This window comes from Aotus nancymaae, unplaced genomic scaffold (genome assembly GCF_030222135.1).
Source record: "Aotus nancymaae isolate 86718 unplaced genomic scaffold, 86718_ANA_hifiasm-v0.15.2.pri h1tg000031l, whole genome shotgun sequence".
Classification (NCBI taxonomy): Eukaryota; Metazoa; Chordata; class Mammalia; order Primates; family Aotidae; genus Aotus; species Aotus nancymaae.
In genome coordinates this window covers 2,727,477-2,869,078 of record NW_026988444.1, presented here as the reverse complement: position 1 = coordinate 2,869,078, position 141,602 = coordinate 2,727,477, and the positions used below count along the sequence as shown (strand labels likewise).

General features: G+C 51.6%; 3 protein-coding genes and 1 non-coding gene across 5 annotated transcripts; 1 reads left to right on the top strand and 3 right to left on the bottom strand.

Moving 5' to 3' along the window:
• The first annotated feature begins 5,231 nt into the window (after nucleotides 1–5,231).
• RAB17 (RAB17, member RAS oncogene family) lies at nucleotides 5,232–21,267 on the top strand. Of its 2 annotated transcripts, XM_064383390.1 has the most exons (7): nucleotides 5,232–5,737; nucleotides 7,618–7,725; nucleotides 10,043–10,202; nucleotides 17,171–17,322; nucleotides 17,923–18,048; nucleotides 20,107–20,200; nucleotides 20,485–21,267. In XM_064383390.1, exons 1-7 carry the CDS (start codon nucleotides 5,459–5,461, stop codon nucleotides 20,592–20,594), a joined length of 1,029 nt encoding a protein of 342 aa, XP_064239460.1. In that variant the 5' UTR covers nucleotides 5,232–5,458; the 3' UTR covers nucleotides 20,595–21,267. The 2 variants fall into 2 exon arrangements, with proteins under 2 accessions (XP_064239460.1, XP_064239461.1); XM_064383391.1 differs by lacking the exon at nucleotides 7,618–7,725 and having other exon boundaries at nucleotides 5,238–5,737.
• Nucleotides 21,268–28,974: 7,707 nt separating this feature from the next.
• Nucleotides 28,975–29,553, bottom strand: PRLH (prolactin releasing hormone). The gene is made up of 2 exons (XM_021676915.2): nucleotides 29,454–29,553; nucleotides 28,975–29,138 (listed from the first exon to the last, which is right to left on the bottom strand). Exons 1-2 carry the CDS (start codon nucleotides 29,551–29,553, stop codon nucleotides 28,975–28,977), a joined length of 264 nt encoding a protein of 87 aa, XP_021532590.1.
• Nucleotides 29,554–31,839: 2,286 nt separating this feature from the next.
• On the bottom strand, nucleotides 31,840–31,944 carry LOC135277409 (U6 spliceosomal RNA). The gene has a single exon (XR_010345012.1). It is a non-coding gene; the product is annotated as a U6 spliceosomal RNA (small nuclear RNA).
• A 6,756-nt stretch (nucleotides 31,945–38,700) lies between these two features.
• Nucleotides 38,701–105,417, bottom strand: MLPH (melanophilin). Its single transcript, XM_064383389.1, has 16 exons — nucleotides 105,397–105,417; nucleotides 99,393–99,526; nucleotides 83,032–83,253; nucleotides 82,770–82,882; nucleotides 76,169–76,272; nucleotides 74,843–74,962; nucleotides 70,402–70,606; nucleotides 68,358–68,497; nucleotides 62,232–62,315; nucleotides 54,410–54,568; nucleotides 53,987–54,142; nucleotides 52,360–52,452; nucleotides 47,264–47,341; nucleotides 45,566–45,623; nucleotides 42,573–42,673; nucleotides 38,701–41,491 (listed from the first exon to the last, which is right to left on the bottom strand). Exons 2-16 carry the CDS (start codon nucleotides 99,500–99,502, stop codon nucleotides 41,465–41,467), a joined length of 1,770 nt encoding a protein of 589 aa, XP_064239459.1. The 5' UTR covers nucleotides 99,503–99,526; nucleotides 105,397–105,417; the 3' UTR covers nucleotides 38,701–41,464.
• Nucleotides 105,418–141,602: the final 36,185 nt, after the last annotated feature.

Sequence of the window (141,602 nt, the reverse complement as noted above, 5' to 3'; positions counted from 1 at the left end):
GCCAAGGACTTAGCACAGTGCCTGGCACATACTAGATGCTCAATAAAAGCAGTGTCTTTTTTTGTTGTTGTTGAGATAAGATCTTGTTCTGTCGAGACTGGAGTGCAGTGGTGTGACCATGGCTCACTGCAGCCTCAATCTCCCAGGCTCAAATGATCCTCCTGCCTCAGCCTCGTGAGTTACTGGGACCACAGGCATGTGCCACCATACCCAGTTAGTTTTTAAATTAAAAAAAATTTTAATTCTTCTGCCTCAGCCTCCCTAGCAGCTGGGATTACAGGTGCATGCCACCACAACTGGCTAATTTTTGTATTTTTAGTAGAGACGGGGTTTCACCATGTTGGCCATGCTGGTCTCGAACTCCTGCGACAGGTGATCTGCCCGCCTCAGCCTCCCAAAGTGCTGGGATTACAGGTGTGAGCCACCGTACCCGGCCATTTTTGTTGTTTCTAATCCTAGTCTCTACAGAATTAGGCAGAGCCTCCCACAACCCGGCTTGGCTGCCTCTCCGCCCTCACCCCTCTCGCAGCCCACTCAGACCCTGTGCCCACTGACAGCGTCCCCGGCCCCGTGCCTCCCAGTACGTCTGACCCTGGCATTGTGCTTCTGGGGCCCGGGAGACCCTCCCTCCTCTTGGCCGCCACGTGGGCTTCTCATGCCTGTGCCAGCATTTCGTCCTGGGAGAGGTCCTCTGGATTATTCCCCTTCCTCTGGGCATGTAGGTCAGGCTCTCAGACTTGTAGGAACCCGGGCGGCAGCCTCTTGCTCTGCAGGCAACTGTCCCATCCCCACCAGGCTCTGGACACCTGGGGGTGGGATTTGGGTTTATTCCCTTGGCTCCCCTCTGTTCTGCCCAATCTGGCGGGCAGCCACGTGCCAAACTGATTGTTGAGTGGAGGAATTTAACTTGGTGTTCAGAAATCTCTGCTGGAATTTTCCACTGAGATAAGCAAGGGTAAAGGTTTGGAGGCAAGGCAGACACCACAGTTCCTGCTTATCTCAGAGGCCTTAGGAGATAAGGACATTCTAGAAGAGCTGAACCTCAGATAATCATCACAGCTGAGTTCGATTCTCAAACACAGCTCTGTAAAGAAGCCCGGAGGAGAAGGGGGGCACCACTTCCCCAGAAAGTCCCCGAGGGCCTCGGCCTATGGTTCCCTGGCCAGAGTGGAGTCACCTGGCCACTTCTGCAAGAAAGAAGATACAGATGCCTTAACAAGCTGAACCACGGCGGCGTCTCCTCGCAAGGAACAAGGCAGGCACGGGTCTGCGGCAGGCAGTTAGCAATGCCTGCTGCAAGCCCTGAGGGCGGCTTCAAAATCTCTGAAATATTTCTGCAGCAGCAGGCCTGGCTCTGCACGCAACCCCGGGGCAGTAAAGGGTGGAAAGCTACAAAGGACTGACTTGGATAGAAAGGAACCCACACGGAATGAACTGTCTCAGACAGAAAATCCCGTCACTGTCGATATGTGAGCAGAAACTGAGACATCAGTTGGCAGGAGGGTTCAGATTCTTCAGCCCCTGGGTGGGTGGGCGCTCAGGCCAGATCCTCTCCAGGGGGCCTTCCAGCTCCACAGTTATGTAATTTTGTGTGTTTTGGAAGGAGAATGTGTGAGTGCCTGCGTACGTGGCCTGTGTAAGTGGCATTGTGAATGTTCTCCTGATCAATGCTAATACAGAAAAGTTGATAAAACGCCTAGAGAGAAATGTAAAAATTGGTATAGCTGTATTAAGATAATATCAATTCTGGTCCTGTAAGTAAATTGCTTATGCTCCGTTTTGCCTAATTGCTACTACAAGCAATGGTGATTGTATATGACACCACGTCTACACAGCCTTATGGATACTGTCTGGGCAGTGAGTCCTGACCCGCCTTCCGTGGGGTTTGTGTCTGAGCTTCATGTCCCATGTCCTCTCGGGAATGCACTTTCTGATTTTCACAAGTGCACCACAGGCTTCCTGCTCGTGTCCGATGGCTCTCAGTGCAGAGGGGGATCAACCACAGAGGCTGGAAGTGGAGGGAGGTTTGGAACCATCTGGCCCAGCCCCCTCACTTTGGAGGTGAGTAAACTGGTGTTGGGAGGATCTGGCAGGTTTCTCCCAGATGACCTCTGTGCAGGAGGGGAAGCCATGAGCCCCCACACCCTCCAGAGTTTCTGGGTTCTGGCCTTTCACTGCATCCTTGGGGCCTCATGAGGAGAGTGTCAGGTTGCTTGAGATCAGCACGGACTCCAGGCCCTGCCACACTGCCCAAGCAGGAGGCAGGCTCCGGCAGTGGGTCCCCTGCCACTCACCAGCAGTTTGCCGGCCAGCGGCTAAGTCTTCTGGGCTGGGAGGGCCTCCCTTGTGTGAGCTTCGGCTCAGGCACTGTGGGCAACAGATTCTAGGATGGGCCCCAAGACCCCAAGTCCCTGATGGATACGTCTCTCTCTTGAGTGTGCGTAGGGCTGTGACTATGATGGTGTCACTCCTGAGATCAGGTTATATTATATGGGAAAGGCAAAGGGATTTTGAAGATGTAATTAGGTCCTTCGTCAGTTGACTGTGAGTTGAAGCAAAAGGGAGATTGTGCTGGGTGGACCTGCCCTAATCAGGCAAGCCCTTTGAAAGAGGGTGTAGAAGTCAGAGCATCTCTTGCTGGCCTTGAGAAAGCCAGCCGCCCGGTGTGAGGGGCCTTGAAGGGCTGACAGCAGCTGCCCGCAGACGTCAGCAGGAACAGGGGACCTCAGCCTACTGAGGGAACTGAATTCCGCCAACAAACGTGTGGGCTCAGAAGAGGAGCCTGAACTCTAGAAAGACCCTCGCTTTGGCTGCAGCCTGTGAGAACCTGTGCAGAAGACCCAGCGGGGCTGTGCCATGACTCCTGACTGCAGGAACTGTGAGGTCATAAATGCATGTTATTCTAAGCTGCTGAGTCAGTGGGTGTGTGGGTGTGTGTCACACATCAGAAGATAACCGCACAGGCACTGACCCTGTCCACCCGGAGAGCTAGGGGAGCGCTGCTGCTTTTACTCCGGGCCACCGTAACGCAGAGCTCTTTTCAAGCTGCAGATGCTCTCTGCCCCGTCCCTTGCCACAAGTCAGACTTTCTTCACGTGTTTTATCTCATGTTAACGAACCAGACCTTCTCCGCGAGCCTCCATCTAGTGGAAAACAGAGGAGGGGACATTTTACATGTTAGCTCATCCGACCCTGTAGATATGCTGCCCTACAGTAACGCACAATCGTCAAGTCCAACGCTGCTTCTCCCGGCCACCGCCGCCTTGCCCCTCTCTCACATGGACACTGGTGCCTGGGTTGGGAGCATGGCCGGTGACTTCGTGGCAGTGTGGGGAGGAATGTGTGGTCCTTGGATCCGTGAGAGGGCCTCGCTTCCCTGTGGTCTCTGCTGGAAACGTCTGCCTGGACGTCAGCCTCTGAGGCACCACGCCCTGCCTGCACCACCTCCTGAGACTGCCTATCTCGGTGGCTCCTTCCGCTGCCCCTGCCTGGCCCTCAGGGCCCCTCTGCACCCTCGCCAGTCACTTCTGTGATCTTACGCATGTGCATAGCTCAGGGGGTGGCTAGGGATGCTGCCTTGCACAGACAGCTCTGTGCTGTGTGGAGATTGGCCTGAGGTGTTCCAGGGGTCCCCTCTCCCCAGCTGGGACCCTCCCTTATGTGATGGATGGGCTGTTACAGAATCACAGTTATTCTAAAACTGCCTTCTCCAGACGAGGCCTGGCTTTCAAACCTGTTGTCTGACTGTAGGCACAAACCTTCCATCTTGGGTGTAAGAAGCTGGTTCTTAACCGTTTTGTCTTTTTTATTTTATTTTATTTTGAGACAGAGTTTCATTCTGCTGCCCAGGCTGGAGTGCAATGGCACGATCTCAGCTCACTGCAACCTCCGCCTCCCAGGTTCAAGCAATTCTCCTGCCTCAGCCTCCCGAGTAGCTAGGATTACAGGCGCTTGTCACCACACCTGGCTAATTTTTTGTATTTTTAGTAGAGAGGAGGCCTTACTATGTTGGCCACGCTGGTCTCGAACTCCTGACCTCAAGTGATCCACCCAACTCAGCCTCCCAAAGTGCTGGGACTACAGGCCTGAGCCACTGCGCTGGCCTCTTTTTGCATTCTTGCTATCAAATTGGTATTTCTGTCTTCCTCCCATCGTGTGCTCCCCCAATCCTGCAGGAAGGTGGATTCTTCAAGGGAATTGGGGCGAAGAGAAGCGCGTTCATTCAGCCCTCCATCACACGGTTACACCATTCCCATATAGGCCGAGGCCCTCAGGGACTTTCTGGGGAAGTGGTGCCCCCCTTCTCCTCGGGGCTTCTTTACAGAGCTGTGTTTGAGAATCGAACTCAGCTGTGATAATTATCTGAGGTTCAGCTCTTCCAGAATGTCCCAGCGTGTCATCATTCCCAGACCTTTGGTTACCAGCCTGGGGGGGCAGGATAAGGATGTCATTCAAAAAGATAGAGATTCTCAAGTCTCCAGAGTGCTGGGGCTCAGCCGAGCATGCTGGCAGCATCCAGGGAGGTGGCCACGCCCCAGGGAAGTGGTTGCAGGGAGGAAGAATCCCAGGGGAGGCGTGGACGCAGCAGAGCAACACTGCCCTGTGTTAGGACTGGCTAGTCCATCCTGCAGGGATGAGGGGCAGAGCCTCAGCAGAAGCCCAGGCCAGTGTCCCCCCTCCAGCATAAGAGTCCCCCACTCCCACAGGGAGAGGAACCACTGTGATGGCAGAGCTTATTTCCCAGCAGCCCCATGGGATGGGACCCAAACTAGAAGTTAGGGTGAATTTGGAGGACATAAAGTGAGCTGGCTTCCCACATGCAGGCTGCGTGGAGTGATGTTCACGGCAACAGATTTCCGTCTCCTCAGCCTCGGGCCCAACCCTGCTACCCCAGTTGTGCTCAGAGACTCTGGAAATCTTACCTCAAGGCGACTCTTCTTTACCACCAAGCCAGGAAATTTCAAGACTGGAATCTCCTGAAGAATTTAAGAAGACCAGGAGGAAGTCCACCTCCCGCTCTCCTGTGGCCCGAGCCTCCCAGGTCCACGGAAGCCACGTCCACCCCACGCCCAGGTAGCATCGAGCCCAGGGGCTGACCCTGGACTGGCCCACACTGAGTGGCCTCTGGGTCCAGTGCAGGGTTCAGCCAGGGTTGGCTTCAGTCGACAGCGGGAGGAATTCATTTGGCCGAAATATTCTCTTCTCTTCTGGGCTGTTGGTTTTTCAAGTGCAACAAAGATTCAGTACAGCTCTGAGGAAGGAGACAAGAGAAACATTCCATGCCAAAGTGAGACCCCGGAAGTGACACCCCGGAAGTGACACCCCGGAACAAAGCTGAAAAACGGGCTCCAGTTGGGTGCCAGCAAACTCAGGACTGGAATGTGACTTCCGGCAGCGTGCAGGTGCTCCTGGGTCACCTGCTTTGTGGTCCAGCCTCCTGCCCTGCCCAGGTGACCACATGATCACCGTGGACTTTGCCTTGAAAACTTTTTGGAGGAAAATAAGCCTGACCTTGGGGCTGGCGGCCAGTGGGCACTGCCCTGGTCCAAGGCTGCTGCTCTTGACCTCTGCTCTGGGCTGTTTTCCATTGGAGCAGAGGCTCCTCCTGTCCCGCCCGTGGAGGGAAGCAAACCTCCCCCAGGCCAGAGCGAGGAGAAAGGGAAGACGGGTGTCAACTCTGTGGACGGGTGATGACAGGCTCTTCAGCTCCCTGCAAGTGACCAAGCCTGGGGAACAGGTGAGTCATTGTTTAAACCTCTGTGCCCTGTGCAGTGTCTGTGTGAGCACGTGCCCGTGTCTGCCTCTGTATGTGTGTGTGCTCACATATTTGTATTTGTGTCTGTATTTGTTTGTGTCTGTGCATGTGTCCGTGTGTGCATAATTCAAAGGACAAAGCTGGGGTGGAGACTTCCTTGTTCGGATTTCTGATGGCTCACTAGGTCAGATTCCCGGAAGGAGATTCCTATTTGAATTTTTCTTTGGGAAAGTTCCAATGTCGAGGTCTTGAAAAAAAAGATTTCTGTTAATAAGAAGAACTCTTCAAGGAATCCATTTCAAATGACATCAAAATTCCCAATTTAATATCCAGTGATATCTAGGAAGCTTGTCCGATTTTCTTGTAAACTCCTTTTTACAACCTACATTTTGTTTTCTCTCTGTATCAAATGGCTGCGCTCTGAACACAGTGTGCTGGGGTTCTTCTCATAATGTCGGTGTTCTTCACAGGCCCAGGCAAGGGTGACACAGGGACACATCGACCAGACCCTTCCCCAGAATGCCCCCTTCCCCACAAAAAAGACTAATTTTGGGTTTGCTCTCCTTTCTTCCCCGCTTTGTGGAAGGGAGGTGTAAGAGATGAAAAGGCCCCAAGTTAAGATTACTAGAGAATCTCCAATCTCAAATATGCTGTTCCTGAAAACATCTTTGCCTTCAGAAAGACTACTAATAACCCTACCTTGATTAAATTCTGGAGGTGAGGGTCAGGTGCCACACTTTTAATTTTCAGTTTGGACAGAGGCCTCCAACCTTTCATTATTGAAAGCTTACAACACTGAATCACACAAAAAGTTATAGAAGGAAATGTTTACTGCAATCTTATTACAGAGAAAAAGTTAAAACCAAGTAAAAATCCAGTACTAGGAAAATGGTGCAGCCAGTTGAGAGAGTTGAAGAAACATTGTGTGTCCATTGAACACGATTTTGAAGCAATGTGGGCAACTGTCTTTGGTATTCTATTTAAGTACTTTTAAAACATAGGATATAATTTTATGTTAAAACTATGGGGTTTGATTTGTTTTTAGGAGTCATAGAAAAAAAACCTAAAAGTAGGCAAAAATACCATTTGTGGCTGTATTGGGGGTGGAGTTATGGGTAGTCTTTATTTTATATTGACATTTGTATGTTTATAGTAAAATAACTACCTTTTTTTTTTTTTTTTTTGAGATGAAGTCTCACTCTGTTGCCCAGGCTGGAGTACAGTGGTGGGATCTCGGCTCACTGCAACCTCCACCTCCCAGGTTTAAGCAATTCTCCTGTCTCAGCCTCCTGAGTAGCTGGGACTACAGGTGCCTGCCACCACACCCAGCTAATTTTTGTGTATTTAGAAGACACAGGGTTTTACCATGTTGGACAGGCTGGTCTCGAACTCTTGACCTCAAGTGATCCCCCCGCCTTGGCCTCTCAAAGTTCTGGTATTACAGGTGTGAGCCACCGCGTCTGGCCCAAAAATAAAATAACTTTTTAAAACAAAGAGACATATCATTGTCAAAGGAATGAGACGCTGGCATCCCAGTAGTCAAGTGCATTCCTTCAGAGTCCACCTGTTTCAGCTAATTCTGACATGTTTTGGGCCACAGATATTTTTTTGACTTAGGAAGGGTTTTATTAACCTGTGCAAATAAATAGCATAGAGACCTTGAAGGGCTATCTTTGGTTATTTTTAATTATTTTTTTATTTCCATAGATTTGTGGGGAACAGGTGGTATTGGGTTATATGGATATGTTCTTTAGTGATTTCTGAGATTTTGGTGTGCCCGTTACCTGAGCAGTGTACACTGTACCCATCGTGTAGTCTTTTATTCCTCACCCCCTCTTTCACCCTTTCCTCTTCCACTAAAGGGCGGAAAGTCTCGGCTGTGTCTTGACCTCCGAGAGCCTGTCCCAGCTGACTTGGGCAGATCATCTGCTGGACCAAGCTCTCACGCCGGCCACTCTCACTTTGCTCAGGTGCTGTCTTAGTCTGTTTGTGCTGCTTTAAGGGAATTCCTGAGACAGGAATTTATAAATAACAGATATTTGTTTGTTATGGTTCTAGAGGCTGGGAAGTGCAAGGCTACATCTGTTGAGGGCCTTCTTGCTGCGTCATCCCACAGTGGAAGGGGAAAGGGCAAGAGAACACGCAGGCAGGCTCACGGGTGTGAAAGACAGCAACAGTGTTATAATCCATGCTGGGCGTGGATTAATGAGGGCAGAGTCCTCTTGACCTGACTATCTTCCATTAGGCCCCACCTCCCAGCACAGTTGCACTGGGGACTGTTTCCAAATCTGCTTTTTGAAGAATACATACAAACCACAGCAGGACCCAGGAAACCGTCCTCAATCCAGGCAGATATTTCAAAATGCAAGCATTATGTGCTCTTCTGTGCTTGGCCTCATTTATTCATTTCTTAGCTATTTATTGAGCACTTACTATGTGCTAGACCCTGTTCCAGGCTCTAAGGAAAACAGAATTCTATCAGCGATCCTAGTCTTGGCTGCATACTGAGATCACCTGGGGAGCTTTTCTTTTCTTTTCTCTTTTTCTTTCTCTCTCTCTTTCTTTCCTCCCTCCCTCCCTCCCTCCTTCTTTCTTTTTCTTTCTTTAAAGAAACACAGATGGAAAACTTAATTTTATGTTTTTAATCCATCTCTTAGGCCAGCATCATACTTGATGGTCAAACTTGAGTATTTTCATCTAAGATGGGGTTCCAGGCATGTTTGGGATGACCACCTGAGTCTGCTATGGGGAGCCCCTCTTCTGTGATGGGTTGAGAGCCCTAAACCCTCCTGTTCCAGACTCCATGACTCTCCAGTCACTTTCTGTCTAGAACAGTCTTCTTGGTATCTAGGACTCAGTCCTATTTATTTCAAGACTGATTCCAAACTTGATTCTTTCCCTCTTATCCCTGCAGGGCAGACCAGACCAGTCTGTGGCCATGGCTGCTTACTGCAGGCAGTGAGGGCATGTGGGCTGCTTCCAACCACTCCTGCTTTTCTTATTTCCTTTTCAAAATTCCTTTCCTTCCCCCTTTAGAGAGCCTCCCTCCTCCCCACCGTGGTGAGAGAGGGAGATGAGACCTTATCACAGGACCAGCTGCCCCTGATAGGTTTCATATAGATTGTGGGGAGCTTCTCTTCCTAGATAATAAACAAACATTATCTATTATTAGATTAGAACATTATTAGAATGTCACCATTTTGCAACCCCCTAGTGAAATAGAGGGTCAAAGTAATGGTCTTCAATGACTGCCAACATTACAGAGAGACAACTGGACATTATTTGCCTTCTGAGGGAGGTGCACACACACTCTTGTGGCAATCTTGCCAAAAAATAGCCGGTATCTAATCAGGTTTGTGTCCTGAACCACCACGGTATCAAAAATACAGAGTTCACAGAACTCTATTCAATAACACAGGGGTCCAATCAGCAACATCCATACAGGAAATCTACAAGACAAGAGATCTTCAACACATGAACTGCAAAGAAGAAAAAAATACCTGTATCTGTCCTGAGGTTCGCAGATGATAGGATGCCTGGGATTTGCTTTACACTAATCTGCTGGAGGGAGGTTTGGGAATGTGAGTGACACAGCTGGCCGAGCTGATAACTGGGGAAGTGGGAGGTGGGTACATGGGCCCATCAGACCATTCTCTCTATTGTGTGTACAGCAAAGTTTCCATAATGAAAACATATGCAGGGGTTGCCCACATTTATTTTGATCACAGAGTTGGTTTTCTCTGGAGCATCCCACTGTGGGTTCTGAGGCTTTAGACACAATAGGAATGTGTCCAAATGTGTCTATGATGTTTTGAGATCATTGAGACACCAACTTTTTTTTAGGCAGAGTTTTTCTGAGACACCAAATTTAATCCATGGACAACCAACCAGGAAATTCTCAGATGCTTTTTACATCTCTCTGCGTTAGATACTTTGGGGACAAGTGACAGATTTGTAAGAATAGAAAGTAATGGCACGAGGACAGCCAGCCCTGAGACCACTGCATGCAATCATTGCTTGTCAGGGTCTGCCATGACCCATGCCCGGTGCTTTCCAAGCAAAGCTCTCTTTGTTCCTCACCACAGACCTAAAAATGGGTCTTGTGCACCCCAGTTTGCAGATGGGGAGATGGGGCATGGGGTGCAGAGGGGTGCAGGAGTACGGACCCAGGTGGCCTCTGAGTTGGGAGCCACCTGCTCCTGACCGGGAAGACGCCCGGGGTTGAGCTCGCTGCGGTGGTGTGGCTCGGATGTTCCATCTGCCTCAGACGGTTGTGATTCTTTGCAGGGCATGGCGCAGGCACACAGGAGCCCCCAGCCCAGCACTGCCCCCAGCCAGCCCCGTGTGTTCAAGCTGGTTCTCCTGGGAAGTGGCTCCGTGGGCAAGTCCAGCTTGGCTCTCCGGTATGTGAAGAATGACTTCAAGAGTATCCTGCCTACGGTGGGCTGTAAGTGAGGGGCAGAGCATGCTTTGTTGGTTTTCAGTGCAGAAGTCTGGGCCACTGACCCACACCTGGGGCAGATGGGGACGAGGCCCGCCTAGGAATCCCCTTACTGTCCTGGAGTCTCGTACTGCCCGTATCCAGTGCATGAGGGGAGGGGGTGATGTCCATGATGGCAGCCACAGAATCTACAAAGCCAGGAAGTGCCCTTGGCTCTGGGTCAGGTTTCAGCTCAGCTGGAGTCTGCAGGGGGTGGAGATTCAGGGGTAGGATCTCTGGCCCAGAAGGATCAGGCTGGGTGCGAGGGATTATGCTGGCAGAAGGGAGAGCCCAGAAGAAGCCTCCTGGGCTCTGGCCACTCAGCGGCCCAAACCAGCTGTCCTCTCCCCGCGCCCAGGCCACCCTCCTGCTCCCTGTTTAATTTACCCCAACGGCAGCTTCCTTCCTGCCTGGACTTGGTTTACCAGTCCGGCCTGGATCATTGTTGGGGGTGGGCAGGGAGGGAGGCCTTCTCGCCATGTTTCTTGAAAAGGCTAACCCGTCATGAATCCCAGGAGCAACTGCAGGGTCATCTGCAGGCTGCTCGTCTCCTTCCCATCCTGCCGTGGGCACAGCCTGCCTGGGCAGTGAAATGCGGTTTTCACCTGAAATAGAGAAAGCCAGGTGTTCTCTGCGGATCCCCTCTGGGGAATGTGCAGAATCACAGCCTCGGTTTCAGATTCGGACTCTGACATGGATAAGCTGCCCTTTCTCCAAATTCACTCACCCGTTCATTCACTCATCTAACAGGTGTCTGTTGAGCATGGACTCTTCCAGGCCTGTGTTAGGTGCGGAGGATTCTATAACCAGCTAAACAGATGCACCAAACACAGAAACACAATTGTAAAATGTGGCACATGGCGTTCGCTATTAGGGAGCTCTTCCATTTTCTCAGGGGGGTGGTTCCTGAAGGATCCCCAGGGGATACAGGGGGATCGGCAGGGGTCTGTCTGGCTCGACTCCCAGAGCTAGTGGTGAGAAGGGCTAGAGTGATGGGGAGAGGCTGTCTGCAGGCGCTACCCTGGGGAGAGAGAGTCAGAACTGGCCTGGGGTGGGCCGTGCAGTCCTCTTTTCCATTAGCAAGGAGATCTGCACCCCTCACCCATGATATTGGACTTGGCTTCCTTTAAACATATATCAAAGGGCTGAGGCTGGCCTGATGGTGGCCTCAGTTGAGAACAGAGAAGACAGATGGGGGCCTCACCAGGCCTGGATGTTGTTGGCTCTGTACCTGGGTGGCTGGTATTCAAGATGCAGAGGCCTGTATGTCTCATTCTATTCCTGGTCCTCTGCCTGTCCCCTCAGGGGTCATCCCGCTGCCAGTGGCTTTCAGATGAAAGCCAGGGTCTCCCTTCCTCCAACACCCTCTCCCCGGGTTTATCTCCTCTCTCCGAGGGGAAAACTGTCCTGCAGGCTGGACTCTGCCTTTCACCCAGGACTGCTGCTTGGAGTCTTCGTTCCCACTCTGGGTCTCTGTGATGGGACAGGGGTGGGAGGCTGTGGACTGTGGCCCATGGCACAAAGGAGAGAGGAGGACAGACAGATGGGGTTAGCCTGTGGCTCACAAGCCGCCTTCAATGCATCAGCCTCCAAGCCTGGCGTCCGCACTTTTGTATCGAGCACCTCTGTGTGTTGGCAGCTGCGCTGGGTTGGGGGCTGAAATGTGGAAGCGCCTTCCTTCGCTGTTGGTCGAGTCCCCTGTGGGAGCGATGGTGTCCTCCGCTTTCATCCGCATGTCTGCGTCATACCTGGGATAATATTACAGCCTTTGGAGGTAGATATTACTGTAACTATGAGTAGCTGTTATACAATTATTATTATGTTAATTTTTTCAAGACAGAGTCTTGCTCTGTCACCTGGCCTGCAGTGCAGTGGCATGTTCTTGGCTCACTGCAACCTCTGCCTCCTGGGCTCAAGCCATCCTCCCACCTCGGCCTCCTGAGTTGCTGTGACCACAGGCACATACCACCATAGCAAGCTAATTGTTATATTTTTTGTAGAGATGGGGTTTTGCCATGGTGTGCACCACTGCACCCGGCCTATGTTAATTATTTTATTATTATTGTTTTTTGAGACGGTGTCCCGCTCTGTTGCCCAGGCTAGAGTGCAATGGCAAGACCTTGGCTCATTGCAACCTCCACCTCCCAAGCAGCTGGGATTGTGCACACCATCACACCTGGCTGATTTTTGTATTTTTAGTAGAGACGGGGTTTTATCATTTTGGCCAGGCTGGTTTCGAACTCCTGACTTCAAGCAATCCACCGGCCTCGGCCACCCAAAGTGTATGCTAATTATTAATCATCACTATAATCATTACATGATCATATATTATTATAAATGTGGATATTGCCAGTTTTAGGATGAGGAGCTGGGATATGCTCATTCCTTTAATAGATGTGCTTTGGGGAAGAGTGATCTGTGTTGTATAAAAACCCTCTGAGAGCAGACACTCCTGCTTCTTTTGTCATGTGTGGCTTCAGCTTTTATCAAGAACACTGGCTCCTGCCCAGGGGAGAGGGTGGGCCAGGAGCAGAGCCTCAGAGAAGGGAGTGCTGTCCTCACAGGCAGCCTGGAAATGCAGGAGGCAGCACGCCCAGTGTGTGGCTGCAGGAACTCCGAGAGAGGGAGAGGGTGGATGGCCACTGTCACGCTGCTCCTTCCCTCTGCCTGGATGTTTTCCCTGTGAAATGGGGGCATGAATACCTTCCTGGAGTGGGCTCTCCATGAAAGGTTGCCGTTACCTTGGGTGGCTTAAGGTCATCACCAAGGCCAGCCCTGTCCGAGGGGTGTCACTTCAGGCCAGGGCCAACCTACGGGAGGATGGACTTGGGTCCCTGGGGCCCTCCTGAGGGTCTGGTTCGGTTGAGGGGTGTGTGGGATGGGTCCCACAGCAGGAACGTGACACAGGAGGTGGGCTTAGCTCCTGGCAAGACACAGTCCAGCCAGAGGAAGCAGGAAGCAGAGGCAGAAAGTGACGGACTCGAGCCCTGAAGCTGGAAGGCCATCATGCTGGCCAGTGCCACAGGACCAGGCAGGCACAGAGGCAGCACCAAGCTAGCGCAGCCTTCTGCACACCCCCGCCAGGGCCTGTGGCGGAGCTGGCAGCTTCAGGAGCCACTGCTGTGTCAGGGATGGGGGTTGGCACTCCCCATGAACTGCTGCCACCATCCTAATGGCCACAGCAGGGGAGCTTCTGTGGGCTGCCGGCTTGCTGTGTGATGGTGATGTCTTTTGGAAGGATAGTGACATCTAGTGCTTGTGTGCATATTTGCCAGCCGAAGCCACGACTAACCTCAGACGTATTGGGCTTTTTTCAGGAAGGGGATGGTGACAAACAGGGACTGAGCACATTCAACTTGGCACCAGCTCACTTCCCTCCTAAGCTGAGAACGTGGCTGACGTCCTAGTGCTCCCAGAAAATCCGTTTCCATTTCATGTTCCTTTCAATTTGTCATCAGCTCACTATCTTTACAAAAAAAGCCAAGTGCTACAGTGAGGGCTTCAATGAGCAGAATCAGCTCTTTATTTAAATTAAAAGGTGAAAAAGCAAAATAACTTACATGATATTAACATTTAGCGGAGAGTCTGGGCGCAGTGGTTCACATCTGTAATCTCAGCACTTTGGGAGGCCAAGGCAGGTGGATTGCCCAAGCTCAGGAGTTCGAGAACAGCCTGGGCAACATGGCGAAACCCCATCTCTACTAAAAAAAAAGAAAATAAATACAATTTACTAGAGGAACTTTTTTTTTTTTTTATGGGGTCTGTTGCAGTGGTGTAAGCACACCTCACTGTAGCCTCATCCTCCTGGGCTCAAGCAGTTCTCCACCTCCACCTCTTCAGCAGTTGGGACCACAGGTGTGTCCCACCATACCCAGCTAAATTTTGTATTTTTGTAGAGACAAGATTTCACTACGTTGCCCAGACTGGTCTTGAACTCCTGAGCTAGAGTGATCCTCCCTCCTGGGCCTCCCAAAATGCTGGGATTACAGGCATGAGCCACTGCACCCAGCCAGAAATGTATTTTTTAAATCACATTTTGGCTTTAGCTGTGGAGATATAGAAAATGTGGTTAGTGGGTTTCTGAAAAAGGATATGATAATAAATGCATGCCGTCTTCTCGGATACCTGTCCAGGGGCCCACCTGAGGGCCTTACAACTCTCTGCAGGGAAGAGAAGGTTCTGTGTTCTGTAGACAGCCGAACATTGACTGTTATCATGCATTATCATTGCTTGGACTGAAAACCATGCCCTCCTTGGAAATGTGCTGGGATTTTACATTAGTTTAAATTCAACTACCAGCCATCATTTTATTTTCTTTTTTATTTTTTGAGACAGAGTCTTGCTCTGTCTCTTGCCGTCTGTGCTGGAGTACAATGGCGTGATCTCAGATCACTGCAACCTCTGCCTCCTGGGTTCAAGTGATTCTCCTGCCTCAGGCTCCCGAGTAGCTGGGACTACAGGCTCATGCCAGCAAGCCTGGCTGATTCTTGTATTTTTAGTAGAGACAGGGTTTCACCATGTTGGTCAGTCTGGTCTTGAACTCCTGACCTCAAACAATCCACCCACCTCGGCCTCCCAAAGTGCTAGGATTACAGGCATGAGCCACAGCGCCCGGCCTCCAGCCATCATTTTCAACATGGAAAGGAAAATATGAGAGGCTAAGATTGGTAAATGGAGAAAGCAACCCTGAGTGTTATGCTCACATGTTCCCTGTCATAGCTTTTAAGATATAACCAAATTCAAAGTGAGAAATGTGATTTCAAGTGATAGGAAACAGAAAGACGTGGGTAAAAGGCCCACATTTTGCGACAAGTCCACGAAGAGCAAAGAGGACAGGAAGAAGCAGCAAAATTCACGTGCCCTGTCTCTCCTTGCTCAGGGGGTTTGACGCCACCATTAGCTCCTGCTACGGAAGAGGAAGCTGAGACTTAGAAAGCTGAAGCAAGCTGCCAGAGGTCACGCAGCTGATGGGTCTACATTCACGGCCTGTGCACGGCCTTCATTCTGGCACCGTTGTCAATCCAGTTGAGCACCTGCTGTGTTCAGAGGTTGTAGCCCGTTCAGTCGCCCTGTTCAAGCTGGAAATCACTGGCCCTACTGTCTGGATGGAGACCGTGACTTTGTGTGACCTGGAGAGTTTGTCTGACTTCAGGTTCCTGGACCTGCAGTAAACTGCAGGACTCGGGCAGAAGAGCCCAGACAGTGGCTTCTGTTTGGGAAGAGATTATCTCATGAGAGAGAAACATGGTTTGCTGTGCCATGCTGGAAATCTCTGTCCAGCCATGCCTCCTGATCTCTGTGTAGTGGGTGCAATTGTGTTTTTCCCTCCCGCAAAGATGTGATTAAGTCCTAACCCCCAGAACCTATGAGTATAACCTCATTTGGAGAGAGGTAATTTTGCAGATATAACTAATTAAGGCCAACAAGCTGAGACTTGTTGGCCCCTAAATGGGGCAGGATGGCCCCTAAATCCAGTGACTGATGTCCGGATGAGAAGAGGAGAGGACACAGCTACAGAGGGGCAACCGTGTGAAGACGGAGGTAGAGATGGGGATGATGCAGCTACCAGGAATGCCAGGGTTGCCCGCAGCCCCTGAAGCCGAAGGGAGGCTCGTGGTCTTAATTATGCCAGCCGCAGGACACTCACACACTGTCCTTGGAGTGAAAGTTTTCATTTTAAACATGTGGCTCTGTTTGCCAGAATCTCCCCAACAGACTCCGAACCCAAGCCAGGGTCTAGGCAGGGTAGTGGCTTTCACAGGAGCCCGTGCGTGCTGGTGGCTTCTCCATGCCCCGGACACCTTGTGTTCCCCCTCTCCAATTCTGTGCATAACACATCCCTGACAAGCCACACACGATGGTGAAAACATTGTGGAGATCTATAAAACAATCATTTAAAAATCACATCACTTTGGAAAGCAAAGGGTAAAAAATCTTTACATGAACAGTGCATTGCCCAGTATGTTAAAGTGCTTGGAGATTGTGTGTGTGTGTGTGTGTGTGTGTAGCAGGTACATGAATGAGTAAGATAAAGCTCCTGCCCTCCTGGGGGAGACAGGTAGAGAACACAGGAGCCCTCGCCTTTGGGTGTGTTTGGGATGCTGGGAGGCTTCCATGGAGGCAGGGGGCCCAGCAGCCATCCTGGGGTTGATGCTCAAAGATCTCAGAAGACACCTAAGAGTTTTCTAGGGGAAGAAGAGGAAGGACGCCGTGCAGAGGGGACATTAGAGAAGGGGGTTGGCGGGGAGCAGCGTGGGGAAAGTGGGGAGGGTAGCAGGAGGTGAGGAAGGACTTGGAGGAGTCTGTGCAATCGTGGCTGGCCCTGTGCAAGATGGGCCTAGCAGGCAAGGGGCCAATGGGCCGGGGGCACTCAGGACTCTAGGGGCCCCAGAGCCCAGCTGCATCGCTGGAAGCCGGCAGGCCTGCGTCGGATGCTGGGTTAGTGGAGACCCTTCCCCAGCATGTGTAGCTCAGAGCTTTTGTGTTATGTCCTGGAGAGATTGATCTTCCCAGCCAAAGCCTCTCCGAAGGGCTCATAGTAATCACTCCTGATGCTTTGCTCGATGCAGAAGCCTCCATGTCCCAGAAGAGCTGTTTGCTCGACCTCCTGGCCATGCGGGTGTAGGAGGCATGTGGCCAGCTGCCCCTCTGAGCCCATCGCTGTGCCTGTGGGAGGTGCGTGGCCAGCTGCCCCTCTGAGTCCATCGCTGTGCCTGTAGAAGGCGCGTGGTCAGCTGCCCCTCTGAGCCCATCACTGTGCCTGTGGGAGGCACGTGACCAGCTGCCCCTCTGAGCCCATCGCTGTGCCTGTAGAAGGCATGTGACCAGCTGCCCCTCTGAGCCTATCGCTGTGCCTGTGGCTTGCTGTGGTCCCACCTGTGCCGCACGTGGGCACCTCGTCCTCTAAGTAAGCGCTCCTGGCCTCCCTGTTTCAGGTGCATTCTTCACAAAGGTGGTGGATTTGGGCGCCTCCTCTCTGAAGCTTGAGATCTGGGATACGGCTGGCCAGGAGAAGTACCACAGTGTCTGCCACCTCTACTTCAGGGGCGCCAACGCTGCGCTTCTGGTGTATGACATCACCAGGAAGGTAGGCCTGCCTCCAGGCGTGTCCCACTCTCCTTCCCACGCACCTGCCTTCCGGTTTCTCCGATGCAATGATGCCATGATGTACTCACAAAACAGGGGCCCCATTTGTGAGCACTAGTCACCTCCTCCGGGAGGGTCTCCTGATAACCCCCATCCTCCTCCACAGCCAGGGTTCTCCTCCTCTGTGGTCTGCAGAGCACATGCCACAGCCATCTGCCACTCAGTAGTTCCTGGTGCTGTGTTGGGGTCAGGGTTTGGGGTGATGGCCAGTCCCCAGGCTCTCTTGCACAAAATGGTCCTTTGAGGACATCTAGGAGCTCAGGGTCTGACCTGAAATACCCCGTGGCCTGCAGTCTCCTGGGCCTGGTCAGGGTGAAGGAGCTGATGTATGTCCCAGCAGTTTGCTGCCTCGCTGCAAAGGTCACCCAGGGCAGGAACAACCCCTCCTCAGAGGAACAGAGCAGCCCTGCAGGCCCGTCCATGGCCAGTTGGATTCTGTGACATTTTATACAACATGACCAGCACCAGGCTTTCCCCCCTGGAATAGCTCATGGAGCCCACCTGTAAGTTGTGTTTGATGTTACTTTTTCTTCTTTTCTAGGATTCCTTCCACAAGGCTCAGCAGTGGCTGAAGGACCTGGAGAAGGAGCTGCAGCCGGGAGAAGTCCTGGTGATGCTGGTTGGCAACAAGACGGACCTCAGTGAGGAGCGGGAGGTGACCTTCGAGGTACTGCCCAGGAGCCCCTGCTGTTCTCTTCCACAGGCAGAGGAGAGAGCCCTGCCCACCTGTGTCAAGACCTTGGCACTCACACGTTCACACAGGCACCCCCGCGCCTGCATGTACTTACACATGTGCACACGCACCTCCACACCTCCACATGCCCACACGCACTTGCACACACACACACGCCCCCACATTCACTCACACTTGCACCCACACACGTTTACAAGCACACACACAGATACAAACACAAACACACAACTTTTTTTTTTTTTGAGATGTAGTCTGGCTGTGTAGTCCAGGCTGGAGTGCAATGGTGCGATCTCGGCTCACCGCAACCTCCGCCTCCTGGGTTCAGGCAATTCTCCTGCCTCAGCCTCCTGAGTAGCTGGGATTACAGGCACGCACCACCATGCCCAGCTAATTTTTTGTATTTTTAGTAGAGACGGGGTTTCACCCCGTTGACCAGGATGGTCTCGATCTCTTGACCTCGTGATCCACCCGCCTCGGCCTCCCAAAGTGCTGGGATTACAGGCGTGACTGAATTTCTCTTTTGGTCAAAGATTCTTTCTGGTCTTTCCTGGAAAACTCGGGCCCAGGGACAATGACAGTTCAAGGCCAGTGGTGGAGGAGCAGGCACAGGGTGGCCGGCGGAGGGAAGGGCAGGGTGGTGGCTGCAGGGTGGGCTCGGCCTGAATGAGAAAAGATCCAGTTCCTCAGCAGAGCTCCCTTCCCCACTCGGCTCCCAGAAGGGGGCTCTCTGCAGATGTAGCCCCCTCACCCGAGTTCTGCCAGGTGGAGCTGCGGTCACCCAGCTGTCGCTGTTGTCTCTCTTCCACGGCATCTTACCTCCCCACCACATTTAGGACAAAGACCACGTAAGCAGCTGCAGACAAGTGGCTGGTGGAGAGGCCCCACACACACTAGAGGCTGGCGCAGGGGCGGACCTGACTCAGGGCTCAGGCCGACCTCCATGCCTCCTGAAGAGAAAGGCTCCAGCTTTGATGGAGGCTGTGGAGAGATGGAGAAGTGGGATGAAGAATTTGGAGAATTTGCGGGGAGAGCAAGGGGAGCAAAGGGAGGCAGCCTCAGTCTGAGCCCTTGTTGTAAGGCAGGGTGGGGAGGAGAGGAGCCTGGCAGCATAGCTGTGTCCTCTGAGAGTGACTAGATGGGCTGTGCGCTCGGGCAGGCACAAAAACATGGGCGTGAGGTACTCAAGGTCTGGAGGGGCAGTGGGCAGCCAGGGTGGGTTTGGAGCGTCTGCCTGGGGAGCTGGCTGAGGAGCAGCTGGCCCAGGGCTCTCTGGGTCGGGGTAGGAGGAGTGCATGCACAATCGTGGACGGTGCCAGGGCTGTGGGCATGGCTGGCCATGCCTGCTGCCAGCTCCATGTCTGGCAGGACAGTCAGGAGCCTGAACTGTGCCCTCCAGGATCTGCCACAGGCTCCTCTTCCTGAGAGAGTCATGGAGGCTAGGGGAGGGGCCTGCACACAGGGGCCCCCATTCCTCGGCCACCCCTGACTCCTGGGCGAGGCGGCAGCCTTCCCATGAATGCTTCTTCCCTGGTCTCCCATTGCAAGCCTGCTGTCTTCCCATTTGCCTTTGCTCTGGGACATCCTTTCCTCACTATAGGAGACCCATGTTGGAAAATGAGGGCTCCCCAGAGGAAGGGCCCAGGTGGGCGCCGTCCAGGGGCCTCCCTCTGCCTCTCATGCTCCCTGGTTCTCAGTTGGTTCTCTGCCCAGCATTGGAGCCCACAGGTGCCCACAGTCGCCCACAGCCATGGTGGGAGGGGAGCCTCGGGGTGGGAGCGTGGCTTCCCAGGCCCTGCAGGAGGAGGAAGGCTGCCGCCAGCCAGCTAGAGGAATAGCCTCTTCCAGGGATCACACCCTGCCCCTCCTGGTCCTGGCTGCTCAGGAGTGCTAAGAAATACGACCTGGACGCGAGGCGTGGAGGAGTGCCGTCTGCCCGGCCGCGGCTTTCTTGGGTCTTACCGTTGGGAGTGAACCAGGTGTTCTTAGGAAACTCTCATAAACAACGCTGGATTTTGTGGCTGTTTCCTTCAGGAAGGGAAGGAGTTTGCCGACAGCCGGAAGTTGCTGTTTATGGAAACTTCGGCCAAACTGAACCATCAGGTGTTGGAGGTGTTCAGTGCCGTGGGTGAGTAATGTCCCCACGGGCTAGACAAGGTGGGGGTGCTCGTCCCTGACCGACTTCCCTGGGTCCCCTTTGCTGGTGATGCAGGATCCCATAGAATGTCTCTAGGGACTGGACGGTGACCAGGAGGGGCAGGAAGCCCTCGTTCTATGGTTCTTTGGTTCTACGGGTCCCTGGCTGCTGGGCTGCATGTAGGAGGGGTGGGTCCCTGGCTGCTGGGCTGCAGGGCTGTGCTGGGCAGGGGGGACTTCCCTCCCTAACTGGCCTCCGCCTCTTGCCATTCACAGCCCGAGAGCTACTGCAGAGAGACAACGGGGAGGGCCAGGCTCCACGGGGGGACGCAGCTGTGGCTCTGAATGAGAGGCCAGCGCGGGAGGCCAAATGCTGTGCACAATAGTTGCAGCCACCCCTGGGGGCTGTGGGAAGACGCCCCCAGCCTGGGCCATGGCCACCTCTGCGTAGTTCTGATTCACTGTCGATGCTGGGTTGCTCCTGAGCCCTAGAGGTTCCTGGAAGTTGGCCCCCTTTATAAAAACCACTTCCCACAGCCAGTGGGAACCGCCAGGGGAGGAGCTGGCGTCGCATGACTCCCAGAGGGTGCTGTGTCCCATCCCCACCCACACCATCTGATTCCCGGATGCCTGTGCCGGCCCCACCTGGACAGTGGCCCCTCAGCCAGGCGGCCTCTGGACACAGAGGAAGCAAGGTTTGGAAAAGTCCCTGGAGCACAGCGATGGTGGAAAGATGCCTCTCGCCTGATGTGGGTGGGGGCGCTGGCCCGGAGCCTGGGCTCACCTGCTTCTAGGGGTTTGGGGAGCGGGCCCAGATGGAGGTGGCGGTGCCAGGAAGAAGCGAAGCGATAACCGAGCATGGGGTGGGCCCAGGACTAACGCCTCTGGGGAGGGCAGCTGGGGGCAGTGGCTCTGGTTCCCTCACGTGCACTCCTGGCTGGAAATGCGGCGAAGCTGAGTTTCTGTCCAATGAATAGGAAGATTCATTTAACCTGAGATGTAAGTTGTACTGCACATGCATTTTTTTTCTCCAAAAATTAAATTGCTTTTGACAATCTGGCTTTTGGAAGTTTTCTAGTACAAGGCAGGACCCCGAGCCTGATGGATTGTTGTAGATATTTCTGTCTATATGCTGGGAGGGCTCCTGTGAAGTAAATGAGGAAGCAGACCCATGTGCAGGCTGTGACTAACGTGGGCCTGACCCTGCTCTCTGGATGGGATGCATTCCCAGATGGCGACACTCCATCCTGACTGCCTGCCTTTGCAGAGAAACCTGTGTCTTAGTCTGTTTTTGTGTTGTTATAAAGGGATACTTGAGGCTGGGTGATTTATAAGGAAAGAGGTGTATTGGGCTCGTGGTTCTGCAGGCTGCAAAGGCTGCATGGGGCCAGTCTGCTTCCTGGTGCGGCCCCAGGCTGCTTCCACTCCTGGGGGAAGGCAATGAAAGCGGGCGTGCAGAGGTCACACGGGGAGAGGAAGTAAGAAAGTGTAGGGGGAGTTCCCACTCTTTTCAACAACCAGCTCTGGGGAAACTCTTATAGGCGCTGTTGGAGTAAGCTCGCTCATTACAGCCAGGAAGGCACCAAGACATTTACGAGGGACCCACCCCCATGAGCCAACACCTCCCATCAGGCCCCGCCTCTCACACTGGGGGTCAGATTTCTTCCTTCCTCCTTTTTCTTCTTCCTCTTCCTTGTCCTCCTCTTCCCCTTCTTTCTTCTTTCTTCATTCCTCCTCCTCCTCTTCTTCTTTCTTCACCTTTCTTCTTCTTTTTGGAGATGGAGTCTCACTCTGTCACCCAGGCTGGAGTGCAGTGGCATGATGATCTCAGCTCACTGCAATCTCTGCCTCCCAGGTTTGAGTGATTCTCCCGCCTCAGCCTCCTGAGTAGCTGGGACTACAGGCATGCGCCACCATACCCACCTAATTTTTGTATTTTTTAGTAATGATCGGGTTTCACCATGTTGGCCCAGCTGGTCTCCAACTCCGGGCCTCAGGTGATTCGCCTGCCTCCACCTCCCAAAGTGCTGGGATTACAGGTGTGAGCCACCACATCTGGTCCTGGGGGTCAGATTTCAACATGAGGTTTGGAAGGGACAAATATCCAAACTGCAGCAACCCAGCCCCTGTTTGGGGAGGAAAACCCCACAAAATGTTTTCCTGTTGGGTCTCTTTCTGGACACTGCGGGGGCAAGGTTATTTCAAGGTTTTTGGAAGGTGATGTTGGTTTTCATCCTTGCCCCTGGGACTCTGATAAGCAGGTGTGAGTTTTAAACAATAAGACATTGTTATCCACCTGGAAAACGTGGCATCACTATATTGGCTGCTGTAAGGATCAAAGCAGGAGAAAGCAAAGTGCCTTCCATTTGATGCTGAGCTTCCCATCACGTGAAAGGGGAAAGAGCTCTGTGCCTGGAGCTTCCCTGGCTCCACCAGGCTTCCCTCTGCTCTCGTTCACTTGGCATAGAGATGCCAGGCTGTGACCTTCTGTGGGGTCCAGACCATGGGGAGCCCTGCCAGGGGTCCAGGGAGAGGACACAGAGGCCAATCATTGCCTACAGCCTGCCTGCCAGAAGCCACTGCCCCCGTCCAAGAGGCCTCTTCCTCCTCCAGGTTCTGACAGCTGCTCCCTGCCCTCATCCACTGGGCCTCAGAGCGGGGGCGGGGCACAGCCCCTCCTGGCCAGCCTGCATTTCTCAGCTTTCAAACCACAGCTTCATAACAGTTCCTCCCTCATGATCCCTGGCCTCGTTATCCTAACTGGAGGAGCCACCTGGATCCACTGGGCCCCTGGAAGATCCATCTTTCAATCTTGGGGACAAGGAACATCTTGGGTCTCCCTTGGAGTGTGGCTTCCTGGTGCTAGTGTGACTGAAATGACCTTCTCACTTGACCTTTACTAGACAAATGCAGACCAGATTTCACATACCTCTCTCATGAGCTCCAAGAAAAGCTAAAGAATAAAGAAAACAGTAGCTTCTGAGAGGGCCTGTTCCCTTGGTTTTCACGTGCACTGTCCTCGTTTCTTAGACAATTTCACAGGTGAAATCTGACTCTGTGTTATTGCTATGGACATTGCAGTTTACAGCTGCTAATAAAGTTGGACCATTTTTCATGCAATGATTCCCTCACAGATGAAGAACATGAAGTGTGAGTCCCCAGTGTGCTAGGCTGTTCCCCTGCAGCGGGCCCTGAGTCGGAGTGGGGACCCACCCTGGGGGCGGCAGGAGGCTGGGGTTGCCCATGGCCACCAGACGGCGCTCCAGCATTGTGTAAGGCCGGCCCCACGGTCCTGGGGTCCTGAGTGCTTGCTCCGCTGAAGAGCAAAACAGGAGGCTCTCAGAGGAACTGCAGAAGAGTGGCCGGATGACGTAGAAGGGGAGAAATACGAGGGAGGTTTGTAGGGTGCCTGGATGCCTGCCTGTTTCCCGCTCTGTCTTGGCGGCCTACCATGGCTCTGCCAGAATTTATTATTAAAATATATCCTGAGAGAGATCCAAGATGGCTGATCACTAGCAGCTCGGGATTGTAGCTCCCAGAGAAAGTGTACAGAACAAGAGGACGCCACACTTTCAGACGAATTTTTGTTACCTATGGACTGGAAGATTCCCAGTGGAGGAGCCCCACGGGTCGCCAGGGTGACTCCTGTGGCCGGCATGGTGGTTTTGCTGGCGCCCCGGAGTGGCGGTTCTTGGTGCAGAGTAAACGGGATTGGGTCCCCTTTTGGTCGACGTTTGGAGCTCCGGGAAGGCAGAGTTGCCCATTTACCTGATTGAAGAAGGGACTCAAGAGGGAAGCCAGACCGGAGATTCCCGGGCAGAAAAGCACCACGAATCTTAATGCCGCTGTTTTGGCTGGTGCAGTGGGTTGCTCAGATTTCGGCGCTGGGAATCAACAAGTTGGACGTCCACTCAGAGACAAAGATGACAGGTGGATGAACTCACAATGATGGGAAGAAACCAGCGTAAAAAGGCTGAGAACACCCAAGATCAGAATGCCTCTCCTTCTACAGGGGATCACAGTTCCTCATCAACAAGAGAACAAGGCCTGATGGAGAACGAGTGCGTTCCATTAACAGATTTAGGCTTCAGAAAGTGGATATTAAGGAACTTTACTGAGATAAAAGAACATGTTCTAGCCAATGTAAAGAAACTAAGAACCTTGAAAAAAGGTTTGATGAAATGCTAATGAGAATAGACAACTTAGAGAGGAATATAAGTGAATTAATGGAACTGAAGAACACAATATGGGAACTTTGCGAAGTATGCACAGGTTTTAACAGTCGAATTGATCAAGCAGAAGAAAGGATATCAGAGGTCGAAGACCAACTTAATGAAATGAAACGAGAAGACAAGATTAGAGCAGGAAGAGTAAAAAGGAATGAGCAAAGTCTCCAAGAAATATGGGACTATGTGAAAAGACCTAATTTATGATTGATAGGTATACCTGAATGTCACGAAGAGAATGAATCCAAGTTGGAAAATATTCTTCAGGACATTATTCAGGAAAACTTTCCTAATCTAGTAAGGCAGGACAATACTCAACTCCAGCTAATCCAGAGAACACCACAAAGATATTCCTCAACTAGAGCAACTCCAAGACACATAATCACTAGATTCACTAGGGTTGAAATAAAGGAGAAAATTCTAAGGGCAGCTAGAGAGAAAGGTCACGTTACCCATAAAGGGAAGCCTATCAGACTCATAGCAGACCTCTCACCAGAAACCCTACAAACTAGAAGAGAGTAGGGGTCAATATTCAATATCCTCAAAGAAAAGAATTTTCAACCCAGAATCTCATATCCAGCCAAACTAAGCTTCATAAGCGAAGGAAAAATAAATTTTTTTGCAAACAAGCAACACTCAGAGATTTCATCACCATCAAGCCTGCTTTACAAGAGCTTCTGAAAGAAGCACTACAAACAGAAAGGAACAACCAGTATCAATCATCCCAAAAAATTACCAAAACGTAAAGAGTATCTCTATAAAGAAGAATCTACATCAACTAAAGGGCAAAATAGTCAGCTAGCATTAAATGACAATATTGAACTCACAAATATTAATATTAATTCTAAATTTAAATGGATTAAATGCCCCAATCAAAGACACAGACAGGTAAATTAAATAAAAAGTCAAAACCCATCGGTACGCTGTATCCAGATCTATTTCACAAGCAACGACACACAAAGACTCAAAGGGATGGAGGAAGATTCACCAATCAAATGGAGAGGAAAAAAAAAAAAAAAAACAAAAAAAACCCAGGAGTTGTAACTTTCGTCTCTCACAAAATAGACTTTAATAGTAACAAAGACTAAAAGAAACAAAGAAGAACATTACATAATGGTAAAAGGATCAAAGCAACAACAGGAGTTAATGATTATAAATATATATGCACCCAATACAGGAGCAACCAGATACATGAGACAAGTTCTTAATGACTTATAAAGAGACCTGGACTCCCGCACAATAATAGCGGGAGATTTTGACACCACATTGTTAATATTCGACGGATCAACGACATAGAAAATTAATAGGGACATCTATGATTTGAACTTAGACCTGGAATAAGTAAACTTAGTGAATATTTACAGAATTCTCCACCCCAGGTCCACAGAACATACATTTTTCTCAGTATCACATTACACCTATTTTGAAAGTGACTACATAATTGGAAGTAAATCACTTTTTAGCATTTGCATAGCATTTCACAGACTTAAATGAAATATTGGTTGGCTGTTTGTTTGTTATTTTCTTCCCTTATTCCTTCCTGTCTCCATTGTTAAGCACAATTATCGGCATAACAGAGGTTTTTAATACCTATTTTTAGATTGCATTCCAGCCTGGGCAATAGAGCAAGACTCCTGTTCTCTCTCCCCCTTTTCTTTCTCTTTCTTTCTTTCTCTCATAAAATCTATCTATATCTATGTATCTATGTATGTATGTATGTATGTATGTATGTATGTATGTATGTATCTATCTATCTATCTATCTATCTATCTATATCTCCTTTGACTCCTTCAGGAATCATTTCATGGCCTCCCCAAGAGTAGGCAGATCTCTCGTGGTCCTGGACCCCTGGGTCCCTGCTCACCCGGGACTGTGACTGCCCCTTTCCCTTCCTCCATCACCACTAGACAGGAAGGCTCAACCCTGCACTGGAGTCACCTGGGCTGCGGAAAGCCCCCCACCTAGGCAGGGCAGGTTGGCTCGCGCCTGTAATCCTGGCACTTTGGGAGACTGCAGCGGGAGGACTGCTTGAGGCCAGGAGTTTGGGACCAGCCTGGACAACAAAGGGAGACCCTGTTTCTACGAGAACAACAGAAACGAAAAGTTAGCTGGGCGTGGTGGTGCGCACCTTAGTCCTGGCTACCCCGAAGGCTGAGGTGGGAGGATTTCTTGAGCCTTGGGGGTTGAGGCTGCAGTGAGCGGTGATCAAGCCACTGCACTCCAGCCTGGGCCCCATCTCAAAAAAGAAAAAAAGGAGCCCCACAGCTGCATCTCACCCGGAGGTTCTGATCCCATCAGCCTGCAAGGGGATTTCTAAATCCTTCCAGGTGAGCGTAGGTGAGGCCTGAGAACCCCAGTGAGAGCAGGGCCTCTGCCCTGACTTCCGTGGGATTCCCAGGGTCCCCTACAATGTCTGGCACACACCAGGCACTCAACACACGTGTATCCAACAAAGGGAGGAAGGCGTGTTTTTTCACCAGAGACCTAAAGAACAGGCAGGGTTTCCTAAAACTAGCCCCTGCCGCCCCGACACCTGCGTGTGGAAGGCTCACCTGTGTCAATGCTCCACTACCTTATCTTCCGGTCCCAAGATGGCGCTGGGGCGGGGCAGCAGGCAGGAAGGTCCCTTTCTGTGAGCACACAGGGAGAGGACCCGGCAGAGCTGCAAACATTTGTGTCACAGATGATTCATGATAAATGGCTCCAGGATCCCACTGGCTCCAGACGCTGGAGGAGGCTCGTCCATGCGCCCACCGTCCAGGCTGCCGCTGGGGAAGCCGCTCCAGCCCGGCTCAGCCTGAGTTCGGACCTACCTGTGTCTTCTCATGAGCTGCTGCTGTTTTCCTGTGGGTGGTGGTGGTGGAGCCTGAGACTTGGTGATGTTGGTGAGTGGCCCTGGGAGCCCCTGATGTCCCAGCCTGTGACTCTAACCTTCTCCCCTCCCCCACTCCCTTCCCTCCCTTTCTCCCTCCCTCCCTCCCTCCCTCCCTTCCTTCCTTCCTTTTTTCTTTTTGAGACAGAGTTTTGCTCTTGTCACCCAGGCTGGAGTGCAGTGGTGTGATCTCACCTCATTGCAGCCTCCGCCTCCTGGGTTCAAGTGATTCTCCTGCCTCAGCCTCCGGAGTAGCTAGAACTACAGGCACCTGCCACCGCACCTGGCTAATTTTTGTATTTTCAGTAGAGACAGGGTTTCACCATCTTGGCCAGGCTTGAACTCTTGACCTCAGGTGATCTGCCAGCCTTGGCCTCCCAAAGTGCTGGGATTACAGGCGTGAGCCACCTCGTGTCTTGTTTCATCTTGAGTATGTTCCCATCCCATTCTTCTGGATGGATCTGTGTCCAGGCCAAGCTTTGGGTTGGAGGGAGCTGGTTAAGCCTGTTACATGGCTGGGTTGGGGGTGGGCTTTGGGGAAGGGGTTTGCACTCACAGAGCACCCACCTGTGCCAGCTGGCATGCAGGTGCCACTCCCACCGAGCTGAGGAATGAGGTAAGCACTGCTGTCTGGTGGCGTGCAGATGTGGAAACTGAGGCTCAGTGATGCCAGGGGATAAACCCAGGTGGTGCAATTGTGCACCCAATGCCAACATAAGCTACACCTGAGGCAGGACGTGGAGGCATCCCCCTGTGACTTGAAAGAGACACAGCGTGGCGTGGGAGCACTCTAGGTGCAAATCTCCCTGCCATGGGCCAGAAGCAATCCATGATGCATCTTCCCTGAGTAAGAGGGAGGCAAGACAGACTGTGATAAAAGGACTAGCAGTTGCCAGGGTTGAGGGGAGGGATGAATAGGTGGAGCCCAGAGGACTTCTAGGACACTTAAATGGCTCTGCATGATGCTAGAGCATGTTGTCTTACGTTTGTGCAAACCTGCAGGATGTACAGTGTGGAGTGGGCTCTGGCACACACTGGGTGGGGATGGCGATGTGTCAGCGTAGGTTCCTCCACTGGAACAGAGGCACTCTCAGTGGGGGTGCAGATCGTGGGGAGGCTGCATGGATGTGGGGGAAGGGGGCGAATGGGAATTCTCTATACCCTCTACTCAATTTTGCTGTGAACCTAAAGCTGCTCTAAAAAATAACATCTAAAAAAAAAAAAGAGGACTGGGGTTGAGAGGGCTGCCCAGGGCTCAAGCGGGGAGCTGTGCCACCTTCCTGTGGGGACGGTGTCCTGCAGAGTGTGGCGCGTGGCACCTCCTGGCCTCGTGCCATGCACAGCCTGGGCAGCCACTCAGGGCAGCTTAGGTGTGGGGGTGGCTGTGGGCTGCCAGTGATGAAGGGTGGTTCTGTTTCCCAGCTCAGTGCCAGGGGCCCTCTGGCAAGTCACAGAGCCTTTTCTTCCAAAGAAGCTGCTGGGCTCTGAGGTTCTTTCTAGTCTAACGTCCCAGGAGGGAACAACTTCAGAGTCACCACCACACAGTCACAGATGCAAAACTAAAGGAGGCCAGAGCTTTTATTAGGATTGAAGGGAAAGGAGCCTATGAGGGTGAGGAAAAGGTGGGGCGAGGGAGGCTCCAGGGTGATTTTCTTGACAAGCTGGCTGTCACCCATCCTGTGAGGACTTAACACCACCTTCCGGGGGGAAGCAGGTCAGCTGGGGTCGCAGGCCAGGCTTGGAGACGTCCCCCAGGGCTGCCCTCCTCCGACCAAAGCGGCCCACAGGCCTGATCCTGCGACTGGTGTACCAGGCAGGATTGACGTCAGGGTCTGGAAAGGAAAGAGCGGGAGCAGACCATGGGCACTGTGTGCTCTGGAGGCAGCAGGGCAGAGGGCACAGGCAGGGCCTCTCAGCCCAGTCGCCAGGCCATGCTGGGACCCATGCAAGGAAGAGGCACCCAGAGCTTCTGGCGAGGCCATTTCTGGGCATGGGCTGGCTTTGGGAAGCAGGAGTTCAAAAAAGCAGCAGGACTGATTTCCCTTTCCTCTCCCGCACAGCCTTCCCTGCCAGGTTCTCGAGTGACCAGGCTGCACCAGGCCCTGGGGTGAGGCGGGGTGAGGTGGGGGAGGCTGACAGGCACTCACTGCGGGTCTCCATGGAGTGCCGATGGGTCCGATCTGCAGCCCCGCGCAGGGCCAGGCCCAGCATCAGCAGGCACAGGAGCCAGGCCCTCAGCACCTTCATCCCTTGGCTCCTCCCAGGAGGCCTTGCTGGAGGGGGGATCCAAACGGGGAGGACACGGCCTGGGGAGAAGGGGCAGGAGCAGGGTTACACAGGCATCAGGGTGCGTGTGCACAGAGCCGGGACCTGGGGTAGAGTGAGCACTGTGTGTGTGAAAGGGAAGCATGTGCATGAGTGTGTGTGCATGTCAGCGCACAGGCGCATGTGTGTGTTTATGTGTACGATAGGGTGTGACTTGTGTGCACATGGGTGCATGCATGTATAAGAGTGTGTGTGTGTGCATGTGCACCTAGCCACATACATCTCCACGTGTTACTCTGATCTGTGCTGGGTTGAGAATGAGCACAGAAGCAGCAGTTAAACCTGGCCCTCTGCATGGTCCCCTACCCACCTGTGACCCCATTCTCTCCTCTGTGCAATGAGGGTTAAGTGAGATGCTCATGCGTGCGTCTGCCTCTGACCGGCTGGTCATATATGCACTGATGTTCCTCATCAGAAAGCCCCCATGAGGTGTGTGAGCTAGGCGTGTAAAGTTGAGCTGTCATGGGACAGCCTTGGGTCTGTCTGCCTGTGTTAGGGAACTGAAGGTGCAGCCAGCTTCTGAGCAGGCTCAGGTTTGTTGCACACCCAGGACAGTGGATTTGTGGGGAGGAGCCTGGGGAGCTGCACAGATGGAGGCAGCCACTTGCCCAACCTCAGACATGGTTGGCGAGCTGGGGGGTGCCAACCTGGACTGGGCTCGGGGACTGGAATCCGGTGCATGGTCCTTTCCCACATGCATCTCATGTCGGGGTGTCAGCCGACAGCTGCGTGCTGTAGAATGAGTCTGCATCCTCTGTCCTGACCAAGGCCACTCACCCTTGCCATGATGCCAGATCCAGTCTTCTAGGTGCCAAGGTAAACCTGCAGCACCTGGGATCCCTTCTCACAGGGAAGGGCCACTCTCTATGGGTGATGGGAGGAGGGGGCTGCCATGGATGGGACTGGGTGCATGCGGAGTGGAGGTGCTGAAATGCCTAATCAGCATCCAACCTGGCAGACCAGGAAACACCTGCTGCAGGTGCCCCTACTCCTTGCTCCATCTGTGGCATTTGGGTGCCGTGAGAAGAAGCCCAAGAGCTCCGTCTTGCTCAGGGGAGGACCCCTCTGCTGACCTTGACTTCCAGCCCCTCCCTGAGCCCCACAGAAAGTGCTCTCCATCAGAACAATGTAAAATTCCTACCCCTCTCCTTTTTAGAGGCCTGGTGGGGCGTCCCATGCTAGGTGGGGTGAGGGTTCCCCAGCCTAGAGGAAATGGAGATGCCACCTTGAAGAGTGATGAAGAGATGCTTCCCAGGAGGCTGGCTGTTTGCTTTTCCTCTGGCACAGGACACACGCCAGGTGAGGGGTGTCCCAGAATGCTAGCGATGCTCACTTGGCTCCTGATCCCCAGGGACCTGCCTCCCTGAAAGGTGAAGACTTTGTCTGTCTGCCCGGTGGAATTTCCTTGTCAGCGGAGCTGAATGGGACGTCTTTGCCTGGCATCTCTACCATGGACAGCGCCGGAGCCTCGGGGCCCTGGGAGGGCAGGGTGGCTTTGGATGCAAGAACCCAGGGGCAGCTGCCTCTGCCTGTCCTGCTCAGGGCTAGTAGCCTCAGCTGCCAGGAGAGCAGGCAGAGTCTCAACCTGACCCACACTCAGACAGAAAGGAAAGATTTTACAAAGTAGCAAAGCAGAGGACCCGAGTTCCAGCACCTGGATGTGCTACTCACCGCTCTCAAGTGTGGTAGAGGTGCTAGTAGAGTGTGGCTGCCGGTGCAGTGGGTCTGAGGAGGCAGGAGCCTCTGTCCCCCTTTTATAGCTCCTGAAGAGGACGAAGCCAGTACCTCCAGGTGCCCTCCCCCAAGCCAGCCCGTCTTCCTCAAAGGGTGGCATCAGGAGAGACCCTGTGTCTTTTCTCGTTCCTTTCTTTTATTTATTTATTTATTTTTTAAAAACTCTCATCAGTGACGTGATTTGTTCCTTCCTGGGTTATATAATTTCATTTGGACCAAGTGGTTTTAAAACACATTAGCTTCCCTTCTTCGCACTCGCCTTCGGGCAGACTGCAGAGTCAAGTGTCTGCTCAGCCTTACGTTACGGATGGGGCTCCTGGGCTCCTTCCAGTTCTCTCTCCCTGCCTTTAAATCACCGTGTTCAAGGGCAAGGTGAGAAGGGACAGTCGCCAAAGCCCAACACTGAGGCTTTTTATCTTCTTGATCTGCTCGGTCCTCGTTCATTCACCTGCCTGACGGTCCTACCTGCATTTGTTGTACGTACACCACGTCTTCCTCATTCTGTAACTTACACGCAGGGGCCATGTTGTTCTTCTCTGTATTTTCCAATTTTAGTATATGTGCTGTCGAAGCAAGCACTCTCTAACTACAATAGGTGGTTTCTAGGCTTTTACAGTCTTCATAATTAGTGTTTAACATAAACAAGTTTATTATGCTCATAAGACGTTTATTTTATTATAAAAGAAACAAATGTATTTTTGTTATTAAAGCAGTTCATATGCATTTGGAAAAAAATAGTGCATAGAACAAAATAGAAAAAATTGCACTGATCATATTAAAGAAGCTTCTCGCTTCTACATTTGATGCGTTTTCATCCAGTGAGCTCCCCACATATTTTCTGGGTAGATTCATCACATTCATACATGTTGAAGTTCATTCTTTTCACCTAACACTATAACAATCATGCCCTCAAGTTGCTAAATAATCTGTAAGTTTGTGCCATTTTAAGTAACTGTGCAATGTTCTACCATTTAACATGGACCTAAATCATTCATGTTCTGGATAATTGTAAGTTATACTAATGGTCTCTTATATGCAGTACAATATATACATATATTTTTTAATATTTTTGAGATGGCATTTCACTCTTGTTGCCCAGACTGCAGTGCAATGGCGCGATCTCGGATCACTGCAACCTACCCCTCCCGGGTTTAAGTGATTCTCCTGCCTTAGCTTCTGGAGTAGCTGGGATTACAGGTATGTGCCACCACGCCCGGCTAAGTTTTGTATTTTTTAGTAGAGACGGAGTTTCTCCATGTTGATCAGGCTGGTCTTGAACTCCTGACCTCAGGTGATCCGCCCACCTTGGCCTCCCAAAGTGCTGGGATTATAGGCGTGAGCCACTGTGCCCGGCCGAGTACAATCTTTTTAAGGAAAATATCTGGAGAGGAAACTTAGCATGTGCTTCCTGTGGATTGGTGCAGATGGTCGATGTGCCACTTCCATCTTTTCGGAAAAGCTTCTGAGCAATACTTTGCCTTTCAGGGAACAGGGCACACTCGACTTCTCTCTTGCTGCATCGTTGCTTTTTCCCAGTGAGCCAGGTTTGTGGCCGGTGGGCTCCCTGCGAGCCGTGGAGTCCAGGGGTGGCTGGTGGCAGGAAGTAGGGTAGGGAGCACTGGAAGGGTGACAGGGTGGGGTACACAGCTCCCAACTTGGGCTGCAGATTAGAGTCATCTGGGAGCCTTAAAAACTTCCCAGTGCCTGCACTCTACCTGGAATGAATTCCATCAGAATTCCTGGGGGTAGCTCAGGCATCCGTGATGGTGAAAAGCTCCACCCCCCAAAGTTTTTATAAATGTAGGTTGAGTATCCCATATCCAAAAACCCCAAATCTGAAACATTGTGAGTGCTGACCTGATGCTCAAAGGAAATGATCATTGGAACATTTTGGATTTTCACATTTGGGATGTTCAACTGGGTGAATATTGTGCAAATATTTCAAAATCCCCCTGCAAAAAAACCTCAGAATCCAAAACAGTTCTGGTCCCAAGTATTTTGGATAAGGGAACTCAACCTGTAGTGCTGACGGTGATGGTTAGAATCACTGTCTTGGAGGTAGGTTTTCTGCCCAGTGCTAGGCCTGCCTGGAGCAACAGAAACTGTGAGACACCAGGGTTTGGGGGCAGCTTCCTGGGCATCCACCACTGGAGAGGGAGAGGGAGAGGGAGAGAGGGAGAGAGGGAGAGAGGGAGAGAGGGAGAGAGGGAGAGAGGGAGAGAGGGAGAGAGGGAGAGAGGAGAGAGAGGGAGAGAGAGACTGTGTGTATGTGTGTGTGTGTGCACGTGTGCACAAAGCAGCTCTGTCATAGTGTGGCTTTGGCATCTTGCCACCTGGGAGTCTACCAGTGGGAAGCAGCAGGTGGACTAGGGGTAGCACAAGGATCAGTCCTGCTTAGCCCACCCCCATGTGGAAACCGATGGCATCCATCAGAGGCCTCGGAACTGCTGAGAGGCACTGTGGCTGGCTGAAGATGCTGCCACGGCAAGTGAGGTGTGGGCTGCTCTTGCAATAATGCTGCAGAGCTGCAGGCGTGGCCTGGGCATCTCAGGCTGCACATGGCTTCAGTGTTCTTTGAGAAATGAATCTCACAGATGGAGTTCGGCCATAGACAGGCAATCGGGGAGCTTTTCCCCATCCCTATTTAGTTGGGTCATGGGACTCAGGACAGGCAGAGCCAAACACTCTTTGTCCAGCTTCAGTTGGTCAATATTTCATCCAGGACGTGATGTGGCCACTTGAGTTGTGGCACATAGGAACTAGAACCTGTGCAGGGAAGTCCCCTCCCTGGGGAAAGTACAACCACCCGCCATGCTACCTTCCCAGAAGCCTTGGGGATAATGGGAACAAAGATGCTGACTGCCACGCCTTCCAGTCCTAATTTAGTAAGCTACTTACATTTTATTTTATTTTATTTTTTTGAGACAGAGCCTTGCTCTGTCACCCAGGCTGGAGTGCAGTGGCATGATCTCGGCTCACTGCAACCTCCACCTCCTCTCCCAGGTTCGAGTGAATCTCCTATCTGGAACTACAGACACCCACCACCATGCCTGGCTAATTTTTGTGCTTTTAGTAGAGGCGGGGTTTCACCATGTTGGCCAGGCTGGTCTCCAACTCCTGACCTCAAATGATCCACCCACCTCTCCCTCCCAAAGTATTGGGATTATAGGCGTGAGCCACTGTACCCGCCAGCTACGTATTTACTATTGTGTGCCTTTCTTCACTGAATGAAGCCATCATAGTGGTTTTCTTGTTTACTCTGCTAACACAGTGCAGCACAAGAATAGATTTTTTTTCTAACATTAAAGAATTCCTGGCTCTCTTGGGATGAACCTTACCTGGTTAAGACACAGTAGGTTTTCTAATACATTCCTGGATTTGTTTCATTAATATTTTATTTAGAATAGATCTTTTAGGCTGTACTCAGTGGTTCACACCTGTAATACCAGCACATTTTGGGGAGGCTGAGGTGGGAAAATTGCTTGAGGCCAGGAGATTGAGACCAACCTGAGCAACATAGCAGGACCTCATCTCTACCAAAAAGAAAACCCAGTGTATAGAATAGATATTTTAAAATATGTTGCCTGTACTTCTCCTTCCTCACGTTGCGTTCCGTAGGAAGGTCTTATCAGCCTTATGGAAAGAGGAACCATGCTCCCCTTTTCCTGTCCTCTGAAAGAGATCTGGTAAAGACAGGAATTCCAGAGCTGTCTGGGAGACACATGGGGTAGGGCTTGGGCTGAGAAGAGGGGTAGAGAAGGAGTGAGCTGGGAGGTCCTGGGTCGGGGTTTCTAGACTGAGAGCTGGGGGCTGAGGTGGGAGCTTTGGGGATGGGGAAACACTGAGATCGATCATGGGCAGGTGCTTGAGGATGACCCGGTGGCTGCTCGCTGGGCCTGGAACTCTTTATTTCATTATTTGCTTACATTTGAGATCCCAAAGCAGCCCAGAGCTCTTTAATGAGGCCTCAGCCATAAACCTGAACATGGGCGTGGACAGAGGACAGGTGGTTGTGAATAGCCCCAGAAAGGTGGGCACATCTGGGAGGAGGCAAGAAGAGGACAGGTGGCCCGGGATGGACAGAGAAAGAGGACTCAGTGCAGGACCCGGAGAAAGTACCAGGGAGGAGGGTCTTGCAGGGAGAAGCAGGAGGAGAGAAGGAGGCAGAGAGTCCCTGCAGCAAAGAAGGGATCATCCGAGTCAGGGACTGTGTCTCGGCACCCATCTGCCAGCTCCTTTGATTGTGGTCTGTAGGCGAAGGTCCAAAGCCAATCTTGAACACGGGGTTGGCAAACTTCTTCTGTAATGGGCCAGATAGTAAATGTGTCCAGCTTTGTGGGTCACAGGATCTTGGTGGCAGCTGGCCAACTCTGCTGTTGTGGCAGAAAAGTAGCCACGGGGAAAAAGGCAGATGAATGGGTGTGGCTGGGCTCCCAGGAAACCTGGCTTAGGAAGACAGGCTGCAGCTGGCTTTGGCCCACCATGCTGTTTGCTACGCTGGGTCTAGGTCTTCAGCTGGCAAACTGTCACAGCAGGTGTGCGCTCCACACCCTGAGACCCTCATGCTCTTGGGCAGTGACCTGTTTCTGAAACCCGTTGCGTAAAGTGGGAGAATAACAGAACGTACGGGGTGGGAGCGCTGTGCCATTTGAACAGGACAAAGTGACCGGGTGCCCTGCTAGTCCAGGCATGGCCACCTCTCCTCTGGCATGGGCTGTCTCTAGGTTGGCCAGCAACTCGCATGTGCATGGCCCTGCCCATCTCTCTCTTGGGCATCTGGAACAATAAGTTGTGGCCACTGGACGGAACAGTCCCGGAGCTGGGCTGAAGAGGCCACTGAGAGCAGCCACCTGCTGAGCAGGGTGAGGAGTAGTTCACAGACAAGGGGGAAGAGAAGGGCACGAGGGGGGCTGAGAAACCTCCAGGCCGTGGCCACTGCAGAGCCACCCCAGCTTCTGTGCCTGCTGTGGCTGGATCACTGGGTTTCCCTGGGTTCGCAGGAGAAGGCTCTGTGTTCTTCTCCTATGCTCACTGTTTCACTTGGGCTGGTTTCAGTGGATTTCTGCTCTTTGCAATTAAAGGAACCCCAAGGCCGGGTGCAGTGGCTTATGCCTATAATCCCAGCACTTTGGGAGGCCTAGACAGGCAGATCACTTGAGGCCAGGAGTTTGAGACCAGCCTGGCCAACATGGCGAAACCCTGTCTCTACTAAAAATACAAAAATTAGCCAGGCGTGGTGGTGGGTGCCTGTAATCCCAGCTACTTGGGAGGCTGGGGCAGGAGAATCACTTGAACCAGAGAGGCAGAGATTGTAGTAAGCCGAGATTGTGCCACTGCACTCCAGCCTGGAAGGCAGGGCAGGACTCTGTCTCAAAATAAATAAACAAAAATATACAAAAGCCCCAAGTTGAGAGATTCCCTCCCTCCTAGGCTTTCTTCCTGTACTCAACATGGTGGAGAGGACCCTACTCTTCAGTTTTGAGATCTTTGAGCTTTTACCCCAACATGGCAAATGCGCAGCATGCAGCAGGCACTTGGTAAGTAGGAACAGCACCATGATGGGCTGTTGGTTTTGTAGCTGGCTTTGGTTCTTGGATCATAACGGCACTCTGTAGTGGGTTGGAGTCTCTCATCTGGAATCTCAAATGTGACGTTATTTGGAAGTAGGATCTTTGCAGATGTAATAAGCTAAGATGAGGTCATCCTGGGTTAAGGTGAACCCCAAATCCAGTGACTGGTGTCCTGTTAAGAAGAGGACAGATAAGCAGAGACACACAGGGAGAAGGGCAGCGTGAAGATGGAAGCAGAGACTGGAGGGAGGCAGCCACAAGCCGAGGAGCACCAAGGATGCCAGCAGCCTCACAGCTGGAAGGGGCCAGGAACTGCCGTCCTGCACATGGAAACGTCCCTGTTGTCCCTGTGAGTCTAGACTCTGGCCTCCTGAACTGTGAGGGAATACATTTCTGTTGTAATCCACCAGTTTGTGGGGCTTTGTTATGGCACCCATAGGAAACTAACTTAGGGCTTCAAATGTGTGTCTGAGCGGACCGATGAAATGCCTCTCCCTCATGCTTGTTCTGAGAAGAAACTGGCTGCGGCTGTGGCCTGTGGGTTTCTTCTGGCCTCCTGGGAAGACATTGCACAACCTGACAGGAGAGGTAACCTTGGGAATTGGAAGCCATCGAGTGGCAGCTGTGGAACAGCCATGGGAAGAGGAATAAGAGCAAAGCTGTTTCTGATGTAGATGGCTTCTGAAAATCCAGACTCCTATGAGATTTTAAAGCACTGCTCTTAGTAAATTAGAAAGCTGCTTTTGAAGTGTGAGCCATCCAGAAAGTGGCATCTCTGAGAACCGAGAGAGAAAGTGCTAGTGACAGTCTAGCAGCGGAGGAAGGCTTCTCTTGCCCCAGGTGGCCATGGCTCCAGGGCCTTGGCATTGCATTTGTGATTAAAATAAAAGGTGTTCTCCGACCCTCGCACATGGCTCCCATCCAACCAGTTTACAAGTGTCAAACGCAGACTCACTGAACATCAGACAAGGCTCTGATATACGGACTGTGCATTGGTCAGAGTTCTTCAGAGAAACAGAACCAGTAGGATGTGTGTGTAGAGGGAGAGAGAGGAGAAAGAAGAGAGAGAGAAAGAGAGAGACAGAGACAGAGAGAGAGATTAGAGAGAGATTTAGTTTAAGGAATTGGCTCATGAGATTGCAGGTCCTGGGAAGTCTGAATCCTGCAGGACAGGCCATCAGGCTGGAGACCCAGGGAAGAAGTGAGGTTGTAACTGGAGTCCAAAGGCTGTCTGGAGGCAGAACTCCTTCCTTCTCAGGGCAATTTCTTCTTTTCTCCTAAGGCCTGCAGCTGGCTAAGGCCCACCTACTTTATGGCAGGTTATCCGCATTCAGGTATACTGATTTAAACCTTAATCACATCTACAAAATACCTCCATAGATAGATCTTGGCTGGTGTTTGATCAGACATCTGGGCACCACAGCTGGGCCAAACTGACCCATAAAATTAATGATCATAGATTGTTACAAGTGTCTGTAGTGATGTAGCAAAATACTCCTTTTCCCAGCATGGCCATTTCCTTGGAGTTCTGAGCCCAGATGCCACTGAGCTGCAGGTGTGTCCATTGGAAATACCTGAGCAGTTTGTTCATTTAGGTACCAGCAAGACTGTCTCTAGGAAGACTTTGTTTTAGAATTTTCAGGGGAATACAGGTAGCACACATGGGTAAAACACTTCTTTCTGGGGCTGGCTTTTTCCTAGGAAGACATAGGTGTGAGGTAATGTTTGGAATGGGCTTTACCCACCTACCAGTAAATTAACTCGTGGGAGTTTTAATTAAAAGCTAATATGTAAATGAATGTCTGGAAAGACTTAACAGTGGTTGCTAGTTGGTAGATGATTCTTTTTATTTTGTGTATCTTTTTCTCTTTTGCATATCTATCTTTTCTGTTTTATTCCAATAAAATAAAGAGATTTCATATGTAATAAATATTCTCTATAAGAATAACTTTGAAGTTACTAGCATTGTGAAGATGTGAGGATTGCTTGGCTGTCACCAGCATGCTAAAGCAGAAAGCAGGGGTCTCAGAAGCCCAGTGAATAATAATACCATTACTGTTACTCCTTTGGGGATGGGTTTTTAACCTCCAGTAAAGTGGGTTCTTTTGGATAGAGCTGTTGGAAAGTGAAAATCCTTGGTACTTACAGAAACAATGGCTTGATATAAAATCATAGTGAAACTGCAACACTGTAATGCATGGTAGGTTTGATCCCTGAGAGCTGGGAGCTACACCTGTCAAATTGTGTTTCACCTCAATAATCTGCAGTGAGGGGAGGTATCCCTTGGTGGTCTGGGTGCTATATTGCAATATGTTGGATACTGGATTATCTGAGAAGTTCAATTTTGCTGCACACTCACAGCTCATTTGTAAGAAGCATCTTTGGGAGATCTGTGCATTCAACTCTTTCTAAAACTTTTTTCTTTTTCTCCTTATGAAGAAGACTGTTGGAGGATAAAACTTTGGAGAAATCTTTTAAATGCTTGTCTCTAACCTCCATCTGGAGTCATAGAGAAACCCCTGACTTCTGTCACTCTGGCTGGAAACAAAGAGCCAGCAGCTGTACTGGTTGAGGTACACCAACCTCAATGATCCCTGACCTGCCTGTATGCAGCTTCCACTACAGATGTCTCTGGAATAGCCATCTGCTAGGAAAGGAACTCAGAATTCTTTTCATTTATTTGTTATTACTTTTTTTAAAGAGACAAGGTCTTACCCTGTCATCCAGGCTGGAGTATAGTGATGCAATCATGGTTCACTGCAGCCTTAACCTCCAGGGCTCAAGTGATTCTCCTGCCTCAGCCTCCTAAGTAGGTAGGACTACAGGCATGTACCATCATGCTTGGGTAATTTTTTTTGTTTTTGTTTTTGTAGAGATGGGATCTCATTATGTTGCCCAGGAAGTCTCAAACTCCTGGCCTCAAGCAATTCTCCCACCTTGGCCTCTCAAAGGGCTGGGATTATAGGTATGAGCCACCTTGCCCAGCCTGAAGAATTTTTTCAAAGAACAGAATTTATAAGTAATGTTGGGAATTCTATGGAAAAACTTCCATGCTTTTATCTGATGCCACAAGGAGTCAGAGAAACAGATGCTAATGTGTGCTCACAGGTCTCCTGAAGATGCAGGATTACCTGCTTCCCAGCAAAACACTTTGGGATTTGAACCTTAGTTTTAAGTGAGAGATTGGAGAGCTCTTGGAAGTGTCCTATTCAGAGAGGGCAGGAAACACTTAACTTGATCAACCCTTGAAGACACAAGGCTTGACTCTTGTCTCTACTGCCTGTTTGATTATGAAGGAAGCCATTCCTCCCAGCACCCCCTCTGACAAAGGTGGTGTACCCATTGGGTCCTGTTTGGAGTGAACCTCAGGGAGGGTGAGATGTGATTACTATTAGGATGTTCAAAGGCATCTCTGGAGGGTCTCAGTGGGCTCCACTTAAAACTGGATGGGCCACACAGATATTAGGAAATAACTCTGAGTCCCAGGCTGTCTGAGGGGAGAGCAACTATGTAATGAAGGGGTGAGTGGCCCGCTGACTCCTGTGGCCCCCACACCCCCATCCTTGGCAGACATCCCTCATTGGTTGTGACCCTCTGTCCTCTGCCCCACTGGGTCCACTGCAGTGAGTGGCAGAGCCAGGCTAGAACCAGGCCTCTTCCCTGCTCGTCTGGAGCTCTGCTGGCTGTCTCTCCCTCTCCCAGCAGGCACTCTGCACTATCATCTGTGACTTCCCTTTAGGACAATGTTGTGTAAACCTTTGAAGGACACACAGAAGACCTCTTTACTGTGATCTTTTACCCTTTTCACTCTTGGCTTTCTTATGTTGCTTTCATGAATGGAATGGAAAAAAGATGACTCAGTTGTATCTATCAAATGCTCACTTGCTGCTATCCGCTGGCTCTGCCCTTGATCACAGTGTAACTTCCCCTGGTCTACAGACCACTTGGGTACTTGCAGAATGGGTGCACATGGGGTGGGGACTGGGATGTCTATTCCTCCTTCATTATTCAGCAGATCATTAGTTCAGTCACTTGTCTGGATGCCTAATTTCCAATCACACCCACAAGAAATATGCATGTATCTGCTCACACCCCAATATAGACCGTCAAGAATACACATATGGCTGGTGCCTTAACTGAGTCATCTTTTTTCCATTCCATTCATGAAAGCAACAAAAGAAAGCCAAGAGTGAAAAGGGTAAAATATCACAGTAAAATGGTCTTCTGTGTGTCCTTCAAAGGTTTACACAACATCGTCCTAAAGGGAAGTCACAGCAGCTCAGCTGTTTCTCACAGATCAGAGAGGCTGGTGGGGCAGCCAGGAGTCATCAGTAAACCCAGGTGAGCGTGCAGGACTCAGTGCTGCTGTCGTCTTGCAGGTGGGAGTCCATGTGGAGGGGTGCTCCTTCTTGTTTCTCACTGGGATGGTGACTGTGTACAGCGGAAAGCACAGAGCCAATGAGGGACAGGAGGGCCGTAGTGGAGGGATAAGAGTGCAGGGCTGCTCCGTCGCTCTGTCCTGTGTCCTGTTAGGGCTGGTGTGCCACCACAGGTTTCTGTGAAGTACAAACACACATACACATATAAGCACACACATACACAGATGTGTAACAGACATACATGGGCATGCACAGAGAAACATACAAACACAGTGTATACATGGATGTGCACATGGGTAGACACAAACTTAGATTATACCGACGTGCACACACGCACATGAGGCAGAAGAATAGGGTCTGGAGGCAGGGAACCTAAGACCAATTCGTGCTGACTTTGTAGAACTAAGTAAAAATGAAAACCCCATCTCTCCACACCTGAGGAACAAAAGGTTCCGTGGCTACTTTCTTTGCAACCTGCCCCCAAAACTGCATCTCAGATGAAAATGCAAAGTACCTCTGATTGGTCCCTTCCTGCAACCAATCAGACTGGTCACTGGTCAAGTCTTCATGTGTAACTTTGTAACTTCCTTTCAGCCTCTGATTGGTTGCCTCCTGCGACCAATCACACTGGTTGGGGCCACTCCTTCATTTGCTTAGGGTATAACCAAGTAGCCAATGGGAAACCTCTAGAGGCACTTAAACTCCAGAAAATGCTGAAACCACTGGCTCTCGCCTGCTCCCACTCTGTGGATGCACTTTCGTGTCAATAAATCTGTGCTTTCATTTCAGTAACACACACACTTGGGTGTGTATGCAGTTACATACACATGGGTGTGCACACACACACACAGGAGTGAACGCAGCCACATGTATACACACATGGACAAGTTGGTCAAACGCTGTGTTTGCTTTCTTCACAATATTAGGTTAACTCCCTCGGGGTTTTTTACTTGTCTGCCTCTGTTTCCTCAGCTATAAATTTGGGTCAGTGACACAGGTCCTCATCCAGTGGGGTGTGTGGACAGCAAGTATTTGAAAATTTAAAGCTTCAAAACACAAGAAGATATTATTCTAATTTCAAAGTATTTAGGTTTTCAAGTCTTGTTGGCAAAGATTTTAGTTTACTTTTTGATTCTCAGGTCTGAGTCCTTGTTTTGTTTATCCCCATTTTCTTTGCTCCGAAGACTTAACATTAATACATAAATCTAACGGGTCACTGAATTTTAAGAACTCCTCAGAGAATGAAGGAAAACTTTACCGCGAAGGTGTGGCCGGCCATCCCTTTCCTCCCGTTGGGGTTCCTCTGTGTCAGGGAGCCTCGGTACACTGATTTCCGATCAAAAGAATCATCACCTTTGCCTTTGGGGAAAACAGGAAGAGGGTTGCTTTATGAATCACATACTTAGCCCGGACAAGTGCCTTGGCCTCCTCAGAAATTTAAAAGGTAGAATAAAAATGGACATATCCGCTTTTAAGAAGTTTCCACATTACATATTTTTAAGGAAGCATTTACATTTCAACTGTCGTGCAAATAGTTTAGCCAACTTCTTTCTCCTCTGCTTTGGAGCAGACATTAATGTTCTATCTCACTGTGGCCCTAGAAATCCTCACATGAATGAAGCAGCAGAAAGGCCCATCACGCTGCACTGGTGTGCGGCCTCTGCATTTCCTTGCCTTGCTTTTCTTTTCCTTCTTTCTTTCTTTTTTCTTTTCTTTTCTTTTTTTTTTTTGAGATGGAGTCTCGCTCTGTTGCCCAGGCTGGAGTGCAGTGGCACGATCTTGGCTCACTGCAACCTTCCTCTCCTGGTTCAAGTGATTCTCCTGCCACAGCCTCCCGAGTAGCTGGAACTACAGGTGTGCACTACCGGGCCTGGCTAATTTTTGTATTTTTTAGTAGAGATGGGGTTTCACCATGTTGGCCAGGCTGGTCTCGAACTCCTGATCTCAAGTGATCCGTCCACCTCCCAAAGTGCTGGAATTACAGGTGTAAGCCACCATGCCCGGCTTCCTTGCTTTTCCTTTAAGTTTGTGACAGGGCAACAGCCCAAGGGGTCTCAGACTCGGACCCTCAGCACAGGGGCCTCTCCTGGGCCTGTGGCTGTGTAGCTGGGGGCTACACAGAGGCCCGAGAACTGGCAGTGTTGGGGGCTGGCCTCTGTAGATGGGGAAAAGCCCCCGTGGCCACCCTTGGCAGAGGCTGGTGATGATGACAGGCGGACATATGAAGGGTCAGGCCTCAGCTGTGCTGTTCAGACCCCGAAATGCCTGTGAGCTTCAGGGGGTTGGGGGAAGCTATTCTGGCCTTGGACTGAACGTGAGTGGTCTCTGGATAGGACAGTTTACCCTTCACAAAACCAGTCATACAGAGGATGCAAGGAATTGCCCCTTGGCCTCCTGCTATAAACAGGAATCTCCTGGCTGGGCGTGGTGGCTCATGCCTGTAATCCCAGCACTTTGGAGGTGGGTGGATCAGCTGTCAGGAGTTTGAGACCAGCCTGGCCAACATGGTGAAACTCTGTCTCTACTAAAAATACAAAATTAGCTGGGCATGGTGGTGGCACCTCTAATCCCAGCTATTCCAGAGGCTGAGGTGGGAGAATCACTTGAACCTGGGAGATGGAGGTTACAGCGAGCCGAGATTGCACCACCGCACTCCAGCCTGGATGACAGAGTGAGACCCTGTCTCAAAACCAAACCAATCAAATCCAAACCAAACCAGAAACTCCACTTGGATTTCAGCCTATGAGATGTGCTGGAAACCCCTCACGGCCAGCACGTAGTTCTCCAGGAGTCTCTGCCGGCAGCCCCTTAGCGGGTCATCTCTGACAAAGTCGCCCTCCTGGCTGGTGACCCTGAATCTGGGATTAGCCCCAAAGGGCCTTGGGCAGCAGCTCTGTCCCAGGATTGACCTGAACGTGTGCTGGAGGCTCAGGGGGTGCAAAGAGCGAGCTGGCACGGAGGTGGGGTGGCCGACGGACCAAGAAGTGAGTGGGCTGGAAACAGGGATCGAGGTGCCGGGTATTGTAGGGAGGCGTGGAGAGCCCCCGGGCGAGGCTTCGTGCTGGCCCTGGAGGACTTCACAAGGCAGAGGTGGGCATGGAGGGCGAACCTGGGCATGGAGGGGTGAACCCGGGCATGGAGGGGCAAACCCGGGCAGGGAGAGCTAACCTGGGCATGGAGGGGTGAACTTGGGCATGGAGGGCGAACCCGGGCATGGAGGGGCAAACCCGGGCAGGGAGGGCTAACCTGGGCATGGAGGGGTGAACTTGGGCATGGAGGGCGAACCCAGGCATGGAGGGGCCAACCCGGGCATGGAGGGGCGAACTTGGGCATGGAGGGCAAACCTGGGCATGGAGGGCGAACCCAGGCATGGAGGGTGAACCCAGGCATGGAGGCACGTGCTCGCATGGCGTGCTCTGAAACCAGTATCCGCTGTGTTGTCCCAGGCACGGGAAGGAAGTGCATCCTTGGGCGGGTGTAGTAGGGGGCAGGCTGGTTCCAGTGTGTAACAAATGGCCAAAGTCTACAGGCTATGCTAAGAAATCCCACTTCATTCTGCAGGCAGTTGGGAGCCAAGGATTGTTTGTGAGTAGAGGAGGGACTCACACTGTCTGCTAGGACCGCAGCTGTAGCCGTTTGAATGATAGTGTGTGTGAGGACAAAGCTCAGAAAACAGGGACAGCAGGAGATCAATCCAACAATTGCCTGGGGGCCTGAAACAGCTGCACGGCAGAGGGCTGGACTCTGAATGGGGAGAGGAGGTGCCAGCCTCTGGTGAGCAGTGGTTGGGCCACAAGGTGAGTGAATGAAATGAGCGCACAGATACCCAAAGAGCCCGGCCACGTGCAGAGGAAGCCTCACATCCCATTCGTCCAGGACAAAGCTAATGTCCTTGTCACTACCAAGCCTTCAAGGAAGGCTAAATGATGTCCCCCACTTTCTGTAAGAAGGCCAGAAACTGTGTACCACATCCGGACAATTTATGTAGAAAGACATGAAAACACCACTGCCATCACCACTGCCACCAGGGCCACCTTTGCACGCTTAAAGCAGCAAGTTCCAGTTGTCTGGATCACAACTTGCTGGGTCCTAAGGGGGGCCCTAGTGGCACTGGGAATGCTTTTTGGGAGTCAGGACGTGAGATACGTCCCACAGGTTATGAAGGACACACACACAGCTGCAACTGGCCATTTTCCTCCCGGGAGCTCATTTCCCAGGCCCACAGGGCTGTGGAGAGTAGAGGGCTCTTACCTTGACTTTTCAGGGAATTACTGAACTTTCTTCTTAGAAGATAGGGCACAGCCATTGCCTAGAAGAAACAGAGTGTCTCCAGGCTTTACCAAATTGTGATGTTTAGGAGCTGTGAACTAATTTTGGATTTCTTATTGTTCCTTCAGCTTCTGATTAACCAGGCCCACTGTTTTCTGCTATCTAGCAAGATTTGAACTTTTAGCAACATTAGAATGCACATTTTCAATAAACTAAGTACTAAATACCTGAAGTAAGAGATGCTCAGCTTTAGGGGAGCTGCCACATTTGGGTGGCATGGCAGAAAGAGTACAAGTTTCTGCCCTGCAGATCTGGGTTCAAATCCCGGCACTACCCCCTTACCACTGTGTGACACAGACAATTAATTCACTTCTTATCCTCTCCGAACCTCAGCTCCTCTTCTGTAAAATGGGTCTGTAGCTCCTGTCTTTTTTCCAGTTGATTACCTTGCTACAGTGTGATAAGAAATCTGTTCTCTGTTTGGCTTTTCAGGGAAGTGAAGAGAGAGCAAAGTGGCCCAATTCCCCTAGAACTTTCTCCTGGTGTCTGGCAGCCTGGGATTTTGCCTGCCTGGATTCGTAGGCTGCTCCTAGAGGCAGCTGCAGAAGCTGTCAGGCTGGGCTTCCAGGGACAAAGGTGGAAGCGGCAGCACCCAGGGAAGGGCGTGGGTGTCAGGCATGGCCTGGGCGAGACCCTGCTGTCACTTCCTGTCTGTGATCTTGATCAAGCTCACCCACTACCCTGAGCCGGCTGGTTTGTTCATCAGTACAACAGGGTTAATCGCACTGCCTACCTGCCAGGTGCTGTAAACATCACGGAGAAAGACAGACTTTTAAAAACACTGCGTGTCACTGTGAGGAGCTGCCTGGGTTGTGACGAGGGGTGGCCAGATGTTCCTCAAGGCTCCCTATGGGGCTGGGCTGCAGGTAGGGCTTGAAGCTGAAGCCCACTCCTCCTGGGGCGCTGGCCATGGTAGCCCTCATCTTACTCCTAACCACCCCCACTAAATGCAGGGAGCTTCTCCCTCCCAGGCTGGCTCCGCCCTCTGTGCATTGCGTCCGTCGGTCCTGCCCACAGCCCCCAACTCCCTGTGCCATTTTCGTGCACACTGGCTCCTGGGTATTTTCACCTGTGGCAGCCAGCGCCTAAGTCTCCCAGACAGAGGAAGTCCCCAGGCCACAGGCCCGCTGTGCCCGTTCAGGGAAGGGCAGAAGTGCCTGGGAATGTATGTGGCCCAGGGCCTGGCCCTTACTCGGGACTGACGGGTGTGGAAGGGCTAAGTGCCGGTGACCTCACTCCTGAGTGGAGTAACTCTGGGGTGTAACCTACGTGGTCTCCACAGCTCCCAGCAGGACTGAGCCACAGTCAGCCCGTGTGGGTTTGCTTCACGTCAACTGCTGGCCTCCTTCCTTTCCCGTCTCACTTTCCCACCCCCGCTACTGGGCTTTCTTGGATTTTCAATAAATGCATCAACACAAACCCAGCTCAGTGTGTGCCCCGGAGGAAGCCAACCCGTGGGAGTTGCCACGGCCTTGTGGCAATTGTGAGGGCATGGCAGCTGTGTGGGCAGCTGTGCGGACATTGCAGCTCCGCCACCCCGTGGACTTGCCACACTGCTGGAAAGGGGCATGGTCTCCCACCTTCGTCCGGTGTCTGGGGCTTGGATGGAGTAACACATACCTTGGCCTCATTCGAAGGGTCTCCATTTGGATCCTCTGGTCTCTTGCCAACTTTCCCAGCCACTTGAGGGAGAAATATCTGGAGGACACAGAAGAGGCTTTACATTGTTGTTTAACCTCCAGCCACAGGGTGGAGCGCAGTCACGGGTCAGCTGGATGTAAGCATGGTCTCTATACACGCGCAGTTGGGGACGCTCGGGGTGCAGCGACGCCCCCAGTATGCCACTCCAGGGCTCTGGGGCTAGGGCTGCCAGAGTGTGCAAACTAAAATACAGGATGCCCAGGAAACTTTGCCTTTCAGATTGTGAAAAGAAAGTAAACCTTGGGACCCAAAAATCACTAAGCTAAAGGTGAAAGTCAAGCTGGGAACTGTTTAGGGCAAACCTGCCTCTCATTCTATTCAAAGCCATCCCTCTGAGGCTCACCTGCATATCCGATTGCTTCCTCTGCCTATTCGTATGTAAAAATATAGTTTCACTGAGCCAGACTAAATTGTGTGTTCAGTGGAAGTCTGATCAAGAACTCAAAAGAATGCAACCTTTATCTCTTACCTACTTCTAGCCAGGAAGCCCCCACTTAGAGTTGTCCCTCCTTACTGGACCCCAGTGTACGTCTTACACACATCGATTGACGTCTCACGTCCCCCTAACATGTATAAAAGCAAACTGTACCCCCAACCACCTCGGGCACAAGTCTCAGGACTTCCTGAGGCTGTTTCATGCGTGTGTCCTTAACCTTGGCAAAATAAACTTTCTAAACTGACTGAGACCTGTCTCAGATATTTGCATTCACAAGATCAACAGCTAATTTTTTTTTAGTGTAAGTCCTGGATGTTGCATGGGATATACTTATACCGGAATATTAGTCGTTGATCTGAAATTTAAGGTTAACTGGGCAGCCTGTGTTTTCCCCAATGACCCTATCTGGGACTGTCCTAAGGACGTCTTTCATTCTTTTGCCAACTTTCCTCATCAGGGTGGTTTTGTCTGAAGATTCCTGAATGGGATGAGGAGAGGCTCAGCCCTCCTGGGGGCTCTGGAGACACGTGGGTCACACCCCAGAGTTATTCCACTCAGGAGCGACGTCGGCCTGGCATGACTGCTCCTCTGATGTGAGCCTTCGGTGCCATCTGTTCTAGTCACGTCCATCTTAACATGGCAGCGTACCAAGGCTTCAACATGAGGCATTGTGACCAGGCGGCTCCTTTTGGGTTTTACACTGTGAATGTGTGTGTGTTTCAGATCCTCAGAGTAGAGGCTCAGAGTCCCCTCATATAATAGAAACAACAACAAATAATAAACAAGAATGAACCCAACAAGGGCACAGCTGACTAACTGGCTCTGAGGAAACTCAGGCTGGACGTTCACTGGAAGGGAGGTGAGGGGCCCAGGATCCTTGCTGTCAGGCCCACGGTGGCACGGGTGCTGTGGGGAGGCCTGGGGGGGCACCAACTCACCTGGGATGCTGCGTCCTCCCCCGAAACTTACCACTCTACCCCCACTCACCACTGCACCCTCGCTCACCACTGCGCCCCCGCTCACCACTGCACCCCCACTCACCACTGTGCCCCCCCACCACTGTGCCCCTGCTCACCATTGTGCCCCCATTCACCACTGCAGCCCCGCTCACCACTGTGCCCCCAATCACCACTGTGCCCCCACTCACTGTACCCCTGCTGACCACTGCACCCCCACTCACCACGGTGCCCCTAATCACCACTGCACCCCCACTCACCACAGTGCCCCTAATCACCACTGCACCCCCACTCACCACTGCAGCCCCCGCTCACCACTGTGCCCCCCACTCACTGTGCCCCCACTCACCACTGTGTCCCTCACTCACCAGTGCAGCCCCCGCTCACCACTGTGCCCCCCACTCACTGTGCCCCTGCTCACCACTGTGCCCCCAACTCACTGTGCCCCCACTAAACACTGCACCCCTCGCTCACCACTGTGCCCCTACTCACTGTGCCCCCGCTCACCATTGTGCCCCTTGCTCACTACTGCGCCCCCGCTCACCACTGTGCCCCCCACTCACTGTGCCCCCGCTCACCACTGTGCCCCTCGCTCACCACTGTGCCCCCAGCTCACCACTGTGCCCCTCGCTCACCACAGCGCCCCTGCTCACCACTGCGCCCCCTACTCACTGTGCCCCCCACTCACCACTGCACCCCCTGCTCACCACTGTGCCCCCCACTCACTGTGCCCCCGCTCACCACTGTGCCCCTCGCTCACCAATGTGCCCCCACTCACTGTGCCCCCGCTCACCACTGTGCCCCCGCTCACCACTGCGCCCCCCGCTCACCACTGCGCCCCCCACTCACTGTGCCCCCGCTCACCACTGCACCCCCTGCTCACCACTGTGCCCCCCACTCACTGTGCCCCCGCTCACCATTGTGCCACTCGCTCACCACTGCGCCCCCCGCTCACCACTGCACCCCCCACTCAGTGGGCCCCCCACTCACCACTGCACCCCCCGCTAACCACTGTGCCCCCCACTCACTGTGCCTCCCACTCACCACTGTGCCCCTCGCTCACTACTGTGACCCCCACTCACCACTGCAGCCCCCGCTCACCACTGTGCCCCCCACTCACTGTGCCCCCGCTCACCACTGTGCCACTCGCTCACCACTGCACACCCCGCTCACCACTGTGCCCCTGCTCACCACTGTGCCCCCCACTCACTGTGCACCCACTAACCACTGCACCCCTCGCTCACCACTGTGCCCCTCGCTCACCACTGTGCCCCCCAGTCACTGTGCCCCGCTCACCACTGTGCCCCACTCACCACTGTGCCCCTCGCTCACCACTGTGCCCCCAACTCACTGTGCCCCCGCTCACCACTGTGCCCCCGCTCACCACTGCGCCCCCCACTCACTGTGCCCCCGCTCACCACTGTGCCCCCCACTCACCACTGTGCCCCCCACTCACTGTGCCCCTGCTCACCACTGTGCCCCTCGCTCACCACTGCACACCCTGCTCACCACTGTGCCCCTGCTCACCACTGTGCCCCCCACTCGCTGTGCCCACACTAACCACTGCACCCCTCGCTCACCACTGCGCCCCCCACTCACTGTGCCCCCGCTCACCACTGTGCCCCTCGCTCACCACTGCACACCCCGCTCACCACTGTGCCCCTGCTCACCACTGTGCCCCCCACTCACTGTGCCCCCACTAACCACTGTGCCCCTGCTCACCACTGTGCCCCTCGCTCACCACTGTGCCCCCCACTCACTGTGCCCCGCTCACCACTGTGCCCCGCTCACCACTGTGCCCCTCGCTCACCACTGTGCCCCCCCTCACTGTGCCCCCGCTCACCACTGTGACCCCCACTCACCACTGCGCCCCCCACTCACTGTGCCCCCACTCACCACTGTGCCCCCCACTCACTGTGCCCCTGCTCACCACTGTGCCCCTCGCTCACCACTGTGCCCCTCGCTCACCACTGCACACCCCGCTCACCACTGTGCCCCTGCTCACCACTGTGCCCCCCACTCGCTGTGCCCCCACTAACCACTGCACCCCTCGCTCACCACTGTGCCCCCCACTCACTGTGCCCCTGCTCACCACTGTGCCCCTCGCTCACCACTGCGCTCCCCGCTCACCACTGTGCCCCTCGCTCACCACTGTGCCCCCACTCACCACTGTGCCCCTCGCTCACCACTGCACCCCCCACTAATTGTGCCCCTGCTCACCACTGTGCCCCTCGCTCACCACTGCGCTCCCCGCTCACCACTGTGCCCCTCGCTCACCACTGTGCCCCGCTCACCACTGTGCCCCTCGCTCACCACTGCACCCCCCACTAATTGTGCCCCTGCTCACCACTGTGCCCCTCGCTCACCACTGTGCCCCCGCTCACCACTGTGCCCCTCGCTCACCACTGTGCCCCCGCTCACCACTGTGCCCCTCGTTCACCACTGCGCCCCCCACTCACTGTGCCCCCACTCACCACTGTGCCTCCCACTCACTGTGCCCCGCTCACCACTGTGCCCCGCTCACCACTGTGCCCCTCGCTCACCACTGTGCCCCCGCTCACCACTGTGCCCCTCGTTCACCACTGCGCCCCCCACTCACTGTGCCCCCACTCACCACTGTGCCTCCCACTCACTGTGCCCCTGCTCACCACTGTGCCCCTCGCTCACCACTGTGCCCCCCGCTCACCACTGTGCCCCCCACTCACTATGCCCCTGCTCACTACCGCACCCCCCACTCACCACTGCACCCCCAATCACCATGGTGCCCCCAATCACCACTGCACCCCCCACTCACCACTCTGCCCCCTGCTCACCACTGTGCCCCCCGCTCACCACTGTGCCCATACTCACTGTGCCCCCGCTCACCACTGCACCCCCCACTCACCACTGCACCCTGAATCACCACGGTGCCCCTAATCACCACTGCACCTCCCACTCGCCACTGCACCCCCCACTCACCACTGCACCCCCAATCACCAAGGTGCCCCTAATCACCACTGCATCCCCACTCACCACTGCGCCCCTGCTCACCACTGCGCCCCTGCTCACCACTGTGCCCCCTGCTCACCACTGTGCCCCCCACTCACTGTGCCCCCACTCACCACTGTGCCCCCCACTCACTGTGCCCCCACTCACCACTGTGCCCCCCACTCACTGTGCCCCCACTCACCACTGTGCCCCTCACTCACTACTGTGCCCCTGCTCACCACTGTGGCCCCCACTTACTGTGTCCCCCACTCACCACTGCACCCCCCGCTCACCACTGTGCCCCTCGCTCACCACTGTGCCCCCCGCTCACCACTGTGCCCCCCACTCACTATGCCCCTGCTCACCACTTCACCCCCCACTCACCACTGCACCCCCAATCACCATGGTGCCCCCAATCACCACTGCACCCCCCACTCACCACTGTGCCCCCTACTCACTGTGCCCCCACTCACCACTGCACCCCGAATCACCACGGTGCCCCTAATCACCACTGCACCCCCCACTCGCCACTGCACCCCCCACTCACCACTGCACCCCCAACCACCATGGTGCCCCTAATCACCACTGCACCCCCCACTCACCACTGTGCCCCCGCTCACCACTGTGCCCCCACTCACCATTGTGCCCCCACTTACCGGGAGGTTTGACCTCCTCCGGGGCTTTCCTGAGGGCTTCACTGTGAGCCCGGCGGCCCTCAGGGCTGCAATCCTGGATTCGATGTCTGAAACCTGAGAGAGGACAGTAGACAGACAGCCCATCAGACAGACGCTCGAGGTCCCGCCTCAAAGTCATGGGCAGAAAGAGCAGCTGCCCCCAGCTCACTCCTGGAGCCAATTTTACTTGTGTTTTCCCTTAAGATTGGCATCCCAGCCCCATGCCCATCTTGGTGGTCCCTTGGCATTTATCTTCCATGGTTATTAAGAAGGGGGGGAGCTTTCCTCGTGGGCCACCCCAGGCAGGAGGGGGTGCGTTTTCTGGAGTCTCAGGGAGTCTGGCTCCCATGAAGAGCTGGAGGAGGGGCCATGACTGGGGAGGACGGTGGTGGCTACTCTTCACCTAGCACTCGGCCACCCCCACTGGCATCATCCTTGCCCAGCTCCCCTTCCGCTCCTCCCCTCTGAGGCCACTCCTCCCACAGCAGCCAGGGGCAGCTTCTGGAAACAGAAACCAGGCCCCATCACCCCTACTCAGATCCTTCCAGCCCACCCTCCTCACACTCTCCCCTCATCACGCTGACCCGGTTTCATGACCGATCCCTACACGTGCCAAGCTCACTGCCACCCCAGGGCCCTGGCACACGCTGCTCCCTGCACCCAGGCTCCTGCCTCCTGGATTTGCCAGTCTGGCTCATTTCCCTGGCATCCCTCCTGAGCGCCTTATCTGAATCGCCCTGCCCCGAGCACCCTAGGGGGTACCTTTACTGACGGTCTTCACGCACTTTACATGAACCCGAAGGATCTGGTTTGTTTGCTATTTATCTCCTCCTACTAAAAACAGAAGCTCCAGGAAGGCAGGGGCTTGGTCTAAGGCGTTTGCAGCTGTATCTTCCGTGACCTACACAACGTGGCTACATTCTAGGCATTTGAAGCCTATTTGCAGAGCAAGAAGGAAGAAACGAAGGGAAAGTCCGGAGCCTGACTTGCCCCCATCGACGGGAACAGCCCTGGGGGATGTGCCCTTCGTCCTTGGGGAGTGACAGGTGCCTGCTCATGAGAAGGGAAGGGGAGGAGGGCCACGGGGGCTGGCTGTCCCCACAGTCTGAGGGGCAGACCCTCTCCTCTCTGTAGGTCTCCGGGGAGGACATAGCATGCACAAGTCACCTTGGCTGTCCCTGGGAGGCCTGAGTGCGTTGGCTTTGCCCTTTGACCTTTGTGCACTATTGATATGTTCCTCACCCAGATTCAAGCTCTGCAGCCACACTGGGACTCACAGATGGCCCTGGGGACAGAGTCTAGTCCTGAGTCTGGGGCTGTCCTAAATTCCAGGCCTGCTTACAGGTCGGGATTGTGAGTGTTCAGTACTTTTTTCTTGGTAAAAACCCTGCCTGTCCCTCACCAAGTTGAAAAAAGGGAAGGGGTGGAGGGCTCAGGGGGTGGCGAGCCAGTTAAGTCCCCAGGTTCATGCGTGGCCTTCAGAGACATGCATCCTGGGCCAATGGGGAGGGCTTGGTGTGAGCTGTTAGTCAGATGGTCAACGCCCAGCCACGGTCACCATCTGTGTCTGTGGAACCCTGTGCTTGCTGCCCTGTGCCTGTGGGGCTACCTCGCTCTCTGCCTGCTGCACTTCTGAAGCTGTCACTGCCACTCTGTCCTCCAGCTCCGACAGCTCCTCATCTGTGGTCCTGTTGTGCTGGACGGGGTCCTCAGGGCCCTGGCGGCTCTTTTCCTGTCTGTTGGTTTGATGGGCAGCCGTGCCCACCTAGGAAAGAGAAGGATGGAGGCTGACCAGCTGCAGGAGGGGCTGTGTGGTCTCACCCAGACGGGGACTTGCCCTGACACTGCTCTTCTCTCTGAACCCTGGGAGCTGGTTGGCCAGGAGCTGGACACCCACCACAGACCCCATCAAGGGCTCTTGGTGTCCGCATGCAGTGGCTGCCTCCCTGGGGAGGGTGGCGGCTACCTGGAACTGTCCCTTCCTGCCCCTCCCTCTGCAGGGTCCTGCTGAGACCCCTGGGGGTGGTCTCACCTCTGAGGTGCCCCTGTCGGGCTCTGCTTTTTCGTCCTTGGTCTCCTCTTCCTCGGACGAGGCCCCCTCGTCACTGACGTTGCTGGTCAGCTCCTCCAGCTTCCTCCTCAGGGTCTCCTCCTCCACGTCGGCCTCTGTGCGCACTCCAGCACCTACACCCTGACAGAACAAGCCAGTGGGTTTGTATTCGGCTAGTCATCTGGAGCCGTGGAGCTCAAGGGCTGGCTCTGGGAGGTGGACCTGGGCCCAGCACCCCTGGGGTTCCTGCTGAGCTCGGGCTGCCTCCCTTTTCCATGTGAGCTTGTCCATGGTGCCCCACTGGGGCCCAGTCCCAGACTCCAGAAGCAGGCTCTGCAGGGCCGGGGCTTCCCAGGGAAAGATGCCCACCACCCCTAGCTAAGACCCATCTTTTACTTTTTTTTCCCTCTCATCCCTTACATCTAAGGGTGCCACTTGTGTATTCCGGGTGGATGTCCTTACTCTATGGATGGGGAGAGGGGCGTGGAGTCATGTCCTTACTCTATGAATGAGGAGAGGGGTGTGGAGTCATGGCCTTACTCTATGAATGAGGAGAGGGGTGTGGAGTCATGTCCTTACTCTATGAATGAGGAGAGGGTGTGGAGTCATGTCCTTACTCTATGAATGAGGAGAGGGTGTGGAGTCATGTCCTTACTCTATGAATAAGGAGAGGGCGTGGAGTCATGTCCTTACTCTATGAATGAGGAGAGGGGTGTGGAGTCATGGCCTTACTCTATGAATGAGGAGAGGGGTGTGGAGTCATGTCCTTACTCTATGAATGAGGAGAGGGTGTGGAGTCATGTCCTTACTCTATGAATAAGGAGAGGGGTGTGGAGTCATGTCCTTACTCTATGAATGAGGAGAGGGGCGTGGAGTCATGTCCTTACTCTATGAATAAGGAGAGGGCGTGGAGTCATGTCCTTACTCTATGAATGAGGAGAGGGGTGTGGAGTCATGGCCTTACTCTATGAATGAGGAGAGGGGTGTGGAGTCATGTCCTTACTCTATGAATGAGGAGAGGGTGTGGAGTCATGTCCTTACTCTATGAATGAGGAGAGGGTGTGGAGTCATGCCCTTACTCTATGAATAAGGAGAGGGTGTGGAGTCATGGCCTTACTCTATGAATGAGGAGAGGGGTGTGGAGTCATAGCCTTACTCTATGAATGAGGAGAGGGGTGTGGAGTCATGGCCTTACTCTATGAATGAGGAGAGGGTGTGGAGTCATGTCCTTACTCTATGAATGAGGAGAGGGCGTGGAGTCATGTCCTTACTCTATGAATGAGGAGAGGGTGTGGAGTCATGTCCTTACTCTATGAATGAGGAGAGGGTGTGGAGTCGTGGCCTTACTCTATGAATGAGGAGAGGGGTGTGGAGTCATAGCCTTACTCTATGAATGAGGAGAGGGTGTGGAGTCGTGGCCTTACTCTATGAATGAGGAGAGGGTGTGGAGTCATGTCCTTACTCTATGAATGAGGAGAGGGTGTGGAGTCATGTCCTTACTCTATGAATAAGGAGAGGGTGTGGAGTCATGGCCTTACTCTATGAATGAGGAGAGGGTGTGGAGTCATGTCCTTACTCTATGAATGAGGAGAGGGTGTGGAGTCATGTCCTTACTCTATGAATAAGGAGAGGGTGTGGAGTCATGGCCTTACTCTATGAATGAGGAGAGGGGTGTGGAGTCATAGCCTTACTCTATGAATGAGGAGAGGGGTGTGGAGTCATGGCCTTACTCTATGAATGAGGAGAGGGTGTGGAGTCATGTCCTTACTCTATGAATGAGGAGAGGGCGTGGAGTCATGTCCTTACTCTATGAATGAGGAGAGGGTGTGGAGTCATGTCCTTACTCTATGAATGAGGAGAGGGTGTGGAGTCGTGGCCTTACTCTATGAATGAGGAGAGGGGTGTGGAGTCATAGCCTTACTCTATGAATGAGGAGAGGGTGTGGAGTCGTGGCCTTACTCTATGAATGAGGAGAGGGCGTGGAGTCATGTCCTTACTCTATGAATGAGGAGAGGGCGTGGAGTCATGTCCTTACTCTATGAATGAGGAGAGGGTGTGGAGTCATGTCCTTACTCTATGAATAAGGAGAGGGTGTGGAGTCGTGGCCTTACTCTATGAATGAGGAGAGGGCGTGGAGTCATGGCCTTACTCTATGAATGAGGAGAGGGTGTGGAGTCGTGGCCTTACTCTATGAATGAGGAGAGGGCGTGGAGTCATGTCCTTACTCTATGAATGAGGAGAGGGTGTGGAGTCATGTCCTTACTCTATGAATAAGGAGAGGGTGTGGAGTCATGGCCTTACTCTATGAATGAGGAGAGGGGTGTGGAGTCATAGCCTTACTCTATGAATGAGGAGAGGGGTGTGGAGTCATGGCCTTACTCTATGAATGAGGAGAGGGTGTGGAGTCATGTCCTTACTCTATGAATGAGGAGAGGGCGTGGAGTCATGTCCTTACTCTATGAATGAGGAGAGGGTGTGGAGTCATGTCCTTACTCTATGAATGAGGAGAGGGTGTGGAGTCGTGGCCTTACTCTATGAATGAGGAGAGGGGTGTGGAGTCATAGCCTTACTCTATGAATGAGGAGAGGGTGTGGAGTCGTGGCCTTACTCTATGAATGAGGAGAGGGGTGTGGAGTCATGGCCTTACTCTATGAATGAGGAGAGGGGTGTGGAGTCATGGCCTTACTCTATGAATGAGGAGAGGGTGTGGAGTCGTGGCCTTACTCTATGAATGAGGAGAGGGTGTGGAGTCATGTCCTTACTCTATGAATGAGGAGAGGGGCGTGGAGTCATGGCTCTCTGCCCACTCTCTCAGGGAAACGCACAGCTGGCCAAGGACTGACTTAGCAGCTGCTGCTGGACAGTTCTCTGTGGCACATGGCTCCTGATCACATAAAAGCAGCGCTGGGCTGTGAGTGAGAAAGGGTCTCCTTCCGCTGGCCGCCTTGTCTGTGGGCGGGAGGAAGGGAGGCTAAGGGCAGGCTTTGTCTGTTGTGGACACCGGCCTTTCAGGAAGGGTTTTATGTGCCAGCTCTGAGAAGGTAACAGAGTTAAGTGATAAAAACACAAACTCAACCCAATCGCCTCTTACAGCCGTAACGGTGCTAACGGGTCTCGCTCGTTTCGGTGGAGGCAGCTCCACTCTTTAAAGCTGGCTTAGGCCAAGAGCCTCGCATACATCCTGACTCCTCTTTTTCTCTCATCCCAAATAGCCATTCCTGTCGGCTCTGCCTTTGTGAGGCTCCCAGGATATGTCTGTCTCATTTCACTGTGTTGCCCTACCCGGTCCTACCACCACCTTCTCCGAGCCGGCCCTGCTGCCTCACTCCCACTCCACAGCCTGTCCTCAGGAGGACAGCCGGAGCAACCCCGTGCCCTCAGCCAGCTGTCTTCTGCTCAAGCCTCCCCAACTCTCCCATAGTAAAGGCAGAGCCTGGGGGGCTCCACCTTGTCTGACTCCGGCACTAGGCCCAGCTCCAGCCTCTGCTCCCAGGCCTGCCTCTGTCTCACCCGTCCTGGCCACGCTGTCTCCTGCAGATGTTCCCTCCTTGGGACCATAGGAGGGGCTGCCACACTCAATCCTAGACAGCCACACGGCAGTTCTGGCACCTCTGCCAGCTCTTTGGGCAACTCTCACGCTCAGTGGGGGGCATCTCATTCGAAATGGCACCCTCACCCCAGGGACCTTCTGCCTTGATTTATTTTTCTCTACCTTCCTCCACCTCCTGACCTGTGTTCCACTTGTTGGGTTGTGCAGGAAACCAAAATATGCCACCCCAGAATAGACTTCTGGGACATATTTCCAGCTGTTTACTCAGAGAAGCTGCAGGCAGGATTGCTCTGAAAAGCTGTCTTTTTTGGTGATGGTGGGGATTTCATCTGTGGAGGAAAGCTACAGGGGTGAGCTGAACACCAGGCAGATGGGCTTTCTCAGTGCCTTAAAAGGACACTGATGCCTGACACTTACACGTGTGACAGGGACGCCGACAATATGGGCTGCTGCTGATTCTTCAAGGGCAGCTCCAGGTTACTCAAGAGATTTTTAACTGCATAACCAGAAGCCCTTCCTCTCCTTGCCCTCCTGTGACCCTGTCGCCACTGCATCCCCTCAGGAAGCCCCAAGCCTGGTCCATCCTGTCGCCTTGGTTATAAACCTCAGTCGTCTGTCCCTGCTTTGAGCCCCACATTTGCAGGACTGTCATGTTCATGTGCACAGTAACACACGGTTGGTCTTTTCCCTGTGACCCTGTCTATGATGAGTTCCGTTCAGCAGACGCGGGCCCCCCTTCTGAGGGAAAGCTGGACATTCCTGCAATTGTGTGTTTCCTGCCTCCCGAGTGGAAGGCAAACCCCAAGGGGCCTGCATTTTTGTCAACTTTGCTCACGGCCACCTCCCCAGCATCAGGAGCTGGTGCCGGGGGCAGAGTGGCTCCCTGTGTCTCCCGACTCTTCCCAGGTGATGAAGTCACACAAGTTAGCATCATGGGCAGGAAGACAGCGCTCATTCCCTCGTCTGCTCGTTCACCTGTTCATTCACTCATCCATCCCACAATCCGAAGGCTTTCCCCTGGCCCCATGAAGCCAACTTTGAAGTGTGAGGCCAGGGCCTCGAGGAGATGCCACCTGAGGAGTTTTAGTGCCACCTTTTGTCCCTTCCTCTGGGAGATGCCACCTCCACTGACACTGGGGGCTAGGAGGGAGGGAAGGAGGGAGGGCAGGTGCCTCCACCAGGAAGTTAGTCACAGGCCACGGCGCCCCTGGGCGGCATCGATCCCTCCCTCACCCGCCAAGCCGAGGATATTGCGCACGATCATTTAATTTTCTATTTGGATGAAACCTATTGAGACGGATGGACAGGTCTTGCTGCCTGGGGCCTCACAGACAAACACCAAGGGGATGATTAGATTGAGTCGATGAAGAAGCTGCATGTTTCAGCCAGGATGCTTCTCCACAAGGCTCCACTTTCCTGACAAAGCCCCTGAGTCACAGAGGCCCTCAGTGGAAAGATCGGCAGGGACATTCAGCCTGTAAATGGTATTGGGCCTGATATGAGCTGAACTTTGTCCCAGAGTGCATGGGGCTGAGAAACTACAGAATTCCCATGAGGAATGGAAGCCCAGTGCCCGTCAGGCAGGATGCAGCAGAGTGACGGGGTAAGGGGGTGGGAGCTGGGGGATGCCTGGGAGAGGCAGGGATTGTCTTTGCTTTGTAAGCCTGTAAATAAATTCACACACATGCCACATGCACACATATACACAGGTACATATGGAAAGCACGTGACAACATGTGTGTGTGACAGGGACTTGAACCAGCATGACAGGACACAGCCAGGGTGACTAACTTGTCCTTGTTTGCCAGGGATTTCCAGGTGCAAGCCTTACAAGCCCCAACCAGGACGCTGGCCGCCCTAGATCCAGCCTCGGCAAGGTGGAGGGCCCGCTGCCTCTCAGGCCCAGCTCCTCGACGGCCCAGAGGGCCATGCCTGCAAGCAGCGTCCCCTCATGGGGAGTGTGCGGGCAGCGCAGGTCCCGTGTGGAGTCTGTGACTTCTGACTTACTTGTCCCTGGGCTGAGATTTGTATGAGCAAAAGGCCAAAGCCAGGAGGTACCAGCAAGAGCCAGAGTGAGGGTGGCCACCCTTTCCCTCCGCCAGGGTAACCTGTTTCTGGGTGGGCTGCAGCCAGGGCCAGGCAGGCCGCAGTGCAGCGGGTTCCGGGTGCTGCTGAGGGACCAGCAGGGAGGGGAAGGAGTTGGGTAGGAAGGGGGTAGAGGAGGTGAGTGACAGATCTCCAGTATCTACCTGAGAGGCAGAGCCAGGGCCTGAGTGGGACCTGGGGGTGGCCTGGGGGCTGGATGGGTGGATATGGGCCGTGGGGTCCGATGGGGCTCTGGAGCTTGTGTTGGGGCCACTCTGACTCCAGTGCAGGCGAGGGTCCTCCTAGAGGCATCCCGAGGGGAGGAACGCTCTTCCCAACCTTGCTGTGCTTTCAGCCAGCCAGCGATGGGCTGAGTCTCGCTCATGAGAGCCCGGGCCTCAGTTTCCTCATCTATAAACTAGAGACAGACACGTCTACTTTGCAGAGGTATTGCAGAATTAAACGAAATTATGGCACATGGTCAGCCTGGCCCTAGAGACCCATTAAGGCATACAGCACAGTACTCCATCCCCCTATAGATAAAGGCAGCTGTGGTCCCTGCTGGACACATGGCATGTGGGCTGGGCCTCAGTTTCCCTCCACTTTGGCCAGGGTCAGAGTCTGTGCAGGGGTAGCCTCTGCGGTCTAACTTGGGGCCTGTGTGCTCTGCTCCCCACTTGGTCTCATTCCCCCAGCCTGAGCTCCACCAAGATCTGCTTCTCTGCAGTCTTGGCCCCAAGAAAAATGAGCAGCTGCAAGGAGCGTCCTGTGGAATTAAGTCATTCACACTTAAAGCTGCTGGAACTTTAAATCGCCGGGAGCCTTGAAAGCAGCTATGTGGCCTGAATCAAGCAGCATGCACCTTCAGTTTCTGCTTTTTCCTGTGGACGATTAGGAAAGACCGAGAGACGCCAGAGATGAGACCCCTCAAGATCATTTCCCCACTCATGGAGTGTTCAAGCCATCTTCCTCAAAATTAGTGAACTGTAACCTATGAACTGCTACAATATAATTACGGGCTTTGTATGGAAAATGCTGTAACACTGAGAAACTTCTGTTTCTGCCTATATAAGTGAAACTTTAAATTCTCTACTTTGGAGCGCTGACTCCGTCCCTTTGGAGTCTGTGTGGCCCAGAAGGCTACCCTCGAACTTCGTGCTCCAATAAACTCAATACTTACTCGTATTTTCTGAATCTCCTTATCTCAGTGCCCAGTGCTAGATGTGTGGCTGTAACTCGGCTAGAATGGAGGACTGGGTCCCCCGCCCACTCTGCACTCCCAGCTGTCGATCTGCCTGTCTCTTGGACACAAAAGCACACACACGCACGTGCACGCGCACTCTTGCAGCAGGCCATGGTTTGTTTTATTTACTCCCCATCAGGTTGCCTTGGTGTGCTGTCGTGGTATCAGTGTGTCCCCTAAAGTTCATGTGTTGGGAACTCAATCCTCAGTGCAATAGTGTTGAGAGGTGGGGCCTTCAAGAGGTGATTATGTCATGAGGCCTGTGCCTTCATCAATGGATTAATATCATTATTGAATGAATGAATTTGTTATTCATTCCAGGGTGGTTATAAAAGAGAGTTCGGTCCTGCCTTGCTTTCTGTCTCTCCTGTGCTCTGTCACCATGTGCCACGTGGTGACACAGCAAGAAGGCCCTCACCAGATGCCACCCCTTGATCTTAGACTTCCCAGTCTCCAGAACCATGAGCCAAATATATTTCTGCTCATTATAAATTACCCAGTCTGTGGTATTTTGTTACAGCTGCATAGAGCAGACTAAGCTGTGCTGATCATACATTCACAAACATGGTGCAGAGGGAGACTCCCTTCTGCTTTGGTTGCTGGACCTCAGAGCTGCTGGGCCAAGCAAGTTTCCTCCCAGCTCCAGCTATGTCCCCTGGGAAGGCCGTTACACCTGTGCACCCTCCAAGCTGTCTCTCATTCAAGCTCTGGGTACGAGGGATGGTGGCAGGCCTGGATGGGACAGATGACTTCACTCAGGATATGTGGTAGGAATCACTTGGCCCTCTGAGCACTGCACACAGAAATCAAGCTTACAAACAGCAAAGTCTCAAGAAACTCTTCTCCCAAAAGCCCATGTCACACCTCAGCCTCCTTTAACTAAGGAGCTCTGGGGGCTCTTTGTCCTTGCCCAGCCCCTGTGTTACCTTGGCCAAGGGAGGCACAACCGTGTTCTCCAGGTGGGTCAGCATGCGTTCCACAGCTGAAATACGCTTGTTCAGCTCAAAGATCTGCAGTAGAAGGAGAGAAACAGTGGGCAGAAGACCCCTGGCTCCCACCAGCAAGACTCTGGCACCCATCACCTCAGAAGCACCAAATTCCCAAGAAGTGGAAGAAGAGCTAAGGCCACCAGCCATGACGTGGCCTGGGAAGGTTAACCGTGAAACCTATTTCTGACACCAAGCAAAATGTTGGAGCGAAACCAAGAGAGGGGAGAGTGGGGAGGGTGAAAGCGGCAGGAGAGGAGCCGAGTTCAGCAGGACAAGGAGCTGAATCCGGACGGCTGTGATGGTGTCATCACTGTGGACAGCCACTGTCACCGCTGATACTGAGCAGCACAGGAAGACATCAGTTAATTACGCCACAGTGATCAAACTCACAGTCATTAGCTAGCAAGAGCCTTGGGTCGCTCGTGGGCTGGCAGGCAAGGCCCTTCAGGTGACAACCTAAATGGACCAGAAGTACGACCTGCTCATCCCTTGAGTCACCAGACTCTTGAGTCACCCAAAGTCTATTAGCTCCCAGACGGAGACATGAGAAATCAATTTTCTAGTTTTATTCCTTGCCCAGCAGATGCATTTTTCCTGCTATTATCTTGTTTACGGCTCACCTGGCTTTAAAAGAGGGAAGTGGGGCTTGTGGGGTGTTAAGATGCTTTTGCACTGTTTGGTCCGTAATTACTTTAATCTTCACAGCACCAAGGGCTTTGAGTGGGCAAATCTGCCCGAAGTGCATGCTTGGCTGAGAAATGTCAACACTAGGGTTTTGATTAGACCTTGGCCCATGCCTTGAGGAGCCACTGGTAACAGTCATGAGATTCAGAAAATATAAGTATTAACATACCAAGTTTATCAGAACGAAGGCTTGACAGTGGCCACCCAGAAACACGGACTCCAAGCAAGTGGGGTCCAAGGTGGACTAGTGGTTTCACCTACATAGAAATTTTAGCAGGATCACAGCCTTGCAGAGGAACAGTGACCTGGGGGGGCCTCTGCTGAGGCCTCTGGTCCCATTGAGCATCTGCAGAAGCAGAGATCAATACTCTGGGGAGGGAGCACTCAGCAGACAGCCTTTGTCTCCCAGAAGTGGTAGGCTTGGCACACATGGGGACTCGGGAGAGGACAACAGCCCCCCAGCCAGCACCTGACACCATTGCTGGGAAATGGCACATCCAGAGTGGAAGAGATGGGGAAATGCCCACGAGGAGAGCAGGGTGGAGGAGGCTGGGACTGGGGGAGGTGGGCAGGAGCTAAAGGTGGGTGGGGGCAGCTGGGAGCCAGGGAGAGGCCAGCAGGGAAGAGTGGGAAGTGGGCTCAGCACCCTGCTTTCTGACAAGGCCCCGGCAGCGTCCAGGCTCCTTCGCCAAGGAGGTGACAGCACAGACACAATGAGTATGATGCCACCCTGGCTCCAGGAGCGCTGGGCTCCTTTCAGACAAGCCCACAGTGCAGAGGCAGCGGCTCCTCCGCTACTCCTGAGTGCCCAAGTGGTGTGGGGGCAAATGCAAACAGGCTGGCAAAGTCAGGCGCTCATTCCACCTGCTGAAAATAGAGAAGCGACTTCTCCCCACTGCCCCCTTTCTTTCAGAGCTCCTTTCTCTGCTTTTTCCAAATACAGTAAATCTTTATAATGGCGAAAAAGCCTCTCTCCAGTCTCAAAACTCCACCTGGGAACTATGTTTTTGAAACGGAAACATCCCTGGAGATAACCCTAGCTCCCAGATCCCAAGAGGGGGTTAAGGGGCTAGCTTCTACCTTTGTTTCCTCCTTTAAATAATTAAGAGCAAACAGCATCAGAGATAAGGGCCCCCCAGGTCTCTGTTCCTCCGCAAGGCTGTGATCCTGCTAAAATTTCTACGTAGGTGAGACCTTCACTAGTCCACTTTGGACCTCATTTGCTTGGAGTTCGTCTTTCCGGGTGGTCACTGATAAACTTGACATATTAATACTTACTCATATTTTCTGAATCTCATTATTTAGGGTCGACAAAGTAATACAAGTTAATAGAAACACATAAAGAGAAACAATTCCAGAGGCAGGATATACAAACATGAACTTGAGAATCGTTCCAAGTAGGTATGAAGGATAATTGGTTTCAGCAGGGTTGGATACCACGATACGTATTTTACTAAAGGCTAATAAGTTGCTAAATTAAAGGTTTACTGAAAATAGACAACTTGATTCTCATCTTCATCCCACTGTCTTCAGACTAGGAAGCTGGAAGATGCTCAGCCAGCCATAGATCTGCCACAGGTCTCTACCTGGCCACATGGAGGCAGTCTCTACTCTGGCCACACTGGGGAGGTCTTTATCCTGGGCACACCGGAGAGTCTCTATCCTGGGCATACTGGGGAGGTCGCCATCCTGTCCTCACCAGAGAGGTCTCTATCCTGGCCACCCTGGTCCTCCACCGTCCCCTGCAGCCACAGGTCCCTGGATGGACTTGGCTGAGTCGGCTTTCTGGGATCCCCCAGCTGCCGCATGACGTGGGGCACTTGCCTCTGAGACTCCACCCTTCCTGCAGCTTCCCTGAGCCTGGGGGCCCTGCTGCCTGTCTGTGAGTCATGAAGTTGCTCTGCCCGACATGCGCGTGTTCCGTTTCACAGAACTAGACCTGCGAATGCAAGTGTGGAGGCGTGACCGCTGTGGCACTGGGGCTGCCCTGAGTCCCGCCGGAGCTCAGCACACCTGCAGTTTCCAAGTCCTCTCAGGACACAGACACGGCAGGGGCCAAGCCAGCCACTCCCTGACTTGAATCAAAGGACACTTCCTTGCATCAGGGCCTTGCTTGCTGTTACATAAAAGGAGTCGTATGCCTCAGGAACTGTGGGCCTCAGGAGGTGAAGCGACCAAGGTCTTCACGCAGGCCTTCTCAGGGCCTTCATGCCTGGCACTGATGGGGCAAGGGTGCTTCTTTCAGAGACTAAGTGGGCCCTCAAGGAAGTTGGTGCAGGAGAAACTTTCAGACCAGGGCTGAGGAAGCGTCTAAATGACAGTACGGTAAAAAGCCAGCTGAGGGCACTGACTCCAGAAAGATGCTGAGTTCAGAAACTGCACGCTTCTGTCCTGTGGACACTAGCCCGATTCTAGAACCCAAATCCCTGTGATTTCCCATAGGGCCATGCTAGAAAGGCTCTTTGTGAAATTCTGGCGCTCATTTTCGGCAGATCATTTCTCTGGGTGCAGAAGCGAAGTGACAGGAGGTTGGAAGAGCCCCTCACCTACCATGTGTGTGAAGGTCTGGCCCTGTGAGAACAGCCACAGGACAGATTTCCTTCTGGATGGGGGCTCAGAAAAGCCTGGGGCCACTGGCTCCTTCTCCCCATTGCCCACTCCTGAGCCAGTGCTGGCCTAGTGACTGCCTTGGGACGGGGGTCTGCAGCCCTGTGGCTGTAGAGCTGGCCGATGCTTCATCTCGGGTAGTCCTGTGCACCGAAGGGCCAGGGCGCTGGAGAAACCCTAGACCCTGCACAACAGCCTCCTCGTGCCCCGCCCAGGTCGCCTGCCCCTTGAGAACCCCAGCCGTGCACCCTCTGCCTCCTTGCCGCTTCCAGGCCTTTCCTGACAAGGCTCAGCATTCACTTAGCCTCCCTCCTGAGAGCCCAGAGCCCATGGGCCCTGAAGGGAAGCTCCACAGAAGCATTCCCTTTCCCAGATCTCCCAGGAGGAGGGAGGAGGGGCTCTGTGCCAGGCACCACCGTGCCCACGGAGCTAGACCTACACTCATCCAGGATCCAGAAGATGTGCCTGAGACCAGCCTTGGTGATGCTGCGGTTCCTGTCTCCATTCAGAGCGGCGCCACTCCCCCTTCTCTGGGTTTCATGCCGCTAGGGTCATTAGTTACAGAACAGCTCCCCATCCCATGATCACAATGCCGGAGTCAAGGCTCTATCAGAGACATGAATAGCCTGTGTCTTTCTTTGCCTTAAACAATCTAGTGGTCATGATGTTCTCAGATGAAACAATATTGCCTTTCTCCCAGTAACATGAACTTGCTCAAATAGAAATCAGCTGACTCAACAGAATCATTTAAATGCAGTGAGGGGAACTCAGGGTACTTAAATCTTGTGATGAATTATTTCATAAGTCAATGTTTACAGTGTGAGTGATTCTACTAATTTAACAGGTGTTAAGTATTATGAGCAGAGTTTCTTAATGCCTATATAAAGCCTGCTAAAGGGCTGGGTGCAGCGGCTCATGCCTGCAATCCCAACACTTTGGGAGGTTGAAGTGGGTAGATCACTTGAGGTCAAGAGTTCAAGACCAGCCTGGCCAACATGGTAAAACCCCATTTCTACTAAAAATACAAAAGTTAGCAGGGCGTGTGGCAGGTGCCTGTAATGCCAGCTAATCAGGAGGCTGAGGCAGGAGACTGGCTTGAACCCAGGAGGTAGAGGTTGCAGTGAGCTGAGATGGCACCACTGCACTCCAGCCTGGGTAACAGAGCAAGGCTGCTAAGTCTAAAAGTGAGCTAATTCTTGCCCTTTTATTTTTAAAAGTAAAACCCAAGGGTTTCACATACCTGACAGATTATTTCCTCCTCTTGTAAAATATATAATACTTGATTGAGTATAAAATATGTATTTTCATGCAAAGGAATGAAGCATTCATACACGGTAGAGCACGGGTGGACCTGGAGAGCACTCTGCTCGGTGAAAGGAGCCAGTCACAACAGGCCAGACGTCCTCTGAGTCCATTTACATGAAATGTCCAGAATAGACAAATCCATGGAGACAGAAGGAACACTGCTGGTTGTCAGAGGCTGGGGCAAGGGAGACTGGGGAGTCATTGGTTAGTGGGTGTGGGATTCTTTGGGGGGTGAATTAGAGGTGGTGGTTACACAGCACTATAAATGTACTGTCACTGAATTGTATACCTTAAAAGTTAATTTTGTGGCTGGGCGTGGTGGCTCACACCTGTAATCTCAGCACTTAGGGAGGCCAAGATGGGTGAATCACCTGAGGTTAGGAGTTTGAGGCCAGCCTGGCCAATATGGTAAAACTCTGTCTCTACCAAAAATACAAAAATTAGCTAGGTGCGGTGGTGTGCGCCTGTATTCCTAGCTACTTGGGAGGCTGAGGAGGGAGAATTGCTAGAACCTGGGAGGCAGAGTTTGCAGTTAGCTGAGATGTCGCCATTGCATTCCAGCCTGGGCCACAGAGTAAGACTTTGTCTCAAAAAAACAAAAATCAAAAAACAAAACTAAAAAATAATTTTGAAGAATAAAGATTATTTATTTTCTCCTAAATTCCATAAAATATGTGTTACTTCTTTCAAATTTTTAAATTATAAAATACCATATTAAAAATGTATCCTTTTAATCATTTTCAAGGTATTAAGTATATTCACAGTGTTGTATAACTGTCACCACCATCCATCTCCAGAACTCCTTCATCCTGCAAAACACTCTATGCCCATTCAGCACCAATCCCCACCCCCCTGACCCAGCCCCTGGTGACCGCTATTATAGTTTCTGTCTCTATGAATTTGACTAAGAACCTCAGATAAGTGGAACCATACAGTCTCTGTCCAGAGTGACCGGTTTATTTCACTTAGCATAATGTTCTCAAGCTTCACCCACGGTGTAGCAAGTGTCAGCATCTCCTTCCTTTTCAGGGGTGAATAATATTCCACGTTGTGTATGTGCCGTGTTTTGCTTACCTGTTCATCTGTTGATGGATGCTTGGGTTGCTTACATCTTTTGGTTATTACAAAAAATGCTGCCATGAACACGGGGACACAAATGTCTTTTTCAGTCCCTGTTTTCCAGTTTTGGGGGTGTATACCAAGAAGTGGAATTGCTGGATCACATGGAAACTCTGTTTTAAATTATATGGTTAATTATTATTAACCATACCGAGATGGTTAATTTTCTGTTATGTGAATTCACTTCCATAAAAAATATTGTGATGACCTATCTCCATTAAGTAGGCTTGTGGAATTCCATACTCTAAAAGTATTGAAAGCTTTGATTTCTCTAAAGTGACTTGGCGTGGAGGTGAAAAGACTCCACCCAAAGAAACGACAAGATGAAGCCTTTCCAGCCACCATTACCTGACTCTCAGAGGACGCCCGGCCTCTCCGCTTGGAATGATGGGAGGCCGCCATGTGAGCCCAGATGCTTTCCTCGTCGGAGGTATCCACGTCGGCCAAGTACTGCGGGGGCAGCTGCTCCTTCCTGATGACATTTGGCCCTTTGGAGCAAGAGTGGGTTTGAATTACTTGGAGTGAAAAGCTGAAAGCCGATGGATGTGTTTAGTCCAGTGAAGATAAGTGAGAGCTCAAAGAAAATAAAGACATAGTGATGTCCCTCGGATATCACAGGGCTGCGGTTCCGAAGTCACAGTGAGAATGGAGCAGATTCCACGACCACACACAACGATCTTCAGGAAAAAAGAGGCCTTCGCCTGACACTGTGGGCGGGAGTTAAGACTGGACATATTTTGCATGCTTGCAAAGCAAAGTAACATGATTCCCAATTTCAAATTGCAAGTAACGCCTGATTCCATGAGGATGAGATCATAAATGTATTGTTTTAGGCCACATTTTACATTTGTGATAATTTGCTATGTAGTCAACAGATTCAGCCATCTCATTTAATCCCTATGACAATGGGGTGAGTTAGGTATTATTAACCCCTTTTGCACAATGAGGAGATGGAGGTTCCCAGAGGTTAAGCAATTTGTTCTGTCAGCGTAGCATATCTCATTGAATCTCAGACTTTGCAGATTGGATGTTGCACTATTGACCACAGTGGCCGGGTGTGGTGGCTCATGCCTGTAATCCCAGCACTTTGGGAGGCCAAGGCAGGTGGATCACGAGGTCAAGAGGTTGAGACCATCCTGGCCAACATGGTGAAACCCTGTCTCTACTAAAAATACAAAAATTAGCTGGGCATGGTGGCATGCGCCTGTAGTCCTAGCTACTCAGGAGGCTGAGGCAGGAGAATTACTTGAACCTGGGAGGCAGAGGTTGCAGTGAGCTGAGATTATGCTACTGCACTACTCTAGCCTGGCAACAGAGCAAGACTCTGTCTAAAAAAAAAAAAAAAAAAGACAGTGCTGCCAATGAGACTCAAGCACACCCCTTTCTTACCACATTCACGAAGATTTTCTTACCCACGTTCGCTGTGAGATACTCGGCATTTGAGAGGCTGATATGTAAAAAGAATGTATGTGAGAACCAGTGAAGCAAACTGGCAGGGCCAGGCTCCAAACTCAGAACTGCCTGCCTCCAAGGCACCTCTCCCAGCACGATGCAGGCTCTCATGGCCTCTCTCCAGACTGCCTCCTGTCCACGTGCTCGGGGACGTGAGATCACAGAGGAAATAAAACTGCTGTCCAGGTCTGGATCCTATGGTCTGGCCAAATCATTCATTGTTTTTGGGGAAAGTAGAGCCCTGCCTTCCTCCCAAAACCTCCAAGATCCCTGTCAGCACGAGGGCCGTAAGATCATGGTCCCTTCAATACAATGAAGGGGGAAGCTGGAGAGTAGATAGCATTCCCACACGCAGCCACTCGCTGTGGCTGGGGGAAGCCAGCTGCTGCTGTGATCCTACTTGCTCCTGCTCTGATGGGGCGTGTGAACTCCTAGACCCACGGTATACACACCCTCGGGTACCGGAAAAGAGAGATTTGGGGATCTCATTTCAAAGCGAAACTGACAACAGTTAAGCTAAGCGGATTTAGGCTCTGAGTGCTTAAAGATCTCCTGATCAACAGCCTTGAGCCGACTCTGGGCCGGGGTGGCGGTGCCCAGATGCCCATCTTGCCCAGACCAGGATGGTCGGTCGGTTGAGCGGTGGTTCTAGTCATTTCAGGGAGGCCTGCACGTCCCCACCCCAGGCCAGCAGTAGGGAGCTGTGAGCTGGCCATCTCCTGTGCTGGAAGTTCTGAGAGTTACAGAGAAGCACACATCCCAGGGAGGGCAGGGGTCCACAGCGTTTGTTGGGACTGCACGTCCCGCACAATCATGCCAAAGGAAGGGGTCTTTCACATCAGCCTATGCGTTGGCATAGGTCAGGGTGGTGGGGTTGTTTCTCAGTGACCCCCTCCTGCATGCCGAACCCATCAGGAAGACCCTGGCCAAGGGCACCTACCTAGTGCAGCAGCAGTCCCCAGGGCCAGCCCGTGGGAGCCTCCAGGCAGGGAGAGCTCAGCAAGGGCACCGTGTCCGGAAGGCGAGATGCGTGTCGGCTGCTCTTCTGGATGGGGATGGCACCCAGAGGCCCCAGCGTCAGCCTCCTCCAGGCCCTCAGCCTTCTGGGGGACTGCCTTCTCAGAGCAGGACTCATCTGTGAGGGACTAAGCACACGGGCCGTCAGCCTCCTCTGTGGGATTTACTAGGAGGGGCCGCTGCCTGGAATGTGGGTCTTTCAATCCAAGCCCTGAGGCTTTCCAGTCACTAGACTGACCTAGCACTAGACCCCCATCCACCCTGGTCCCCGCTACGCAGTTCTCTTAGATTTCAAAGGCTGTGCCTAAAGCCTGCACTGCCTATTTGTTGCCTACTGACTGCCTATTGCATGCGTCCATGCAGTGTTGGGGCTCCCAACGACACCCTGGACCAGGCATGACACAAGGGGACCAAAACTCTTCTGACACAGCCCCAGGGGGCTCAGACTCACCCACAGACCAAAGCCTGAGGACATGGGCAGGGAAGTTAATATTTTTGGGAGAAGGTTACATGGCTGCTAACTAGGTACACCTTAATCTTTGAGGATCAGAAGGGCACGTGGGGGCTTCCTGGCAGCTCCTTGGCTGTAATCCGGACAACCCTCCAGCAGAGGGGTCTCTGTGTTATGTCACTGTCTCCAGGGAAATGAGGTCCTGAGGGCTTCAAGAAGCAATATGGCACAGCGCCCCTCCAGTGTGACTGTGAGTGGGAGTGGAGGCCACAGGAAACGCACACTTAGGCCAGCCTCCAGTTAGAGCAGGACCTGTGGCCCGGAGACCACTTGGCTGCTGGCTTCCAGGATCCACCCTGCTTCCCCTTCCTCCTGGAAGGGTTTTCAGACCAGCCTGGGTGGACCCAGCCCCACCCCAGCTCTGGCTCAGCACTGCCTGAGCCCAGGGGATGCCGGGAGTGGAGTTCAGGAGCTCACTCTGAAGCCGGCCTTGGGCCTCGGCCTGGCTCAGTGCCCATAGTTACCTTTACTGCCTGCCTGCGAGTCCCATGCCTTCCACGGACAGCACCTATGATGATCAGCACTGAAAATTAATGAGTATGGCTCACGGACTCACTTCATCTTTGCTATTCTGCCTAGCAAATTCAAACGATGAGTGAGTCCATAGCTGAACCATATTACTACCCGAGGCCTTCAAACACTGCTCTTGATGACTTCTAAGAAATCTCACTAACCTTGCCTTACGTGCACCGTTCATCTAGTAGGAGAACACTTTGTGACTGTGGCTCATTCTCCTGATCTAATATCACCATTATGCTTTTAGGACTTAGTCTACTAATGCCAGCCATCTACTCCCTAAATATGCGTATCATGGCACAATGAGGGACACTTACATATGACATTAACAGTATTAAACCTTCCTTTACATGAGAAAATACGTGAATACTGATACATTCTGCGCCTCTCTTCCTGTTATCCTTAAACCCTAAAATTATTATGGGGCTTGCGCGCTGTAGCTACAGTTTAATCAAAACATTAGATTGTGGATATAACAGTAGATGCCTGCACGTCTTACCCACCGAGAAAGTGTGCAAGAGCTGCAGACTCACGCCCCCACGCCTAACGACGTGGCCTTCTCAACTTTCAAAGGGTTAGAGTCATGCGTTGGTCTCAGGAACCAAAAACACTGGTGTAACTCTAAATAAAAGTAACAAATGAAAGTATTCTTCCCCTGCTATAACGGCCCTAATCCCCTTCATCTTACCGATTGCTGTTACCTTAGCCAACCCCTGCAAAAGAGGTTCATATGCAAATTATATAAAAACATCGATGGCATGTGCCTTCATCATTAGTTTCGTCCCCACAACGATGTTCATAGACACAGACCAGGAAGTCGTTATCTCCAACTGGCATTGAATGACGGTCCAGAATCTCAAACTCTCACCAAGCTTCAAACTAGGCACTTCTCCACAACGTCTATCCCAGAAGCACTATTCGTTACCTGATCTACTGTAGAATTCTCCATATGATACATAAACTCAGACTCTAACATTAATCACTTTTTCAAATACTTGTTTTCCTCATCACAATATTAATTCTGATTACCGCCAACAACTTCTTTCAGCTCTTTATCAGATGAGAAGGTGTAAGAATCATGTCTTCTTACTAACTGGCCGACGGTGCGGGTGAGCAGATGCTAAAACCGCCACCCTCCAAGTCATTCTGTACATCCGCATCGGCGCTGCTGGCTTTATCTTAGCTTCCTCCTGTTCTCCAACACATGAAAATGTCAACAAACATTTATTCCAGACGCTATCCGCAACTCACTTCCATTAATTAGCTTTCTCTTAGCAGCAGCAGGAAAGTCAGTTCAGTTCGGCCTTCACCCTTGACCTCCATCGCCATGGAAGGCCCAACCCGAGTCTCAGCCCTGCTCCACTCCAGCACTATAGCTGGAGCAAGAGCTTTCCTGCTCATCCACTTCCACGCTTTAATGGAAAACAACCCATCAATCCAAACTTTTACACTATGTCTGGGGGCTATTATCATCTTATTTACAGCAATCCGTGCTCTAACACAAAATGGTATCAAACCAGCTGGGCCTTATAATAGTCACAGGTGGCATTAATCAGCCACACCTCGCATTCCTTCGCATCTGAACCCACGGGTTTTCAAAGCTATATTATTTATATATTCAGGGTCCATCATCCATAACCTCAATGATGAACAGACATCCTAAAAATAGGAGGACTGTTCAAGACTTTGCCCCTCATGTCCTCCTCCCTCAATGTTGCCAGCCCTGCACTTATGGGGGTGCCTTTCCTCACAGGCTTTTACTCTAAAGACCTCATCACAGAAACTGCAAACACATCATCCCCCAACTGCTACTCTTACTGCCACCTCCTTACAGCTGTCTACGGTACCTGTATTATTTTCTTTGCTCTAATAGGACAAGCTTGCTTCATGACTCTGGTTACTATTAACGAAAATACCCCTTCCTAATTAACTCATTAAGCGGCTAACAGTCGGCAGCATCTTCGCCAGATCCCTCATCACCAACAGCATCCTGCTTCATCCTCCCAAGCAGCCAGCCCGCTCCACCTGAAGCCCACATTGGAGCTAGCATTGGAGCTTAATCTCACAACTAATAACCTTAAACTAAAATACCCGTTCCAGGCATTCAACTTCTCTAACACCCTAGGATTTTATTCAGCCACAGTTCACTGTACAACCCCCAACTCAAGCCTATTCACAAGCCAGAACCTGGCTTTACTTCTGCTAGGTCTAATTTGGTTAGAGAAGTCTATACCAAAGGCCATTACACAAACCCAAATTTCAGCTTCCATTACCCATTACTGCATCTACTCAGACAGGCCTAATTAAATTCTACTTTCTCTCTCTCTCTCTCTCTCTCTCTCTCTCTCTCTCTCTCGACAGAGTCTTGCTCTGTTGCCAGGCTGGAGTACAGTGGTGCAATCTTGGCTCACTGCAACCTCTGCCTCCCAGGTTCAAGCGATTCTCCTGCCTCAGCTTCCTGAGCAGCTGAGACTGTAGGCCCCTGCCACCACACCCAGCTAATTTTTGTATTTTTAGTAGAGACGGGGTTTCACAATGTTAGCCAGGATGGTCTCCATCTCCTGACCTTCTGATCTGCCCACCTTGGGCTCCCAAAGTGCTGGGATTATAGGCGTGCGCCATCGTGCCTGGCCTACTTTCTCTCTTTTTATATCCCATCCCTTCTAATACTACTCCTAATTATCTAATCTATTATCCCAAGTAATTTCAATCGCAACATACTAACAAATAATCATCAACCAGCAACTGTCACTAATCAGCACCTTGAAGAGGTTCCTGGGACAAAGGCCATACAGCTAATGAGTAAGGCAGCCACATGTCACGTCCACCTGGATGGCCCCTGCCATTGCCCTGTGTCCAGGTGTGATTATTAACAGTAGCCCGTATCATAGGACGGTCCTAGTTTGGGCAATAAAATGTATGTTCCCCTCCCAAGTCGAGATGCTGGGACAACGGCAGACCCTGTCTGACCCTACCTCAGATGCCGTTCTCTGTCCTGCCCTCCTGAGTCTTGAGGGTTCTGCCTAATTTCTGTGCCAAGCACCGATCCCATTCCTTGGTCCCCCAGCTCATCCGCCCAGCCTCAGGGCCCTGCATTGGCCCTTGCTTCTCCAAGCTGCCTGCTCAGTATCTCCAGACACGCTTATCCTGGGGGAGTGTGAGGTCTCTGGGTCCTATTTCCCCACAACTGTCCTCCTTCCTGTCATGCCTCGGGAGCCAGGTGGGACTGTGCGGCCATCAGACACTGCTTCCAGAGTGCTGTTTCTCACTCAACGCCTGAGCACCTGCCGCCCAGGTTCCTGGGAGGGGAAGGGGAAAGACACGAGGACCCACTGACCTGCAGGCTGTCCATGGTCGCAGGGCCTGAGGGCAGGTGCAGGGAGTGACCTTGAGGCTGACTGGAGTCATCTGAGTCTCCCTCGAAGTCGAAGTCATGGATGGAGAGGAGGCGCTTTTTCTTAGCACGCACAAGACAGGGCAAGACTCAAGTCAGGGCTAGCTTGAGGGAGGGGACCAAGCTCCCTGCACCTCCCCAACCCTGCACTCAGCCTCCAGAGTGGTGAGGCAGGCTCCTCTTCCGGCACATTCACCTCCTCCACTAGGAACAAACCTGAGCCCGGAGAGGGAGCTGGTTGGTGCTCATGGTGCCCGTTCCCCCCAGGACACAGGATCTGCATCTCCAGAACCTTGGCTGAGTGGAAGGAACACTGAGCTGAACCCCTGCCCCTGCCCAGGGGCCCCACCTTGGGGGCAAGTAGGCTGTTCCAGGGCCGGGAGAGGGGAGGACCCCTGGGGCTTTGGGTAAGGGGGGTGCGATGGCTAAGTGGGGCAGAGGTGGGCAAACTCCTGAGAGTTCCTCATTCTTTAGATGCAAGAGCCTGCATTTAGTTCTAAACCCCTCCCTCATTATAATTATTTTGATCCTTTAAACTGATCTATCATGTAAGGAATATTCCAGGCACTGGAGAGCATTCTGGGAACTTCATACATAGCATGAATCAAATGTTCTCAAGCGGAAGAGGATGATGTTCCCCTCACAGCAACTGTGAAGACCTGGTTCATGTTGAATCTCACTGGCCTGTCTCTCTCCTAGCGTCTAAGTCTGAACCCCTGCCCACCCACCCAGCCCCTTCCTCCAACTGCTGCCTCTTTCTGTATCCCACCCCAAAACCCAGGGGTTACATCTTTTCTCTCCCATAAGTTAGATAATATGTGAACACAGGAACAAACACAAGGCTCATAGTTGGCCAAAAAAAAAAAAAACCCAGAAGGAGAAAACATCTCAGAGGAGAGTCTGAGGGTCCACTTTCCTGAAAGCTGCAAAGGCGGCTGCTCTCAGTCCAGGACCCCTGCCTGCCCTACAGCAGCCCCTGCACTCACTGTACCTATGTTCCCCTGGACTCTTTCCACACTCAGCAGGCTGTGCCCATCCACAGATGGCTTTTGAGGCTTCTGATGGTGGAAGCACTGCTCCTGCTTGGTGCCCAATGATCTCAGAGATTACTGAGGCCTGGGAAAGGGCAGCAGATTCTTGATGCTCACACAGTAGGAGCTAGTGGAGTTGTGGAGAGAGCATTGAGGTCTTCAGGAAATCAGAACCTGAGGTTCCAGCTGTGGGGAGGAATCGAGGTGGCTGAGGAGGGGGTGACTGGAGATGACCTACTTTGCTGCCAAAGGGCTGGACCTGGGCCTCTGAGTCCTGTTCTCCATCCTCATCCGTCTGCTCACTGTCTCCACTTCTCTCTTCAGAGATTGGCTCAGGCCCAGCTGCAATAGATACCTGCATGACTCCACCCAAGGACAGCCAGTCTAGAAGCAAGCCATTCGTCAGTCCATACACACACCCATCCTCTAATCTATCCATCTCCCTACCAACCCCTCCCTCCTTCCCTCCTTCATCCATTCACTCACCTATCCACCCATCTGCCAATCCATCCATCCATCTGTCCATCCATCTATCCATCTATCCATCTATTCACGTACCCGCCCACCCATTTATCCACTCACCCACCTACTCAATAGGCAGCCCATTCATCCATGCATGTATGCATGCAGGCATCCATCCATCCATCCACTCACCCACCCGCTTACCTATCTTCCACCCATCTATTCATTCATCCATGCACTCAATCAGTGGCCCATCCACCCATGTATTCATCCATCTGTCCCTACATCCATCCATCCATCCATCCATCCCTCCATCCATCCACTCATTATCAATCCATCTATACATCCATCTACCCAATCAACCAGTGGCTCATCCACTCACCCACCCATCCATCCCTCCCTCCTTCATCCATGAACCCACCCACCCATCAATCCATTTATCCATCCATCCACTCAATCAGTGGTCCATCTATCCGTGTACCCACTCATTCACCTTCCCATCTGTTCTTCCACTTGCGTATCCATCTATTCATCTATCCATCCACCTACCACCCATCCCGTTCTCTTTCATTCATCTACCCATCCACCCAGCTGCCCACCCATCCACCCACCAATCCATCCATCCACTCAGCCATCTATCCATCTACTCAGCAGACATCTATCCATCCATCCACTTATCTATCTATCAATCCACCCACCACCCACTCACCTATCTACCCACCCACCCATCCATACATCCACTCACCTACCACCTTAGCTGCCCATCCATCCACCTATCCATCCATCCATCCATCCATCCATCCATCCATCCACCTCTCCCTCTCCCATTATCCACCCACTCACTGAGAAACATCCAGACAAGCCTCTCTGCTGGCCTTTCACAGACCTATCCAACCATCACTTAGAGCTGGTCTGAATTACAGCATTAAAACCCCAGTACTCTCTACATCAATGTTACCGATCAGTTGCCAACGTTACAAATCATTGTTGCCAGCAGGTCTGACCATGTCTGCAGGACTGTACTTACTGGGCAGTGGGAAGACCCTGGAGCTGTGGAGTGTGAAGGAGAACTGGAACAAAGCCATGTTCTCCCAAACGCATGTACCTGCAGGCTCATAGCATTTGCTGGTCAGCAGGTCTGGCCTCAGCGCTGCAGGGAGGGAGGTGAGGCTCAGCACTCACGCCCCCTCTCCTTTCTCTGCCCCACAGCGCTCCTTCCTCACACTGAGCTCCTGGGCCTGGCCTCCCTAGCACGGCTCACAGTCTTTTTCTCCGTTCTTCCATTCACCTTGACCTGGCCTGTGCTGTGACTGTGGCAAGTGATTCAGTAAAGGGACCCCAGGGTTTAGCGCTGGGAGGCCCCGTGGACTGTCCACCTTTGTATTCCAGGGGCTGCCGAGGGCACAGCTGGCACTGTGGAGCTCAGATCCTCTGGGCCCAGCCAGGCCTTGCTGCCCCTGGATACCCTTGCCCTGGGGCCTACCCATGGCTCTCTGTGCCTCTGGGATCACAGGTGTGAACAAGCAGGCATTGGTGCATCGGAGCGTGCACTGTCAGCTGCAAAGGGCTGCAGGACTGTGGGTGCGGGGCCGGGGGTGGCCTCAGAGCCACTTTCTCTCTCTGCTCCAAGATGCAGGAGCTGGCCCTGCACACCACACCTCTGCCTGGCCTGCCGCTCCCTGAGGGCTCAGCCCCCAGCGAGTGGGAGTGGGAAAAAGAAGAACGAATGTGTTCCTTTCTGGAGCTTCCATTCCGGAGCCCTTGACCCTGACAGCTGGTCCAGCTTCATCACGGCCCCTGAGACACGGTCACCAGCCAGCGGCATCCCTGCTTTGGAGGGCTGGGTCCCACCCCTGGGTGGCCTCCTCGGAGCTCCCTGTTTCTATTAACCCCAGCCTCTGCCCTCTGCTCGCAGTCCTGGTGGCCGTGGGGGTGCAGGCACTCCTGCAGTTACGACCTCTGATACCTGGAATCTCCTTTTCCCATTCTCCATTAACAGCATTTGAACCAGTTCCTCATGTGAAATGACTGTGTGGTTGCTATTTTAGACTTTTCCCTGACTGGCCCACCGGTGATCCCCACAGCTCCTGTCCTCATGTCTCGGGGCTGGGGCCCCTTGGCAGGAAGCTTCTCCCTTGCGGGTTTCAGTCCCAGAGGTGCAGGTGTCCATATTTGCTGGACTGGCTGTGCTGACTGTCCCCAAGTGGGGACAGCAGGGCCTGCCTCTTCCACAGCCTGGGGTGGCCTCAGGACAGCCCAGGATCTGGCACCTGGCAAGCGTTCAGTGGATGCTGAATCAATCACCAACACATCTTCCAAAGCCTCCCGCGAGATGGATACCTCCCTGCACCCACCTGAGTGCCACACACCCTCCTCCGTGCTGTCCACACCAGCTCACGATTCTACCATCGACTGGGCCTGGGCAGCTCTGTGTTCTCAGGCTCTGTCCTGAGCCAGCAGAGGTCTTTTATATGGGTTGGAAAATTAAGTCTCATTGTCCAGTTTTCCATTCATAATACAGAGATTGAAAGAGTCAACCAATTGGCAAAACTGGAAATCTGTAAGGACTTTATAATAAGCAGCTGAGATCAGGTGACAAGCACACGCTGTCACTGCCTGTCCTGCCTGAAGCTGCCTCGGCCATTCACCACTTTGCTGCCACTTAGGAATGTCTGGGACGATGCTGGGGTGAGTCAAGGGGAATGGGTGCCTGCCTGGTCTCAGTGGGCCTCAGTTTCCCCAGTGCAAGGAGAGATGGGGGAGGCAGCTTGGTATATTCTTTACTTAAATCTTTCTCTTAAAGATAAAAACTGTCAAGGGTCTTAAAGGGGCCTGCAGGTGCCCGTGTCTGAGCGCGGCCAGGTCTATTTTTACGCACTCAGCGGAGGCCTGCCTGGCTGGCAGTGCTGTTGGGGCTCAGAAAACAATGCTCCCAAATGAGGGCATCAGCAGCGGCCTCAGAAGCAAAGTGACCTTCTGCCATCTTGTCTCCCAGGCCCATTCTCCCCCAAGGCCAGCCACTGAAACTAGTAGAATCCCTCTCCCCAAGGCAGGATATAGAAACCAGAATCCCTTTCTCCCAAAGCCAGCCACTAAACACACAAATATCACTCTAATGTTCTCTCTACTTTTCTTGTAAAAACCAGCCAGAAGGAAATCTGGCTTGGCATGCGTGGCTCATGCTTGTAATTCCAGCACTTTGGAAGGCTCAAGTGGGAGGACTGCTTGAGCCCAGGAGTTCAAAACCAGCCTGGGCAACATAGTGAGACCCCCATATCTAAAAAAAAGAAGAAGAAGAAAAAAGTAATTATCTGACCTTCCTTGTTTGACTTTGGTCTTCTTCTTCCAGGAATGGAGAGGGTCCCGCTCCACTCCTGGAGGAAGAGTCTAGACAGACAGGCCTTCCTGGGCCCCCCTCAGCCTGTCAGCGGCAGACCCGGCCTTGCTGTATCATCCTCTTTCACACGCTGTCCGTCCTTTCTTGAACCTAAGCATAAGAGTGGACAGTTTCCCTGCATCTGTGGGGCTTCATTCTGAAGGCTCCCATGTATACAGAGTGAACACATTTCTATGTGTTTTGTCCAGTGAATCTGCCTTTTACGAATTGATTTTTCTGCAAACTTTCAGAAGGTCAAAGCTTTTGGCTCCGAATGTGCCCAGGTGATGGGGCCAGAGAGCAGACCTGGTTTTAGTTCTGTTCTCTCTGGACAGTGAGTGCTGTGAAGAGACGCATCCCAAACCACCAGGCAGAGACCCTGAGGCGTGACCTCCCCCTGCACCCAGGGATGCGGAAATGGGCTTTCCGGGACCTGGGGGCCCAGCTGTCAGGGTGACGTCCCGGCCTCCACGATGAACATGAAGAGGAAATATCCCGGGCTCAGGGATCCTTGTAGTGTTGGCCCCTATCAACACTCTGCACTTGAACCAAGGGTTTGGGTAACACTATCCTATCTATCTAATCAAGTCATACTTAAAAAAAAACAACAATTTCCGCATTCCTGACACAGAACAGAGATTTTCTGACAACTCTCGATGGGGAGGAGAAAACAAAACTAGAACCACATGAGCATAAAGAACTTAGTGTTGACGTCAGGTGAGCTCTGCCGTGCCAGGCAAAGCTACCTCCGAGGGAGAGGCACGGGGAGGGAAGGCGCGGGTGTCGGGGGAGCTGTGTGCTCAGTGACCAGCCCAGAGTTTTCCTTCCTTTCCATCGAAGCTGCTTCCTGCAGAGCCTGCCGGGTCTCCTGTGGAAGGCCTTGGTGAAACACCCAGCACTCTGAAGGTTCACTGAGTGAAGACCCCCAGCGGCCCACCTACCAGCTGGACAAGGTCTGCATTAGGCCCTGGCTGGACCAGGTTTCAAACCTTAACCTGAACCTTTTATGCCCTACTTTTTTTAAAAAAGGCCCAGCTTTCCCAGTTTCTGTGTTCCTTGCTTGCGCCGTTTTGATGTTGTAGTTATAGGTTCCCAGGATCGGGGAACGCAGCCCCTGTGGGACTTGGGGGAGCTGCTGGTAATCCAAGTTCAAGGGACAGCTGTTTTCTGTTGCCCCACAGCGCCACCTCCTGGCCCTTGGTGGTGATGATTTTGAAGTTGGCAGGTTGGGGCAGATTGTGTGAACTCCAGCAGCTCTGGGCTGAGCTTCAGAAACCCTCTGCATAGTTCGAAATGACACAGCTTCCTGAGCCCACCCCAGTCCCTAAAAGCTGCCTCTGGGGTTGAGATTCTCAGATGCTTGGCTTTTCCCGCTGTTACGCATCATCCGTCCCTAAGCCTGGTGGGGGTGACTGGAGGCTGGACCAAGCTCCATCGGCTGCCGGAAGACCCTTCAGTGGGCCCCGGGCTGGCCATGTGCATGTGGGGAGGTGGGATTTGCTGCTGGGCTTCATGACCGCCGTGTAGAACAGGGTGATGGCCCCTCCCCATGTCATCGGCCATTCCTAGTCACATCTGTTGTTGCAGCATGTAGTCAGTGGAGCCTCCTTTTACTCTTGAAAATGCCCCAGTTTGGGTGATTTATCAGACTCGTCCCCACCCCCACCCCCACTCCCTCCAACCAAGACGTGCAGCCACCTCGTGGTGTGTGGTGTGCTGCTCCAGGGGTGCCACTCGGTGGCCTCTGTCCTAAATTAAAAGCTGTGCTAAGATGCCGTGAAATGCTTGCTGCTGGCCCAGTGAGAGTTTGAATGCCCAAAGGGTGTCTATGCCAACTTCTGCTTCTCCAATCAAACTTGGCTTTAAGGGACAGGCATGAATAAGGTGTTTCTCCAGAAAGAAGGCCTGGGGGAGACACCTGGGCTGGGGCATGGTGAGGATACCCCAGTCCACAAGCACAGCCTCTGCCCTGGATGTGCCCAGCTGCTGGAGCCAGGCAGTTGCCTTCTGGCCCTGGAGAAACTTGCCTTGGTCTTGCAGATGGAGTCTTCCAGGATACTGAGACCCCAGACACCTAGCTTGGTGGAGAATGTCCCACCCAAATGCTTGTCTAGGCTTAGTAGCAGAAGCCTGGGACTCAGGTAACAGGGACAATGAGCTTTCTCAAAAACACTGCTGAGTTAGCTCCCTTCAAACTCAAACGCAGAAGACTCTCAGGCATCCTCCCTCCCTCCCCCTGAGAAGATCTCTTTCAAATGCCTTACAGGGGGACATGACAGGCAAACACATTGTTTAGTTTACGCCTACTGCCTGGATTGCAAATTCATCATGAGATAAATACTTGGATTCAAAAGACGAAAACAATTGAATTACAGCAGATTTCTCTAAATCTTGATAATCACCAGATTCATGTGAAATGTTTGTTGAAAAGACAGAGTCTCGGCCCCAAACCAGATGTCCCAGGGAAGAAAGGCTTGGAAAACACGCAGCATTAACAAGCACTCTAGTGATTCAATCAGCAGCTGCTTTCAGAAACTTGGCTTCGAGTTTTCAACTTACTTTGAAGGTTTGAAAACAATACAATTTCAAATATTGGCAACTTCAACAGCACCCAGGACTTCTGAGGTGCCCTGACAAGTCCAGTGGGATGCAGAGGTTTGCACCTCACATAAAAAGACACCAGCTTCACAGGGCACAGTGGCTCACACCTATATTCCCAGCACTTGGGGAGGCCGAGGTGGGTAGATTGCTGGAGCCCAGGAGTTCGAGGCCAGCCTGGGCGACATGATTGAGATGCCTGTCTCTACAAAAATTAAATTTAAAAAAAAAGCAGCCAACTTCACGTAAGATACCAGAAGGAGGACTTGACAGACAAGCGCATGCACACACATACATGCACACGCGCGCATGCACACACACACACGCACACTCCAAAGGAACATGCTTTAGTATTCCTAAAATGCCTGGGAACAGAAAGCCCTTCCCACTGTCCACTCCTCACCTTCACTCTGCAGCCGCCCGCGGAGGGACCGGATCACTTTGGCACTTCCGAACCTCTTGAAGCGGGCTTTCACGTGTTCATAGTACCACTCCAGTGAGCCGATCTTCACAACTCTGCAGAGACAAGCGCAGGCCCATGGCAAAAATCACACACGCACGAGTGTGCGCACGTGTGCGTCCAGCCTTCGTCAGCTAGCCCCACTGAAGGGACACGCCAGATCCAGAAACTATCAAGCTCGTTTGACCTCAAGGCCTGGGCTTACCTGGCCAGATGGCAGGGGTCACAGAGCCAGCCCTGCTCCTCCGGGTGGATGCGGCCACAGCCTTTGCAGGTGAAGAGGCCGCATTCCAGGCACTGCCTTTTGCTGTTCACGAGCAGCCGGTAGGGCTGCAGGCAGTGGGCACAGTGGGTCTCGTTCAGATGGGCCGTGTCGGAAAGCAGCTCCCTCTTGGAGCTTTCCTTCTTAATCTTGCCCTTCAACCCCCTTGGAAAGATATCAGAAACAAGAAATATATCAGACATCTTGTTTTTGCAACAGGCTTTAAATGTGTACATGCACGCGCACACACACACACACACACACACAGACAGCAACTGTTTCCTATGCAGAAAACAGTGACCCAAAGTTGGACAAAAGTACACAGGCACCTTTGTGTTGAGGGCTGAGCTCAAACGGGCAATTTTGGTAGGTTGGAATGGATTGGAAACACTCATTTCATAGAAATGACATTGCATTTAAGCACTTCTATGGCTGTTTACAATTGTACCGATTTTGGTTGACAGGTTACTGCACCCTCCCCAGGGCGGTCACAGAGTCCTGAGGGCAAAGCCAGATGGCAGTTCCCGATCAAGCAGTTTTGGGTCTCTTCCAGCAGCGGGGCAAGAATTGAGCTAACTCCCAGGTTTGCTCCCCTAGAGCGCAGACGAAATGGCCCATCGAGTTTCCAGAGCAGGAATCATCCAGCACCCGGAAGTCCCAGTAAAACCACAGCTCTCCTAGACCATCCGGGTTTAAATAACACACAGCTTCCTGATGAACCTGCCAAGTTGAACTTATTGGAAAATGTACCCTTAGATGATAATGAAAACATTTCTTTTGTTCTAGATTTCAGAGAATGTCTGCCAAATGTAATATTTTCAGTTTCAGATGACATAAAATTAATCCATTCTTAGTGACAAAAACAAGAAGGACACTAGGTGCCATTGTCTCGTGAGAACTCTGAAGTGCACCAACTTTGAAGGGGACACCTAGCGTGTGACAGAGGTGAAGAGAGTGGAGGAATCCACGAGGTGATGGGAGGCCACCTCTGGTTTAAGTGGAACAGGCTGAACTTCACTGATTTCCCTCTCTCAACTATTCACTAAAATACTCACTGAGATAGAGGCAAAATCAGGCTCTTGTCACAGCTTCAAAAACCAAGAGAAAAAGGGTCAAGCAGTCGTAGGAATCTAGGGGGACACTGCCATCCACAGAATACAGTCTAGACAAAGCTGCATTGACAAGGTAGAGCCTTTGCCCCAAACAGAGGAGCACAAGAGCCCTGGAGCCAGATGGGAAGGGCCCCACTCCCTCCATTTTCGCCCTTGCCAGCTCTGCACCAACCAGAAAACCTGGAGGCTGCCCTTTAGCCGGACAGGGCTTGTCCAGCCTCCATCCCAGGGGAGCACCTCTTCTTCTGTATACAGGCAGAATAATACCCCCGAGGCCCAGCACAGCCGGAAGAAAGCAAGGACGTGTGCATTGCCCTGCATCTCAGGCTGGAGGAGTCCTGGGCAGCGGCTGGAGCTTGATATACTTCAGGGGCTGACACTGGGGGAAAGGATAATAATACTCTGCTTTAGATTCCTTAAAACATAGGCTCCCTTCTTCATAGCCAGAGACTAGGAAGGGAGGGCAGAAAATACCCCATTTGGGGAGAACAAATGACGCCTGCCAGCCACTCCAGGACGTATTAACCAGACCTGCAGCTTCAGATCCTGAAGGGTGAGTGGGGGCGGAGAATCCACGCCCTCTGCTTATTGGGTTGACTGGAAGTCACTCCTCAACAGGCAAAAGCCCGGCATCCGGCTCCAAGTTAAAGTTAGCTTCACGAATAAGAGACCCTCCTGAATGTGACTTATCATCAGAAACAGACTTGAAACAAGTCAGCTTGGTGTGCTGAATGGGGCATAAGAAAGTATATACTGTCTCAAGGAGAGGGCTGGAGGAGACATGGGAGGAAACCAGGCTGAGACGAGGGGCCCACTGGTTCTGCTGGTGGGGGTGGAGAAGAGCTGGTGAAGACAGAGACGGAGAGGAGTCACAGCCACAGCGGAGGGGACATGGGCACAATCTCTACCGGGGACTAATAGGCCCAGTGATTTTGAATAGTGATCTTCCAGGTGGTCCATGGACCTCTCCTTTGGAGGTTCCTAAGATCCTTTTGGGGTAGGTCACAGGCCAAAGCTATTTTCATAATGATGCTGAGACATCTTTGCCCTTTCTTTGCTCTTGTACGCCTGCACCAAAGGTGTAGAAACACTGGTGGGGCTGGGCGCGGTGGCTCAACTCTGTCATCCCAGCACTTTGGGAGGCTGAGGCAGGCAGATCACCTGAGGTCAGGAGTTCAAGACCAGCCTGACCAAATGGTGAAACCCTGTCTCTACTAAAAATACAAATATTAGCCTGGCATAGTGGTGTATACCTGTAATCTCAGCTACTCAGGAGGCTGAGACAGGAGAGTCGCTTGAACCTGGGAGGCAGAGGTTGCAGTGAACCAAGATTGTGCCACTGCACTACAGCCTGGGTGACAGAGCAAAACTCCATCTCGAAAAAAACAAAAACAGAAAAGAAATGAGAAGAAAAAACAGTTTCATTTAAGAATCACCTTGATGAAACACTAAAAGTTATGTCTTTCTGAACCACGGCCCCAGTCCACGTGTGATGAGCATGGAGTAGTACAGAAAGCTCTTCTGTCACATAGTGAAAAATGACAGACATTTCTATCAAAGGGACTGGGCAATTGTTCAGATTGCAACCTGAGCTAGAAACCGTTCTCATGAAATGCCATTTCCGCTTGAGAGAACCACTGAGAGATGAACCATTTCCACTCGGTATTTGGTGGATATTTTCTCAAAAATGAACAAAGTGAGACTCTCACTTCAAGGAAAAGAAGTGACAGTGTTTATTGCCAGTAATAAAACGGAAGTTTCCAAGCACAAAGTAGGATTTTGGAAAACATATATTCCCTGCTGTGAGCTTGACAGTTTCCAACACTGGGAGGTTTTTGATGAGATGCTGGTGAGAGCAACAAAAGTGATTCTCTTTTGGTGTGCATATGAAATGTGTCAACATTTGAGAAGTCTGTGTAACTCAGTGAGCCAGTGTTTTCCAAATGATTAATGCACAGTGTTACAAAAAATCATACAGGGGTAGAAAATGCATTTCAAGTGCAAGAGAGACCAATGGATTTTAACAAACAGAAAAGAAAAAGTTTGTTAATATGGATTCAGATCCACATTGAAATTAACCTTTAAGAAACTGCCAGCTGGCTGGGCACAGTGGCTCACGCCTGTAATCCCAGCACTTGGGAGGCCGAGGCAGGCAGATCATCTAAAGTCAGGAGTTTGAGACCAGCCTGGCCAAATGGTGAAACCATCTCTACTAAAAATACAAAAATTAGCCAGGCATGGTGGAGCACGCCTGTAGTCACAGCTACTCAGGAGGCAAGGCAGGAGAATCGCTTGAACCTGGGAGGCAGAGGTTGCAGTGAGCCAAGATTGTGCCACTGCACTACAGCCTGGCAACAGAATGAGACTTTGTCTAAAAAAGAAAGAAAGAAACGACCTACTGCCAGGTTTTCATGTTGTTACAAAACATAATGTTTATCATCTGCAAAGGCTATTCAAATACTCCTTTGTTCAATTACGTATCTGTATGAGCCTAGATTTTCTCCAGCTACTGCAGCCCAGACGACATGTTACAACCCACGGAATGTAGGAGCAAGCGGAGAACTCAGCCATCTTCTGTTGTTTCAGACATTAAAGGGATTTGCAAAAATAGAACAATGCCACTGGCTTACTCGTGGTCTTATTTTGGGAAAATCTTACTTTTTATAAAAATTGTATTTATGTTAACATGAAGAGGGTTTACTGTTATTTATAAATGAGTGAATAAATAAATATTTTTAACCTCCCAGTTTTAATTTCTGATATGGTAAATATTAATAGATATGACCCGTATAAATAAAACTCTTTGGGGTTCTCAGTAATTTAGGAAATGCAAAGGGGTCCTGAGGCCCAGAGGTTTGAGAAACGCTGATTCCGAAGTCAAGTTTGCTCTCCCCAGAATGCGGAGAAAAGGGAGGAAGCGATCGGAGAGAGCGGGGAGGTGATGGGAAAGGCAGAGAAGGTGAGTTCCCAGGTGGCGCAGAGCCCTGGAGATGAGATGCATGTAGTGGAAGGGAGGTTCTGTCCTCGTCCTGGGGGCTGGGGACCCACACTCCTGTCCTCTGCATTCCCACCTCTGGGTGGCCCTGGGCCACCCAGCTGAGAGCTGTGACTGGTGGGGCAGAACACAGCCGAGGGGAGACTCCTGCCCTCAAGGGAAGCCAGGGAGGAAAGGCTTCCAGGATGGGAAGAGGAATGGAAGGCCGCTTCTAAGATGGGGTCTGGGCAGGAGAGGTGAGCCTCGCAGGGTGAAGGGGTCAGACCTGTGCCCTGCTCTGCCCCTCTTGGGGTGGAATCCAGACAGGGGTGTGTGGCAACATGCAGGAGTACTGGGGGGAGCCCGGGCTGGCGGGGCTGGTGGCCACCATTGTGGGCACAGCAGGGGGACGCTCCTACTGTGGCCTTCCCCGAGGTCCAGCACACAGGCCTGGGGGAGCCCCCATGAGGGCCTTGCACTGGGTGCTGGGGAATCCATATCCCTGCGGTCCTCAGACCACGCTCCCGCAGGATGGCATGAGATGTGGGGCATCCAGGGGACGGCAGAGGCTTGGGGTTGATGGAGAGGCCGTAGCACGTGGCTGGGATCAGGGTCTCAGTGGTGGGGGCCACCTGCATCTCAGTGCCCGGCCAGGACCCTTCGTGTACCAGCCAGCAGTCCCTATCCTGCAAGTCAACCTGCCCTCCACTCTGCATCCAGAGGTGGGGACAGTGTGTGGAGTACAGACCCCATCAACCCGGCCACTGGGAAGGCCATGAGACCTTCCCGCAAGGCCCAGATGCTGGCCTGGCCAAAAGCAGGGGTTGGGGAGCAGAGATGGGGTAGCGGGGAGCTCTGGGAGAGAAGCTGAGCCAGGAACAGAGACCCGGTAAGTGAGCAGAGTCCAGGAGATCTGGAGCGCTGAAGCCTGCACTCTCTTGCTGCTCAAGGGCTGGGGCCTCATGAACAGGAGCAGATGGGAAATAAAAGACCTGCATTTTCTTCACACAGCTTGGTTGGGTGTTAGTGAGTTTTTGACCACACCACAGAAGCAGACGTCACCCTAACAACACAGGAAAACTCTCCCAACCAAAGAAGAAACAAAGAAAGAGCTGAGTCCTCAGATTAGAAGGGTCGCTGGATGGTAGGAGATGCCTGTGTAGACTGACAAGACCACTTGGTTACAGGGTGGGCAAACCCCCTACCAGCATGGTAGACTGAACTGACGGCCTCCAATGGGGCTGAGGCTGTGCAGGGGTCCTTCTGTAAGGCTGAGGGCTGGCCGTGGGGCAATGGCTCCCGTCCTACTGCTGCCATTGCAGACAGCCACCAACTCCATGGCTTAAAACAATGCAAATGCTGGCCAGGCGCATTTGGGAGGCTGAGGCAGGTGGATCACCTGAGATCAGGAGTTCAAGACCAGCCTGATCAACATGATGAAACCCTGTCTCTACTAAAAATAAAAAAATTAGCCAGGTGTGGTGGCACACGCCTATAATCCCAGCTACTCGGGAGGCTGAGGCAGGAGAATCACTTGAACCCAGGAGGTGGAGGTTGCAGTGAGCTGAGATCTCATCATTGCACTCCAGCCTGGGCAACAAGAGTGAAACTGCATCTCAAAAAACAAAAACAAAATACAATGAAAAAGCAATGCAAATGCACTACCTGCCAGCTCTGGAGGGCAGAAGTTTGACTCGGTTTCACTGAGCTAACATCAAGGTGTCAGCAAGACCGTGGCCCCTCCTGGAGCCCTCAAGGGAGAATCTGCTCTCTGGCAGTTCATCTTCTTGAGGGCTTCAGGCATCGGGGCTCCTGGCCCCTTTCTCCATCTTCAAAAGCAGCCATCCCTTCTGCTTCCAAGGCTCTGTGATGGTAATGGGCCCACCCAGGGAACCCAGGATCATCTCCCAGGTCCAGGCCAGCTGGTGAGCAGCCAAAATTGCATAATCCCCTTTGCCATATAGCCTCATGATTTCATAGGTTCTGGGGATTGGGGACATCTTTTCTTTGGGGGGCATTATTCTGCTTACCATCAGTAGTAGCATCGCCACAGCCTGGAGCGGAAAGTGTGTGAGCTTAGACTGTATTCCCAGCCATGTGGAACAGAGATTCTCAAAGACAAATCCACACTCCATGCCATTCCTGAGAAAACAGCCTGAAGACAGACCGCAGGTGATGGAAAAATAACTCCTGACGGTGACCCTGAGTCGGGGGCTGGAGCACGAAAGACCCAGTGAGTCACAGGATCGAGGGCCCAAATGACTGAAGCGCAGCAACCAAACAAAAGCCCATGTCGGGATCCAGGCTCCCGAACCTGGGAACATGTGTTAGGAATTACCACGAGGGAGCAGGAAACTCACTGAAGTTGCTGGAGATCCTCTGAAGGAGAAGGCCAAGGTGACGATAAAAACGACAGAGAGGAAGCGAGTGGGGGTGTGATGAGGAGGCACTGAGAGACCGAGCCTCAGAGAATCTCGTCAAAGATCTGGGACCAACGTTCCCTAGACTTCCTGTCTCAGCCCCTATTTTTTTTCATCTCTAGAGTTGCCTGTGTCAGTGACACCAACGAGACCAGCTAAGGGTGATTTCAAATTCCTTATTATAAAAAAACTTATTTTTTATTATTATTTTTTTGAGATGGCGTTTTGCTCTGTCGTCCAGGCTGGAGTGAAGTGGAGCACTGTTGGCCGAGTACAGCCTTCGCCCCCCGGGTTCAAGCGACTCTCCTGTCTCAGCCTTCCAAATAGCTTAGATGACAAGTGCCCGCCACCATGCCTGGCTAATTTTTGTATTTTTAATAGAGATGGGGTTTTGCCATGCTAGCCAGGCTGGTCTTGAACTCCTGACCTCAGGTGATCTACCTGCCTCGGCCTCCCAAAGTGCTAGCGTTACAGGTGTGAGTCACTGACCCCGGCCAAAAAAAATTTTGTTGTTAAAGCCAGGCACCGTTTGGCCGTGTCTCATACCGGAGACCCTTCGCAGATTCTCTCAGGAACCTCCTCTGTTTTCAGAGACCACAAATCCACGCCAGCACCTGTTTGCCTTTCCACGGCAGGCTGGCAGGCCTAATATTTGATTTGTGGGCTGTGTCCTTCAAAACAGGGTGTTCCGTTTGGGCTTCAGTCTTTCCCCCAGGGCATGAGTCACCCAAGTCTGGCTATGCCCAGTCTCATAGTTCTTCCTGGACTGGGGGAATATCCACTAATTTCTACCTTAGCCACGGCTGAGGGGCATCCTAACAAACGCAGAAAGCAGTTACTGGAAGGAGCTGACACAAGCATGATACAAAGCGAGACACGGATAATCACCAGGGCAAGCTCCAGGGTGCCCCGGTGGAGGCTGCTCCTTCTGTCCACAGCCTCAGGTTCCTTGGGTCCAGGACAGCAACGCGTGCCCGAGAAGTTCTGGGCTCTTCCAGGGACGGAGGGAGTTAAAAAGCTGTGACTATTAACCTGTGTTCCCTTCAAGAAGCTTTACTTTGGCCCTACTTCGTATTTGTAGAACATTAAAAAATAACATGTGATGATCTTTTCTGTACTTAAAACCTTCTTAATAACCAAGTGATATGAGTGAATCTAAAACACTCGAGACGAGAGCACCCTGAGGGCCACTTTTATGGAACTCAGCTTGCAGGAAAACAGGGACAAAGGAACTCTGGTGCAGACATCACGGGGATATCCTCAGCTAACTCCAGACCGTGAAAAATTCAACAAAAGCAAACAGCTAGCTTTCTTCTACACATAAGCTTCAAAAGAAAAAGAGAGAGAGCTGGAAAGAATTCTCACAGATTCTAAGAGACTTAAAAGAGACAGCAAGCAAGTGTAGGGTCTGGACCTTATTTGGAGATGGGCGGAAAAGTTTGAACACACACTGGATATTTAATACGAAGGAATTAGAGTTAATTATTTTATTTTATATTTATTTTGAGATGGAGTCTCACTCTGTTGCCCAGGCTGGAGTGCAGTGACAAGATCTCAGCTCCCTCCAACCTCTGCCTCCTGGGTTCAGGAGATACGTGTGCCTCAGCTTCTTGAGTAGCTGGGATTACAGGTACCTGCCACCACGCCTGGCTAATTTTTTTTTTTTTAAGTAGAGACGGGGGGTTTTACTATGTTGACCAGGCTGGTCTTGAACTCCTGACCTCAGGTAATCCACCCTCCTCGGCCCCCTAAAGTGCTGGGATTACAGGAATGAGCCACTGTGCTCAGCCTGGAGTGAATTATTTAAAATGTAATATGTTGATGGGGGAAAGGAGATGAGAGGAACAATAACATGAGACAACACCCAGCCAGCTACCACTCCCTGCAGACAGGCCCGCCAGTGCTAAAAGTTAACATTTCCCAGATATTCATCATAGCTGGGCAACCTGCCTCAGTTTCTCACCTGTGAACGGGGACAGTAATAGTAACCACACCCCAGGGGTGTCTGAGGGTTAAATGAGACAACAGAGATGAAGCTGAAAGAGGTCATCGTCCAACGTGAACCCAGAGAGCTGTGGAGCCATCCCATGTGCAGCAGTGTCCTAGTGGCTGGTGACACTGCAGCCGACGCAACAGAGCCCTCGTGGGGCTTAGATGCCCGCAGGGATAAGATGCCAACAAGGAAATGACTCACTGGGCATTGGAGAAGCGCTAAGGAGGAAATGCAGGTGGGAGCGAGGTCCCGGGTGAGCAGGTGTGAGGAGAGCGAATTTCCTCATAAACACAGTGGAGGCTCTGTGGGGATTATGAGCCGGGGAATGGCCTGATCCACATTTTTTTTTTTTTAATTTTGAGACAGGGTCTTGCTCTGTTGCTCAGGCTGTGGCCTGAGTAGTGCAGTGGCACGATCTCAGCTCACTGTAACCTCTGCCTCCGAGGTTCAAGTGATTCTCCTGTCTCAGCCTCCCGAGTAGCTGGGACTACAGGCACGTGCCACTATGCCCGGCTAAGTTTTTTGCATTTTTAGTAGAGATGGGGTTTTACCGTGTCAACCAGGATGGTTTTGATCTCCTGACCTCGTGATCCGCACACCTTGGTCCCCCAAAGTGCTGGGATTGTGGGCTTGAGCCACCTCGCCTAACCCTGATCCACATTTTTAAGGGGTGAGTCCGGGGGCCCTGGGGAGAATGGACCACAGGACAGTAAGCGTGGAGGGAGAGAAGGGTGAGTGTTGGTCGGAGGTGGATTCTCGTGGTGTCCACAGGAAGACAGTGTGGCCTGACCTGAGGCCAGCAGTGAGCGAGGTGAGTTGAAACTGTACTGGGGACATATTTTGATGGCTGAGCCACGGGGCTGGCTGAGTGTGGGATGTGGGTTGAGAGGGAAGGAGCAGAGACAGCCATGAGTCCTGAGAACTTAACTTTGGCAACCAGCCTGCGTCCAAGATGGGGAGGCGGTGCTTGGAGGTGGAGGGGAAATTACAACTTCTGTTTTGGACATGCTGGGACAGAGATGCCAGTGGGAAACTCTGGCTGCAGTGTAGTGCAGGCTTTGCCTACAAAAGCCAGAGTTTGGAGGACAGGCCTCTGATGTGGGTGTAGATTTGTGACTCATTGTTTAGATGGGTTGTCTCGCCATTATAGTAGCCCCTAGCTGCAGGTATAGAACGTTTCCATCACTTCAGAACGTTCCATCAGGCAGAGCTGGTCTAGAAGTCATTTAAAACCTTGGGGCTGGACAAGGTCACGGAGAAGTGACACAGAGCAGAGAAGAGAGTTGAGGCCAGGACCTGGGACCCTGCAATAGGGAGTATTTAAGGATTCCAAGAAGTTCCAGCAAAGGAGACAGAGAAGGGGCTAGACTCCAACAGATGACATAGAGAGCCACATCCAGCGAGGGCTCAATGAGTGCTGAGCTTCTGCTACTATTATTGGATTTTTTGATGTACTTTTTAAAAAGCAAAATGGGACTAAGTGTGATGGCTCACATCTATAATCCCAGAACTTTGGGGGGTTGATGTGGAAGGATCACTTGAGCCTAGGAGTTTAAGACAAGCTTGGGCAACATAGAGAGACCCCATCTCTACAAAAATTTAAAAAATTAGCTGGGTGTAGTGGTGCACGCCTGTAGTCACAGCTACTTGGGAGACTGAGGTGGGAGGATTGCTTGAGTTCAGGAGGTCGAGGCTGCAGGGGGCCATGATTGCGCCACTGCACTCCAGCCTGGGTAACAGAGCAAGACTCTGTCTCAAAAAACAAAAAAAGTAAAATGAGATAAATTTACATTTTCACAACTTGCTTTTTCTACTGGACAATGTCTTGTGAACTATTCATGCCAATTTATTTCTACAGTATTATTTCTATTGGTGCTGAGCAACCCATTGGTAAATCATTGTTAAATTTGGTATTTAAGCAAAGCCTGAAGATTTGGACATTAGGGTCCTTCTAGCTCTTCTCTCCTGTAACCCTTGTCTGATTCTCTCCTTATGCTGACTTTCAGCAGAGGAGCTCCTGAACACACTTTTAAGACTTTTGCTGCCTTATTCAAAATTGGCCTCCGCAAAGGTCTGATATGGTGTACAACGTGTGGCCATCAAAAACCTGCAGTGTGACTAATGAGACTGAAGAGAGAAATTTTATTTAATTATAATTTAATTATAATTAATTTAAATAGCCACAAGTGGCTAGTAGCTTCTGTCATGGACAGTGTGGCCTTAGGTCTATTTACATGATGATTTAACTGGGCTGTACTTTTTTTTCTTTATCTTCATCAGTATGAGGTGTCAGGGTGAGGCTAGTGAACACTGTTTCCGGTATGAAGCAGTTTTCATGGAGGATTTATTTGTTCTTTGACCATTTGAAAGACGCACCCATGAAAACAGGGACTCAAACCCTCTAGGAAGAGCTGTCATTGGCAATTTATTCCAATAACAGGCCAGGAGGAAAAAGAGGAGGCTTCAAACTAACCACAGAGAAAGGTCAGGAGAGTGTGGGGTAAGGAACACCCAGGACAAGCAGAAGGCTGGGAGGAGGGCAGAGTCAGGAGGGACAAAGGCTGAGGAGGGGCTGCTGATTGAGCAGCCCCGGGACAGGACGTGAGTGTTAAGTCAAATCTATCCTAAAACTTCGGCCTGACGCCGATGATGCTAACATCCAAGTTTTGTACATCTTCAAGTTTTTCATTCTGTGGCGCACAGCACTGTGTCCTCGTGGGAGGCAGGAACAACCCTCCCACCCTATGTAGAAAACAGCCCATTCCCAAATCCATGCCTGCCTGGGCTGGATCAAGACATGCTGGCTTCCCCTTCCTTCTCACCGATCCCGCCTAAGGGCCAGCAAGGAGAGCCTTGTCGGGGCGTGCATCACTGAACGTCTACAGCACGGCCTAGAGGGAGGGGCAGGCCTGGCCAAGGGGCAGGAGCTTCCACGGTCTGGGGACAGTACGCTGGTCTCGGGGTCTCAGGGTCACGTGCCTGCCTTCCTCCAGTGTATCAGGGATCTGGGCCAGCTTGTTTGTCCCTGCTTTGACAGAGGAGAAATCCTGATGTCCTGATGCTGCGGGAAAAGGTGCAGGTCACCTCCAGACCCTGGCCAGTGTCCTTCAACGTGGATTGAGGCTCACATCTGGGGAGAAATACTGAGTCGGAATCCATCTGACACAATCCACTAATTTAAAATATGTTAAAAGACATACATTTTCTTTGGTTTGATTGCTTTCACACTGGTGAATTTAGTGAATCGGCTCTTAAGCAAATCAACCCCCTGGGAAACTTGTTTCCGGGGCACCGGCCTTGCGTCTGCACGCCGTGTTCACCTGATGCAGAGTCGGGCTAGTAAAGCTCTTTCCAAGCAATGACCGGGTGTGTTTCCTGGTTTTACAATCCCCCCACCCCTGCTGATTCTCTCCTCTCTCCTATCAGTGACCTTGGGTTTCCTCTGCTGCGCTGCCTACGAGCATCCGTCTCACAGGGGGCGAGATACGCTGGAAACTGCTGGGCGGTTCCCGAATTGCTGCGTTTGTTACCGCCACACACTCAGTGGTCCCTTTAGCACCACATTTTCATCCAGCCTGTTGCTGATTCAGATATTTAAGACTCAGCGATCGGGAGCAGACATGAGGTCCCAGAGGATGTCCCCCAGAGAGACGCTACAGAGAACGGGACCCTGCGGCGGGAGCACGCAGATGATGGTTCATGTTTATACTAGTGAGCTGCAGAGATGAGCAATGATGAAAGATGGAGAAGAAGGAGGTTCATTATCATAAAAGTTATCTTCCGTGTCATCATGGATTTCTGGTAATTTCGCCAGCTCCTTGCAGAACCAATTTTGGTGCCAAGAACCAGGGCCTTTATTCTAGCCTGCTTCCTCTGCGGCCTTGCTGAGCGTCAACATCGCGAGGTTTGAGCAGAACACCCAGCGAGTGTGTTCCAACCCTGAAGTGCTCACGGTGCCTGCAGAGGACGTGTGCCCACCTGCCAGGGCCCTGCCACTCCCGGGGCTCAGGCGGCACCTGTGAGAAGGCGTCTCCCAGGTAGAGGCAGCTCTACTTTAGTGGCATATTTAACCAATAAGGCGGTCAGCAAAAGACAAGCGCAAATGAAACAAGAGACTCAGAAAGCTCTTGACGACCTCTGCCCCCACACTGTTCACACCGGGGTCCCCAGCCCCCCGGCTGCAGCCCAACATGGGTCCCTGGCCTGTGAGGAGCCCGACCATGTGGCAGGAGGTGAGCCACGGGTAAGACAGCATTCTCGCCTGAGCTCCGCCTTCCGCCAGGTCAACAGCAGCATTAGATTCTCATAGAACGCCTGTAGTTTCTGTTGTGAACTGTGCCTGCCAGGGATCTAATCTGCGTGCTCCTTATGAGAATGAGGTGGAACAGTTTCATCCCGAAACCATCCCCACCACTGCCCCCACTCCCCCTTCCCCCACCCTCACATCTGTGGAAAAATTGTCTTCTATGAAACCGGTCCCTGGTGCCAAAAAGGTTGGGTACCACTGGTCTACACAACTCTTTGCCTTTCAAATGTTTCACCTGCTGAAATGTATTCTCATAGTAAGAACCATCATAGCAATGCCATTTGGGCTTCAGTATTCTTGACCTAACACCACCTTGACACAGGTTTTCCATAGCGCTGCCTCTCTGCACATTGACATTTTCAACATGGTACTCTACGTTCATGTGGCCCCTTCCCATAGGAAGGCATTTGGGCATCTAATAAGCCCACCCCCTGATCACACAGCAGGCCACAAAGACAAGCAGAGTGGGCCAATTACACGCCCCCACCACTGGCTTATTCTGAGCAAATAGCCTAAGGCACACAATGAGCCACGTGACCTTGGCTGTAACCAACTGGCCATCAGCGACCCACAGGGCGGGGTCATCAGAACCCATGTTCTTACAAAAGACGTCCTTTCCTAAGACTCCTGAGAGGTGATCGAGGTGTGTCCCTTCTTTGCAATGTGAAATTATGAGAAGAACATGAAATAAGGAAAGACGGGTGTCAGAAGTGGGTGAACCAGAGACAGGAAACACAGGGGAGTTTCTGCTAAACCCGCTTCAGAGAAGCCTGGACTGGAGGGGGGCTGAGCGCTCAACAGCCCCTGACAGACAGTGCCTGCCCGGGACCCTCAGGCCCCACTGGCTCCCTCCCTCTGCTTCTTGGAAAACATGGCTCCCCCTTCCCTATCCATTTCTCTGCGTCATCTATACATAGGCAATGAGAAGTTACAAGTTGCCATTTAAAATAAGGGCTCACAATAGCCAGGGCTGCCCCGGAGACAGGGCAGGATCCATCTGGGAAGGACCCGCCTGGGAAGAAGGTTCTATTAATGAGAACAGGGTTCTGCCCTTGGCACAGCCTGAATGCCAAGGCTGAGGCAGGGATCGCTGCTCTGGTTTAAACAGAGAGAGAACATTTGAGTTTACATAGAGAGAATGGGAAAGAGAGGGTGAGGGACTTCAGAATGTGGAAATGGGGGATCTGAGACTGCAGAGAGGAGGGTGAGGACAGGGCCCATGAGACTGCATTTTCCTGCCAGTGGAGGGGACAGGGTGGCAGCCCTGGGGTCAGCTGTGTACCAGTCAGCAGCCCCTGCTCAGGCTTTGAGAAGTTGGTTGCAGCAGCTGTGGGCACCAGTCTGGTACTGGCTGTACCAGGGCCAGCAGGATGGGCCCTCCCAAAAGGTCAGTGGTGAAACCTGGGCTATAATGGAATCCAGGGGTGATCGGTGGTCCAGCGCCGAGGGAGAGTGGGGGGATCACACGGTGGGGTGGCTCTGACCCAGCCCCTCTCCACCAACACGGGTGCCCCTGCTCCGTGTGGGGCCGAACTGCTCTTGCTTCACCTAATGCTTTGTCACGGACCCTGTTCAGCGTGGAGACCCAAAGCCCCCCACTTCTGCTGCTTCTTCTGTCTCCTTTCTTAGTGCTTTGTCTCCTCGATATATTTGAGCTGAAGTCCCCCAGGGCTGGTCTCTATCCAAATTCTCTTCCAGTGTGGTCTCCTGCAGCCCTGCAGCTTTAAATGCTGGGGTCAGCTGAACAATACTGCTGCCCCAAGACATTCACGTCCTAGTCCGAATAACCTGTGAAAATGTCACCTCACATAGCAAAAGGGACTTTGCCGATAGAATGGTATTAAGGATCCTGAGAAGGGGAGAGGGTCCTGGATGATGCGGGAAGTCCCTAAATGTAACCACATTTCTCCTCATAGGGAAAGAGGAAGGCAGGAGAGTCAGACAGAGGGACATGACCATGGAGGCATAGGCGAGAGAGGGTGAGGGTGAGAGAGAGACAGAGGGAGAGGGAGACATTGTTAGACGCTGTGCTGATGGCCTTGGAGGCAGAGGGTAGAGGAGGGGCCAGGAGCCAAGGAATCCAGGAAGCCTCTAGAGCCTGGAAAAGGCCAGGAGATGGGTCCTCCCTTGAGCCTCCAGCTGGAATGTAGCTCTGAGGACACCTTGATTTTAGGACCTCTGACCCGCAGAAGTGCAGGACAGCTGTGTGTTTTAAACCTGAAACTAAATCTGTGCGAAAGCTGTAGGGTACAAGTCGCATATGCAGCAGCCCTAGAAACGAACACAAACACCATTGATCTGGTTTCACCATACGAAGCACCTCCTCTGAGCTCTGGGCTAGTGTGTGTCCAACGCCCGCTGGACACAGCTGCATGATGTCACTTCAACATGCCTGAAACATTTCCCCCAAACCTCTCCATCTGTGCCCTCCCCAGCAGAGCTGACCTCATCTCTGTCCTTCAAGTTGCTCGGGCTACAGCCTTAAAGTCGCCTTTGATCCATCCCACCCTGGATACCCCACATCTGATCTCTCGACAAGTTTGCTGGCTCTGCCTGTAAAGTACATCTGGCCACTTCACAGAGCCCACCACTGTGAAACAGAAACCAGGACTTGCTGTTGCTCTGCTCAAAGGCCTGTGGTGACTCAGAGAAAGACTGAGGCTCTGTAAAGCTCATAGGACCCCCGTGACCTGCACCAAATCCCATGTACCCCACCCATTACGTCTCCAACTGACTCTCTTCCTGGGCCCCTCATTCACTCCACTCCAGCCTCGCCAGCCTATGCTCTCCCTGGGCCATGCCAGGCTCTCTCCTGCTGTTTTCAGAGGGGTCCTCTGCCCTCTGCCCTCCATCCTCCACCCGGAGCATGCTCTCAGCTTTTGCCTGGCTACTTTCCTCATATGCCTCCTTCTCACAGGCTGACCCAATCCACTAAAGATATGAAGAAAGGATAAGGGGGCCCAGACGACAGATAGGGGAGGAAGATGTGCAGCAGAGGGAGGGGTGAACAAGGACAGGTGGGTTTCAGCCCAGTCACTGGGCAGAGTGGTACAAAACGGTGCTGCGGTCAGCCATGGTGAGGACGGGATGCTGCCTGGCACTGATGAAAGGAAAGGTGGAAGGGCAGCCTCTGTCCTGAAGTCTTGATTCCGACATCTGGGTGTTTCAGAACTGAGTGGAGACTTTCCCCATGTATCACCTTTTGCTATGTTCTTCAAAGATGTGGCTAAGCATGACCTGGCTTAGGAGATATCACCACGGAAACTGGGTCAAGTTGAAATAAAACTATTCAGAGAACAACTGAATGTCCATTTGGCAAGTCAGATCCCCTCACAGAAAACCAAGGCCAGAAAGAAGAACCCTGTCCCAGACCCAGCTTTCTGTCCACCAGTCTTCACCCTGCACGTGGCCGTCTACCCACCCGGAGAGCACCCAGATGATGGCCCTGGGGGGGACATCAGGGGCCCCGGGCTCTGTGGGCTCAGCATGGCACACTCACTCTAGTCTTTCCTCTTCTTTCCTTCGGAGGTCAAAGTCTCGTTGAACAACTTCCAAGACGTGCTGGGCCTCTTCATCAGTGAGCTTGGAAAGATCCAGTTTCTTCCCCATTTCTCCTTCTTGTTGGGGTCACACCTGGAATGTCACAGGATCACAAGTGGTCAGTCCTGGAAGCCTACTGACGCCAACCAAGTCACAAAGTAAGAGACACCACAGAATGCCACCGATTTCTCAGGACATGTGTCTCTACTTGGATTAAGTGGTTTTCTAAACAGGCAAATGCTTGTCTGGAAACTTGTGTAGTGTAATGAATTTAAGTGAATCTATGCAAAATTCCCACATTCGAATTATAAAAGGGATCTACTTCCTACTCTCCTGAACAAACTCAGCATGGGTCCCTCATTCTCTTTCCATTGTGGGATAAATGTCAGTGATCTCCTCATCCAGGGGCACAGATCCTCTCCCCGGCCTAGGGTTGAGTTTTGCAATGGGAAACCCCAGGAGAGAAATGCTCCATCCCTGAGGCTTCTCACTTTAAGTTTCTTGGGAAACGTCACAGCAAAGTCACAGTCAGCTCAGAGTCTCCTGTGCATCTCCCAGATCTCCTAGAGCAATGGTGCAGGCTCCATGTGGACAGGGATGCCTGGATGACTGACCCACTAGGTGGAAAAGCTGGGAGACTACACAGCACCTGGAAGGTTTTACCATCCTCCGGGTGTGGGGAGCTGTTTAGGTTTGCCACGTTGGGGGAGGTGTGGTTCCAGTGGGAGGTCATACGAGCCTGATGCCTGTGAGGGGGATGTGCTTGTGCTGGAAATACACACATAATTTCCATGGGGAGGCAAAAGTGATGCAACTTGGGGGAACAAGACATCTGGGCAGGATGAACAGCAGGTGCTGAGCTTTATTTACTCGAGAAAGGTCAGCTATGGGGCTACCCAGCAGGGATTCTCAAGCCTGGTGTGTATTAGAATCACCTAACACTACTGGTGGCCAGGCTTCACCCTCAGCAAAGCTAGTTGAATTTTTTTTTTCTTAAAAAAATTTTTTTTAGAGACAAGGTCTCACTGTGTGTCCCAGGCTGGTCTTGAATCCTGGGCTCAAGCAATCCCTCTGTCTCAGCCTCCCAAAGAGCTGGGATTCCAGGTGGGAGCCACAGTGCCTGGCCAAGAATCTGGTGTGACTCAGCTGCTCAGCAGAGCAGCAGCCCTACCCAATGCACTGTGTGATGCTGTGTTTGCAGGTGACCTGATGACCGAGAAGTCAAACCTCAGATGATCTTACGCCCTTTTTGAAGTTCATCAGACCTGATCCCAATCAATGTCCAAAGGACAGAGGAAGAAAAGTCCTCTGTTAAAAGCCAAGATAAGTGGAACCTTAGAATCTTGCTTGCTACTCAAAATGTGGCTTGTGGACCAGCAGCATCCCCTGGGAACTTGTTAAAAATGCAGACTCTCAAGCCCCACTCCAGGCCTACTCATTCAGAATTTGCCTTTTAACAAGATCCCCAGGCAGCTCAGGTGCATGTTAGAGTTGGCCCATGCTGCTCTCCAGACCTCTCTGAGTAGCAAAGCTCTAGGGGAGACTCATTCACTTGGGTGGTGGGTGAGTCAAAGACGACTTTGGCCTTTACATCCTGTTGGGTGGGTGATGGGTGTGAGGCAGGGCAGTGATGCAGTGGTGGTGGCTGAGTAGAGAATGACAGATCCTCTTGCTGGTTTTTCATATGGCAATAACATACAGGCCTCACAGCTCATGCTGATGTGGACATTACTGCTGGGTATGAAATTGGAGCACAATTGTACCAGGGAGAACCTCACCACCAATGCATGCACACCGGACATTGCAAAACTGTGCACACTCCCTACAGAGGATTTCCCTGACCATCCTCTGGTTTCTACTCCTTCACCTGTCCCCATCCCTTTAATGTTTCTTTATACCCCTTAACAGTTGGTGATGTCCCATTAGTTACTGTTAAGCTCTGCCAGAATAGTACCTCTCTCTGTTGCCAGCACACGGCAGGTGCTTTTCGGTGCTTGCAGCTCCCTGGTATGCAGCAGGCTTTGAGAGGGAAGCCCTCAGCCCTCGGATGCTGCAGCTACAGACAGACCAGCTCTGCTCTGGTCACTGAGGCTTTGGGGAAGATTTTGTTTGTGTGACTAGGAGTTCTGTTGTGAGTAACTGAAAGTTTAAAAATTACCATGTGATTTCAACAAGTTTTCCTTGAGGACTTGAACCTGTTTTCTCAAGAACATCAGAGAAGGGGTCCAACCTGTGTGCTTTCAGGGGGAAGTCTTAAAACCATCAAAAAGACTCAATTTTGCTTCTGAATTCTGAAAAGCATCTCTTATCAGTGCTGCTGACCATTTTTTTAATCATAAAAATACTAACAAAACTCCCCCTGTGCGGGAGATGTACTTCAATTTTGTTGCACAAGAGATTAATTATGAAAAGTGACATTTTCTGGGCAGATACCATTTAAAAGGAAAATGTCCACAGAGCTCTCATGGAAGTCAACCAAACTAGTCCCTGGCTTATGCCATAAAAATGGAGAAAGATAATTTGTTGAATTTTTTGCACCCACTCCTCAGCATTTCCACCCTTAAACATAAAGATGAGTGCTTGTGACAGGAAGAGATTGCCCCAGTGCCCTGGGACAAACAAACCCTGCTCTTTACAGTTGAATTTAGGTCTGGTCAGGAAACCCTTACCACAGAATTAATTTTTGACGCTCCTATAGAGCACACACTTTCTGGTTTCTAAAGAATTGAAACATAAAGTTATTATTTGATGTATGACTCTGCAAGACTGAAGTTCATTCATTTTTATTTTTCAGGAGTTCTGAAAAAAACGGGTTCATAAGAGCATTCATTGATGTTCTATTTTCAGAATAGATGGGCAGTGTGACCATCAGCTGAAGCATAATCATTCCCTTTCTTCTCCTCAAGTTGAAGCCAAAATTCCAGGCTTCAGTTTGATAAACTTAAATCATGATGTGTGAGGAAGAAAAGCAAAACGTAAGGAAAAATCTGCTTTTGTCAATCTTGCAAGCTTTACCTTTTTAGACCATAGTCTGTGACCAGTAAATGGATGGATAAAAAGGTCACAGCACATCAGAACTGATGTCCTAGAGGCTGCCTGGATATCTGTTGCTCCTCCATTTTACCCCCTTTCAGATCTTGGTTTTGTTTCTTCTTTTTCTTTTTTTTTGAGACAAGGTCCCACTCTGTCACTCAGGCTGGAGTGCAGTAGTGCAATCACGGCTCACTGCAGCCTCGACTTCCACTGGCTCAGTGAGGTGGGGGCAGAGAACATGCTAGACCCATGAGGGGTGCAGGGCTGCTCTGTGCCTGCCCTGGCTGGGTGGGGTGGGGGGGGGCTCCCAGAGTGCATGTGCTGGGGGAGGGTAGATGCCGCCCTGCTCTATCTGCTTCTTGTTCCATTTCTGTGTAGATAACACCTACTCACGAGGTTCCTGAATGAAAGACTTCCACTTAGCGTCTGTTCCACTGCTCAGATTCAATCATATTTTAAACAATGGAGACAGTCCACCTTCCTCAGTGGTTTAATAGCCATAGTGGGGCAGTGGGAGGGGACAAAGGGATTAATAGGCAGGGAGGGGAGAGAGGAGCTGATTTTGTAAGACGGGTATCCCTGGCCCAGACTGCTGAATTCCAGTGGTGTGTCATCTTTATCCATTAAAGAGTTGAATTCATGTTTTGGCCAAATTGAAGGGAAATTGGGGCAGCGGGGGTTCCTCCTGGATGAAGACTTGGCTTAACTAGCTCCTGGGCTGGCTGCCTGGGGAGCCTTGGAACAATGGCGATTGTGGGTGGTCACTCGCTTGGGCAAACAGAAACTGGCAAGCTAACAACAGCAGGAATGCTGACTCAGAGCCAAGGTGTGTCGGATGGTGCTATTCTTGCTGATAAAGGGGATGGTGGCAGAGATGACAACTGTGGTGCCTTTTGCCTTAATCCTTAGTGGCTGTTTCCCAAATGCTGCCGTCCAGGTCGGCCTGTGTGGTTACTTCTGTAGGCAGGACCTGATGCCTGTCAGTAGGCACTGACCCCTGGCCCTTATCAGTGGCTAAATGGGCACATTTCCAGCCAGAAGGGCCACTCCCTTCCCTACAGGTAAACCAGGCACATCTGTGCTGTAGCCACAAGGCTCTGGAATGGCTCCAGCAGCAACAGCACTGGGAGAGAGTTCTGCCTCTTGACCACCTGCTCACCGATCTGCCATCCCTCTGTTCTCCCAGCTCTCTGGGGAGTCGTTGGTAAACCTCATTTATAAATGGACGTGAGTTCTGCATTTGCACCTAAAGCCTCAGTGCTAGTCTCTACAGCAAGGATGGGTCCCAGGTGAGGCTGAGAAGGAGGATGGGGCTGAGAGGTGAGAGCTGGGTTCCATTCCAGTTCAGGCACAGCCGCCCGGCCTCCTGGGACAGCTGCCCCTCCTCTCAGGGTCTTAGTTTCCCCATCTGTTCCATGGACAATGGCTGAGCTCCAGGACCTCTCTGGCCCTCTCCAGTCCTGGGTGATGCCAAGATGTTGAAATTAAGAGGAGTGATGGCATGGGGGTAGTGGGGAGGAGTAGTGGGGAAGGTTGTTCCTCCAGATGTTGCTTCTGAAAAGAACAAGACAGATGGACCTAGAAGGCTGCCCCAACCACTGAGACTGGGGCTCACTTGAGCCATTGAAAGGCACCAAATTCACTATTCCCATTAGCCCACAGGGTTCTGGGACCCTTCCACCACCCCCATCCCCCACTGGGCACACATTCAGTTGGTTTTGATTTTTCCGAGTCACTCATGCCATACTCAGCAAGACCCACTATCTCCCCATGTCTGAGCTTGGCACCGTCCCATGTTCTCTAAATGTCTTCAATCAGTCCCAGTCCTGTGAGGCACCTGCTGCTGTTCTCTGAGCCTGAGTGAGGGCCGGGGGCACAGTGACCTATGACTGCTGCTTAGATACTAAGCACCTGGGCAGGGAGGGGGCTGGGCCCAGGAAGGCTGAGGCCTTGGTGAGGTCAGCTGAGTCCCGCTAACGAGCAGGTGGAGGGATGGGTTTCTTAAGACAGATGGAGGCCAGCTGAACCCGAGGCGCCAATGTCGCTGCTCAGCAGCGTGGTCTGCACGTCCAGGAGCCTTTCCTGAGATTTCACAGCCACCGGCAATGCTGTCCTGTGCACCTATTGGGGGCCTTGCTCTCCCCCCAACTGTCATCACTCCCTCAGAAGGAAATATGTGAACAAGATACCAATCACACCATCTAAAAACGGACCTGTAAAGGCCCCAACCCAAGTGAGGTGGAGTTTTCAGTGCCAGCTAGTGTCAGTAGGATGCAGTGTCTAAGCCCGTGGAATCTTCCGGGATTTAGAAGTGAGATTCTGTTCCTGTGGGGACTTGGGACCAGTGGGGATGAAGCCCACAGATGTGCACAGCTCAGAGACCCTTCCCACATTTGCCTGGTGGGCCGAGGGAGACTGTCCGCAAACAAAAGCTGATTCCAATGAAACAGGATTTTAGACGCCCAGAGGAAGCCGGGTGCTTCCTCCCATGCCAAGATCATCCGGCCTCTTCCTCACCCCAAGACCAGCTCCTGGGCCAGAAGGACGCCTTTCCCCTGGGGCCAGACCGAGTATCCATGGCGTCAGCAGCCTTGGCCCAGTCTGCATGGCAGACCCGCAATGAAGGCAGTGGAGCTTCTGATTAAAACCAACCGTTTTGCCCAAGACGGGGTTTCCCCGCCACCCCATTCCTACCCGTCCCCGCACCCAGACCAGTCTGCTCAAAGCATCCAGGTGAAGCCTGGGGACTAAGCCTGGGGGGCTGGGAATGCGCTCTCCTCACCAGTCTGGACCAGGGCCGGGAGGCTGGCGGCTGGGGGGCGTTTTCACACCAGTGGCGCCACACGGGACACCGCGCACCCCCCAAAGCCTAAGCCCCCAATCCTGGGCGCCACCCTGGCCCCGCTGTTCCCCCTTCCTGGTGCACTCACCGGACCCTCTCCGGAGGACGCTCAGTCCCTGGTCCAGCACCTGGGAGAGAAAGGAGGGCGACGAAGCAGGGCAGCGTCAGGTCAGGGCGCCGGGGCAAGGTTGGATGATGGGGCCCAGCAGCGCGCGGGGAGCAGGGCGGCTGGCTCGCGCCAGGCTCTCCCCGGCAGGCAGGCAAGCAGGCAGCTGGCCAGGTCCCGGCGCCTCCCGCCCGAACCACACGGGCTGCGCCCCGCCCAGCTCCGGGAGAACAGACGCGTCGGAGCCCAGCAGGGCCGAGGGCGGGGCGGACACCTGGGGCGCCCGCGCTGGAGGCGCCCCTGCCAGGGAGAGCCCTAGATACTCGACCGCGAGCCAGTTTGGGGAGAAAGACGGAGGCGGGGAGAGGAAGGTTGAGCACGCAGCTGCGATTCGTTTGAGTTGCGGCGACTTTGCGGGTGACTTGGCGCCGCGGACCTGCCCTGGGCCGGGTAGGACCCGCTTCCTGAGCGCGCAGCACGTCGTCGAAATTTCTAATTCCGCAGGGAGAGCGCTGTAAGGCCGGTTGCCTCGCCCGGAGCACGGACGCACAGCCCCCCGCTGCTGGAGCTCGGACACCCCCGCTCCCTCGCCGGGAGCACGGACAACCCCCCCGCTCCCTCGCCGGGAGCACGGACAACCCCCCACCCCGCTCCCTCGCCGGGAGCACGGACACGCCCCCCCTCCCTCGCCGGGAGCTCGGACACGCCCCCTCCCTCGCCGGGAGCACGGACACACCCCCTCCCTCGCCGGGAGCTCGGACACCCCCCCATCCCTCGCCGGGAGCTCGGACACCCCACCCTCCCTCGCCGGGAGCATGGACACACCCTCTCCCTCGCGGGAGCACGGACACCCCGCATCCCTCGCCGGGAGCTTGGACGCACACACCACCCCCTCGCCAGGAGCACGGGCCCACACCCTTCCCTTGCTGGGAGCTAGAACACATACTCCTCTCCCCCTTGCCGGCAGCTCGGACACCCCCCCCCCCCCCCCCCCCGGCTCAGCTTGGATGCACCCTCTCTGCCAGGAGCACGGGTGCACACCCTTCCCTCGCTGGGAGCTCGGATGCACACCCCTCCCCGCCTCGCCGGGAGCTCGGACACACCCCCTCCCTCGCAGGGAGCACGGAAAAAAGCCCCGCCAGGACCTACCTGATACCATTTTGTCCCATCTGGGCCCCACTCCCCACCTGCCATTTTGTCCTATCTGGGCCCCACTCCCCGCCGGCCATTTTGTCCTATCTGGGCCCCACTCCCTGCCTGCCATTTTGTCCCATCCAGGCCCCACTCCCTGCCATTTTGTCCCATCCGGGTCCGCTCACATTGGGCACAACCAATCAAACGCCTCCACTCCCTATAAAACCCCATGTCTGAGAGGCGTCCCTGCGACTTCTCCGGCCCCTCCCGTCAGACTGCAGAACCTCACCCGGGAGCCTGAATAAAACCCTTTGCATTGGATCTTCTTGTGCTGGCTTCAGTTTCTTCTCTTTAAATTCAGGAAGAACAAACCTTACAAGTGGTGCCAAAACCCGGGAGGAGTTGTAAGACCCCTCCTGGGGGAAACTGACTCCTCCACACAGAGCCGGACGAGGAAGCTGCCCTTTCACCACAAGGTAAGCCTTCTGTTGCCCACCACCCCACCCGCTGTTCTCGGGATCCCTGTCCGAAACCGCTGCAGCGTCAGGGATTCCTGCTGCGAGTCCGGGACTCCAGCGCCCGTGGGTCAGGACCTGAGTGTAGAGGAGATGTCCCTGCGTTCTTGTCTTCTCCCCGTGAGGGGTTTTTAGGGTCAGGAATTTGAGGGAGACGTCCCCACTTTGCTGAACCCTCACCAGTGACTGAGGTGTGGGTACTCAGAAGCCCCGTTCAAGCAGCCCTGCCTCACGGCAGAGCCAAACCCCCCAGCTTATACCAAAACCTTTGTTTTGAACTAGCCCATTGGCATAAAGGCTCCCGTTAATTAAGAAACTGTATTTTCGGTTTCTTTCTCTTTCTTTTTCTCTCTCCCTCTCAAAATGGCGGCCGTTCCCCACTCCTAAGATGGCGGCCGCTTTCCACTTTTAACTCTTATCTTTCTCTTTCTCTTCCTAATCCCAATGCGAGTGAGTGACTTTATGTGTAGTCCCACGGCCTAACAGCTATGGGGCTTGTGTGGGCCTCAACCTGCAGTTCCACGGGGATGTCATAAGGCATAACGGTGATTCACCTCTGGACTGAAAAGTTCTGAGGTGACCAGGCCTGGGGGTTATATGGGTACACCTTAGCCAAGACACCCCGAAACATCCCTTCGGGGATGTGGCCGGGAAGGCATCAGACTGGTCTCCCATCTGGGGGGCACCCGCCCTTTGTCCGTCCACTCTTATATGTAATACTGTCTTTATTGTGCCCTCTAATTTTCAAAGAGCCTTAGCCAGGTCTCTCTTTTTATTTTCTTCCTTATTATACCCATTGCTGCCTGCAAATTCTCTCAGCCACCTCCTCTGGGAAGAGAATACTTCTGCCGTGGTGAGTGTAATACTTGTTCCCATCCGTGCCTCGCCTCCAACTGCCTCACAAAAAGCCAACTATGGGGAACCAGCAGTCCCGCCTAAACCCCAAATCGCCATTAGGATGCCTAGTCCAAAATTTACCCAAACTAGGGCTTTCCATAAAAAAGAAAAAGCTGCTCTTCCTTTCCACTGTAGCCTGGCCACAGTATCCTCTAGACAACCACTCTAAGTGGCCTCCGGAGGGCACATTCAACTTTAATGTTCTAACAGACCTAGATAAATTTTGCGAAAAGAACAGTAAATGGTCAGAGATCCCTTACGTTCAGGCTTTCTGGTATCTTCGTTCCCGCCCTACCCTCTGTTCCTCTTGCACCACTGTCCAGGTGCTCCCAGACAAAGAAACCTCCTCTTCACCCTTAGCCCCTCCACCCTCCTCCTCTTCCGACCCTGATGCACCTGAGGAACTCTCCTTTCCACTGGCCCGACCCAATAATCCTCCACCCTATGACAGACCTCAACCCCCCTCAGCTTCTCCACCTCCTAATCCCAACCTGGCCTCTCCTGTTAGTGCTCACACCTGCTGGTGCTCTGCTCCTAACGACGAAGTCTCCCTCTTTTACCCGCTCTGTGAGGTGGCTGGAGCAGAGGGCATTGTCCGAGCGCACGTCCCCTTCTCCCTCTCCGATCTATCAGCTATTGATAAACGTCTAGGGTCTTTCTCCACCAATCCTACTGCTTACACCAAAGAATTCCGCTATCTTACTCAGGCATATGACCTAACCTGGCATGATATATATATAATCCTAACCTCCACCCTCACCCCAGACGAGCGTGACCGGGTCTTTGCAGCAGCCCGAGCATACGCTGATCAGGTACACCTAACTAACAACCAGATGCCGGTAGGTGCAGCAGCAGTCCCTGAGGCTGACCCTAATTGGGACTATCAGGATGGTCGAGATGGCCGCCGCTGCCGAGACCAAATGCTACAGTGCCTTCTAGCGGGCATGCAAAGCACAGCCCAGAAGGTAGTTAATTATGACAGGTTGAGGGAAATAACTCAGGGACCTGATGAAAACCCAGCCGCCTTCCTCGACCGATTGACTAATGCTATGATCCTCCATACACGGCTGGATCCAGCCTCCTTAGTGGGGGCCACAGTCCTAGCCACCCACTTCATTTCCCAGTCAGCGGCTGATATAAGGAGGAAACTTAAAAAAGCTGAGGAGGGCCCCCAAACTCCCATACGGGACCTGGTAAACATGGCATTTAAAGTTTTTAATGGCCGAGAGGATAAGGCTGAGGCCACCCGACAGGCCTACTTACGGCAGAAGGTAGGCCTCCAAACCCGAGCTCCTGTAGCAGCCCTGAGGCCGGCAGCCCCCCGAACATCCGGTGGGGGAGGTCCATCGAAACCCTTCCAAAAGGCTCCAAGGGCCCGGCCCAGGCCCTGTTTCAGATGTGGTCAAGAGGGACATTGGGCCTGGCAGTGCCCCTGTCCTCGTCCACCTCCGGGACCTTGCCCAAACTGCAAACAGACTGGACACTGGAAGGTTGATTGCCCGTCCCGGACCACAGGCCCACTCCCCACACCTCTATGTGAGGAGAGGGCCGGTCCGCAGGAAGCAATCCCTTTGCTTGAACTTCTCGGCCTTCTGGATGACTGACGCAGACCAGACTTGAGGACCCCCATCACCCTTGCCGAGCCCAGGGTAACGCTGCAGGTAGCGGGTAAGTCCATTTCCTTCTTAATGGATATGGGAGCTAACTATTCTTTCCTACTCGGGGCCTAGCATACCTTCCCAGGTCTCAGTCATGGGGAATTCATAGAAAGCCTTCCTGCCCTAATCAAACTCATCTTTTAACCAGTGTCCTCAAAGGACACCCCTTTTCTCACTCCTTTCTAATTTTACCCTCATGCCCAGCTCCCCTGTTAGGACGAGATATTCTCTAGACTGTGGGGGCCACTCTCCAACTTACTGGCCCCCATACTCAAGCCCATCTCCCGCACACCTCCTACTGCCCCTCCTAACTGACACCATGCCCCAAAAGTCGTCCGGTGACTACCGCCTAGTTCAGGACCTACGCTTTATCAACAAGGCGGTGGTACCCTTTCACCCTGTAGTCCCCAACCCATACACTCTGCTATCCAATATTCCCTCCACTACCTCCCTTTTTACAGTTCTTGACCTCAAAGATGCCTTTACCATTCCTCTACACTCTGAGTCTTAACTTTCTCTTTAAAAATCCTTCAGTCAGCCTTCATCCCACTTCTCTACTCAACTTGGCTGTTTGTTTCCTTTTCCATCCCATTCCCCCTCCCCAGCCCATTCCTGACCTAAACTAATGGATACATTTGTTACACCTCAGGAGGGCCTGTCTAACCTTCCTCTCTCTAGCCCAGACCTTACCTTTTATGTAAATGGGAGTTCACTAATTGCTTTTATGTGCCTCCCTTAACAAACCCCCCTTAGCCACAGTTCCAGACTGGGTTCAATCTGTCTCGATCATCTACTGGACCTGACACCACCCTAATGGGGATCCTGCTGTTCAAGGCACACTCCCAAGGTCTCTTTCCCTGCTATAGAAAGGCTAACAGCTCCAGCTGCAACGTGACTGTAAAAGTAAGATCCACCCACTATGCACCTCCGGGAGGATACTTTTGGTGTAATGGGACCCTAACCAAGGTTATAAATGCCTCCCTTCCCTCCCCCTGCATACCTGTTACTCTAGTCTACAGTTGAAGGTGTATGGGCAAGCCGAGTTCCTATCCCTCCTTAAACCTCCCCTGCTCACGGAAACAAATGAGCAGTCTTCCTCCCAATGGTCATTGGTATCTCTCTAGCATCCTATCTAGCAGCAGCCAGGCTCGGGAGTGGTGCCTTAGGCTACAGTATCACTTCAGCCGCTCAACTGGAAGACAAGCTCTGTGTGGCCATTGAAGCGTCAGCCGCCTCCCTGGCCTCCCTCCAGCGACAAATCACATCACTGGCCCAGGTGACTCTCCAAAACCGAAGGGCCCTTGACCTATTAACGGCAGAAAAAGGAGGTACCTGTCTGTTTCTCCAGGAAGAGTGCTGCTATTACATCAATGAATCAGGTCTAGTAAAGGAGAACATCAACACTCTCCACCACCTCCAGGAAGACCTCTGTAAAAAGTGAAATACAGGAATCTTGTCTCTAAGCTGGTGGCATCCCATGCTTACCTGGCTGACCCCTATCATCACTCCTATCATCGTAATCTGTTTGCTATTACTAATGGCCCCTTTCCTTCTCAGGTTCCTACAAGCTTGTATGCGAGAAATTGGACGAGTGGCTGTTAACCAAATGCTGCTTCATCCCTTCATCCGATTCTCAGTTGAGGCACCAGCCAACTGACCTGTCCCCCTTACTCCGCCCCTATTCAGCAGGAAGTAGCCAGAAAGAGCGGCACCCTCTATCACCAAAAGGTCGGAATGTAAGGCTGGTTGCCTCGCCGGGAGCACGGATGCACACCCCGCCCCCCCCACCCCGCCGAGAGCTCACACAGCCCCCCCCTCACTGGGAGCACGGAAAAAAGCCCCGCCAGGACCTACCTGATACCATTTTGTCCCATCCGGGCCCCACTCCCTGCCTAGCATTTTGTCCCATCTGAGCCCCACTCCCCGCCTACCATTTTGTCCCATTCGGGTCCCACTCCCTGCCTAGCATTTTGTCCCATCGGGCCCCACTCCCCGTCTAGCATTTTGTCCCATCGGGCCCCACTCACCTTGGGCACAACCAATCGAATGCCTCCACTCCCTATAAAACCTCATGTCTGAGAGGAGTCCGTGCGACTTCTCTGGCCCCTCCTGTCGGACCACAGAACCTCACCTGGGAGCCTGAATAAAACCCTTCACGTTGGATCTTCTTGTGCTGGCCTTAGTTTCTTCTCTTTAAACTCAGCAAGAACAAACATTACAAGCGCTATTTACTTCGGCTTTACAGATGGGGAAACTGAGGCTCAGAAATGCGCCCTCCCAAAGCCACCGACCAGTAAGTGGCAATGCCAATTAATAAGTGGGACTTTAAGCCCAGGGCTTTCTGCTGCAGACCGCGTGCCCCTCACCCCCTGGATTCTGCCAGGAGGGCCCCACAGCCATGGGCAGCCCCACAGTGGGGAGCAGACCTAGGCCATGCCTGCCAAGAAAAGCCAAGCTCCGCGGGCAGATGGGGCAGGTGTGGAAACCAGGACATGCGGTGCGGCAGTTCCAGGACCTAGGAATGCGGGGAACGCCTGGGAGCTCCGTGCTGCTGCGCTCTCCTCCTGGACTCCAGGGCCAGCCTCTGGGTGCTCAGGGGCGCCGCAAACTCAGCGAGTCCCAAGGCGAGCAGTGTCCCCAGTTTGCCCGGCCAGTGTGACCTTCTGAATTCCCATGGACGTTAGAGAATTGCCCTCCTTCATCCTCCAGGACCGGGCGCTTCAGAACATTCTCTCCCTTCCCTTCCCTCTCACTTGTCATTTAAAAACCTACATTCTCTGCTCCAGGAACTGCTTTTGCAATTCAGTTTTTGTATCTGCAAAAGCAGGATAGGAATATAAATAAAGCTGTTAGGTGAACAAATACTACTATCACCATTTAACAGAAGGGAAACTAAACCTTAGAGGATTGTTGTGATATCACATTAGATTATTTGTAAACAGCTTTCAAAAGGCTGCAAGAGAACAGAAAAGAATGTCTTTTTCAGTGTTGCCTGCTGAGGCCAGGGGAACACTATAGGTGAATCAGGGTATTTCAGGTCCCTGGGCTTCCTTGGGACAGGCGCTCTCACCAAATACCAGCAATTAGTGAGTGTGGACCCTGGAATGGGATGACGCTTACACTGAAGCCAGCATTTCCACATCCCATACAATCCGGTGCTTATGTTTTTCATCACTATACCTCCTTGCCATAAACCTGACTATATTGCTTGTAAGATTAATAAATCCCTTAAGAGTTGATGTGGGGACTTAAGTTTCTTAAGGGCAGGAGTTTTTAAAAACATGTTTAATACTTTAGTGCTTATTTGTTTGAACTAGTGGTTTAAAAAATATACAACTGATACATGGTGATATATGATGTACAGTAAAGAATATAAGGGATATAAAATGAAAAGCCAAATTCTCTCATTTTCCACTAACATCCATGACCTGAAAGCAATCGTTATTAATGGAGTTTTGTGTATTCTTTCTGAAGTGTGTGTGTGTGTGTGTGTGTGTGTGTGTGTGTGTGGTTGAGCATGTGGGCTCAAACCAACTGCAAGAGTCACAATTCCAGCTAGGAGATTGGCCCATAAGCTGTGTCATCTTGGACCTGTTACTTAATCTTCTTTGGCTCTTTTCTCTCTTCTCCTTAATGGGAATAGCAATGGGAGTTACACAATAAGGGTGTTGTGAATCAATATCCCTGAAGCTTGTGAGACCTACCATGTGGCGAGTGCTTGGTAAATATTAATTACTGTTCCTGTTGATCCACTTCATCCTTTTTAGTGGTTGCAGAGTATCCATTGGGTGAGTTACCAGAATTACTTACCAGTCTTTGATGATGGACAGTTAATTTTTGATGTTTTGCTATTCAAATGATTCTGCCATAAATACCATTCTAGATAATTCTTAATATTGACAGCTATCATACATAGGCTGACACATAAATATTGTTCATACATACTGATATTTCTGTAGACTAAAAGCCTACAGATTTGGATTTTCTGGGTCAAAGAATGTATACAATTTTAAGAGAAAATTCTAAAATCATAAACATTTGAAATGATTAAACAATCTCAAAATTACAGAAAGTTTCAAGTGTAATACAAAGAACCCTCCCTCGCCCTAGCCATTTGTGCTGAAGTTGCTGACGTCAGTGTTTAGTGTATTTTATAAAAACAAGGACAACCTTCTATTAAACTGCAATCCAACCATCAACATCTGTAAATGATACATTGCTATCATCTAATCGTCAGAGTCCTTTCAAATGTTGCCAGTTGTCTGTAATTTTTTGTTGCCAAAGGATCCAGTTCAGAATCACATGTTGTGTTTGGTTATCATTTCTAAGTGTCCTTCAAGTCGGATCAGTTCCTCTGTCTTTGACTTTCTTGGCTTTACTACATTTAAATATTAGGCCACTTAATTTTTAGACTGTCCCTAGATTTGGGCTGGTCTGCTGTTTCCTGTGATTATACTCAGGTTTTGCGTCGTTGGGAGAATCTTGCACAATTGAGGCTGGGTCCTCTCCTACGACCTGTCAGCTGGTGCATGGATGCAGTATGTGTCCTTACTGCTGGCTGGGATCCCTGGCCTAAGGTGCTGCCTTCCAGCCATCTCCATGGGCAAGTTGCTCCCTTCCCCTCTATAATTAATAAGTATTTTTGGAGGAGAGGCATACACATTTAAAACTTCATAAGGCTGGGTGTGGTGGCTCATGCCTGTAATCTCAGCACTTTGGGAGGCTGAGGCAGGTGGATTACTTGAGGTCAGGAGTTCGATACCAGCCTGGCCAACATGGTGACACCCTGTCTCTATTAAAAGTACAAAACTTAGCTGGGTGTGGTGGTGCATGCCAGTAATCCCAGCTACTTGGGAGGCTGAGGCAGGAGAATCACTTGAGTCCAGGAGGCGGCGGTTGTAATAAGCTGAGATAGCATCACTGCACTCCAGCCTGAGTGACAGAGCAAGACTCCATCTCAAAAAAAATTAAATAAAAAATAAAATTTCATAAACAATGTCAAATGGTAGCAAAGAATAGATTTTATGTCTTTGTATTCCTGCCTCCCCAGCTTCTCAGGGCTCGCTGATGTGCCGGTTGGTGGTACCCTCTACCATCCTATCATTTTCCCCTGCCCTGAGACCTATCCTTCCTTGTTCACTTTCTAAAGGAGGAAACTGAGGAAACTGATGCCCAGAGATTGGGATGGAGTTTACCCAAGATCACACTGTGAGTCAGAGGCAGTCATCTCTTCAGCCCTGAGCCTCACAAGCCACACTGCTCAAGTCTGGGTTGGTGGGTGGACACCAGAGGGCAGAAGAGGGCCCCTCCCCCTACTTCCTTGTCTTAATGGTGGACGTCTGGAGACCCAGCCTTTGCTGGGACTTTGTGGCTGGCATGAGAGGGAGGAAAGGATGGTTCACTTGGCCACTCCAGCAGGCAGCTCACCGTGGAAGATGGGCTTCAGAGAAGTATCCTTTAATTTCACTGTCTGGGTGTCCCCCAGTTCCAAGGGTAACTGGGCAGGCAAGTCCCATTGAGGGGTGGCCTTGGGCTTAGCCTCCTCTCTGCACGTGGATAGTGGACCCTACGGGAGAGATGGTTTCTGGCCCCCCAGGGAGCCTCACAGAGTCTGGACGTGCCAGTTTCCTTTGCCATCGCAGAGTCCAGGATTAGTGCTGAAAAGGCCACAGTTCCCATCCACGCCCCTCCTGGGTGCTGCAGGTCTCTGGCAGGCAATAGTTAAAACCCATCCCCCTCAGTCTCTCTATCTCAACCCTCTGGGCCAGTATGGCATTGGGCTAAAAAGGGTGCCTAGATTTTTGAGATAACCATTCAGGAAACAGAACACATGCAAAATATTGCCCCAAATCTTAGCCATGTCCACTAAACTACTTGCAAATTACAAGAAAATATGTTTTCATCAGACATTGAATGTTTTTTTTTTTTTAATTCCAATAAATCTGGAAAATTGAGGAGAAAAACCGGTTTTTGGAAGCATTCTGGCTTTGCGTTGTTCAGCTGGGTGGGGGATCACGGGTTATGCAAGAGTGCCCCGGGCCTCTAAAGAGCTGTCACCTGACTCTGCTCCTGCCAGTTGGTCAGCACACAGGCTCATGTGACTGCCCTCCAAGCAGCTGAGCACAGGCGTGGCCCCTGGGCTCACATTGGTCTGCTCGCACAGCTGTACCCTGTCTGCCTCCGTTTGCTCTCTGAGCTCCAGCTTCTGAATGCCTGACGCCCAACCTCCCTTCACCCGTCCAAGTCCTCCTCCCTGTTTAGATCCCCACTCAACTGTCCTTCCCCCAGAAATCACAGCCTGACCATGCAGCCCTGCCCACTGTTGGCTTCCCGGTGGTTCCTCCATGTTCTTGCAGACAAGGCTCATAGTTTATCTCCCGTGCCCTGTGATTATCTGGTTAGTGTCTGTTCCTCCCCTGCTCTGAGCTCTGGGGGGACAGGGAGTGAAGCTCACTTTGATGTCCTGCTGCCTTTCACGGTGCTTGGTGCATACTAGGCTCTCAACAAATATGTGTTGAATAAATATTGTTCAATAACCATCGTATCATATTTTGATGTTGCCTTTCATCTTAAGTTTGACTGAAGGGCATTTTCCAAACAGAACTAGCTCTGCCCTCCACCATCCAGGTGGCCTGAGCTAACAGTACTTCCCTGGCAGAGCAGGGTATCTTGGGAAACGGCTTGATGGAACAATGGAATACGGGGCTGGGAGAGGGTTTGAATTGTCTTCACAGGGATCTCTGCTTGCTTGGGGGCCATCATTCTTCTCCTGCTTTTACCATTCGTTGGCCCTTACTACATTTTGAGACGGTGGCTCCCAACTCAGCTCAGCCTCTTTCTCTTTCTCGTGTTGGTCCGAGATTACCTTTTTGTTTTCTCCCTTAGGAGGCCTGTGCTACAGAGTAAGAAATAGTCCCCTTCTGCTCAAAGCTAAGCAGAATTCCATTTAGGATGTTCCTACTCCACATGCGTGAGTGCTCAGAAGTGTGGGACTCCCACATTTATGTTGGCAATGTGCTTTCCCTCATCTGCACACAGAGAACTACATTTTGATGAGTGCTTGAGGGGAGCTCTAATTAACCAGAGAGGCCAGCCAAGAGGAGTGAAAAATCTGAACAATAAAGTTCTTGAATCTAAAACCATCAGGAATCTCAGGCTTTTGGGGGTTCTGGAAGCTTTAGCTCATGTTGGGGCATGGGCCAATGAGTAGTTCTCTTGACCTAAATTAACTTAATTAGGAGCTTTAACCATCAAGCATTCAGGAATTAGGCAGAAATGGTTCAAATTGAAGGGAATGAGTTCAGGCAATAAAATTTCCAGACCCACTAGTGGAAATCTTGGTCGTGTGGTTATGAAGGCGGGAAAGCGGTCCTCACTGAAGGCTACTGTGTGCCCAGCAAGTGTGGTCTGAATGCCTGGCCTGCACACTAGCAATTGGGGTTGGGCATCTGAGCTCCCCAGTATCAACTGGGTTGTGCAGATAAGGAAGCTGAGGCACTGGTGCAAGGTCACATAGTCAGAGAGGGGAGACCGGAGGCAAAGCCAGGTCTAAGCGCCTGGGGCAGGCAACAGCCACAGCAGGGGTGACCGGCTCATGGGCCCCAGCACAGCCAGAGGCAGGAAAGCTGTGAAGAGCAGACCTAGAAACTGAAGACCAGGGCCCCTCTCGTGGGACCCTGTCAGGGCAAACAGTGGCAAACAGCCCTGTTAGGCCCTGGGTGTGTCGTGCCCTACATCAGGTGGTGGGCATCCCCCCATTCCTGCATCACCACGGTCGAATCAGGCATTCCGGGAACAATTCTTTTTGCTTCTTCTCCACTTCCGTAATTCATAGCAATGAATTTCAGTTTCAACACATAAGTTGCACTTTGCATCTCACGTTAAACTCTTGTACGAATGTTCCAGAATATTTGCAGTGTTGCTAATGCCCTCCCCATCGTGAAAGCTGTTTCAAGATCTCTCTCTTGAGCTGCTACCACCTGTACCTCTCGGGTCAGTCTGATGTCAGCACAGGGCTTGGCTGAAACCACCCCAGAGCCAGCAGCAGGAATCTAGCGGTATCCCCACCCCCAGGCCCCCCCCACCCATGGCCAGATTCAAAGCCCATTAGCAACTAATAATGTACCTAGAGCCAATTCCTAACCCGTGAGTCCCCACCTTCACCTTCCCATACCCCATACTCACCCCAGTCTTGCCCTTCCTGTGAAATACACAGTTTTCCAAGCTTGCCACCACTTGAACTCCAAACCTAATTAATTTCCAGCCCTATCTTTCGTGACTTCCTGACCCCACACATCCAAATGAGTCCACTTGTTCCCAGGACCACGTGCGCCTTCAGTTCTGGGTGGAAATGCAATGTTCAGGCTGTGTTTTGTGCCTTTCCATTTTCTCCTACAGTCATCCAAGGTTAACCCTCAAGATGGGCTCAAATCCTACCTGCTCAGGTGGCTGGGCTAGGTCACTGGTTTTGAAGTTGGCTTTGTAAATGTATTTCAGGTTCTGAAAACACTTGGTTAGAATTTTCAGGTATTAAATTATTTAAAAACTATCATAACAACTTAACACATACTTGGAAATGGAATGACAGGCTCAGGTCTATCTCCTCAGGGCATTTGGTGAGAGCCAGAAGGCCTCTGTGGTAGTGTTTAAAGAAATCTGCATCTCCTGCCAACTTAGTGCAGACTGTGCTGAAAATTGGACCCAGGATTTGATTGTAAGGGTGCCAAGAGTAAAGTTTCCAGATGAAATGTTTGCTTTCCATTTAAATTTGAATTTCAGATAAACAATGGATACTTTTTAGTATAAGTATGTTCTAAATATTGCATGGGGCATACTTACTTACACTAAAATATTATTTGTTGTTTATCTCAAATTCAAATTTAGCTGAGTATTTTGTATTGACATCCTGCAAATCTATACCAGAACTACAAAGTACAAAGGGAACACCTTGAATAGGTTTTCTATGCTTCAGTCAGGGAATTGATAGGGTAGTAGAATCCTGTGACCTGGGAGGAGGACGTGTGGATAGATGAGTCTAAGCTTGAACACCTGGATTCCCAAGAACCCTCTTGGGAATATCACTTTCTCTTTTCCCAAGAATGCTGATAGCTGGATACTGTGCAGAGTCTTCACCTGGGACGGTTGATTTATAATGCGATGCTTATCCTTCTCAAGATCTGTCTCCATCTCTTCTTATTTCCTCTATATCAATAACGAGGGCCAGGTCCCAGTATAGCCCAAGTGGGGAAATGAAGTTTCTTTTCTGGAAATAAACAGGATCTAATGAACATAACTGCAAGTCTTGGCGAATATATATCACCAAGCAACAGAGAGAAACGTGTCTGAATAAACCACGAAGATACTGAATTCAGTTTTGTTGATTTGGTGGAACTTGTCTATGTCTTAGGATTTGACTTCCTGGCAAGGATACTTGGAAATCATCCAAATACACCACTGAGATGGCTCTGCGAAGCTTGGGCATGATGTAAATGAGGTGTAGACGCTATGCGTGCCTTGGCAGAGTATTGAGTCAGAGCTTAGAAGGCTTAGAGAGGTAGGAATGTGAGAATGGATTTATTACGTAAGATCAAAGACTCTACCATTTGACTGTGTTTCCTGGGAGGGCTCAGAGGACACTTTCTTCACCAAAGCAATAAGAAATGTACCAGTGTGAGGAGTGTCTGCGTCTTTCGGCAACTCAATACTGGCTGTCCTCCGAAGATCGTATTGACAGTCAGAAATTACTCTGTGGAACTACACTCTGTAGTGTCACGAGGGATACTGGGATTCTGAAATAGAAGAGTTCAGATAGAGATCCTGAACTATCAGAGGCAGGGTGGACAGAATTTCCATAATGGCAGAAAATCTAGAGAAGCAACCAACCATAAGTATCTACAGGATGGTTAGTAGACTACAGTCTTCCTTGGGGCTCAAAAAATTAGCAGACAACTAGGGTATTGCTTGATTGTGCACACAGAGAATTCAAGGACTGGTGAACAGAAGGCTGATAACAGATGCTGCAGTGAAAAATCACAATCTCTCACTCATTTTCCATATCTAAATGAGTTTTTATAGCTGAGTTCTCAGACCTAGACCCCATCGACTAAAGGAGAAGCCAGGTCCCTCTGAGGAAGGACTTTACAATGTCACTACAATATATACCGTAAATATTATACTTTGCTTTCCCCAAAGGGCCCATGGTAATTTACCAGGATAACTGTATACCAGGGGAAAGGGAAACACTCAAACTTTGGAGGGTGATTGGATACAGATTCTGACCGACATCAGCCAGGGGAGCCATCACACCATCATCAGAAAAGATCTGAAACAGCTTTTACGTGGGAAGGACAATAGCAAACCTTCTCTCTATTGTCTGTCCCAGGGCTGTATCAACTCTTTGATTACTGTCACAATGTAATCCTCAGGAACTCTGAGGATGCCAAGGCAACATATGATGATATTTTCTGGATTAGTATGGTAAAAAGGGGAGCATAAGGATGCCGAATACCCTGGTAAGATACATGTGCACTGGGGTCTGGGAGGCAAATCCTATGATGTTCCAGGGATATAAAACTTGGGCTAGGTTTTCAGGGGACTAAAGACGTAGAGTGTGCTGGGACATACTTCAAAGATATAAGGCAAATTTTTCTCTTTGCAGGAGCCATGACAAAGACAGAGACATAGCACTAGGTGGAACTTTGGATTTTGGAGGCAGCACATGCCTCACTTGGGAATACTGCTCCAATCCACTTGGCAAGTGATTTTGGAAGGCTGGCAGGTTCGAGTGCGGCTTAGAGCATGAGAAAATTCTGTAGCAGGTCCAGGTATTAAAGCAAGCTTCTCTGGTTGGTCAGGGAACTGGAAGAAAATAAGGTTGAAAGATCGAAGACAGAGAGGCATGTGCAGACATCAGTGCTCACCAGAGGCCACCTAGTACAGAAAGGACCCTGAATGAATGGATATACACGGTGATTTACCCTGTGGAGTCAGACTCTGTCCTTGGTCACCTCAATGTTTATGCCTGGGGTCCAGGAGGGAGGCCATGTGGTCCAACTACAGGGCTCTATCTCACCAAGGCTGATCTAGCTACTTCTGTTGCTGACTATCTGACTGATGCTGAGCTCTTTATATGGCACCATCCCCTGAGAAAACCAACCAGTGCCTTGAAGCTGGCTTAGATTTGGGGTATTTAGTGGAGTTGGTGAGAGGTAGGTTGGAATGTGCTATTGAAAAGGATTTAGGATTTTGGTTCTCAAACAGAATGGGTAGACTCACTTTTCCTTACTCCTCCTTTCTGAAAACAACTAAATACCCTGGAAATTATTCAACAGACAATGATAAAATGACTCTGAAAGTTGGGTAAAAGAAGGTGGACTGGCCAGAGACCTCAGGACAGGAGGAAAGATAATATAGTGAGTTCCTCAGGTTTTTCTTTTTATCTCCCACGTAGCCTGACTGGGTGTCAGAGAGGTCTGCAACCAGTACCTCCAACAGGAGATACTCCTTTTTTTTTTTTTTTTTTTTTTCCTGAGACCAGGTCTTGCTGTATTGCCCAGGCTGGAGTGCAGTGTTGTGACCTGGCTCACTGCAACCTCGGTTCACTGCAACCTCTGCCTCCCAGGTTCAAGCAATTCTCCAGCCTCAACCTCCTGAGTAGCTGGGACTACAGGTGTGTGCCACCACACCCAACTAATTTTTGTATTTTTAGTAGATATGGGGTTTCACCATATTGGTCAGGCCAGTCTTGAACTCCTGACCTCGTGATCTGCCTGCCTCTGCTTCCCAAAGTGCTGGGATTACAGGCATGAGCCACCGCGCCTGGCCTGAGACATTCTTTAATATTTGTAATGATCGTTTATTATTATTATGTTTGAACATAATAACAAAATTACCGGGATACAATACAAACCCACTTGTCATACCAAGAACCAGAAAAAAACACTCGAATGAGAAAAGACAATAAATAGACGCTGGTACTTTGATGCCTCAGGTGGTGGAATTATCTGGTGAGAATTTTAAGCAGTTACTATAAACATGTTTCATAAATTACATCAGTGCTTCAAAAGCAATGCCATAAAAATACCTCAACGATCAATGTCAAGTCACTGATTTACAGAACATTAACACTTAGAATCGGGAGACTGGGATGTCGCACCCACTAGCTGTGTGACGTTGGGCAAGGTTTCCAGCCTTGCTGGGCGCTGGTTTCTCTGTCTGCAGAGTGGAGGTTAGGCAGACTATGAGCCGCACACTGGTGGGTCCCATGGGTTGTCCACCCAATGACCATGTCCCTTGTGTGCTAACAGAACCCTGACTCCAGGTAGACGATCAAGGACTTCAGCTAAAAATAGGTATTTTCCAGCCTCCCTTGCAGTGAAGATACCCTGCACGCACACTTCTGGACAATCCAAGTACAAGAGGTTCCTGTCCCTTCCAGAAAAAAAAGGAAACCCTTGCTAGGAGAAAGCCCTTTACGTCCTGCCCTTTCCCCTTCTTCCTGCCTGGATCTCGGATCTGAGATCTGCAGCTACAGCAAGTATCTGGCAACCAGGAAGAGACCAGCAACAGAATGGTTAGGACCTGGGAATGGAAAGGAAGCCCAGTGCCCTGACACATCTCTGAGCTGTGCTCCCGGCTGACAGGCAACCTCGAACTCCTTGTTATGGGAGAAAAAGACACCTACACATCTAGGCCACTGTCAGTTGCGTTTCCTGAGCTTGCAGCTGAATGCATTCCTGATTGAATGAGGAAGATGAGGAGGAGGGTGCCAGCTGCAATTCTTTGATGCCAGGTGCTGTTCTAGCGAGTTTATGGGTTCAACCACATTTAATCCTCACAGCTATCAAAAGAGGCAGGTGCCAGTACGGGGTCCGTTTCAGACAGGACTGAAGGGAGGCGTGGGCCCTCGTCTGAGAGGCAGGCATAGTGAGTAAGGGGTGGAGTAGGAGTGTGTCCCCAGCACTTCCGCGTGCCCGGCGTATTCCCAAATGGCTCACAGGTTCTGTTGTGGTTACCTTAGAGGAACTGTATGCGCGCGCGTGTGTTTGTGTGTGAACACCTCTAGGATGGTGCTCATGGCACGGGAATTCCCTTTCTGGCTTCCTGCATCCTTCTCCTGGGTCTACTACCTTTTGCCAGGGGCTGGGGACACAGGAAAGGATAAAGATCGAGGGCATCCTCTAAGCCTGATCCCGACATCCCCAGGACTGACGTTTGGCCTCTAGACCAATGTCAGGATCCTCTCTGCCAGGAAAGGGGCTCCCCGGGCGGGCACCGCTGACCTCCTCGGGGCCCAGCCAACAGGCTTCGGGCTGTTTCCCCGTGACTCCTCCGCTCCGGGAGGGGGCGACAGAGGCCGACGGCTGCCGGACACGGGGCGCGCCGCCACAGCTCCTGCTTGCAGGGCGGGCCGGGGGGGCCCGGGGGGGCGGGGAGGCGGCGGCCGGAGGTCGGGGGGCCGGGGAGGCCAGGGGCGTCCAGGGGGGCCGGAGAGAGCCGGGGGTGTCCGAGGGGGCCGGGGGGGCCGGGGGGCCGGGGAGAGCCGGGGGTGTTCGAGGGGGCCGGGGGGGCCGAGGGGCCGGGGAGAGCTGGGGGTGTTCGAGGGGGCCGGGGGGGCCGAGGGGCCGGGGAGAGCCGGGGGTGTCCGAGGGGGCCGGGGGCTCCGGGGAGGCTGGGGCCGGTCCTTCCGCGGGTGGCGGCGACACCGAGCTCGCCCCTGCCCTGCGTGGCTTCCGTTTCCCAGGCTTCTGACCTTGGGGCCCCGGCCGGGCTTGGGGAGGGCACCGCGCTGCCCCGTCCTCCCTGCGCCGTCCCGGCCCTTCCCTCCGATCCCCGCTGCTCGGCCCGCCTCGCAGCCTTTCTGGGCGCGGCCTGGGCGGCCCTGGGGTGGTGACAGCCCCGGCCGCGGTTCCGCGCCCCCGCGTCTGCCGCCCCCGGACCCCGAGACCCGAGATGTGCGTCCCCAGCCCTCTAGCCCTTCCCGGGACCCCGGCGCCTCAGAGCCCCGCGCCTCAGAGCCCCGCGCCCGGGCACTGTCTCCTTGGAACCCGAGCCCCCAGCCCCTCGTCACCGCAGGCGGCTACCGGGAATCAGTGGCCACCAGGACCTTTACCCCGGACGCTGCGCACCCTCGGGGCCGCTCTCCTCCCCGCCCTTCTGTGGGATTCAGAGTCAAACCACACTAAGCCATAAATAAGTGGTTGTAGGAATCCAGCGCTGGGCCTCTCCATCCAACAGATTTTCTCTGCAAATTACTTGAATGCTTTCTTGTGTGTTTAGTATCAAAAAAATTCTCCACTCTTAATGCCCTGCCTGGTGTATTGGTGGCCCAAGCCTCTGCGTGGTCAGCCCCTGGGGAATGGCTTTGCAGGGGTCCTGCATCCCATTGGACCATTTGGCTTTCTGCTCCCTGAATTTTGCTAGGGGAGTCCCTGGGGTGGGGGAGCCGGAAGTGCTGGGATTTCCCACCATCCCCAAATAGAAGGTCACAGATCCCTGGACCATTGCTCATCCAAGCCCCAGGAACTCTAGGCCTGCAGAGGCCTCCAGGGACCCACCCACAGCCCCCTGGGGCTCTCCAGCCAGGGCTGTGCTCCCTCCCCAGCCCCAACCCTAGCAAGCACTCCAGCTTGGGAAGGCCAAGTTCCCTCCTCTCTTTCTGACCTGAGCTACCTACCGCTGGAGGTCCGGCTCCTATCCCGCTCTGGGGCCAAGCTAAAGGGGCATCATTTCTGGCCACGGTTGCAGGGCAGAGGCTGGGGGCAGCCAGTGGGTGGGGCAGGTGGGCCGGGTGGGCTGGGTGTGCTGGGGGAAGCTGCCAGGCTTTGTTTCTAGCTGAGGGTAGGGGCGTAGATGAGCTGGACCTGGGCCTGCCGTTTCCAAGGGAACAGTGGGAAACTGGGTGTCTCTGTCTGCGGTTTCCTCATGTCATGGGGTGTGTGGTTTCTGGAGCTGCCTGACAGCCTGACCAACTTGGGGTGGCTGTGGCTGTGCGAACATGTGTCCTGAGTTCCAAGCCATTGAGTGAGGAAGCTGCAGAGTGCTTGGGAGGCGCTTCTCACCAATCGTTCTCACCCAGCACCTCCTACCTGAGTGGTGCCACCTTACCTGGGACTGAGGTCTGAGGTCTAGACGCTCAGCTCTCAGCCCCGATGGCCTGGGTTTTGCCCCATCTGGTCTGCCTGGTGCCCTGGCTCCACCTGATGGGACATTGTTAGCACCTCACTGAGGTGAGGGCACTGGGCGGCGAGACTTGGTGGCTGAAGGGCTCTGGCCTGGGTGCCAAGCCCAAGCTCTCTGCCCCTGCTTTCCAGCGGTTCCCCTGAGTGTCCTCCTCCTGCCAGCCAGGGTCTGGGCAGGAGAGAGGTGGCAGAGTTGCTGCCCCAGAGACCTCTGACAAAGTTGTGGGCAGAGTTAGGAAGCAGCAAGGCGGGTGATATGTCCGTTGCCGCCTCATGTCTGTAGAGGGAAATGAGGCTTCCGTGTCTGGAATGTGGAGTGTGGAGCCTGAAAGAGGTGCCCCCAGGGCTGTGGGGTCCAGGGCAGCTGCAGTCACTGCAGGCAGGGAAGGAGATGGGGTCAATGCCAGGCTTCTCTCTTCCTGCTCCCCAGCCTCCTGCTGGGCCCTTCTTGGCTAAGCCCACTGGGAAGCTGGTGCCGAGGGGGCAGTTGGTGCAGGCCATAGTTGCAGGTGTCCGGGACAGAGCAGGATTGTGAAGGCGGGCAGGGTATTCGGGGGGAGCAGATGTGTGTCCTGCTGGGGGCTACAACCACACTGCCCGGGACTGGGTGTCTGAGTGTCCAGGAACCCCTTCTGGCTCAGGCTGCTGGACGTTTGGGGCATTGTAAGTTCATCCTAAGCAGCAGCAGCCGGTGGTGTGAGGCTCTACCACACCCCAGGCCATCTCTCCACCCGGGCCACGTGGGCTTCTGGGCCGGCCATCTGGGAGGCAAAGGGAGTCTGGGGAGCCTCCAGGGAGGAAGAAGTGCTCGACCCCTTTGACTTCCACACCCAGGGTGCCCAGCCCAGTGGTGTTCCCAGAGGTAGCCCCAGTGCCCAGGACAGCGTCTGCACATGGTTGCCTCAGTGAACCCTGTAGTGTAAGCAATGACCTGGGCTTCCCTGCTAACTCTAAGAGAAAGGCCCATCTTCAGGTGTGGGGGAGGGGACCTGGGGGTCCTTGGGGTATGGGGTGCAGCACCCAGGGCCTATGAGTAGGGGCCCTGCCTTGGCCTCAGGCAAAACCCAGCCCCTGTCTCTGGCCCAGACAGCAACCGCCTGCCCCCCTGCAGACTGACTGACCACCACGTGATACTAGAGCGACTCCCCGATGCTGAGCCCTTTCCCTGTGTGCAGCCCTGCACCGCATGTCACTTACAGGAGCTCCTTTAGTCCCCACGACAACCCTGGGGGACAGGGCCTGTTATTAACATCCCATCTTACAGAAAAGACTGCCGGGGGGTTGAATGTGAGTTAAGTGACTTTACAAAGGTCACTGGGCAGTGCGGGTGGAGCCAGGGCTCCTGCTCAGGCTCTCTGAAAGCAGACAGCCTCTGTGCCTCTCTGCTTCTAGAAGGTCACCAGGCAACGGGTCCCTGCAGTGATCCTGGGGCAGAAATGGCTGCGTCTCAATTTGATGATGGGTCAGGCCCTTGGGCGGAGTGCCCCTGGGCTGCTTCATGCACCTGGACGGGTCGCTTTGAGACCCTCTTCTAACCCCCACCGTAGACCTGCCCCAGGCCCCCATAACCCTGCCTACAATGCACCTCTAAGCCATCCTAAACAGTTTGCTATTCAGGTGTGTCTGTGTCTGGAATGGGCCCCTGAACACTCCTGACCTGCAATGAACTGAATGGTGCCGTGCCTGGAATGCACCCCTGAAGAGTCCCGTTCTTGGAATATACCCATAAACAGTCCCATGCCTGTAATATACCCCTAAACAGTCCTGAGCCTGGAATGCACCCCTAAACAGTCCTGTGCCTGGAATGCACCCCTAAACAGTCCTGAGCCTGGAATGCACCCCTAAACAGTCCTGTGCCTGGCATGCACCCCTAAACAGTCCTGAGCCTGGAATGCACCCCTAAACAGTCCTGTGCCTGGCATGCACCCCTAAACAGTCCTGAGCCTGGAATGCACCCCTAAACAGTCCTGAGCCTGGAATGCACCCCAAAACAGTCCTGAGCCTGGCATGCACCCCTAAACAGTCCTGTGCCTGGCATGCACCCCTAAACAGTCCTGTGCCTGGCATGCACCCCTAAACAGTCCTGAGCCTGGCATGCACCCCTAAACAGTCCTGTGCCTGGAATGCACCCCTAAACAGTCCCGAGTCTGGAATGCACCCCTAAACAGTCCCGTGCCTGGCATGTGCCCCTAAACAGTCCCGTGCCTGGAATGTGCCCCTAAACAGTCCTGTGCCTGTAAAATACCCCTAAACAGTCCTGTGCCTGGAATGCACCCCTAAACAGTCCTGTGCCTGGAATGCACCCCTTAACAGTCCTGAGCCTGGAATGCACCCCTAAACAGTCCAGTGCCTGGAATGGACCCCTAAGCAGTCCCGTGCTTGGAATGTGCCCCTAAACAGTCCCGTGCCTGGCCTGCGCCCCTAAACAGTCCCGTGCCTGGCATGTGCCCCTAAACAGTCCCGTGCCTGGCCTGTGCCCCTAAACAGTCCCGTGCCTGGCATGCGCCCCTAAACAGTCCCGTGCCTGGAATGCGCCCCTAAACAGTCCCGTGCCTGGAATGCGCCCCTAAACAGTCCCGTGCCTGGAATGCGCCCCTAAACAGTCCCGTGCCTGGAATGCGCCCCTAAACAGTCCCATGCCTGGCATGCACCCCTAAACAGTCCCATGCCTGGCATGCACCCCTAAGCAGTCCTGTGCCTGGAATGGACCCCTGACAGTTCCCTGCCTACAATGAACCCCTGAAGGGTCCCATGCCTGTAGTACACCCATAAACAGTCCTGTTCTTGGAATGCACCGTGAACAGTCCCATGCCTGCAATGTACCCATAAACAGCCCCGTGCCTGGAACGCACCATAAACAGTCCTGTGCTTCTGTTCTCTCTCCTGCAGCCAAACGTCCACCTCCTCCTGCGGACACCCCCGCAGCCCTAGCTCTGCTGCGCTGAGCCCTCAGTGCTGGGTCTCCCTTTCATCTCTTGGGTGACTCCTTTGGCCTTGGAGTGTAACAGACCATCCTGAGGAGCTGGCTTCAGGGCAGTGGTGACAGGTCTGACCCTGCATTCAGTGCTTCCTCAGGGGGCTCACTGGGGAAGGGAGAGAAAAATCATCATCCCAAAAGGCCAATGTTTCAGGGGCTGATGACCCTGCAGGCCTCTGTGGCTCTGCTGCTTCACTGGGCTCCTAGGAGCTGCTTCCTTCTTAGGCTGGGGGCAGTCACCTGGGAGGCCTTAAAAGGCAGGCCTCCCCAAGACAGCTGGGATGGGGATGCCTTGTGCCACCTGATGGGTCCCTTGGCCCTCTGATTCCTGCTACTGGCCAGAGCAGGTTACTGGGGCTGACCATGGGGACCAAGGGACCCAGTATCACACGCACTTGAGACAAGAACCACCCAGGGCCAGGCCTGCATGCCAGCTCTGCAGCAGGGGGACTGGCCCTGTTTTGAACATGTCCATCTGCCTGGCTCTGCTCTGGAGCCCTCCCTGTTTCTACCTCGATCAGCTCGAGTGGCTGCCGGTCGGTCCCGTCTGACTTCCCATAGTGTCTGAGACGTGCACAATCACGGATTTCTTCTGAACCGGCCTCTGTGGCATAATTTAATGCTCTGATGTTTACATTGTTTTGCTAAATGGCTTGCCATGTGTTTGGGTGTATGGGTGTACAGTTTCAAGCCAATGCTCTTTGGAAGCTTGTGACGTCTCTGCTTGATATCTCAGGAAGAATGATTTCAGACATCTGGATGCTGGAGTCAGCAATGGTTCTGCCAAAACATCTGAGTTGGGGCCGGGCGCGGTGGCTCACGCCTGTAATCCCAGCACTTTGGGAGGCCGAGGCGGGTGGATCCCGAGGTCAAGAGATCGAGACCATCCTGGTCAACATGGTGAAACCCCGTCTCTACTAAAAATACAAAAAAATTAGCTGGGCACGCTGTTGTGTGCCTATAATCCCAGCTACTCAGGAGGCTGAGGCAGGAGAATTGCCTGAACCCAGGAGGCGGAGGTTGCGGTGAGCTGAGATCACGCCATTGCACTCCAGCCTGGGTAACAAGAGCGAAACTCCGTCTCAAAAAAAAAAAAAAATCTGAGTTGGAAATTTACTGGTCTGGGGAGCCCTCCTCCTGCATGGGCTTCCCAACTCAGGGAGCGTTAGCCCACCAGGTGCAGCCACGCTCGGTGCAGAGCCCCAGCAGGGCAGCCTGGTGTCTGAGCTCTGTCCCCAGGAGACCCAGCTGCGGGCACTCACCTGGTACTCTCTCTCAGATGCAGTTGGAAACAGAGGTCTGAGATTGTTTGGAAACTGAAAAGTAGCTTACCTGCTAAGAGGAGTTCATTCTAGGAAACGTACAGAAGATGATAAAATCTGGGAGCTACATGTCTTTTTTAAGGTACCATCTTGAGTGAAGCACTTCTAGTGTTTTGAGTGTTTTTGAATTTGTTTCTTTTCCTTTCATCCTCAGAATGTTGATCCAAGTGGAAGATTCTCCCCTTCTGGCCTCTCTAAGGACTTCCGTCATTGCCTCAGCTGTGTTGCTAAGGAGACTTTATCGCTAGTGTGACCTTTCTTCCTCTTCTCTTTCCCTACTTCCCTCCTTCCTTCCTTCCTTCCTCTTTTCCCTTCTTTTCTTTTCTTCCACCCATTTTTATGACAAGAATCAAACAGCATTCAAGTTGTTGCCCCTTCCTCAAACCTCTGGATAGCCAACGCTGGGGCTGCTGTCGGCTGAGTGGGGTCATTTCCTGTGAGAGCCTGCATTGCAAGAGCAGCTGGTAGCAAGGGTGCAGCCTCTTTCAGTAAAGGCAGTATGGGCATCAGTGCAGATGCAGGCAAAGGTCACCCAGGTGGAAGTCAAGGGTCACCTGTTCTGTGACTGTGATTGTGGCCCAGTCTTTTTCCATCTGAACCAAGGTTGTATCAGCGTCATCAAGCCAGTTATTCCTGGGCTGGAGCTCTCTCTATCCTGCTAGGAAGCAGGGAGGTGAGGTCCAACTGGATTGAAGAAACTGGAATTTTATGCACCAGTGTCCTGTCTGTCATTGATTGAGGCTGAGTGAGCTCCTGCAGTCGGGACAGATGTCGGAGACAGAGTCTGGGTGTTACCACTCAGTAGCTGGGGTCATCTGTAGGGTAAGTGTGGTGCTGGCAACATCCATTTGCTGCAGCTCCACCTTTGCCTCAGGTCACTGGGGCCCCCTGGCCAGGGCATCTCCTGGAATGTCTTGCCCTGTGCGTCAGATGTTCTGCTCCCTATGATGAGAGTCCTATCTCTGATCCCACTGAACTTTGAGAGGCAGGAACCTGCTGAGCTTTTTCTGTTCCCTTCCCTGCTGCTCAAGGGTTGGACCCCAGCCTTTGTCCTCTCTGTAGCAGTGGTTGGGTTCAGAACCACCTGTTGCTAATTTCCTGATTCTGACTTGTGCTGGAGCTCTCATAGGATCTTCAAAGGATGGGTGGTATGGTTTGGCTGTTCCCCACACACATCTCATCTTGAATTGTAGTTCCCATAATCCTCATGTGTTGTGGGAGGAACCAGGTGGAGATAATTGAATCATGGGAGTGGTGTTCCTGTCCCATTCTCGTAATAGTATGTTAGTTCTCACCAGAGCTGATGGTTTCATAAGGGGCTTCCCCCTTCCCTTGGCACTTCTCCTTGCTGCCACCATGTGGAGAAGGATGTATTTGCTTCCTCTTCCGCCATGATTGTAAGTTTCCTGAGACCTCCCTAGCCATGCTGAACTCTGAGTCAATTAAACCTCTTTCCTCTATAAAGTACCCAGTCTCTGATATGTCTTTATTAGCAGCATGAGAGTAGACTCATACAGTGGAAAATAAGTAACAAATTTAGTTGAAATTATTTTGTTTTCTTAAAAATGAATGGGTTATGACATTAAGGGTTATGATATAGCTACAATAATCAAAACTGTGAGGGATTGGTGGAGGGATAGACATATAGTTCTATGGAATAAAATAGAAAATCCAGAAACAGGCCTACACAAATATGCCCAACTAATACTTAACAAAGGTGCAAAGGCAATCCACTGAAGAAGGGCTGCCTTTTAAACAAATGGTGTTGGAGATGGGCAAAAATGTACACGTCAACTTCAGCCTCATACATTGTGTAAAATGAACCCCAAATGGATTACAGGCCTGCATTTAAAATGTGAAGCCACCGAACTTTTAGGGAAAAAAGTAGGAGAAAATATTCTGGACCAAGGACTAGGTAAAGAGGTAGTTGCCTGACTTGACACCACAGGCACAATCCCAAAATAGATGAATCGGATCACATCAAAACTCACAGCTCTTGCTCTGCGGAAGACTCTGTTACGAGGACGAAAAGCAAAGTTGCGACCTGGGAGAACATATTTGCAAACCACATATCCAACAAAGGATTAGTATCTGGAATATGTAAAGAACTCTTAAAATTTAACAGTAAAAAAATCCAAACAATTCAATTAGAAAATGAGCTAAGGACATGAACAGAGATTTCATCAAAGATAATACACAGCTGGCAAATAAGCTCATGAAAAAATGTTCATGAAAAAATGTTGAAAACCGTTGGCCATTAGGCAGAAGCAAACTAAAACCACAATAAGCTATCCCTGTGTACCCATGACAGTGGCTAAAATAAAAAACAGTGTTAACATCAAATGTTGGTGAGAATGTAGAGAATCTGGATGACTTATACATTGCCGAGAGAAATGTAAGATGGTACAGCTCCTCTGGAAAACAGCATGGCAGTTTCTTACGAAAGTAAACATGCCCTCACCATACGATCCAGCAATTTCACTACTGGATATGTATTCAAAACATTCAAAAACTTAGTGTTCACACAGAAACATATATAGAAATGTACATAGAAGCTTTATTTATATTATTACTAGCCCCCAACGGAAACAACTCAAATGTCCTTCAGTAGGTGAAAGGTCAAACAAATGTTGGTGCATCTATATTTCAAAATACTAATGAGCAATGAAAAAAGCCATGGATGCATTCAGCAAGTTGGATGGATCTCAAGGGAGTTATGCTGAGTGAAAAAAGGCAGTCTCAAAAGGTCATCTGTGGTGGATGCGGTGGCTCACACCTGTAATCCCAACACTTTGGGAGGCTGAGGTGGGTGGATCACGAGGTCAGGAGATCGAGACCATCCTGGTCAACGTGGTGAAACCCTGTCTCTACTAAAAATACAAAAATTAGCTGGGCATGATTGGGTGCACCTGTAGTACCAACTACTCAGGAGGCTGAAGCAGGAGAATGGCTTGAACTCAGGAGGTGGAGATTGCAGTGAGCTGAGATTGTGCCACTGCACTCTAGCCTGGTGACAGAGTGAGACTCCGTCTCAAAAAAAAAAAAAAAAAAGTCATCTGTTGCATGGTTGCATGATTCCATTACATAACATTCTTGCAGTGAAAAATTTACAGAAGTGCAGAACGATAGACTAGTGGTTGCCAAGGATTAGGGACAGGGAAAGAGGGAGTAGCTGTGGCTATAAGAGAGTAGCGTGAGGGATCCTGTGACAGACCATTCCTGATAGCTGCCTGCTGTGATGAGGGGCTCCCAGCAACATGGCGTGGGTCTAGGGGCTCCAGTTCAAAGGAACTGGCGACAGGGTGAGACTCCATCTCAAAAAGTGTGGTGGTGTCGCAAGAATGTACACATGATAAAATTACATAGAACTAAATATACACACACAAATATACCATGAGCACACGTGAAACTGGTGAAATCCCGACAAAGTGGATGGATTGTATCAAGATCAATTTTTTGATTGTGACATTGTGACAGTTATGCAAGATGTTGCTATTGAGGAAAGTAAGTGAAGGGTATATAAGGTCTCTCTGTATTACTTCTTACAGCTGCATGTGTGTCTACAATTATCTCAAAGTAAAAAGTTAGACCGGGCATGGTGACTCACACCTGTAATCCCAGCACTTGGGAGGCCAAGGAAGGTGGATAACGAGGACAGGAGGTCGAGACCATCCTTGCCAACATGGTGAAACCCCGTCTCTACTAAAAATACAAAAATTAACTGGGCATGGTGGTGCACGCCTGTAGTCCCAGCTACTGGGGAGGCTGAGGCAGGAGAATCGCTTGAACCCGGGAAGCGGAGGTTGCGGTGAGCCGAGATCGTGCCATTGCATTTCAGCCTGGCCACAGAGTGAGACTCCCTCTCAAATAAAATAATAAAATAAAATAAAATAAAAAGAGTGGAGAATTTTTTAAATTTAATACTAAACACACAGAAAAGCATTCCAGTAGTTTGTGGAGAAAATCTGTTGGATGGAGGGGCCCAGCGCTGGATTCCCACAACCACTTATTTATGGCTTAGTGTGGTTTGACTTTGAATCGCCCAGAAGGGCGGGGAGGAGAGCGGCCCCAAGGGTGCGCAGCGTCGGGGTAAAGGTCCTGGTGGCCACTGATTACCGGAAGCTGCCTACGGTGACGAGGGGCTCCCAGCAACACGGTGTGGGGCTGGGGGCTCTAGTTCCAAGGAACTGGTGACAGGGCGAGACTCTGTCTCAAGAAAAAAGGTTAAAAAATGAGTTATAAGAGAAATGACGTCCTGTACACAAATGTTCATAGCATAATTGCCCACAGCTGGAAACCCTGCAAGTATCTGACAATAGGTGACTAGGTAAGCACATTATGGTATGTTCAGACAATGGAATACTACACTGCAGTAAAAAGGAGTGAACTGAAGACCCACAGAGCACCTTGGGTGCATCTCATAGACACTATCCTGAGTGAAAGAAGCCAGACACAGAAGAGTGCACAGAGTCTGGTTCCATTTATATGAAACTCTAGAGGAGACCGATGTAATTTGCGGTTTAGATAGGTAGTTGTCTGCAGCGGGAGGTGGGAGGTTGACAAAGCAAGGGCACCAGGGGCCCTTTTTAAGTGATGAGAATGTTCTCTATCTGCATGGAGGTGGTGGGTACATGTTTTTATGCATTTGTTGAAACTCATCAAAATGTATGCTTAATGTACATAGGCGCACATATTTGTCAAAATTCATTGAAATGTACATTTAAAATGAGTGCAGTTTTTGGATACAAATTATATCTGATTAAAAAGAATAGGTTATCTAAAATTCAAGAGGGAGGTTTTTGGCCCCCTTGCTAGCCCTGGTTACAAATGTCCGTTTTAGAGCATAGTTTCCCATGTTCCATTGACGACTGGATGAGATTTATCTCTTCAGAGATTTCTCTGTGTTTTGTAGATAAGTGAACTCATCCCAGCTGGGCCCTAACAGTCCCATCCACTGTGACTCATATGGCTAATTGTCTATTTAAAAGTGTCCACAGGGAAGAGACTTCTGGCAGTGGAATTATATACATCAGTTTTTTGAGGTTAGGCCTTATTCTTGTTTATGTCTCAACTCAAGCGGAGTTCCTTTAAGATGAAATCAAGATGTAATTTAGATGATGTTTTACTAAAGTGTAGCTTGCTGTGGTGACTATGGCATGCACTGCTTGGATCTCCCTCCAACAAGAACTTGCTGGAAAGCTGGAGGAGCATGCTAGCCAGTGTAACTGCCAGAGGCGTTCTTCCTGCTCCCTTCACAAAGAAAGACCTTGGCATTGCAGTAAAGAAGGAGTTTAAGAGACATGAGGCTGGGCACACCACATGGGAGCCAGAGTTAGTACTCAAATCATTCTCCTCCAAAGCTCCTAGGTTAGGGGCGTTCAAGGGGAGTTTGAGGGAAGGGGTTGGGGTGGCCAGGCTCGCTGCTGATTGGTCGGGGTGGAGATGAAATCAGAGGGATTGAAGCTGTCCTCCTGAGGGCTGCATTGCTTCCGGATGGGGCCCTGGGAGTGGGGTTTGGGGTAAAGCCAGGGGTGTCAGACATGAAAAACAACAACAACAACCCTGAAAAGGTATCTCCGAAGGCCGATCTGTAATACAGCTGCAGGAGTAATTGCGGAAGTTGCGTATCTTATAACATCCTGAATCATTGCTTGCTGTTCGAGCAGTGTGCTGAAACCTTGTGCCATCCAGCTCCATCCCACTGTGGATATGAATCATCTCCTTGTCCAGCACATCCACCCTGCGTATTCTATGCCACCCCCTCGACCCATGACTCAGTAGCCATCTCGGTTGTCAGATCGGCTATTGCTGTGTAGCAGTGCCTGTAAACCCTTATTTTACTTAATAATGCCCCCAAAGCAAGAGTAGTGATGGCGGCCTGTTTTTATAATTGTTCTATTATGTTATTAGTTATTGCTGTCAGTGTCGTATTGTTCCTAATTTATAAATTAAACTTTATCATAGGTATGTATACATAGGAGAAAAACAAAGTATGTATAAGGTTTGGTACTATCTGTGATTTCAGACATCCGCTGGGGTCTTGCAACGTATCCCCCTTGGATAAAGAGGTCTACTCTATTTCAAATAGAGGCTGTGATACAGAGAAGCATTTCCGCAGGTGGTGGAAAGAGATAAGAAGCTAAATGCAGACAGATCAAGCAATGAAGACAATAGCAAGAACAGAACGTTCCTCTCCTCTCAGGCCTGGAGGGATCAAGTGGGAGGAGATGCAGTGGACCCAGGACCTGGGGCTGCCTGGAGGAAGCTGGAGTCATTGCAGGCCTGTCTGTGGGGTGCTAGAACTCCAGAGGGAGAGATCAGGGGAGCTGGAGCTGTGGGGGAGGTACAGCCACTGCCTCAGGTGCCACCTAAGCAGAGAGGCACACACGCGCGTGCACACACACACACACCCGCAGCCACTTCTCGAGGGAGCACAGTTGCACAACCTTTTCTTTCTCTGTGCCAAGGAAACAGTGAGGGGAAGTGGAACTCGCAGGGTCTGCAGGATCGGTGGTCTGCCTTCCGTCTTGGTGGCATGCCCATGGGCAGGCTTCAGTCCAGGACATGCTGTGTGTGGCTCGCCTATTTTTTTTTCACAAATGTTGAGTTGGATACTTGCATGTCAAAATCTGAAAAATTCTCATAAGAGAGTAATAATAGAAAGAGAAAGAAAGAGAAGAGCACCCTGACCTTCTCCCTGCCTGTCCCCCTCCAGTCTTCCACCAGTGCCTGCCCTGTCTAAACTTACCGAGAAGCTAGGAGACAGTGGGGCCTGGGAACCGTATTTTCCTTCAATGCAGAGCAGAGGAAGGAAAGATTAGAATATGCATCTGAAAGAAAACTGGGAAACGACCTGGCTGCTTTTTCCAAAACCTCATTTCTGTGAATTCACTAAAAACATCATTAGGATTCCAGATAGGTGGCTGGATAGATAGATAGATTGAAACGTGATAGTGAGATATTAATGGCAGAATCCTGATGGTGGAAATGCAGGTATTTACTCTAAGATTCTTGTAATTTTTCTGTATAGTTGAACATTTTCATAATAAAATGTTGTTTAAAATAAACCTCTTTAAGTAGAATTTTTGTCTTTCAGTGGAAAGAGGCATGCGAGTTTCTGGCATAGCCACTTCTCGAGGGAGCAGAGTTGCACAGCCTTTTCTTTCTCCTTGCCAAGAAAACAGTGAGGGGTAGTGGAACTCCCAGGGTCTGCAGGATCGGTGGTCGCCTTCGTCTTGGTGGGACCAGAGGTTGCAGGCCCACGGGTAGGCTTCAGTCCAGGACGCACTGTGTGTGGCTCACCTATTTTTTCACTATTTTTAAGTTAGAGACTTGCATGTCAAAAGCTAAAAAATTCTCATAAGAAGGCAGATACCCAGCTTTTCTTTGAACACAAAAGATTGGATGGCACCAGGCCTGTATGTTTTCATTGCGACAGCTGGGTGGAGCCAAGCGAGTTGAGCACACCCTCTCCAGTTTACCACCACCTCCACTGCTCCCCATAGTATCACACCCGGCCCACTTTCCTCGTTTAGATTTCCTGTCTGGTTCCTGAAAACATTTGAATTTGGGAGCCTAGGTTCAGAAGACCACTTCCGTTTATAATGAGCGCGGTAACTGTCCCTTCATGGCGATGCTTCCTAAACTGAGTTCATCTATGAACACTCTTTTGTGGCTTACCACATCCATGTGCCAACTCTGCTTGGTTAAAACTTTAAAACAGATTCTCTTAGAGTCAAAGCCTATTTTGCTGGTTTCCTAAGTAGTAATGCCCATAAGACCAAGAGTTTGGTTTGCTTAATAGGTTTTTTCCTAACACAAGACAAAACCTGTTTGCGGCTAAACCCTCAGAGATCATCTCTTACACTCTGGTGACACAGGCACCTCCTCCCAGGCAACACGATTCATGTGCCCAGGAAGACTGACCCTGCCTTATCAGTGTGGTGATCCCTCTCCCCAAATGTCCTTGCCTGAGTTACACTTTACCAATCCTAAGCTATCTATGCTTCTGCTGAGCCAGGCTGCCTTTCTTGTGATTCTGTGGGTGGCCTCTGAAGTCCCCATCACTCCAAGAGCTGCCTGGTTCTTGCCCTTCCTGAGTCCTGGTTCTTCCACAGCTCCTTGGGTTCAGGACATCCTTAGTTTGCTTAAGTTTGCTCAAGTTCATTTCTGTTACTTGTACACAGAAGCCTTTAACCAGTTGAAGCTGTAAGTCCTTCATCTTGGATGGGGTGTGTGGTGGGAGGTAGGAACATGGCTGGAGGGCTAGACAGAGGCTAGGGATGAGAGGGTCTCCTGTGTCACTGTAATAACCTACCCTGGGCTAGCATCACTGACTCCATCTTAGCTGTAAACTCCAACCTAGCTTCCCCCTCCCTACCACAGTCCTTTTGGGTGCATAACTGGGCCACACGGATGCTGTGCTTATGTCACGCTGACTCTGTGCTTATCCAACCATGTAACCAATGTAACTGTGTCCTGCTTGGCAAGCACACATGCTATTGTGTATAGCTCTCTTTGAACCCCCTTTGGTGATTGTTTGGAAATACCCTTAGCAACCAACAGTCCTAGGAATCTCCTCCCCACTGGTTACTAGCTAACTTGCTTGTTCTGCTTCTGTAAAATTCTGCTTCAGCTAGGCTTCCCCTCCCCTACTTAAATCAAGGTATAAAGGGAAATCAAGCCCCTTCCTCGGGGCCGAGAGAACTTTAAGCGTTAGCCATCTCTTGGTTGCCAGCTAATAAAAAGGACTCTTAATTTGGAACTCAGTGTGTGGTGCATTCCAAGTTAGAACTTGCTCGGTTACTACATCACACTTAAGGATTTGATGATCAATGTCGTTGATAGAGAATAATTTCCTCTCTCGAGAAACCAACAACTTGTAGGAATCATCGTGTTATGCCAGCGTAGATGGAAATAGGAATAACAACAACAGCAGCAAAGATAACAATGCCCACATTTAGCAAGCATGTACCGTGAGCCCGGCACATGCGTCATCTTATTTAATGATCATAAGAACACCTTGAGGAGGCTACTCTGACTCTAGCTATTTCACAGGCGAGAAAAATGATATTCAGAGAATTTGAGCTACACGAGTAATGCCCCACAGCTTAAGTGATGGAGGCAGTGCCCAGCCCTGGGTTGATTTGACACCCATGTCCACAATCTTCATGACTTACTGTTTGCAGGCTTTTGATGCTGAGTCATTTCCTGTCTTTTGGTGAGTTAATCCCAATCCCTTCCACCTTCACTTATAGGTCAAGTGGCCTTGTTATTCTTGGATTTCCCTTTGGGTTCTCCACCTTTGCTCTAATATAGCATCCTGAATTGGACACAGTGTTGTGAGAAGGGCATACAAACTGACTTGCCCAATGTGGCCAATTTTGGCTCCCACAATGATGCTGTGTGTTCTCCTCCTTAACTAGGTGGGAACCAGCAGTTACGCAAGCAGCCTCCACCCTTCAGAGGAATGAATTCCTCTCCATTTCGGCCAACACCACAGAATACACTGGAAAGAAGATGAGAGGTTGGTGTTCTGATGTTACTACGCCCTCGTTTTCTCTGGCTCACTGACTTTTAGAGCTGGAAGGGCCCTGTACATGATGTATTCTCTAAACCCATCCTAGAGCAAGCAAGAAGGTGGGTTGGTCATGCTGTCCTCCAGGGGAGGCCGTCCCAGTTTACACTCCCACCAACAGAGTATGGGAATCTCTGCATATGCTGGGTTTGTCCCACAAAGGAAATAGATGAGGGAGCACAGACAGTTAAGGCCAACCAAATAGTCAACCCCTCTTCTAACTTCCAAGCCTTCCTTGTAGTCAAGTTGGGATCACATGGTCATCCTGATCAATGAAATGTGAGTGGAAGTGGTATGTCATTTCTGGGCAGAGGTATTTGAAAGGCATTGTACTTCCTTCAGCTCTCTCTCTTTTCCTCTGCCATGAAGACTTTGGAGACCACAGTCTCCACACGATGCTAGCTGTAAGATGGAGGAGGCCACTGACCTGCTCAGGACTAACTTGAATGAGTATTGTAGCTGGTCTTCAAAGAGGGCCTCAATGAACTGCATCTCCTGACAGTCACATCCTTGTGTTCTGTCCTCTAGTGCTGAGTCTGAGCTGGACCTCTGACTCCCTTGAGCCAACATCACGTGGCAAAAGAAGACCTGGTAGCTTTTTCACTTTTGGGAGCCTTAATTTGCCTCATATGAATTGTGGCTGAACTTATCAAGTTGGAAGGGAGAAGCCCTGAGAGTACATGGAGACAGAAGATGCTTAGCTAGCTTAGTGTTCTTGCCATCCCTGTCAAGGTACCAACTGTGTGAGTGAACCGTCTTGGATTTTCCAGGCCAGCTGAGGTCTTAGAGGACTGCATCACCAGCCAACATCCTGTGGAGCAGAAGAACCATTGAGCAGAACCCACCTAACTTACAGATTCATGAGAGATAATAGAATGGTGGTGGTTTTCTGCCACTAAATCTTAGAATGTTTTGCATATAGCAATAGACAATCAATGCAGTGAGAGAGTAGCTGGTGACATCTTGGCCCCTATGGCTTGGGGGTTTGTCTGTTGGAACAGTTAGTGTGTATTTCCTCGAGCTAGCAGATGACTAGTGCATTAGACCAACCGAGAGATAGCCTTGAGCTCACACAAAGGTGCAAAGGGTGGGAGAATGTGCAGACACAACAGTTGTGCCCCTCATTTCCTGACTGAGTAGAAAAGGAGAATGAGAGCAGAGTAGTGACAGTGACTTTGAGAGTCCCAGCCTGTGACCACGAGTGGGTTCATGATTTTTAATGAGGGCTGGGGACCCAGGAACGGGAGTAGGTCTGCTAGAGGTAAGAAACAAGAAAAAGAGGGCATTCGAGTTTGGATTTAAGGTGCTGATGGGATCTCAATAGGAAAGTAACCATCAGGCAGAGGGAACTTGACTTTGCTGCTCAGACGAGAGGCCAAGGCTGGACTTAGGAGGGGAAGTGAGAGCTCACTCCATGAGAGAATGACACCCATGGAGAGGACAGAGGGAAAGGGAGAGAGCAGAGGGATAGTCATGGAGAATGCCTCCATGGAATTGGCACCTGGGGAGCTAGCAATCAGGGAGGGGGGCCAAAGAAGAGCTGAGACAGAGATGATTCTTCAGAGCCTGGGGTCAGAGAATTTCACTTAGTGAGGGGGAGTCAGTGGTATCAAAGCCTGTGGTAGTGCTAAGAGGGGCACTGACAGCAGAACCCGAGACTCAAGCCAGAGGCAATGGTGAGCAAAAAGTATTAGATCTTTATTTATTCATCCGTCTATCCCTTCATTTGTCAATTCATTTACCTATACTTCACCCATCCACCTACCCATCCACCCCACCACCCATCCAACCAGTCACCCACCCACTCATTCATCCATCTATCCATTCATCCATTCATCTATCCATCTATCCATCATCCATCCATTTATCCATTCATCCATCCATCTATCCATCCATCCATCCATTTATCCATCCATCCATCTGTCCATCCAACAAATCTTTGTCAGAGCCTGCTGTGGACAAGGAATGGGGATCCTATTAGGGTGCAAAATAGATGTGGTTCTGTCCTTTGTTGAAAACATTTAATGGTTCCCCTTAAACCCTAAGATGCTCAGATTTCATGATAAGTTCTCTCCTGCACATGAAAGGCAACAGTAAAGATAATAATAACCATTTGTAGAGCACTTGTTTGGAACCAACTACCATTCCTTGTGTGTTATATACATTGTACCACTTAATGCCCCAAACAACAGCAACATGAGGCAGGGAATATTTGGAGGTGAGGGGACTAAGTGTTGAGGTGACTGAGGCCAAGACAGGGTGAGCATCTGATCAGGGCATGAGGTGGCCTTGGGAGTCACACTCATGTTGTAGGTCTTCAAAGCTGATGGCCAATGACCCATGCTGCTGTGAGTGCCTTACCCCATCACCTGGCCCTCCTCACTGCCATTCCCTGACAGGAGAAAGGGGCTCCCTCATCCTGATCTGGACATCAGAATGTAACTTCTTACAGAAGCAAAGCTATAGATGATGCTGAGGGGAACTGGAAAGGTGAAAATGATAGTACATTTCATATAGTTTATCGAAGAAAGAGACATCTATGGATTGATTTTATGACCAATGCACATAGTTTCTATGGGAAAATGAGTTTCAAATTCCAAACAGCTGACTTGGAAGCACAGTCCTGGAACTAAGCCTGTGTATAAATCAGGATCTGTCTGTAACTGTAAAAATGGTTTATTGTGAAAGTGGACCTAACTGGACTTCCCTTTCCTCACTCTTGTTCTTTCTCTTACTCACATTTTTCTTTTCATTATGCTGTGTAAAGATCCTGAGACTTCCTCTTCTGGCTAATTGGCAAAAACCACATTGTCCCCTAGCTGAGTATACATTTTTGTAAATACCCCTTAGAGGTTCATTTCATCGTGATGGAAAATGTAATTCTGTTTTCCTAAGTGACGGATGTGTTTATCCAGGGACTCCAAGTGGG

Bases quoted from the DNA above. Each gene is read 5' to 3' on its own strand.
- RAB17 (XM_064383390.1), top strand. From the start codon at position 5,459: ATGATCACCGTGGACTTTGCCTTGAAAACTTTTTGGAGGAAAATAAGC. The intron at 10,203-17,170 runs GTAAGTGAGGGG...TCCCTGTTTCAG, and splicing joins TATCCTGCCTACGGTGGGCT to GTGCATTCTTCACAAAGGTG. The intron at 17,323-17,922 runs GTAGGCCTGCCT...CTTCTTTTCTAG, and splicing joins TGTATGACATCACCAGGAAG to GATTCCTTCCACAAGGCTCA.
- PRLH (XM_021676915.2), bottom strand. From the start codon at position 29,553: ATGAAGGTGCTGAGGGCCTGGCTCCTGTGCCTGCTGATGCTGGGCCTG. The intron at 29,139-29,453 runs GTGAGTGCCTGT...TTTCCTTTCCAG, and splicing joins GCACTCCATGGAGACCCGCA to ACCCTGACGTCAATCCTGCC.
- MLPH (XM_064383389.1), bottom strand. From the start codon at position 99,502: ATGGGGAAGAAACTGGATCTTTCCAAGCTCACTGATGAAGAGGCCCAG. The intron at 52,453-53,986 runs GTAGCCCCACAG...GTCCTCTCTCAG, and splicing joins TGCAGCAGGCAGAGAGCGAG to GTTTCAGACATCGAATCCAG. The intron at 41,492-42,572 runs GTAAAGTTTTCC...TGTACTTCACAG, and splicing joins TGGCCGGCCACACCTTCGCG to AAACCTGTGGTGGCACACCA.